Genomic DNA, 144,179 nt, shown 5'->3' with positions numbered 1-144,179 from the left:
TCAATTTCTCCTGTTACCCTTGGGAAAATAAAAAAATTGGGGACTAAAAGATCATGCTTGTGGAAAAAATATGATTTTTTTATTTTCACGCCCGAGCATTACAAACTTCTGTGAAGCACTTGGGGGTTCAAAGTGCTCACTACACATCCAGATAAGTTCCTTGGGGGGTCTAGTTTCTAATATGGGGTCACTTGTGGGGGGTTTCCACAGTTTAGGCACATCAGGGGCTCTCCAAAGGCAACATGACACCCGCTGACCATTCCATCAAAGTCTACATTCCAAAACGTAACTACTTCCCTTCCGAGCCCCGACGTGTGCCAATACAGTAGTTTTCTCCCACATATGGGATATCAGTGTACTCAGGACAAATTGGACAACAACTTTTGAGGTCCAATTTCTCCAAATACCCTTGGGAAAATAAAAAAAATTGGGGACTAAAAGATCATGTTTGTGGAAAAAATATGATTTTTTTTTTTTATTTTCACGCCCAGGCGTTATAAACTTCTGTGAAGCCCTTGGGGGGGCCTAGTTTTCAAAATGGTGTAATTTGTGGGGGGTTTCCACTGTTTTGGCACGTCAGGGACTTTCCCAACGCGACATGGCGTCCGGTCTCAATTCCAGCCATAAAAGTCAAATGGCGCTGCTTCCCTTCCGAGTTCTGTCATGGGCCCAAATAGACATTTACCTCCACATGTGGGGTATCAGCGTACTCAGGACAAATTGCACAATAACTTTTGCGGTCCTGTTACCCTTGGGAAAATAAAAATTGGGGGTGAAAAGATCATTTTTGTGGAAAAAATATAATTTTTTAATTGTACGGCTGTATGTTATAAACTTCTGTGAAGCCCTTGGGGGTTCAAAGTTCTCACCACATATCTAGATAAGTTCCTTGGGGGTCTAGTTTCCAAAATAGGTTCACTTGTGGAGGTTTTCCACTGTTTAGGTACATCAGGAGCTCTCCAAACGTGACATGGCATCCGATCTGAATTCCAGCCAATTTTGCATTGAAAAAGTCAAGCGGTGCTCTTTCCCTTCTGAGCTCTGTCATGCGCCAAAACAGTGGTTCCCCCCCACCATATCAGATATCGGCGTACTCAGGACAAATTGCACAATAACTTTTGCAGTCCAATTTCTCCTGTTACACTTGGTAAAATAAAAAAAATTGGACCTGAAGTAATTTTTTTGTGAAAAAAAGATTTAATGTACATCTTCTTTTTAAACATTCAAAAGCACCTGAAGGGTTAATAAACTTCTTGAATGTGGTTTTGAGCACCATGAGGGGTGGTGTCACTTTTGGGTATTTTCTATCACATAGACCCCCTCAAAGTGACTTCAAATGTGATGTGGTCCGTAAAAATAAAATGGTGTAGTAAAAATGAGAAATCGCTGGTCAACTTTTAACCCTTATAACTTCCTATCAAAAAAAAGTTTGGTTCAAAAATTGTGCTGATGTAAAGTAAACATGTGGGAAATGTTATTTATTAAGTTTTTGTGTGCCACGTCTCTGTAATTTAAGGGCATAAAAATTAAAAGTTGAAAAATTGCGAAATTTTCAAAATTTTTGTCAAATTTCTGCTTTTTTTCACAAATAAACACAAGATATATTAATGAAATTTTAAAACTAACATGAAGTACAATACGTCACGAGAAAACATTGTCGGAATCACCGGGATCCATGGAAGCGTTCCAGAGTTATTACCTCATAAAGGGACAGTGGTCAGAATTGTAAAAATTGGCCCGGTCATTAACGTGCAAGCCAACCTTGGGGTAAAGGGGTTAATATTCCTAACATAAATAAAAATATGAGAATTAGGGCACATACTTACTGGTGATGAAATCGGACGAATGCAACTTGATAAAAAATCGGATTGCATTCGGACCAATGTTATTCAATAGGTGACATCTCATTTGCGATTTTTTTTTTTTTTTTTTTTTTTTTTTTTTTTTTTTTTTTTTTTTTTTTTTTTTTTTTCTCAGCTGAAATCGGACTGAGAAAAAAATCGCAGCATGCTGCGATTTGCTGCGATTTTCGGCTGAAAATCGCCAATACAAGTCAATTGGTGCAGAAAAAAATCTGACAGCACGCGAGTGCTGTCCGATTTATATGTAGCGGTGTCCTTTGAAAAGCTGGCAATTCAAGTTCGGCTACTGTAAAATCACACTGACAGCTCAGAAAAGAATAGATAGAATATATGTTTACACATAGAATACATAGATATATACATGTCAGTGACACAAACACATATATATGTATTTATAATAGATAGATGAAAAGTCGGTAATTCATATGCAGCTATACAGTAAAATCACATTGACATGTTATTGATAATACATGTATACACATAGAATAGATGTGTGTGTGTATATATATGTGTATATATATATGTGTATATATATATATATATATATATATATATATATATATATATATATATATATATATATATCTGTATCAGTGAGACACATATATATCTTTATATTTCATAGAGAGATACATAGATTAGGTGATAATTCATTTGTCAGCTTTTGTAAAATCACACTGACAGCTCACAAAACACTAGATATATACACATAGAGTAGATACATATATATACACGTCAGTGACATACACATATATATATATACACATAAAATAAGATATAATTTACATGTAATATATATATATATCTAATATATAGAATATACATACAGTATATACCCATAAAATAATATATATATTATATTGAAGATATAGAGTATATATATATAACATATATTTAATATATTAATATTATATATATATATTAGTATAGACATGTTAGTGACAAATTATTCTGGTGTTCTAAATTATGGACATGTATTTATTTATTTAACCCCTTCACTACCAAGGGTGGTTTGCACGTTAACTCCCGGGCCAATTTTTACAATTCTGACCACTGTCCCTTTATGAGGTCATAACTCTGAAACGCTTCCATGGATCCCGGTGATTCTGTCATTGTTTTCTCGTGACATATTGTACTTCATGTTAGTGGTAAAATTTCATTCAAATAACTTGCGTTTATTTGTGAGAAAAACGGAAATTTGGCGAAAATTTTGAAAATTTCGCAATTTTCCAACTTTGAATTTTTATGCCCTTAAATCACAGAGATACGGCACACAAAAAACTTCATAACTAACATTTCCCACATGTTTACTTTACATCAGCACAATTTTGGAACCAAAATTTTTTTTTTTGTTAGGAAGTTATAAGGGTTAAAAGTTGACCAGCGATTTCTCATTTTTACAACACCATTTTATTTTTAGGACCACATCACATTTGAAGCCACTTTGAGGAGTCTATATGATAGAAAACACCCAAAAGTGACACCATTCTAAAAACTGCACCCCTTAAGGTGCTCAAAACCACATTCAAGAAGTTTATTAACCCTTTAGGTGCGTCACAGGAATTTTTTTGAATATTTAAAAAAAAATGAACATCTAACTTTTTTCACAAAAAAATACTTCAGGTTCAATTTTTTTTTTATTTTACCAAGGGTAACAGGAGAAATTGGACTGCAAAAGTTATTGTGCAATTTGTCCTGAGTACGCTGATACCTGATATGTGGGGGGGAACGACTGTTTCGGCGCATGGCAGAGCTCAGAATGGAAGGAGCGCCGTTTGACTTTTTCAATGCAAAATTGGCTGGAATTCAGATCGGACGCCTTGTCACGTTTGGAGAGTCCCTGATGTACCTAAACAGTGGAAACCCCCAACAAGTGACCCCATTTTGGAAACTAGACCCCCCAAGGAACTTATCTAGATATGTGGTGAGAACTTTGAACCCACAAGGGCTTTACAGAAGTTTATAACGTACAGCGGTACAATTAAAAAATCATATTTTTTCCACAAAAATGATCTTTTCACCCCAATTTTTATTTTCCCAAGGGTAACAGGACCCTAAAAGTTATTGTGCAATTTGTCCTGAGTACGCTGATACCCCACATGTGGGGGGTAAACCACTATTTGGGCGCATGGCAGAGCTCGTAAGGGAAGCAGCGCCATTTGACGTTTTTGGCTGGAATTGAGATCGGACATCATGTCGCGATTGGGAAAACCCCTGATGTACCAAAACAGTGGAAACCCCCCACAAATGACACCATTTTGGAAACTAGACCCCCTAAGGAACTTATCTAGATGTGTGGTGAGAACTTTGAACCCCCAAGTGCTTCACAGAAGTTTATAATGCCCAGGCGTGAAAATAAAAAAATATTTTTTTTCCACAAAAATGATATTTTTGCCCCCAAATTTTTATTTTCCTAAGAGCAACAGGAGAAATAGGACCCTAAAAGTTGTTTTTCAAATTGTCCTGAGTAGGCTGATACCCCACATGAGGGGGTAAAACACTGTTTGGGTGCATTGCAGAGCTTGGAAGGGAAGGAGCACCATTTGACTTTTTCAACGCAGAATTGGCAGGAATTGAGATTAGACGCCATGCTGCGTTTGGAGAGCACCTGATGTGCGCAAATAGTGGAAACCCACAATTCTAACCCTAGCCCTAACCCTAGCCCTAATGGGAAAATGGAAATAAATACATTTTTTAATTTTATTATTTTTCCCTAACTAAGGGGGTGATAACGGGGGGTTTGATTTACTATTTATGGCGGTTTTTAGGTTTGGCGGCTCTCTCACGCTAAAAGACGCTTTTTATTGTAAAAATAGTTTTTGCATCACCCCATATTGAGAGCTATAATTTTTCCATATTTTGACCCACCGAGTCATGTGAGGTCTTATTTTTTTTGCGGGACGAGTTGACGCTTTTATTGGTATCATGTTCGGGCACGTGACTTTTTTGATCGCTTTTTATTTCGTTTTTTGGGACGCAGAATTTACAAAAACCAGCGTTTCATGAATTTCTTTAGGGTGGTGCGTTTACGCCGTTCCGGGTGCGGTAAAATTTCTAAGGCGGTTTTATTCTTTGGGTCAGTACGGTTACAGCGATACCTCATTTAGGTAGTTTTTTTTTATGTTTTGGCGCTTTTATGCAATAAAAACCATTTTATATAAAAAATAATTATTTTTGCATCACTTTATTCTGCGAGCTATAACTTTTTTATTTTTTCGCTAATGATGCTGTATGGCAGCTCATTTTTTGCGGGACAAGATGACGTTTTCAGCGGTACCATGGATATTTATATGCGTCTTTTTGATCGCGCGTTATTGCACTTTTTGTTCGGCGGTATGATAATAAATCATAATTTTTTGCTTCATTTTTTATTTTTATTTTTTAAGGGGTTCGCTTAAGGGGTTAACTATTGGTACAGTTTTATAGGGAGGGTCGTTACGGACGCGGCGATACCTAATATGTGTACTTTTATTGTGTTTTTTTTTTTTTTTTTTTTTATTTCCAAAAAATGAATTTATTGGGGAATATATATATATTTTTTTTTTTTTTTTTTTTACTTTAATACAATGTCCCAGGAGGGACATAACTGTCCTGTGACAGATCGCTGATCTGTCACATCACAGATCACTGTGACGGATCAGCGATCTGTCACAGGCACTGCACAGGCTTCCTCATGCCTGCGCTTTGCAGGCACTGAGGAAGCCAGCTTCCTGCAGGCCCCCGGAGGTCCCCGTCGCCATATTGGATCCGGGGACCTGCAGGAAAGGAGTCCCCCGCAGCAGCGCTGCACATTGCGCTGCCGTGGGGGGCTCAGGGAAGCAAGGAGGGAGCCCCCTCCCTGCCGATGCTTCCCTTTAACTCCCGGTACACCGTGATCGCATTTGATCGCGGTGTGCAAGGGGTTAACATGTCGGGGGCGGTCCGTGACCGCCCCTGACACATTGTGCCGGGTGTCAGCTATGATAATTAGCTGACACTCGGCCGCGATCAGCGGCACTCACCACGTGGGCGCCGCTAATCGTGGTGACGTAATATTCCGTCCATGGTAATTAGGTCCAGGGTCACATGGACGGAATATTACATCAATTGTAGGTAAGGGGTTAATAAATGATTATTTCAAGGAACAAAATGGTGTAGGGCCCCACTATTATTTATGGACAGCAACACTATACTACGGTAATTATATTTGTCACTGACATATTTGTATATTTATATTGCACAGTAAGATTGAACAAAAGCCGTTAATTCATTTGACGGCTTTTGTAAAATCATTACAGAACCCGACATGAAATGACACATGGTTTACATACAGCAAACCATTTTATTTCATTTAGCCTTTTATATGTCTTTTGACTAATAAGATTAGAGTATGTGTGTTAAATTTGGGACATGTAGGTGTTAAATTAAGGGGTTAATTAATTGGAAAATTTGCGTGGGCTCCCGTGGTAAAATCGCAACCAGAGAGGGAAAGCCAGTGAGTGAGGGCAGATTTTAATAGCCTTGAGAGGGACCATTGTTTTTGGCCCCCCCGGCTTAAAAAATCTGCCCCCAGACACCCCACAAAAGGCGCATCTATAAGATGCGCCTTTTCTGGCACTTATCCTCTTTATTCCCATTGCCCTGTAGCAGTGGCTAATGGGTTAATATTAATAGGTTAATGTCACCTTGCTATTGGAAGGTGACATTAAACCAATTAATAATGGAGAGGTGTCAATAAGACAACAATCCATTATTAACCCGACTATTAAAGGGTTAAAAAAACACACAGACATTATTTAAAAATTATTTTAATGAAATAAAGACACCAAGTTTTTGACCATATATATTCCTCTGCTAATCCATAAATAAACCATAGACCTGTAAAAAAATAAAACAAAAAAGCAACAATATCCTTACCTTTGCGCTGGTCAGTAAAGTGCCCTGCTGCAATCCATCACAAGGGGTTAACTGGTTTACATCGGGACCGGTGCTAATGTGACCATCCCGATGTAAACCACTGCCAGAATGAATTAGTTTATCTCTGCGCAGCCTCCCTGACTGACCGGAGATGAACTAATGAGCGTGGGAAAGTTTCTGCATTTTTTCCTACACTCATCAGTTCACCTCAGGTCAGCCAGGGGACTCCGCGCAGCCTCACTGACGTCACTGTGACAGGTAGCTCAATGGATTTAGTACAATCAGCTAACACCTATTGTTTCCATCAGGCAATTCCACAACTAATATAAAGTCCTCTGGACTTATTGCTTATTATTATACTGTATATCATTTTTGCATAATGCGGCAGCAGACCACTATTAATATTTGTAGTTTGCCACTACAGACTACTGCTTATTAAAATAAATGACTTCTACCTCCCTGACATGTTTCACCATTTCTGGCTTCTTCAGAAGAATGAGGCTACAAACTGAAGAAAGGTGAAACATGTTGGGGAATAGTTAGTAGGACGCGATCCATATACAGCTAGGGGGTGTCAATCAGCACTAATCGTCCCTAAATGAGGGAGATGTGTCCCGTAAGGTTTCCTTAATGGCTCCATAAAGGGACCACAAAAACATGGAAATCTATTAACGCTTTAGGACAATTGCTTATTCAATGACCCCACAGACTCTGTGATTTTAACTGAGCACTCTTTAATAAGTAAAAGTTATATTTTAATTTTATAGAATCTTTAGTTAGGATCTATTTGTCTTTGGCAATTCATCCTGACATACATGTCCCTCATCCTGGCCAAACCCGATAATATATGTCATGGTTTGAACAGGGTTCTTGCCCTGCACTCACAGGGATCTGTTCGTGGCCTCTTTCTGGATCTGGGAGGGGTATTTATACTCACTCTTTACCAGGGTTCTCTGTCAGCTATACTGTTGTTCTGGTGTGTCTGACCCCTGGTGTGCGTGTATTCTGCATTGCTTGTTTGCTTCCCGTGTATGACCCAGTCTGTTCCCTCACTCTGTACTCTGTCTCTCGTTTTGGTACTATTGTCTTTTCTGGTTCTGACCTCCTGGCTTGGCTATCGTTACTCCGTTACAGTTTGTCCCTATTGTACCGTCTATTGCCCATTCTGGTTTTCTGATCTATTGCTACGTCCTGACTATCCATTCTGTCTAACCCTTTGGTACTGTATTGCTATCTTGTGCTTTGACCCCTGTTTTTGTACTCAGGACACATGCACTGGCTCAGTGAGCAAGTGCAGTGCGGGGTAGGGTGACCGGATCTCATATGGGGGGGAAAAAATGTCAGAATCTTGTCCGTCTGGACCCCACAAAACGATTCCCCTTTCCAGATATTGAGAGAGCCAAAATTTGAGCTCGATCAAACGACGTTAACCCGTGCCGCTCGTCGCTCAAAGTTTGAAAAAATCCAAATTGAGGTATTTTAAGATTTAGGTATTTTTCATAGTCTGTTAGACTATAAAGAATGTGACAACAACATTGCAGAAATAGCCCTGACCAAATTTTCGAACCATTTGTGGTATTTGAATGCAGAGTTGGTGGGATTATCGTTTTTTGATCCCACCATTACAGACAATGAAAAGTTGTTAATGGCTAATAAATTGCTCAGTAGCACAGATGAACCATCAGAGCACGCTAACCTACATGAGTTGATAATTTTACATAGTTATCTAATCTATTCTAGAGCTTTTGTTAAAGTAGTTTTTGAAACGTCAGAATATAATGCTCGGCATTTGCTTACAACTTGCAGGACATATTGCTTTTGTTCTTCATCTTTTGTCACAAGGTCGTTAAAGTCGGTTACTTCCTACCTCTTTTAATTTTTCTTTCCTAACTTTTGGATTTACAACCCTAGCGTGCTCTGATGGTTCATCTGTGATACTGAGCAATTTATTAGCCATTAACAACTTTTCATTGTCTGTAATGGTGGGATCAAAAAACGATAATCCCACCAACTCTGCATTCAAATACCACAAATGGTTCGAAAATTTGGTCAGGGCTATTTCTGCAATGTTGTTGTCACATTCTTTATAGTCTAACAGACTATGAAAAATACCTAAATCTAAATCTTAAAATACCTCAATTTGGATTTTTTCAAACTTTGAGCGACGAGCGGCACGGGTTAACGTCGTTTGATCGAGCTCAAATTTTGGCTATCTCAATATCTGGAAAGGGGAATCGTTTTGTGGGGTCCAGACGGACAAAATTCCGACATCGATTTTTTGCGGGCACCCTAGTGCGGGGTTCCTGACATTATAGCTGACCATTTCAGTTTTTTTTTCCTCTGAAGGAAAAAAAAAAAGTGTGTTATCCTCATGGATCCCATACAAGCTTTGGCTGATCAGGTCAAGCACCTGACCCAAATGTTCCATAAACTGTTAGGCATCGGATTCCTGCAGCTGCACAGCAGGAATCCAGAGCCATACATCCAGCGGTCTCCCATTCCTTTCCAACCACTCAGGGACCTGAGGCGCCCAGGCGCCCTGCTCAGACCAGCTCTCTGGGTCTGGATGTTGCTGCCACCTCTGGACCAGCAATGGTAGCGCAACCTGCTTTGCAGGAAACCATTCCAGAGGCTAAGTCCTCTCGCCGCGCTACTGGGCATGCCCACGAGACGATCACCCAGTGGAGATAGGGGGTCACATTCCCAGGTCCTTATCCTCATCGGATTGGTCCATCCCGGAGATCTAGAAGGTCCCGCATGGCTATAAAAGGCGCGCATGGCCGTTCGGCCATGCGCTAGTGTAGACATTACATGCTAGATGTGTGAATGGTGACGGATGTATGATTCTGGTGACTGACTCATTTGAAACCCCTACCCTTTGATATTACGCATGTGGGTAGGGAATTAGAGTATAGTCAGCGCCAGTCAGTGGCAAGCCATACGCCACTGTGCCTACCGCACCGCTACACTAGCGTCCGATGGTGTCATGCCTCGCGGCACTATCGTACAGTGGCAGTAGTTGCCGCCGCGCTGCAGTTAGCAGCACTTACTGGCGTCCGTGGTAGCGACGCCGCACATACGGTAGGTCAAGACGGACACCGACCTCTGCCTTGGGCCATGTCCTGTGACCATATACCGTGTGTGCATGCCAGCTGAGACCTGTGAAGCTAACAGGCTCGGCATTTATGCTTTAGTTATAGTATAGCGCCTCTGTGAGTTTAACAGAGTCGGCTCTGCGCACCTCGGGTGACGTTTAACCCGAGCGCAGTATACCGCCATATAGCGAGTCTGCCATTACTTAGCAGCGGTTGTTACACCTACTGCACGGTGGACCCCGGGCGGTGAACGCACTTCCTATTATTTATATTTAGTGCGTTCCACCATCCCTAACATTATACTAGCGCCAGGGTCTGACTAATAACGGCAGACTTGCAGCAGCTTCAGCGGTATATTCAGCAGCTGGAGGGCAGGTTGCTACTGTCGAGAGTGCCGCCTCCGCTGCGAAGTTTACTGAGGCTGCTGCTCAGGCAGTCGCAGAGCCTCTCTCACGTGTGTCCATGCCTGCATCGGCAGTTACCAGCCTCCCGTTGCCCGATAAATTTTCTGGCGATAGCGCTTCCTGTAGGGGTTTCATGAGCCAGTGCACTATTCAGCTAGAGTTACTGGTCATATGTTTCCCTACAGAATGGGCTAAGGTGGGGTTCCTCGTTTCCCTTCTGTCGGGCAGGGCGTTGGAGTGGGCCACGCCACTGTGGGAACGTGGTGACCCAGAAGTTCGGACCGCTGCTCAGTTCTTAACATCTCTAAAGCAGGTCTTTTTGGGCCCACGGGTCACTCATGATACCTCTCTGCAGTTACTTGCGCTTACGCAGGGAAAGCAGACGGTCAGTCAGTATGCCGTTCGTTTCTGGACACTGGCTTCTGAGCTCGAATGGCCTGATAGAGCACTCATCCCTGTGTTCTGGAGAGGGTTGGCTGAGCATGTCAAAGGTGCCTTATCCACCAGGGAGTTTCCCATCAGCCTGGAAGAGTTGATAGCGATCTCCACCCGTATAGACCTCCATTTTACTGAGCGCGGGCTGGAGCGTAACATAGTAACATAGTTTGGAAGGCTGAAGGAAGACCTTATGTCCATCTAGTTCAGCCTATTTTTAGTGCAGTTGTTCTGCATTGTTGGTCCTGGGGAAGGCAAAAAACCCACAGAGTAGAAGCCAATTTTCTCCATAGGTAAAAAAATTCCTTCCCCCTAAGCTGGGTCAACCATCTACCTATAATATTCTGTTATTCATAACCTTCTATACTGTTACTCACAAGAAAAGCATCCATTACTTTCTTAAATTCATTCAGTGAGTTGGCCATCACCACTTCCTCAGGAAGAGAATTCCAGAGGCTCACTGCTCTTACGGTGAAGAACCCTCTTCTATGCTGGTGCAGAAATTGTCTTTCGTCCAAACGAAAAGAATGCCCCCTTGTTCTTGTCACAGTCCTTGGTACAAACAGTTCATTGGAGAGATCTCTGTATTGCCTTCTGATATACTTGTACATATATATTAAGTCTCCCCTAAGTCTTCTCTTTTCTAGAGTAAATAGACCTAATTTTGATAACCTTTCTGGGTATTGTAGTGAACCAACTCCATTTATCATTTTAGTAGCCCGCCTTTGAACCCTTTCAAGTTCAGTAATGTCTTTCTTGAGCACCGGCGTCCAAAATTGCACACAATACTCCAAGTGTGGTCTGACGAGTAATTTGTACAGAGGGAGAATTATGTTTTCATCTCGTGTCCCCAGACCTCTTCTAATGCATCCCATGACCCTATTTGCTTTGGTGGCAGCTGCCTGACACTGGGCACTCCAATTTAGCTTCTTATTGACTAAGATGCCTAAGTCTTTTTCCATGTCTGATTTCCCCAGCAGTTTCCCATTTAGTAAGTAATTATAGCATCTGTTTCTCCTTCCCATGTGCATAACCTTACACTTATCTGTGTTAAACCTCATTTGCCATTTTTCAGCCCAATTCTCCAATTTACTCAAATCTGTCTGTAGTTGCAAACTGTCCTCCTTTGTGTTAACTACCTTACATAGTTTTGTATCATCTGCAAATACTGATATTTTACTGTGTTAAGCCATCCACTAGATCATTAATAAATATATTAAATAGTAGGGGGCCCAATACAGAACCCTGTGGTACCTCACTAGTAACCCTGGCCCAATCTGAGTATGCACCATTAATAACCACTCTTTGTTTTCTATCACTAAGCCAGCTACCTACCCATCTACACACATTTTCCCCTAGCCCAAGCTTTCTCCTCTTACTTACCAATCTTTTATGTGGGACAGTGTCAAATGCTTTAGAGAAGTCGAGATAAATGACATCCAATGATTCTCCTTGGTCCATTTGAGAGCTTACATCCTCAAAGAAGCTGATCAGGTTAGTTTGACAGGAGCGATCCTTCATAAATCCATGTTGATATGGAGTTAAACATTAATTAACATTGAGATACTCCATAATGGTATCCCTTAGAAACCCTTCAAAAATTTTACCCACAACAGATGTTAAGCTTACCGGCCTATAGTTTCCAGGTTCCCTTTTACACCCCTTTTTGAATATTGGTACCACATTTGCTTGCCGCCAATCAAAAGGAACAGACCCTGTTTCTATAGAGTCTTTAAATATAAGGAATAGAGGCCTGTCTATCACATTACTTAACTCCCTTAATACCCGAGGGTGAATGCCATCAGGGCCTGGTGATTTGTCAATTTTAATCTTACTAAGGCGGTTCTGCACTTCTTCCTGGGTTAGGCAGGTAATACTTAATGGGGAGTTTACATCATCACTCTGCATTTCCCCTGTCAAATCCTTTTCCTGTGTGAACACTGTTGAAAAAAAAGTATTTAAAACATTTGCTTTTCCCACATCGCTCTCTATGATTTCACCCTCATTGAGCGTACTCAATCCAGACAGAAGTTCAGGTCGACTCCTGGCTTCTCCGAACTGCTGGAGCCTCCGGATCTGGATCTGGTTACCTCCTGAACCCATGGACGTGTCCCGTACCGGTCTGAAACCACGTCCGGCACAGGGCCCCACTTGCTGCTAAATGTGTCGACAGTCGGACCACCTGGCTAATAGGTGTCCGCAGCGGTCGAAAAAACGTTCACCTCGGGTGTCAGTTGGTGGAGATCTACCTAATATGTGTCATGGTCCAGTCCGGAGTTTATTTTCTGCTGTCTTCACTCCGGACTGGTCATGCAGGAGTTAACCTCCTCAGCCTCGTTCTGGAGCTAGCTGGGCTATTTCAGTCTCTCACAGCCTGCTGACCAGTGTTAGTGATAGCTCAAGCTTCCAGTTTAGAGCCTCTGACCCTTGTACCTTGGTGATCCTCCTGCCTCTGACTGATATTCATGTGTATGACCCGGACTGATTTCTGACCTCGTCTCTTGGTATTCGTCTCTGCTGTTACGTTCCCTCTCTGGCATCTGACTCCCCGGCTTGTACCCCGACCATGTATTTCATCTCACGCTTTGGACCCCGTGCTCATGTTCTGGCTTTCTGACTCTCGGCTTGGTATTTTGACTACGTGTATTGCTGCTCCTTCTGGTACGTCTGCTCCTGCTAGTTTCTGACTCGGTTCGTCTGACTATTCTCTCTCATTACTTGTGGCACCTGTGCTGTTGCTCAGGGTTGCTGCTCTTAGTGTGTAACCTCTCTTCCCTCACCAGCTCCCCCTGGTGGAGGATTCACTACAATATGAAAACGTTCTCCTCCAAACCAGTATTCCGAGGGACGTTAGATAGCGGGGATTCCTCCTGGGAGCTAGAGGTCACAGTGGACTCTGGGGCAGAGGGAAACTTTATGTCCTCAGACTTTGCCCAAAAGCACGCCATTCCACTGGTGCCACTTCCTCACCCCGTGACCGTTAGGGTGGTTAATGGATCTACCTTACCGTCTCAGATTACCCACCAGACAGCACCCCTGGGGTTCTCAATCTCCCCGTCTCATCAAGAGACATTGTCCCTGCTCATCATGCCTAAGGGAATCTACCAGGTGCTTCTCGGACTCCCCTGGTTACATTGCCATTCTCCCCATATTGAGTGGTCCTCGGGGAATATACTGGGCTGGGGCAAGGACTGTGTGGGAAGGTGCATGGGGGGCAGTGTTCAAGTAGCCTCTGTGGAGGTGCCCGCGGATCATTCCGCACCCCTCACTGGGAATCTGAAGTTCATGGCTCCTGTCGTCCTTGAACCAGTGCCGCCAAGCAAAACTGTTATGAATGAGTCACCGTAGGAGGCAAAAACAGAAATACTAGCTAAGTCCAGAAAACCAGAGAAGTTGGCAGCTATCGGATTGCAGACCCCTGAACCTAACAACAACAACTATCAGTAGCCGTGGGGGTTCCTACGGTGCCCTAGACCCCTTGATCACAGCCGGAGAACTACATAGCCTAAAGACAGAAAGGGAAATCTAAACTGCCCCAGAGCAGACCCCAAAGCAATAGGCAGCCCCCAATATATAATGACGGTGAAGCAAGATGAAAAAACACTCACACAGATAGAAAGATAGCTTGGGCCCCATCATTTGCTCAGCCTAACTAAATAGGACAGAATAGAAAAGCAGCTGTCTGCAATCCGCCAAAACCCTCTCAAAAACAAGAGCCAACAGACTGATAGGGAAAAAAGCCCTGAAGACGCTAGGCTTCAAAAAGACTATATCAGTACTCGGGTATTATCTGAAGACAGAGCAAAAAGGAATTCAGCTCACCCAGCAGGGAAAGGCAGAAATCCAGAAAAACAAGGCAAAACAAAGTCAAAACACAAATGCAAAAAGTAGAGCAGAAAACTTAGCTTTTGAGGAGCAGGAATCAGACTGATCTCCAAGAATCCCTCAGGGTAATCACCCGCAAGGCAGAAGGGCATCGGCTGCCTTATATCCAGTCAGCAATCCCAGTCACCCAGCCCTCATCATTCTGCTCAGGTGCTTTGTAATCAGCCTCACTACCTTCCTTCACCAGAAGAGGGAGTTCATCAGACCTCAATGGTGAAGGGGAAAATGAACTCACAACACAAAACCTTTGTTCCGCCTCAAGGTTCTCGCGTGGGCACACGCGTCCAGGGTGGGTGGTCACTTTGGTTACCAGCATACCACAAAACTCCTGGCTAGCTCTTATTGGTGGCCGCACAGGGCTCAGGACACTAAAAAATATATTAAGGCATGCGCCTCCTGTGCTCAGAGTAGATCCTCTAAACAGAGGTCGGCTGGCTTACGGTGTCCCTTGCTGGTGGCAGACCGGGCAATGGAGGTCCGCGACAGTCTGAGTTGCACCCCGCATGTCACTCAAATCTCTGTAATGAGAATAAAGACGCCCGCTGACACACTTCGGCGCCCCACTCCAACTTCGGCTCCTGGCGACTTAGCCATCCCCGACGCCCTCCACGTGCCTTCTCTCGGACCAATTCACATGTCCCGGTTTTTCAAGTCATCTGCTGGGGCATCAGGCTGGTCTGAGGACGAGCCTGAGGCCTACGCCTCTGTGGATCATAAAAAATTTTTGCCAGGAGGGGGGGTAATGTTAGGCATTGGATTCCTGCAGCTGCACAGCAGGAATCCAAAGCCATACATCCAGCGGTCTCCCATTCCTTTCCAACCGCTCAGGGACCTGCACAGCAATCTCTGCGATCCAGGCGCCCTGCTCAGACCAGCTCTCTGGGTCTGGATGTTGCTGCCACCTCTGGACCAGCAATGATAGCGCAACCTGCTTTGCAGGAAACCATTCCAGAGGCTAAGTCCTCTCGCTGTGCTACTGGGCATGCCCACGAGATGATCTCCCAGTGGAGAATGGGGGTTACATGCCCAGGTCCTTGCCCTGATAGGATTGGTCCATCCCGGAGATCTGGAAGGTCCCGCACGGCTATAAAAGGCGCGCATGTCCATTCAGCCATGCGCTAGTGTAGACATTACTTGCTAGATGTGTGAATGGTGACGGATGTATGATTTTGGTGAATGACTCATTTGAAACCCCTACCCTTTGATATTACGCATATGTAGATAAGGAATTAGAGTATAGTCAGCGCCAGTCAGTGGCAAGCCATGCGCCACTGTGCCTACCGCACCGCTACACTAGCGTCCGATGGTGTCATGCCTCACGGCACTATCGTACAGCGGCAGTAGTTGCTGCTGCGCTGCAGTTAGCAGCACTTACTGGCGTCCGCGGTAGCGACGCCGCACATACGGTAGGTCAAGACGGACACCGACCTCTGCCTTGGGCCATGTCCTGTGACCATATACCGTGTGCGCATGCCAGCTGAGACCTGTGAAGCTAACAGGCTTGGCATTTATGCTTTAGTTATAGTATAGCGCCTCTGTGAGTTTAACAGAGTCTGCTCTGCGCACCTCGGGTGACGTTTAACCCGAGCGCAGTATACCGACATATAGCGAGTCTGCCATTACTTAGCAGCGGTTGTTACACCTACTGCACAGTAGACCCCGGGCGGCGAACGAACTTCCTATTATTTATATTTAGTGCGTTCCACCGTCCCTAACACAAACTTAATGTGGAACAGTGCACGATGGCCCATACCCATCAACAGTTGGTAGATACTGTGCAGGGGGCTGTCGCTGCAGGGGCTCCTAGTGCTGGGGATAGAGATGTGTCATTGGCATCCCACGAATCTCCAGTCAAATTGCCAGACCTTTTCTCAGGGGATAAAAGGGAGTTCAGGTCATTCAGAGAAGGATGCAAGCTTTTTTTTCTCTGTGGCCCCTCCACCGGATTCTTTGGAGGACACTATGATCCAGGCTGTCCGCATGGACCGTAGGCTGCAGGCAAGAGGGGTCATGCTGCAGGAGACCCCTTTATTCTCCAATCTGAGAGACTCTGCATATAGTCCTGAGCCCATGGAGGTTGGTGCCACGTCATTGAAGGAAAAAGAGAGGAGACACCGTAGAAACAACCAATTGTGCTTTTACTGTGGATCCGCTGGACATTGGAGAAGGAACTGTCCTTCTTGCCCTTCTTCAGTGAAGCCGTCAGGAAAATGACTGAGTCTGGGTAGCAATCGAGGAGGTTGCCCAGACTGCCAGGTAACCTTTTCCTTACTTACTAAAATTCTGCTTCCGGTGGAATTAGAACTTACAGGCGGTCCGGTTGTGACTACTGCCTTTGTTGACTGTGGTTCTTGTATTAATCTGATCGATGCCAAAGTTGTGACTTTTCATAAGATAGGGACAGTCAGGTTAAAAGATCCTGTTAAAATCGTGGCAATTGATTCTTCTCCTATCACCCAGGAGGGAATTTGTTTCATGACTGATACCTTTTCTCTGAAAGTGGGTTCCACTCACGTGGAAAAATTAAGGTGTTTTGTTCTAAGTAATCTGCCGGCTGGACTGGTACTGGGTATGCCTTGGCTTCAACGTCACAATCCTACTATTGACTGGGTCAAGGGGAAGATCATTCAGTGGGGTTGTATGGCTAACGGTCTATGTTGTAACTTGACAACTCTTGTCACCCCAGTAAAATCTGTGTCAGTGTCGTCTGTCGATCTGGAAGGTATTCCGGAGTACCTGAAAGATTTTGAAGACGTATTTTCTGAAAGTGAGGCTGAGGTGCTACCACCACATAGACCCTTTGATTGTGCCATTAATCTAGTCCCTGGAGCCAAGTTACCCAAGGCTCTCCTGTTCAATTTATCCAGGCCCGAACGTCTAGCCATGAAGGAGTACATTACCGAGAGTCTCCGCAAAGGGCATATTAGGCCTTCTGTTTCATCTGTGGCGGCAGACTTCTTTTTTGTTAAGAAAAAGATGGTGGTTTGCGGCCGTGCCTCGACGTTCGGGAATTAAACAAAATTACTGTGAAAAATACATAACCTCTCCCCCTAATTCCTGATCTATGTAACCAACTCACCGGGGCCAAGTGGTTCTCTAAACTGGATTTACGTGGGGCATATAACCTTATAAGAGTCCGGGAAGGGGACGAATGGAAAACAGCATTCCTGACGACTGAAAGGCTATTCGAAAACTTAGTTATGCCCTTTGGTCTCACCAACACTCCCGCTGTTTTTCAGAATTTTATTAATGTAATTTTCTCTGATTTAATTGGCCGTTTTGTGGTTATCTATTTGGATGACATTCTGGTGTACTCGGTGGTAGTGTTGAGCGACACCATCCGATATTGAGAAATATTGGATCGGGCCGATACCCAAAAAGTATCGGGTATCGCCGATTCCGATACCGGAAGTCCCATGCAAGTCTATGGGACAGAAATATCAGAATTAAAAAAAAACCCCTTTCTTTCCTTGCACATCCAGTTCGGGAGGGGGGAATAGTGTGGGCGGTGCGTGGGCGGACACTGTGCGTGTCTGTGTGTGCAGGCGGGGTCTGAACGGGCCTCTCGCGGGTCTATGCGGGCCTCTCGGGGGTCTTTGCGGGCCTGCAGGGGCCTGTACGGGCCTCTCGGGGGTTTATGCAGGCCTCTTGAGGGTCTGTGCGGGCCTGCCGGGGCCTGTACGGGCCTTTTGGGGGTCTGTGCGGGCTGCCGGGGGTCTGTGCGGGCCTGCCGAGGGTTGTGTGTGTGTGTGTGTGTGTGTGTGTGTGTGTGCAGGCATCGTCCGATGGGACTACAAGTCCCATCGGGCAATGCCTGCTACAATGACAGTGATTGACACATTAGCCAATGATGGGACAGTAGTAGTCCCATCATCCGGCTAATGTGTTGAATGTAAAAAAAAAAAAAACATACATATATACTACATTCATACAACATACATACTACATATATACTGCATTCATACATACTACATACATACATACATACATACATACTACATACATGCATACTACATATATACTACATTCATACAACATATATACTACATTCATACAACATACATACATACTATATACATACTACATATATACTACATTCATACAGCATACATACATACAACATACATACTACATATATACTATATTCATACAACATACATACATACATACTACATATATACTACATTCATACAACATACATACATACATACATACATACTACATACAGTATATACTACATTCATACAACATACATACTACATATATACTACATTCATGCTGCATACATACAACATACATACTACATACAATACATTCATACAATACATACATATAGACATACAGTACATATAACATAGATACACACCGTCACTTTGCTCCCCGAAGCCAGTGTCATCTTTAAAAAATATTAAAATAACAAACAAGCAATATACTCCCTGATCCACAGAAATCCACGAGTGTCTCACGACGATCTCCCGTGGAGAACAGCAGCATCAGCTGATGCCACCGCTCTCTAGGGGCCCCAGGAATACAATGACGGGAGGTAGGTATCCTACCGCACTGTATTCCTCCGCCACTGTAAAAAAAACGTCCCTAGTCCCACTTTTGGCATTGCTGTGTGAGAAAGTTCCCACGCAGCTTTTGCCATAAAGTGAGACTAGGGACTACTGTATGTAGTATGTAGTATGTATGTATGTTGTATGAATGTAGTATGTATGTTGTATGAATGAAGTATGTATGTTGTATGAATGTAGTATATATGAAGTATGTATATAGTATGTATGTTGTATTAATGTAGTATGTATGTAGTAAGAAACCACTGGAGCCATAGGCGGAGGAGGACATGACTTGGGGATGGGTGGACCTTTACTCCTGCAGCTTTTTTGGTATAGTGGTGTAGATTTTTAAGCACGAGGGATGCTGCTTTAAGAGTAAGGCCGGGGTCACACTGGCGAGGAATACGGCCGAGTGAGAGGCGCTAAAAGCACGCATTACACACGGACCAATGATTCTCTATGGGGTCCCTCGCACCAGCCGTATATTTCTCATCCGTATTCTACGCTCCGTGCCAATCGCAGCATGCTGCGATTGTCAGCGTACTACGGCCGTAGTATGCCAATGCAAGTCTATGGGTGCACAAAAAATACGGATCACACACGGACCACACATGTGACTTGCGAGAAATACGCACCCGGCGTCTTTTAGCAAAGCCGGCAATTCAGTGCGCTATACAGTAAACTCACACTGACAGGTTTAAAAAAAGAAAGAATAGATATAGACACACAGAACACACACACACATATATATATGCATTCTATGTGTCTATGTCTATTCTTTGGTTTCTGTTAGAAACCCTGTCATAGGGCTCCATTATATGTCCATTTTGCAAGCCTGCAAGAAAATCTCGCTATATGGATGCTTACATGCGCAAAATACGCGACCACACCTTGATTACGGATGACATACGGAGCACAGTTTAGGGGCCATTCATCCGTATTACGCATGTAAAATACTGACCGTATTTTGCGTCGGTTAGTGTGACCCCGGCCTAAGAAGCACAGTATGTCTGTGCCTGGTGGGTTACTGTGAGGAGGGTGGGATTATATAGAACAGGACATCTGTCTCTCTCCCTCTTTCTTGCACAGGATGAACAGGAGGAAGCATGTCTGCAGTGTCAGGGAGTTTTTTTGATAGCGGGGGTCTATTTTACCAATACCGGTCAAAAGTATATAGCAAATTGGCTTGGATATTTATTGCAGAGGATAATAAAACTTAACTTTTAATCACAAGTTTAAAACCTGTATAGTGAAAAATATGGTGCCATACATAAAATAATAGTGCCAGTGCAAAAGTGCCAATAAAAACAAGTTGTATGAGACGCCTTATTTTATCCAAATATAGAAGGAATATTTCTCTTTTTTGTGTCTATATGTGACCAGGTATTATTATTCCAGATGCATTAACCATATAACATCTCAACATATAAACCGACACTTTTTAGTTCTTACAGTATCCAATTTAGGAAACTATAACATTTCTTGTTTCCATTTCAAACCTTATAGAACAGTTATAGAGACAAGGCGAATCAATAAGGAGAAAATTAACTCTCCACCTCCAATATATCTATATTATAGCCGCATATTTTAGATCAAAATGAATCATAAAATACACTCATGGAGTACAGTATATTATATTGCCCTTTATTCCACAATATTACTACCTAATAAACCCTCTCATGGTGCAATATTATGACATTATACTCATCTCATGTGTATTAATCCTATACACCGATGCCTGTATATGCGCTCTTGTATGGGAGGCCCCCACTCTTAGCATATCCTATTGTCTGCATTCATCTGGGCGGCCTTTTTCATACACCGTTCTCCCAACGCGTTTCATCTATTCAGGACTCATCAGGGGAGTTTATGGAGTTCAATCAGACACATAGCGCGCAGGTATCACCTCTCTTTACTTTATAACTGAGCACCACATGGTAACCTAACAGTTTCCGGACGCCGAGTACCGTACTTCCGGTCCCTCCATATGCAATGGGCCATCGCCATCTGCATGCCCCACTTCCTGGGCTCGGCTTAGGGCCATACGCGTCACATCCGGTCTCGGAGATACAGCGTCATCCCAGCATCGCTCACATGACCCATAGTGTCCATGACAACCTGACGCTGCACCTCCTCACCCGGTCGCATTTCTGCCATATGTCTTACGTATAGTATTAGTGTAGCTTATCTCCACAATACTAAAAACGGCTGCATCCAGGTTTTAAACAATTTATCTTATTCAGACTTGTTTGTTGCTGAATACCCTAATAATGGACACATTGCTTGGATTCCATAACCAACTTTTTCGTTCACATTTACAATAGGAAAAGGACAAAAGGAACGTGTCTACAGAAAAAATATTATATGAGAATCCTACAATTGGGGTCGTATAATCATCTGGTATGATGTACAGTATAGGTATTATAATCATCTAATATGTTGTTGCATGCTGATTAGGGACACCACGGATCTTCTTGCTTATGGAAAAATAGAAAAATAGAAAGGGTGCTCACTAGGTCTCTCCCTAATGATCCCTCACTAACTACTCCCTACCTCACGCGGAGGTTGGCACCCTAAAATCCTGCGCAAGTGGCGCCCCCACTCAACGGCGGCTCTCCCTATTAAAAAACACCCTGTTATTCCCTCCCTACAAGAAGGAAGAAAAGGAGAGTGTATCATTTAGTCCATTAGGGTACACTGTTTGTAGGGTAAAAATCCAATATGTTTCTCTTTGGAGGATATATTTATCCCAGTCACCTCCTCTCTGATTTCTGGATACCTTTTCGATACCTATAAAGCTGACCATCTTTAGATCTCCCTTATGACTCTGGTTAATATGATTGGCTACTGGAGTATCACGTTTATTGATGGTATCCCTATGATGCTCTCCTACCCTTACTCTGAGTTCTCTCTTTGTCTTGCCGACATATTCTAAACCGCATCTGCACGTCATCTTATAAATTACCCCTACAGATCTGCAGTTAATGAATTGCTGGATGGGGTATATTTTTCTTGTGATATTACTACAGAATTCATTATTTTTTTCAATCGACATACAGTATTTGCAGCAACCACATTTAAAGCATCCTTTTGGTTGGGTGCCCAACCATGTGGCGCTGTCAACACTTTTTGGGGCAAAATGGCTACGGACCAACCTATCTTTCAACGAACGGCCCTTCTTGTATGTAATCTGTGGGTGATTAGGAATAATTCTTGTGAGGTCCTGATCCATACACAGAATCGGCCAGTGTCGATTTATTATTTATTTTATATCTTTGGCTCCATTACAGTATTTTGTGATGAATCTTGTAGTACCTTCATCCTTAGTTTTCTGCGAAGGGATAAGTAGATCTTTTCTATCCCTAGCCAGAGATGTCCTATATGCATTCCTTAAAATCCCATCCGGGTACCCCCGTTCTAGGAAACGTGATCTCAAATCATCAGCTTGCAACTTATAGGTATCTCGATCTGAGCAATTCCTTCTCATTCGAAGGTACTGTCCTTTAGGGATGCCTTTTTTCAAGGGAACTGGGTGGTTAGATTCCCATCTTAAAAGTGAATTAGAAGATGTAGGTTTTCTATATGTTTTTGTTAGAAGGCGACCATTCTCACCCCGTTCAATAAGGACATCCAAAAAGGGTAATCTGCAAGCATTGACCTCACAAGTAAAACTAAGGCCCAAATCGTTCTTATTAAGGCCTTTAACAAAGTTACAAAAACCATTCTCATCACCCTTCCAGATTACAAAAACATCGTCCATGTAGCGAAGCCACAGGACAATGTTTTCTTCCGCCACTTCTGAATATTCTCCGAAGATGGCATTTTCCTCCCACCAGCCCAGGAGCAAATTTGCATAAGATGGCGCACAGGGGCTACCCATCGCGGTGCCCCTGAGCTGGTGGAAGTACTTGCCATCAAAAAGAAAATAATTTTTTGTTAGGCAAAATTCAAGGGCCCTCATCACAAATTGATTGTGTTCTGTATATTGTAGACCTCTCGTTCTTAGATAGTAGTCCACAGCCATTAATCCCTTCTCATGGGGAATCGATGAGTACAGAGCCTCTACATCGATTGAACCCAAGATCATATTGGTGTCCAATTCAATGTTATCCAGTATCCCGTGTATAGGAGCTCAAAGAGACCACAAAGGGTCTCAAGATTTTATCAACATATAAACCCAAGTTTTGGGTTAAACTCCCAATTCCAGAGACTATAGGTCTTCCTCTCAATGGTACTAGACCCTTGTGTACCTTTGGTAGAGCATAGAAAGTTGCTACTACCGGGTGTACAGGGATTAAAAAATCTCTTTCATTTTTATCAATTAGTTTTAATTGAAATGCCCCATCAACCAAAATTTTTAGTTCTCTAAGGTATAGTTCTGTAGGGTTACGTTCAAGTATCTCGTACCCCATGGATTTCTGTAGTAGAGAGTAACACAAAGTTCTATATTGGGCAACATCCATTATCACTGTGTTACCACCTTTATCTGATGTTTTAATTATTCTGGTGGTATCTCTCTCTAATTCAAGCAGACCATCCATTTCCATTTTGGTAAGGTTACGGGGTCTTCTTTTCTTAGATTTTTCCAATTCTAGCAAGTCTCTGGACACCAAATTAGAGAATACATCTATAGCACTTATATCATTATTACTTGGTGGCATACGTTTGCTTTTATTCTTGAAATCCGTAAATGGACCCTCACCATATTCGTTGGGGTCTACATCCCCCAAATGATACAAATATCTGACATCTCCCAAAAGATCCTCATCAATGCCTAATTCAGTGCAGCTTTTTTTATCGGCATTTATAAAGTATTTCTTCCATTTTAGTCTACGTATAAACAAATTAAGGTCCTTTATGGCTTCAAAACATACAAAATCAGAGGTTGGAACGAATGACATACCTTTACTTAATACCGCCATTTGTTCATTGGTGAGGGGTTTTGAGGAGATGTTGATAATTTGGTTATTCACACGGGGTTCCGGGTATTGAATCGACTTCTCAGTGGGTAGTTTGAATCTAAAAAATGTTCCCTCTGTGGTGAACCCCGACCTGCCCCTCTACCTCCTCGAAAACCACTTCTACCTCTGGGTCTCCCTCTATTGTTTTTAAATCTAACCTCGGAGTCTGAGTATTCGGCCTCAGAGGATGAAATATCCGTTTCCTGTTGTCTATTTGGTTTAGTATTGGTAACCGTATAAGCCTTATTATCCCGGAACTCCTGTAGGTCTCTTATAAAGTATTTGTTTTCTTTCTTTTAAGTGATATTGAAATTTTTCAATGATATTCTGTAAACTAATTTCTTTTACAGAGAATTCTGTTTCTGCCGAAAAAATTTTTGTGACCTCTATTTGCTCCTTAAGACGTTCATTAATGGAGTTTAGCATAGATTTTTCTTCTTCTAAGAGTATTCTCATTAGCCTTAGTGAGCTATCTGTAGCTTCTTTTTCAAGCTTAGCTAACAAGGCTGCACTTTTATATCTATAACCAAAATTAGTAGATATCCTAAGATGTCTAGGTACTATGCCTGCCTTTATATAGTTTTCCAAACTTTGTACCTCCCACCAAGATGTAATTTGTTCTTTGTATATTTTGGTGAGTTCTTTAAAAGCTGCATTAAATGATGGTATATATTTCTTCTGCGTGAAAATTTATAAGATGACGTGCAGATGCGGTTTAGAATATGTCGGCAAGACAAAGAGAGAACTCAGAGTAAGGGTAGGAGAGCATCATAGGGATACCATCATAAGGGAGATCTAAAGATGGTCAGCTTTATAGGTATCGAAAAGGTATCCAGAAATCAGAGAGGAGGTGACTGGGATAAATATATCCTCCAAAGAGAAACATATTGGATTTTTACCCTACAAACAGTGTACCCTAATGGACTAAACGATACACTCTCCTTTTCTTCCTTCTTGTAGGGAGGGAATAACAGGGTGTTTTTTAATAGGGAGAGCCGCCGTTGAGTGGGGGCGCCACTTGCGCAGGATTTTAGGGTGCCAACCTCCGCGTGAGGTAGGGAGTAGTTAGTGAGGGATCATTAGGGAGAGACCTAGTGAGCACCCTTTCTATTTTTCTATTTTTCCATAAGCAAGAAGATCCGTGGTGTCCCTAATCAGCATGCAACAACATATTAGATGATTATAATACCTATACTGTACATCATACCAGATGATTACACGACCCCAATTGTAGGATTCTCATATAATATTTTTTCTGTAGACACGTTCCTTTTGTCCTTTTCCTATTGTAAATGTAAACGAAAAAGTTGGTTATGGAATCCAAGCAATGTGTCCATTATTAGGGTATTCAGCAACAAACAAGTCTGAATAAGATAAATTGTTTAAAACCTGGATGCAGCCGTTTTTAGTATTGTGGAGATAAGCTACACTAATACTATACGTAAGACATATGGCAGAAATGCGACCGGGTGAGGAGGTGCAGCGTCAGGTTGTCATGGACACTATGGGTCATGTGAGCGATGCTGGGATGACGCTGTATCTCCGAGACCGGATGTGACGCGTATGGCCCTAAGCCGAGCCCAGGAAGTGGGGCATGCAGACGGCGATGGCCCATTGCATATGGAGGGACCGGAAGTACGGTACTCGGCGTCCGGAAACTGTTAGGTTACCATGTGGTGCTCAGTTATTATGAAGTAAAGAGAGGTGATACCTGCGCGCTATGTGTCTGATTGAACTCCATAAACTCCCCTGATGAGTCCTGAATAGATGAAACGCGTTGGGAGAACGGTGTATGAAAAAGGCCGCCCAGATGAATGCAGACAATAGGATATGCTAAGAGTGGGGGCCTCCCATACAAGAGCGCATATACAGGCATCGGTGTATAGGATTAATACACATGAGATGAGTATAATGTCATAATATTGCACCATGAGAGGGTTTATTAGGTAGTAATATTGTGGAATAAAGGGCAATATAATATACTGTACTCCATGAGTGTATTTTATGATTCATTTTGATCTAAAATATGCGGCTATAATATAGATATATTGGAGGTGGAGAGTTAATTTTCTCCTTATTGATTCGCCTTGTCTCTATAACTGTTCTATAAGGTTTGAAATGGAAACAAGAAATGTTATAGTTTCCTAAATTGGATACTGTAAGAACTAAAAAGTGTCGGTTTATATGTTGAGATGTTATATGGTTAATGCATCTGGAATAATAATACCTGGTCACATATAGACACAAAAAAGAGAAATATTCCTTCTATATTTGGATAAAATAAGGCGTCTCATACAACTTGTTTTTATTGGTACTTTTGCACTGGCACTATTATTTTATGTATGGCACCATATTTTTCACTATACAGGTTTTAAACTTGTGATTAAAAGTTAAGTTTTATTATCCTCTGCAATAAATATCCAAGCCAATTTGCTATATACTTATAAGTGTCAGGGAGTATAATACTGGGGTTATCACCTCACAGGACAGATGATAGGAGCACATTCACCTCAGACATCATGTACCAGTGTAGTATCAGCTCCTACATTATGTATGGGATCAATATTACCTCAACAATTCATGTAGCTGCCATGTCCCTCATGTGCATACTGCATTTTCCTCACAGACTGTGAGACAACTTCTGTGTGACCTCCCTGCAGACATGTTTGATATGCTACTCTGCAATCACCTCAGACATTGTGTAGTGTCTACTAGGGTAGTATCAGCTCAGCTGGGATCAAGATTACCTCAGAAATTCATGTAGCGGCCATGTTCCCTCACTTATTGCAGAGGCAGCTTTTGTGTGACCACCCTGCAGACATTTCTGATATACCACATTTCTGCTGTAATATACAGAGTCTTCATGAGTTCTGGGTTTATGTATGATAGGACAGAGCAGGGACGCATACAGTGTCTGCCATTACTATGGTGGAGCTGGGCAGTCACATGTATTAGAGACACTGGTGAGAGGAGCAGTCGGGGGATGGTATATGTATGATGATGAGAGGCTGCACTTTATGTTAGTGCACGTATACTGACCCTGCTGTGTGCTGATTATCCCCCATTCCCAGTTATGGAGTCTGATGATCTGTATGTGACTTCATCTCTGTTACATTCTGTGATGCTGGGTGTGCAGATCCAGTGTAACCAGGTTACTCACTATATGTGATATATGTGGTATATGTGTAAAGGCTCCGTCCCTGTGCTGTATACATATCATGTATACAGACCTGTGGTACAGGTTATCACTCCTCACTCTGCTATATACGGATCATGCTGTGTATAGACATCCTGTGTCTCCAGGTCATTTTCCTGACTGTACATATAACCAGGACATGACTTCCAGCTTAGTGCTTGATTTCTGTAGCTATTGCTGCCTTTTGTCCTCCCCCTCGTATACTGCATGATCAGAGTATACCTACCAAGAGCTTATTTTATATTACCTAAGATGGTGGATAGCACAGGCCTGAATGGATTATGTTTTATCATGTGTAAAATAAATAATCGTGGAGTAACTCGGCACATTTGAGTGGGCACTAATAACTCCATACATGGCGGGCAGTGAGTGTACACTAATAACTCTGCACATGGCGGGCAGTGAGTGGGCACTAATAACTCAGCACATGGGGGGCAGTGAGTGGGCACTAATAACTCACCACATGGTGGGCAGTGAGGGGGCACTAATAACTCACCACATGGTGGGCAGTGAGGGGGCACTAATAACTCAGCACATGGCGGGCAGTGAGTGGGCACTAATAACTCAGCACATGGCGGGCAGTGAGGGGGCACTAATAACTCAGCACATGGCAGGCAGTGAGTGGGCACTAATAACTCAGCACATGGCGGGCAGTGAGTGGGCACTCCTAGTGTGAGGCTGCACATTGCTCTGGAGGACACATCATGGGCCCAGTTTTCAGCCCTGTCTCTCGTCTATTGTAATTGTATGTAGTAGAGTGACTGACTGGGATACAGAACTTGCAGTTTTCTGCACACGCACCTATGGCTGCAGTCAGCTTATATTGGACCTACATATGTCTTACCATTTATGTGCAGCTGGTGATTAGAGTCTGTCTGTAACTGCTGTAGAGGAGCAGGCGGCTTCTCATTTATTGTTACAGCATATAACACAGTATTGCCCATCTCTGTCTATTTCTGGACCTTACAATGGGATATTTTCCATTATTAGCCTGTTGTATACCTTGGTTATAAACCTGCATGGTTTTCACCCTCACTTATCCCACATTTTGTGCGGTTGGAGGGGTCCTTGAAGTTGGTTAAATATGGTCTGGGGGATCCATTGGGATATGGTTTCCTCCTTTTGGAATTCAATATGGTTCTGGATCTGGTGAAAGGTTGAGGGGAGTTTCGGCAAGGGTTTGTTTGAAGAGCAATGTACCTAATCTGTGTGCCCTTGAGTCAGTGGGAGTGACTAAGGGTAAAGTAATCAAGTGCATTAACATGAAGGGCAATATGCCTATTCCTGATGCCCTTGAGCTGGTGGGAGTGGCTAAGGGTATGATCAAGTGCATTAACACAAAGGGCAGTATGCCTACTCCCGGTGCCCTTGAGCCAGTGGGAGCGGCTAAGGGTAAAGTAATCAAGTGCATTAACACAAAGGGCAATATGCCTATTCCCAATGCCTTTGACCCAGTTGGAGCGGTCAACAGTAAATGTTATCAAGTGCGTGAAAAACAATTAACAATGGCATGGCAGTTTTATTAATAATGCCTTTGTAGACTTTTTCTGCTTTAGGTTTATTTAAATTACTACTTCCAGATATTCTGAACGTTATTTTATTGTCAGTTATAATGTTATATTGTGTATAGTTTTTAATTACTCCCTATTTATAATATCTTTCTATTGATATGTTCATCACTTTTCGGGTAGTGATAGTGAGTTTAAGAAATTTTACTGCACAGCTACTGTAAATAATGGTGGTTTCTAGAACTAAAATCTGTGATTTGGTGAATTGTTAGAGCTGGCTACAATACGTGCGGTATAATAGTTTTTTGAGGCTTGACAGATGTCATTATACAAGTATTCAGATTATGGTCATAGCCACAATTATGGTTTACTTTCCACATTCCCCATTATGGGATCCTCATTGCAGGATGTTTAGCAACTGCTATTTTGCTGTAATTACCGTATTATCGATCATAACTGGGTAGCATGGCATTGATAAAATTAATCTGTCGGAGGTCTGGAATTTTAATTTTATCACTTGTGTGCACAGACTTTCCATAGCATGTAGAAATGGTTGATGGCTTTGTTAGGCATGGTTGATGGGGGTCGAGTCCATTTAAGGTGTCAAGTGGCCTCTCTGGTGGTGGTTTAGGAGTCAGGTGGAAGTTACTGTAGTTATGGTGGTTTTAAGATGGAGTGGGGGTCCGTCCCATATCCATAAGTCAAGAAACCACTGGAGCCATAGGTGGAGGAGGACATGACTTGGATGGGTGGACCTTTACTCCTGCAGCTTTTTTGGTATAGTGGTGTAGATTTTTAAGCATGAGGGATGTTGCTTTAAGAGTAAGAAGCACAGTATGTATGTGCCTGGTGGGTTACTGTGAGGAGGGTGGGACTTATATAGAACAGGAAATCTGTGTCTCTTCCTCTTTCTTGCACAGGATGAACAGGAGGAAGCATTTCCCGCCCACCCGCCCTGTTTATAATCATTGTCCTAAAACATTTTAATTATTGCTTGTATGATGAATGCTTTATTGTATTTTTGAACTTACCATTGTATATTTTGTTCCAGGTTCAATTTTATCATGGCTATAAAGAGTTAACAGCATTAACCTTCTAAGCCCAAGGGAAGGGCCATCCTTCAGCCATGGTTCCCTAGAGGTTTCCTCCACAGGGGGTTTTTCCTCTCCTGAGTGCTGTAGGATGACTCTTTGTGAGTCGGAGGTTTGCCAAGTTAGTTCCCTTAATGCTTTTGCAGGGATTTCTAGTTTATAAGTTTACTAAAGTGATTTATAAAAAAAAAAAAAAAAAAAAAAGTGTCAAATGTGAATTTATAACCCGTCACAGCTTTGCGGTTTAGGAGTCAGGTGGAAGTTGCAGGCAAGTTAAGGTGGACTCATTTTAACTAATAGAGGGTGTAAAACCTCATGGTGGTGAACAGGCTCGGCTTTGGTGGCCAGCCTCAAGGACGTTGTAATGGTAACGTCAATCAGGGGCGGGCACAGTGGTTAAGCACAGGAGTGAGGATAATAGGGTCATTGGTGCCCTGAAAGTTTACTGTCTCTGCTTGAATGGCAAGCCAGTGCGTGCCGCCCTTTTATGGCTGTCTGTCATGGTTCTGTATGTCAGACAGCTGGGGATATCACAGTACTTGTGAATCCCAATGTACTAGCACTTCACCTGACTCCTACTGTGTTTTAATCCTGTGATTTAAATAAAGCTGTGGCCATTTTGACAACCAAAATAATGTGTTGTGTATTTATTCTAGTGCCTAGGTTTACTGTAGTTATGGTGGTTTTAAGATGGAGTGGGGATCCGTCCCATATCCATAAGTCATGTATGTTGTATGTAGTATGTATGTATGTTGTATGAATGTAGTATATATGAAGTATGTATATAGTATGTATGTATGTTGTATGAATGTAGTATATATGTTGTATGTATGTATGTTGTATGAATGTAGTATATATGAAGTATGTATGTAGTATGTATGTATATTGTATGAATGTAGTATATATGAAGTATGTATATAGTATGTTGTATGAATGTAGTATATATGAAGTATGCATGTAGTATGTATGTTGTATGAATGCAGTATATATGAAGTATGTATATAGTATGAATGTATGTAGTATGTATGTTTGTTTTTTTTTATATATTTTTTTACATTCAACACATTAGCCGGATGATGGGACTACTACTGTCCCATCATTGGCTAATGTGTCAATCACTGTCATTGTAGCAGGCATCGCCCGATGGGACTTGTAGTCCCATCGGACAATGCCTGCACACACACACAACCCCCGGCAGGCCCGCACAGACCCCCGGCAGGCCCGCATAGACCCCCGAGAGGCCCGCACAGACCCCCGGCAGGCCCGCACAGACCCCCGAGAGGCCGCATAGACCCCTGAGAGGCCTATACAGGCCCCGGCAGGCCCGCTCAGACCCCCGGCAGGCCCACACAGACCCGAGAGGCCCACATAAACCCCCGAGAGGCCCGTACAGGCCCGCACAGACCCCCGGCAGGCCCGCACAGGCCCGCACAGACCGCGCATCATGATGCACACAGAACGCACATCATGATGACATCATTTCAGCAGCCAATCACAGCCACAACACTGGCTCGTTGCATTAAGGGAACTTCCAATTCCGGTATCTGCTATTGTAAAAATATCGGTACTCGGTAATCGGAATTCCGATACAGCGAATATCGGCCGATACCCGATATTTGCAGTATCGGAATACTCAACACTACTCGGTGGACAGTCAATCTCACTTGCACCATTTGCAGATGGTTCTCATGAGACTGAGGGAGAATCATTTGTATGCCAAGTTGGAAAAATGCTAATTTTTCATGCAAGAAGTATACTTTCTGGGGTTGATTGAGTCAGGGGAGGGGTTCCGCATGGATCCTAAGAAGGTCCAGGCTGTTACAGATTGGGTGCAGCCTCATGACTTGAAAGGGTTGCAGCGATTTTTGGGCTTTGCCAACTTTTATAGGAAATTTGTTAAGGGCTTCTCGCAGGTGGTAAAGCCTCTAACGGACCTCACTCTCAAGGGAGCTGATGTAAAAAATTGGTCTGTAGCTGCAAAAAATTCTTTCATGACATTAAAAAAGTGCTTTTCTTCAGCCCTTGTATTGGTACAACCCAACCCGTCAAGACCTTTTGTCGTGGAGGTTGATGCCTCGGAAGTAGGGGTGGGGCAGTTTTGTCTCAGGGCCCTCCTACCCTTACTAATCTGAGGCCTTGCGCATTCTTCTCTAAAACATTTTCCTCTGCTGAGAGAAATTACGATGTCGGCAATAGAGAGTTGTTGGCGGTAAAGTTGGCTTTTGAAGAATGGAGGCATTTCCTGGAGGGGGCTGTTCATCCCATTACAGTCATGACTGATTACAAAAATTTGGCCTATATCGAGTCTGCCAAGAGATTGACCCCAGATAGGCTCGGTGGGCGCTTTATTTTCTCAATTTCAGTTTACCATCACATTCCGCCTGGGATCTAAAAGCATCAAGGCTGATGCCTTATCCCGAAGCTTTGATTCGGTGTCCTCTCCAGAACCTCCTTCCTCCATCCTTTAGCCAGGAGTAGTGGTGGCCGAAATCTCATCTGAGTTACAGAGAGGGATTTTGGAGGCCCAGGCTCGGGCTCTGGGTGGTAAACCCCCGGGTAAATTGCTTGTACCGGAACGTTTCCGTCTCGGACTTATGAAGGAATTTCACGATTCTATGTTGAGTGCTCACCCTGGGATTGCAGCTACTCGGGGGGCAATTGCGAGGGGTTACTGGTGGCCCTCTATGGTAACAGATATTAAAAAGTTTGTGACTGCATGTGGGGTGTGCGCTCGTTCTAAAAGTTCTCCGATCCGGCCAGCCGGGGAGTTGGTGTCTTTGCCAATTCCGGATAGACCATGGACACATTTGTCCATGGATTTTATCACAAATCTTCCTCCTTCCAGGGGCAACTCTGTGATATGTGTGGTGGTGGATTGGTTTTCAAAACAAGCCCACTTTGTACCTCTCCCCGCGTTACCATCTGCTGAAACCCTGGCCTGCTTATTTATACAACATATAATTTGGTTGCATGGAGTGCGTATGAATGTGGTGTCAAATAGAGGGGTATAGTTTGTAGCCAGGTTCTGGAGGGCTTTTTGCAAAAAGCTGGGAATTTCGTTGTCCTTCTCCTCTGCCTACCACCCAGAGTCTAATGGACAGACTGGGCGCACAAACCAATCTTTGGAGCAGATTCTGAGATGCTTTGCCTCTTCCAGGCAGGAGGACTGGTGTGAGGTATTGCCCATGGCAGAGTTTGCTTTCAACGGTCGTGTGAGTCAATATACTGGGAAGTCCCCTTTCAGATCAACTATGAGTTTAACCCACATTTTGGAGAGTTTTCCCGCATGGATTCAGGCTGTCCTGGAGCTGAGGGTGCGTCTTTGAATTCTTTGGAGGGAGGTTCAGAGGAATATTTCCAAGGCCCAGGAAAACTATAAGCGGTTTGCTGACAGGAGGAGGGGGCCATGTCCAGCATTTGCAGTAGGGAAGAAGGTGTGGCTATCCACCCACAATATCAAGCTTAAGATACCATCTATAAAGCTGGGCCGCAAGTTTATTGGCCCATACAAAGTTGTGGAGGTTGTTAACCCAGTAGCCTACCGACTGCAGCTGCCCACCTCCTTTAAAATTTCTGATGTCTTCCACAGGTCCCTGTTAAAGCCTGTGGGGACGGTGAGAGAGGATCCCTCATCAAATGCTCCGCCAGTGCTGGTAGAGGGGCAGCTGGAGTATGAAGTAGGGTGCATTGTTGACTCCCGGTGGGTGCGCCGGAGACTCCAGTATCTGATACACTGGAAGGGGTACTCTCTGGAGGATCGGTCATGGGCTCCGGCCAGTTCGGTGCATGCCAATCATCTGGTGTTGGCTTTCCACGCCAGATACCCAGACAAGCCTGGGGGTCCAGTGCCCCCCCCCATTAAGAGGGGGGTACTGTCATGGTTTGAACAGGGCTCTTGCCCTGCACTCATAGGGTTAAGTGTTCGTGGCCTCTTTCTGGATCTGGGAGGGGTATTTATACTCACTCTTTACCAGGGTTCTCTGTCAGCTATACTGTTGTTCTGGTGTGTCTGACCCCTGGTGTGCGTGTATTCTGCATTGCTTGTTTGCTTCCCATGTATGACCCGGTCTGTTCCCTCACTCTGTACTCCATCTCTCGTTTTGGTGCTATTGTCTTTTCTGGTTCTGACCTCCTGGCTTGGCTATCGTTAATCCGTTACAGTTTGTCCCTATTGTACCGTCTATTGCCCGTTCTGGTTTTCTGTTCTATAGCTACATCCTGACTATCCATTCTGTCTAACTCTTTGGTACTGTATTGCTATCTTGTGCTTTGACCCCGGCTTTATCTGGTTTCTGTCTATGCCCCTTGGTAACATTGTCCTGTAGTTACTTTTCTAGGAGTTTCCCTGCAGTTCCTAGCTCCGTGGAGCTTATGCCACACCCCCAGCAGTCACGTGCTTCAGGTCCTGATACTCTGAAGCACGCATCGTCACCGCTGCTGCCCTGCTCCACAGGTATCTTTGAGCACAGTTTTTGTACTCAGGACACACGCACTGTCTCAGTGAGCAAGTGCAGTGTGGGGTTCCTGACAATATATGTTCTCCAGCTGGGCCCCATTCTGATATATTTGACCCTCATCCTGGTATACTGTACGTGTTAACCATCCTGAGCCCATCCTGGTATATATGTTCCACATCCTGGTGTATATGCTCCCCACCCTGAACCCATCCTGTTATATATATGTCACCCATCCTGGTATATATGTCCCTTATCCCGTGCCCCTGTGATGCTGTGACTTTACGTAAACAGGGAAAGGGGCCCTGCACTGTCCCTAGGGCTGGGACACCAACTATCCCTGCTCCCAAAGGTACCTCTAAAGGTGATGAGGTTTGGGCCACCATCCTTAATGTTCTTCTGTTATATCCTAAGCTGTGCCTTCCACCTGCCCAGGAGGCCTGGGACAGAAATGGTGGTGTATAAACATGTTAGTCAAACAGGAACAATAAAAACCAGCAAACATAAAAATACACTCACCCATGGTGGAGGGGTATATGGAGAAGGGTTGGAATGTACAATCCAAATGGGAATATGACAATGAGGAAAGCATTCACCCAAAAACAGCATGCAACAATCTACAGCAGCAACAATGATCTCCAACTCAGCAGAGCAACTCCAAAGAGCTAGGAAGTAAAACTTTCACTGGCACTTGGAAACCTGTGGTTGACACTAGGAAACCTAATAACTGAACTTCTTGTATGGCAAATACACACATTACACCACCAGGACTAATCTCCATGGATGTTAGTTTGTAAATAAGAGGGGTCGCATCTACGTTATGTTTTGACGTGGAATTTTTTCCTATATGTTGGTCTGCTGAAGGGAGGTGACACCTACAGTTGTGGCCAAAAGTATGGACACCCCTGCAATTCTGTCAGATAATACTCAGTTTCTTCCTGAAAATTATTGCAAACACAAATTCTTTGGTATTATTATCTTCATTTAATTTGTCTTAAATGAAAAAACACAAAAAGAATTGTCCTAAAGCCAAATTGGATATAATTCCACACCAAACATAAAAAAGAGGGTGGACAAAAGTATTGGCACTGTTCGAAAAATCATGTGATGGTTCTCTAATTTGTGTAATTAACAGCTCCTGTAACTTACCTGTGGCACCTAACAGGTGTTGGCAATAACTAAATCACACTTGCAGCCAGTTGACATGGATTAAAGTTGACTCAACCTCTGTCCTGTGTCCTTGTGTGTACCACATTGAGCATGGAGAAAACAAAGACCAAAGAACTGTCTGAGGACTTGAGAAACCAAATTGTGAGGAAACATGAGCAATCTCAAGGCTACAAGTCCATCTCCAAAGACCTGAATGTTCCTGTGTCTACGTGCGCAGTGTCGTCAAGAAGTTTAAAGCGCATGGCACTGTGGCTAACCTCCCTAGATGTGGACGGAAAAGAAAAATTGACAAGAGATTTCAACTCAAGATTGTGCGGATGTTGGATAAAGAACCTCGACTAACATCCAAACAAGTTCAAGCTGCCCTGCAGTCCGAGGTTACAACAGTGTCAACCCGTACTATCCCTCGGCGTCTGAATGAAAAGGGACTGTATGGTAGGAGACCCAGGAAGGCCCCACTTCTTACCCCGAGACACAAAAAAGTCAGGCTGGAGTTTGCCAAAACTTACCTGAAAAAGCCTAAAACGTTTTGGAAGAATGTTCTCTGGTCAGATGAGACAAAAGTAGAGCTTTTTGGGCAAAGGCATCAACATAGAGTTTACAGGAGAAAAAAAGAGGCATTCAAAGAAAAGAACACGGTCCCTACAGTCAAACATGGCGGAGGTTCCCTGATGTTTTGGGGTTGCTTTGCTGCCTCTGGCACTGGACTGCTTGACCGTGTGCATGGCATTATGAAGTGTGAAGACTACCAACAAATTTTGCAGCATAATGTAGGGCCCAGTGTGAGAAAGCAGGGTCTCCCTCAGATGTCATGGGACTTCCAGCAAGACAATGACCCAAAACACACTTCAAAAAGCACTAGAAAATGGTTTGAGAGAAAGCACTGGAGACTTCTAAGGTGGCCAGCAATGAGTCCAGACCTGAATCCCATAGAACACCTGTGGAGAGATCTAAAAATGGCAGTTTGGAGAAGGCACCCTTCAAATATCAGGGACCTGGAGCAGTTTGCCAAAGAAGAATGGTCTAAAATTCCAGCAGAGCATTGTAAGAAACTCAATGATGGTTACCGGAAGCGGTTGGTCGCAGTTATTTTGGCTAAATGTATGTTTTGACGTACAGGTATAGTGGCTTTCTGCACTGTCTTTGCACTTTAGGTCCAGCTGGACCAAATTGTAGTTTTAGACTACCACATTTTGCTATTGCGTGCCTACAAATAAGTGGTCTCTATTTACTATAACCTTTGCTATTACTATTCGCTGCTAAGACAACCCCTTCAAATGACAGTGAAGCTAGCAGTGATTGGGTGCAGGGCTCATGTGATATAAAACCTCTCTTCTAATCCAGGAACGCGAGTGCCGACACCACTGGAATGGCGCCAGCACTGGAGTTGAGTATATGTTTATATTTTAACAGGGGCAAACATTCAGATTGAGAAGGAATTGTCCTAGTAGGTGACAGCCCCCTTAATCTAAGTGAACCTTTCCCAGTTTCTAAAGATTTATTATAGCTCTAATAATCTTGTTACATACTGAATTCAGACCATTTTAATTATGAAAACAGATTCTATTTTCCAGCAAAGGGTTAAACAATTCCCTTCTAATAAAACTGGTGTGAATCCCCCAGACTTGACTCACAGGAACATTACTTCTTTACAAACAGTTAATGTACAGGATGATGAGACTGCAGTGCATACAGCCACAGTACCACGCCTGGGGCTCAGTGCCAGCCAATCAGAGGGAAGTGCTGAGCATTATAAGGCACAGTCGTCTGCTGCAGGGCAGAGAAGAGCACAACTAGCTCAAAGGAGAGAGCAGCTACAAGGGGCGCTCGGCTGTGGCGGTGAGTGGGATTCCAAAGCATCAATGGCAATGTCATTCACTAAACTATGTAATTGTCATACAAGGGCAGATGGAATAAGGTTTATTATTAGAAAGTCTAAGACTAGGATGTTTATATCATATAGGCAGCTAGGCTACATAGTTTGGAGAAAATCTGCTCTAAACCACTTTTATTATGTGGACAGCCTGCCAGTAGGAATTGCACATAATTAGTGTGAGATCCAAAAATAACATATGGGAAACTTGATTAACTAGTGGTTTTCTTGTAGTCAGTCAGAAATGTCATAAGGCTATGGCACCACTATCAGTGATTGCTCAGTATTACTATTTCACATCTGTTTTATGAGCCAAAACCAGGAGTGGGTGATAAATACAGAAGTGGTGACGTGTTTCTATTATACTTTTCCTCTGATTGACCCACTCCTGGTTTTGGCTGACAAATACTGATGTCAAATACTGATAGCGATAGTGGGGTCGTAGCCTAACAGGAAAGCTCGGATAATTCACTTTGTCTTTCCGGATGTCAGGAGGTAATCTCCATCTGATTTACACATTGGAAACTGCGGCCTTCTAATGGATTCATGGGACAGAATCATTGAGCATTTACCTTTGATCAGCTCTTATCCCTGGGGCGTTCTTTTCTGCAGTGATGTTGCAGGAAAGCCGCAAGCATTGTGTGCAGGCCACTGGTCTCATTGGCACAGACAGCCGTTCAGCTTGCTGTAGCTTTCTGCTATGATGTTTCATTTTAATTTAATAAAAATGATAAATTATGTATTTATTTATAATTAGGAATTTGTAAAATATGTACATCAGTAGTTTTCTTTAATATTTTTCGTTAAATCAGTCATGTATATTAAATGTATGACTCTCCTTGTAGTTGGCAGTCCATTTGATAGAAGATGAAGTTTATCCTCTTCTTAGTACTTGCATCTGTGTTGATCACTGGATTAGAATCGGTAACGTTTTTCTTAAGTGACCATTAAATTATTATTGAGATATTCTGTTCTACTACAGTTGATAATACAACTTTTTTCTATTAGATTTTTCATAAACACCACAAAAAGACAAAGCACAATGAAGGTAAATGTATAAACAGCATACAAGTTATATGCAAGAATATCATGTTACATGAAATAATCATTACTGTTACACTTTTTATGATCAACTTTTTTATTATATATATACTGTATATAGTCAACCACTAATTGTGCAAAATCTCCCACTTAAAAAGATCAGAGAGGCCTGTAATTGACATCATAGGTAGACCACAACTATGAGAGTCAAAATGAGAAAACAAAACCAGAAAATCACCTTGTATGATTTGGCAAGATTTATTTTGTAAATTATGGTGGAAAATAAGTATTTGGTCACCTAAAAACATGCCAGATTTCTGGCTCTCACAGATTTGTAACTTCTTCTTTAAGAGGCTCCTCTGTCCTCCAATCATTACCTGTAGTAATGGCACCTGTTTGAACTTGTTATCAATATAAAAGACACCTGTCCACAACCTCAAACAGTCACACTCCATACTCCACTATGTTGAAGACCAAAGAGCTGTCGAAGGACACCAGAAACAAAATTGTAGCCCTGCACCAGGCTGGGAAGACTGAATCCGCAATAGGCAAACAGCTTGGTGTGATGAAATTAACTGTGGGAGCAATAATAAGAAACTGTAAGACATACAAGACCACTTATAATCTCCCTCAATCTGGGGCTCCACGCAAGATCTCACCCCATGGGGTCAAAATGATCACAAGAACTGTGAGTGAAAATCCCAGAACCACATGGGGGACCTAGTGAATGACTTGCATAGAGATGGGACTACCGTAAGAAAGGCTACCATCAGTAACACACTACGCTGCCAAGGACTCAGACCCTGCAGTGCTAGACGTGTTCCCCTGCTTAAGCCAGTACATGTCCGGGCCCGTCTGAAGTTTGCTAGAGAGCATTTGGATTGTCCAGAAGAGTATTGGGGGGGAATGTCATATGGTCTGATGAAACCAAAGTAGAACTGTTTGGTAGAAACAATAGTTGTTGTGCTTGGAGGAGACAGTATGCTTAGTTGCATCCAAAGAACACCATACCTACTGTGAAGCATGGGGTGGAAACATCATGCTTTGGGGCTGTTTCTCTTCAAAGGGACCAGGACGAATGATGCGTGCACATGAAAGTATGAATAGGGCCATGTATCGTGAGATTTTGAGTGCAAACCTCCTTCCATCAGCAAGGGCACTGAAATTGAAACGTGGATGGGTCTTTCAGCATGGTAATGATCCCAAGCACACTGCCAGGGCAATGAAGGAGTTGCTTTGTAAGAAGCATATGAAGGTCCTGGAGTGGCCTAGCCAGTCTCCAGGTCTCAACCCCATAGAACACCTTTGGAGGGATTTGAAAATATCTGTTGCCCAGCGACAGGCCCAAAACATCACTGCTCTAGAGGAGACCTGCATGGAGGAATGGGCCAACATACCAACAACAGTGTGTGCCAACCTTGTGAAGACTAACAGAAAATGTTTGACCTCTGTCATTGCCAACAAAGGATATATAACTAAATATTGAGATGAACTTTTGTTATTGACTAAATACTTATTTTCCACCATAATTTGAAAAATAAATCTTGCCAAATCAGACAAGGTGATTTTCTGGATTTGTTTTCTCATTTTGACTAGTTGTGGTCTACCTATGATGTCAATTACAGGCCTCTCTCTTTTTAAGTGGGAGAACTTGCACAATTGGTGGCTGACTAAATACTTTTTTCCCTGTGTGTGTATGTATGTGTGTGTATATATATATATATATATATATATATATATATATATATATATATATAATTAGCCACTTATATTATGTGGGTAATTCTAGTGTAATATGAATATTTAAGTCAGACATTGCATTTTAAATAGTATTCTTTAAATATATAACTATATAAAATATATAAAAAAAATTAATAAATACACAAATATATAAAAAATGTGTCATAGAAAAAACTATATAGATATAGAGAAATTATTTGTAACTCTTATTGAGATGTTAGTGCTGCATGGCAACTCTCCTTGATTTGCTCTATGTGAGCACATACTGGCAACATCTTACCCCATCTGTTGATGTGGCACTTAACATCTATTTATATGGGCCAATAATCAGCGAATGAGAATTTGTAAGGCTATGTGCACACGTTGCAGATTCACCTGCGGGTTTTTCCGCGCGGATCCGCAGGTAAAACCGCAGGTAAAGTGACCTGAAGTTTTCCTGCGGTTTAGCCCTGCGGTTTCACACCTGTACTATGTTAAAGGTGTGAAACTGCTGCGGAAACCGCCCAAACAATTGACATGCTGCGGTTTGTAAACCGCAGCAAAACCACGCGGAAAAAACCACAGCGTGAGCACAGTGGTTTTGAAAAGCCATAGGGTTACATGGTACTGTACCATGTCTGCGGAACCGCTGCGTTTTCGCAGGGCCAAAACCACTGCGGAAACGCAGCAGAATCCGCAACGTGTGCACATAGCCTAAGAGCGCTTGTTTCCAAGTATTGTCCTGAGCAAACATGCCGCCAACCTTATGACAAACAAAGCATCTATTTATTGGCTGATTAGATTGTTTATGCTGGCATAAAAATCATAGTTCTTTGGGATGAATTGACATTGTTTACAGCTTGCCAGCTGACTTGTATGGTCAATCAATAAGTGTTATGGGCAGAAACTTCTTGTCTGAATGGATATTTAGCCATGAATGACTTTAGAATATTTTAGTATTGATTGCAGATCTTTGTTGATTTACTTTCTCTTTAAACAGAGTGCAGTTGCTTACATGGTGGAACTTGTTTACACTACGGTATATACCGTAAATCGTATAGATGTATTTGCACTGTAGGATATGGTGGAAAAGACTGCGAAAAAGGTATTTTACTTTTTCTTATAAATTGTAGGGGTTGGCGACTCCTTTACAATGCATTGTTTATGGGTCCAGGGGGTTTAAGAAAAATAATGATACTCTTCTCCTGGATCAGCACCACTCCAGTCCATCCAATTGGATGTCATTGATTGTTGGCAGTGATTATCTGATGCACCCCACCAGATATTGATGCCAGCAGACTAGAAGACTCAGTAGCAAACAAAGAGGGGTGACACTATTCCAGGAGGAGAGTAAGGCTTTTTTTTCTTAAACCACCCTCTGCCCATTAAAGGGAATCTTTCACTGGTTTTTTTTCCATCAGATCTGAGAACAGCGTGATTGCAGAGACCCTGATTCCAGCGATGTGTCACTTACTAGGGTGCTTGGTGAAGTTTTCATAAACTCACTGTTTTATCAGCAGAAGATTATCATTAGAGAACTAGGTGTCCTGGTGCCTTGTAGTTTAAGCTTTCTTCCTATGCACAGTAAACACAGAAAGCTGCCAATCAGTGGAGTGGATGTGGTTGAACAGCGCTCAGGATTTAGAGACCTGATCAATTTGTAGGAGATAAACAGTAATTCTATTAAAATGACAGCAAGCAGCCTCGTTAGTGACACATCACTGGAATCAGGGTCTCTTGCTCTACATCATAATGCTCTCAGATTACATGCCAAAAAAGGGTGAGACATTTCCTTTAAGTTTAACTTATAAAACAGTTCAGAAATTAACCTTGATCTTAGCCTTGATCGTATTTCAAGAAGATTTTAAGAATCATCATTTTTAGATTTATTTGCCTTAGGCCAAAGGCGCAAAATGGATGCATCACATGAGAATAGGGAAAGCCCTTTCTCCTATTATTTCCTTATTTTGCATAGTAGCATTCAGGTTTCAATTCGGGCTCATTCACATGTAAGTTTTTCTCGTATGAGTGCTATTTGTGTTTTTGATGAGTAGAAGTCATAACTATTAGGGTATGTGTCCATGGTACGGATATGCAGCACTTTGGACGCAGCGGATATCTGGCTCCGCCCAGCGCGCTACCCCCTTTTCTACGTGCAGTAATTCCGCATGTGTTCATTGAACACATGTGGAATCACCGCATCCTATACATAGACTGTTATTTATCTTGTGGAGAAGGAGTGTCTCCGCAAGATAAATAGACATGCTGCGGTCTAGAAAGACGTGACGCATGGGCGTATACGTAGGTCTGCTGCCGGAGGTGTCCCTACACGCATAGTGAAGATGGGATTTCATAAAATCCCCTCCACTATGCTGTAACATCTGGACGCTGCGGATTGGACGCTGAAGGAATCCTGACCGTGGAAACATACCCTTATAGTTTATGGAGCTGTTCACATGTCCGTGGTATTTTTCTAGACCAAGTGGTTTGCATAAATTTCTAGAGGCATGTTCCTATTTTTCATTCGAAGGTTGGATCAAACTCGCCAATGCAAGTCTATGGGTCTGTGAAAAATAAGACAGCACTGAAATGCCATACGTGTGCAGACCATTTTTCACTAATTGTGTATTATGAAAAGCTTGAGAAATATCCAAAAGTGGTTTGTTTTTTTTAATCAGAGAAAAACTGACATGTTGATCAAAAACGCTGATGAAACTCAGATAATGATTTTTCTCGTACACGACGTCTGAATTAGCCATAACTCATAGAATTCCCTGTCTCAGATAGGGTTAAAAATCGAATTTTGTGTCTTGCATAAACTAGGGCACATTTAATAGAGAACTAATAAGAATATTGTTTGTTTTGGGAGAAATCAGAATATTTGGGAAAATGCACACAAACAGATGGAGAACATACAAACTCGATGCAGCTGTTGCCCCTTGATTGGCATATAAGACATCTCAAGAAGGCCCTAGTGGAAGCCACTGAGCCGCTAACCTGGCCAACAACAGAGGAACTGAATTCCTTGGCTACTGGGTCTTGTACTACTGTAATTGGAATAGAACCATTGACAACATATTCAATGCTCGTGTTGTCTATTGCTGCTAAGCAATAGGATAGTTGATAACATACTGATAGGAGTCCGACTGCATGGATACCCACCAATTCTGGGAATGGAACAGAGGTCAGTGGCACTGCCGGAGATGGAAATGTTTTTATAAAAGTACATGGGTAAACATATTCTTGGCTTACTGTATACACTCACTGGCCACTTTATTAGGTACACCTGTCCAACTGTGTGTTAAGACTTAATTTCTAATCAGCCAATCACATGGCGGCAACTCAGTGCATTTAGGCATGTAGACATGGTCAAGACAATCTCCTGCAGTTCAAACCGAGCATCAGTATGGGGAAGAAAGGTGATTTGAGTGCCTTTGAACGTGGCATGATTGTTGGTGCCAGAAGGGCTGGTCTGAGTATTTCAGAAACTGCTGATCTACTGGGATTTTCACGCACAACCATCTCTAGGGTTTACAGAGAATGGTCCGAAAAAGAAAAAAAATCCAGTGAGCGGCAGTTCTGTGGCCGGAAATGCCTTGTTGATGCCAGAGGTCAGAGGAGAATGGGCAGACTGGTTCGAGCTGATAGAAAGGCAACAGTGACTCAAATTGCCACCCGTTACAACCAAGGTAGGCAGAAGAGCATCTCTGAACGCACAGTGCGTCGAACTTTGAGGCAGATGGGCTACAGCAGCAGAAGACCACACTGGGTACCACTCCTCTCAGCTAAGAACAGGAAACTGAGGCTACAATTTGCACAAGCTCATCGAAATTGGACAGTAGAAGATTGGAAAAACGTTGCCTGGTCTGATGAGTCTCGATTTCTGCTGCGACATTCGGATGGTAGGGTCAGAATTTGGCGTAAACAACATGAAAGCATGGATCCATCCTGCCTTGTATCAACGGTTCAGGCTGGTGGTGGTGGTGTCATGGTGTGGGGAATTTTTTCTTGGCACTCTTTGGGCCCCTTGGTACCAATTGAGCATCGTTGCAACGCCACAGCCTACCTGAGTATTGTTGCTGACCATGTCCATCCCTTTATGACCACAATGTACCCAACATCTGATGGCTACTTTCAGCAGGATAATGCGCCATGTCATAAAGCTCGAATCATCTCAGATTGGTTTCTTGAACATGACAATGAGTTCACTGTACTCAAATGGCCTCCTCAGTCACCAGATCTCAATCCAATAGAGCATCTTTGGGATGTGGTGGAACGGGAGATTCGCATCAGGGATGTGCAGTCGACAAATCTGCGCCAACTGTGTGATGCCATCATGTCAATATGGTCCAAAATCTCTGAGGAATGCTTCCAGCACCTTGTTGAATCTCTGCCATGAAGAATTGAGGCAGTTCTGAAGGCAAAAGGTGGTCCAACCCGTTACTAGCATGGTGTACCTAATAAAGTGGCCAGTGAGTGTGTATATATATATATATATATATATATATATATATATATATATATATGTGTATATATATATATATTTATTTATTTTCTTCATTTTCCCTTTTTTTATTCTTTGCACAGACTTGTTTGCTAGGTGTTACAATGGCTCAGGTTATGAGTACAGAGGTACGGCATCAAAAAACAGATTCAATGATGAATGTCTGCACTGGGATTCTCCACTATTGAGAAATCACCATGTAAATGCTTATATGAAGGATGCATTAAAGCTTGGGATTGGGAAGCACAATTACTGCAGGTAATACTATGTTCTTCTTGTCAATAACAGTGAGCTGTTACAGTATAAACCCTTGGAGAACCTATAGTTAACTACATGAATTGTAAAGTGCTGTGGAATATGTTGGCGCTATATAAAATAAAATTAGTATTATTAAGTTCATTTTGTTTTCCCAGGAACCCAAAAAATGGAATAAAACCATGGTGCTATTTTAACGGACCAACAGGGGTTACAAGAATGTTTTGCAAGATCCCCAAATGTGAAGAGAATAAAAACACAGGTAAATTTATAGAATACCAAGATTGCATAATGAAGAATAGTGGGTGAGATATCCTATGCGAAATGCACCAGATATATGGAAAAATGTGCACAAAAAAAAGTCCTGCATGCCTCCCACCACATTTATTACGTGTTTTAAACACTTTGTGTGTTTTTTTTTTTCCAGTAAGGGGCTTGACTATGTGTAAATAAGTGGTGGCTTCACCTGGAAAGAATACATATATACAAATTAGGCCAGGTTCACATAGCGTTAACACAGCCATATACATATTAGGCCAGGTTCACATAGCGTTAACACAGCCATATACATATTAGGCCAGGTTCACATAGCGTTAACACAGCCATATACATATTAGGCCAGGTTCACATAGCGTTAACACAGCCCGTTCAACGCATAGCGTTGATGGGCTGCGTTAACGCTATAGCATAACGCGATGTGTTATGCTATACCGCTAGCGCTGATGCTTCATCAGAGCTAGCGGTGACGGAGCCTCAGACGCTGCAGCCCACATCCGAGGCTCCGTCAGTAAATGACGGCACGTCATGCATCGCAATACGCCACATAATGGTGGTCTATGGCAGCATTAACGGACTGTGTTACACTGCGTTATACCGCGGTGTAATGCAGTCTGTTTAGTGGACTGCGATAACGCAGTGTGACCCCGGCCTTACCATATGCAATAAGATGCACCAAATGATTTTGGCACACTTTGTGGTATAAAAGTGATGTAGTTTTTATTATTAAAGTATACTGTGACTTTTTTTTCTTTTATGATAATTATGTAGATCCCACTTGTGGCCATCGTCAGAAGAAATTGTATAAAATCGTAGGTGGCATGAACAGCCCTGTGGAATCACAGCCATGGATGGCTACACTTTACTATATCATCAGGAGAAACAGGAACGAGCAGCGCTATGTGTGTGGTGCCAGTCTTATTCACCCCTGCTGGGTTCTTACTGCTGCCCACTGCTTTCCAGATAGGTTGGTGACTATTGAAAGTAAATTCTTGAAAGTAGCCGAGGGCAGTCAGTGTCAGAGACACCGCACTACACTCGCTCACAGAGCCAGTGCGCGTGTCCTGAGTACAGAAACAGTGCTAAAAGATACCTGTGGAGCAGAGGTGACAATGCGTGCTTCAAACTATTAGTGTCAGGGTCCAGTCAGCACCGGAAAGTAAAGAGACACAGGACCTGCGGACACTGAAATTAGCAAGCTGGCACAGGACCTATGGTCAGGTGACTGCAAGGGGGCGGGGCTTAGCGTCCTGCTTTCAGATATGACAGGACACCATACAACAACTCAGAGTCAGGCAAAACGGAGGTCACAACAGTACGGGCAAACGAGGCACAGGAGGGACAAACAGACGGGTAGTCAGACAAAGCCAGAGGTCATACACAAGAGGGCGACGTTGTACCAAGGGGACGAGCAGAGAGAAGTCGGGTCACAAGCAGAGAGTCATACACGAGAGGTAGCGCAGTACAAGAGGGGCAGGCAGAACTAGTAACAGGGAAAGAACCGGATCAAAACCAAACAAGCAAGCAAGATATCAGGCTCAAGGCACACGTACGCACAAGGTCAACTAACTCAGCCGAGGGCAGGAGTATAACTGACATCGGACCTAGGTCCAGTGATCATTAAATAGCCGCCCTCTGCCAGAGAGAGGCGGAACAATTAACCCCCAGTCTGATCAGGACGGGCCAAAGCGAAACCCCGTCCTGGATCATGACAGTACCCTCCTCTCAATGGGGGGCCACCGGACCCCCAGGTCTCTCAGGGTACTTGGCGTGAAAGACCCGGACCAACCGATCCGCATGGGCCGATCGAGCAGGAACCCACGACCGTTCTTCAGGACCGTAGCCTTTCCAATGTATCAGATATTGAAGGGCACGACGGACCAACATAGAGTCGACGATTCGTTCCACCTCATACTCCGACTGCCCGTCTACCAAAACCGGTGGTGGGGAAACTGATGATCCCTCCCCACCGGACCTCACAGGTTTCAAAAGGGCCTTATGGAAAACATTTGGGATCCGCAGAGATGGCGGGAACCGCAACCGAAAAGCCACCGGGTTAACTGCTTCGGTAATTACATAGGGACCTATAAACTTGGGTCCAAGCTTCGCAGAGGGGACCTTGAGCCTTATATTCTTGGTGGACAACCATACCTTATCCCCAATCTGAAACACCGGTCCCGTGGATCGTTTTTTGTCCGCAAAAAAATAAAATTTGTCCTGGGCCTTCGTAATGTTACTCTGGACCTCCCGCCATACCTCCCCCAACCGCTGGATCGTCTCATCCACCCCAGGACACCCAGAATTCAAACGGGAAAATTCTCCAAAATGAGGATGAAACCCATAATTACAGAAAAAGGGAGATGTACCCGTAGACTGGTTAATGCGGTTGGTAAATGCAAACTCGGCCAACGGTAACACAGAACACCAATCCTCCTGTCGGGCTGAGGTCAAGCAACGCAAAATTTGCTCCAGAGACTGATTGGTCCGCTCGGTCTGCCCATTAGTCTCAGGATGATAAGCGGATGAAAAGGACAGACCAATACCCAACCTCTTGCAAAAAGCCCTCCAAAATCTGGAAACAAATTGCACTCCTCTATCAGACACCACATTCAAGGGTACCCCATGCAACTGCACCACATGCTCAACGAACAATCTGGACAACGTTTCCGCATTAGGTAGAGCTGCCAAAGGTACAAAATGTGCCTGCTTACTAAACCTGTCCACCACAACCCAAACGACGGTATTACCCTTGGAGGGGGGAAGGTTGGTGATGAAATCCATGGACAAATGAGTCCATGGTCTCTCAGGAATTGGCAGTGGTACCACTTCCCCGGCTGGCCGGTTATGGGGGGTTTTTGCACGGGCACAAACATCACAAGCAGACACATATTCCCCAATATCAGAGGCTAAAGCAGACCACCAGAATACTCTAGCAATGGCCTTCAGGGTAGCTGAGATCCCTGGATGTCCATCCAGAACTGAGTCATGGAACTCCCGGAGGACCTTGAGGCGAAACTGAGCTGGCACAAAAAGCTTATCCACCGGCTTAGTCGGAGGTGCCAGAGACTGAGCCTCCCGAATCTCCCATTCCAACATATTAGAAATATCTGCCACCACCACCCCAGGCTGAAGAATGGAGGACGGAGGTTCCGGGGGGGACACCGGATCTAGACTGCGTGACAAGGCATCCGCTCTGACATTTTTAGATACTGGCCGAAAAGTGATCGAGAAATTGAACGGGGAAAAAAAAGTGACCATCTAGCCTGTCTGGGAGTCAACCTTTTAGCTGACTCAATGTAAGCTAGGTTTTTGTGGTCCATAATTACTGTTATAGGATGGACAGCCCCCTCCAAAAAATGCCTCCATTCTTCAAAGGCCAACTTTACGGCCAGAAGTTCTCGATTCCCCACATCATAGTTTCTCTCCGCAGGGGAGAACTTCTTTGAGAAAAAGGCGCAAGTTCTCAAATTGGTCAAAGTGGCGGGTCCCTGGGACAATACCGCCCTCACCCCCACCTCTGAGGTGTCTACCTCAACAATAAATGGTTCCGACGGGTCCGGTTGAATAAGAACCGGGGCAGACATGAAACATTTTTTTTAAAAACTGAAACGCCGCTACCGCTGCGGTTGACCAATTCTTGATATCGGCCCCCTTTTGAGTCATGTCTGTGAGGGGATTAACCACCTGTGAGAACCCCCTTATAAATTTACGGTAATAATTGGCGAATCCTAGGAAACGCTGCAGAGCCTTCAAATCACAAGGCTGAACCCACTCGACAATGGCCTGCACCTTATTGGGATCCATGCGATACCCCTCAGCAGACACAATGAACCCCAGAAAAGACAGTTCCTGGAGAAAAAATAAGCATTTTCTAATTTAGCAAAGAGACAGTTCTAATTTAGCCCGAACATGACTAATGTGAGCCTGTTTATCAGGAGAGTAGATCAATATGTCATCCAAATATACCACCATAAAACGTCCAATGAAATCAGAGAACACCTGATTAATGAAATTTTGGAAAACCGCTGGAGCATTGGTCAGACCGAAAGGCATGACCAAGTTTTCAAACAACCCTTCAGTAGTGAGAAAAGCGGTTTTCCACTCCTCTCCGTCCCGGACTCGGATAAGGTTATACACTCCCCGTAGAGCTAACTTTGAAAACCACTTAGCTCCGGACAACTGATTGTATAAATCAGGAATAAGTGGAAGGGGATACATATTCCTCACAGTTATCTTATTTAACTCACGAAAACCGAGGCATTGGCGTAAACCACCGTCTTTTTTCTTTACAAAAAAGAACCCCGCCGCTACGGGAGAAACAGAAGGACGAATGTGTCCCTTATGGAGACTCTCGGAAATATATTCTTTCATCGCGGCCCGTTCTGGACCCGAAAGGTTATACAAGCGGGCTTTGGGCAATTTAGCACCTGGAACCAGGTCAACGGCACAATCAAATGGGCGGTGTGGTGGTAAAACCTCAGCCTCTTTTTCGGAGAAAACATCCGTATAGTCTTTCAGACACTCCGGAATACCTTCCAGACCCACGGACAACACAGACACCGTAATAAGACATTTTTCAGAACAATAGGGACCCCATTTAACAATGTCCCGATATTCCCAATTAATTACAGGATTATGCAATTGTAACCAGGGGAACCCTAACACCAGTCCCGCAGGCAGGTTGTCCATAGCAAAACATGAAATATGTTCCTGGTGTAAGGAACTCACTTTAAGGAGAAACTCTTCAGTGCGAAACATAACGTTATTCTTAACCAGTAGTGTTTTGTCAATGGCAACAATGTGAATAGGAGTCTCCAACCTAACTGTCCCTAACTTATATCTGGCCACCAAGTCCGAGTCAATAAAGTTCAATGATGAACCGCATTCCACGAAGGCAGAAGTGGATGTAGAGACACTCCCACAACAAAGTTCCACTTGTAACAACATTTTAGAGAAGTCAGAAAAGGGTACCTGAGAGCCTGGGTGACCTCCATGACAATCACCCGGGCTGTCGCTTGTTGGTCAGTGGACCGGAGGGGCAATCCTTTTTCCAATGTCCAGAATCGCCACAGTGAAAACAGCATTTTCCCATGCGCCGTTGTCTCCTTTCATTTTCTTTGAGGTCGATGGTTCCCATCTCCGTGACTTCCAATGTATGACTGGCTCCCCTTCCTTGGGAGAATAACGGTCTCTCAATTTCTCCCCTCGCCCGTAGCCTGCGATCCATTCGGACGGCCTGTGTCCTAGCCTCTTCCAGAGAATCAGGCGGAGGGTGGAGAGCCAAGGCATCTTTCAGATGTTCAGACAGGCCTCTACGGAACAAACCCCGGAGGGCGGCGTCATTCCAGCAGACCTCAGCAGCCCAGCATCTGAACTCTGAGCAAAACCACTCGGCTGAGTGCTTTCCCTGGCACACACTCATCACCATGTCCTCAGCCATACGCATTCGATCAGGCTCATCATAAATATGCCCCAGGGCTTCAAAAAATGCATCCACATTCATACACTCAGGGGCCGTGGTCGGAAGGGAGAAAGCCCAAGCTTTGGGGGCTCCCCTTAACAGAGACATAATGACCCCCACTCTCTGACCTTCATCCCCTGAAGAGTGTGGTCTCAATGAAAATAAAAAGCTTACAGCTCTCCATGAAAACTCTGAATTTCCTTTTATCTCCAGAAAAGGTATCTGGTAACTTAACCGGAGACTCAGGGGAAACTAATGTAACATCCTGAGCCCCCGATGAGAATACAACCTGCACAGTGTCAGCGATCAGCTGCTGAGACTGAGCCAGGACTCGTTGTTCTCCAAGGAGTTTCTGAGACATCTGAGTCAGGTGCCTCACCTGCTCAGAAAGAGCGTGCATAGGATCCATCACATACACAGGAGAATGGGAACAGAGAAAAAAAAACGGTATGGCTCAATTATGATGTCAGAGACACCACACTACACTCACTCACAGAGCCAGTGCGTGTGTCCTGAGTACAGAAACAGTGCTAAAAGATACCTGTGGAGCAGAGCAGCAGAGGTGACAATGCATGCTTCAAACTATTAGTGTCAGGGTCCAGTCAGCGCCGGAAAGTAAAGAGACACAGGACCTGCGGACACTGAAATTAGCAAGCTGGCACAGGACCTATGGTCAGGTGACTGCAAGGGGGAGGGGCTTAGCGTCCTGCTTTCAGATATGACAGGACACCATACAACAACTCAGAGTCAGGCAAAATGGAGGTTACAACAGTACGGGCAAACGAGGCAAAGGAGGGACAAACAGACGGGTAGTCAGACAAAGCCAAAGATCATACACAAGAGGGTGACATTGTACCAAGGGGACGAACAAAGAGAAGTCAGGTCGCAAGCAGAGAGTCATACACGAGAGGTAGCGCAGTACAAGAGGGGCAGGCAGAACTCGTAACAGGGACAGAGCCGGATCAAAACCAAACAAGCAAGCAAGATATCAGGCACAAGGCACACGTACGCACAAGGTCAACTAACTCAGCCGAGGGCAGGAGTATAACTGACACCGGACCTAGGTCCAGTGAGCATTAAATAGCAGCCCTCTGCCAGAGAGAGGCGGAACAATTAACCCCCAGTCTGATCAGGACGGGCCAAAGCGAAACCCCGTCCTGGATCATGACAGTCAGATTTTTTTCACAGATGCATAGACTTGCATTGGCAACTTTTATCCGAAAATCGGATCAATAATGAACAAGTCACTGTTCTTTTCTGCAGACCACTCGATCCAAGTTAAAAATTGGACAGGGGAACTACCCTATAGACTATACTGGGTATGAGTGCTAGCCATGACATTCACAGATAGCACTCATATGACAAAGAATAATGAAGGAATGAGCCCTCAGGTCTCTCGCATGAAAACCTGGCACTGCCGCCGGCACTTGGACCGGAGCGTGCGGCTGTGTATTTGAGTATTTGAGGTGTTGACATCAGTATTTCTAAGCCAAAGCCAGGAGAGGAAGACTCAGAGGAAAAGCATAATAGAAAGACATCACCTCTCCTGTATTATCACACATTCCTGGTTTTGGCTTACTGAGATAAGAAAACTCACCAAATACTGAATGTGTGCACGTAGCCCAACTGTTGCATAGTCATGTTTCTTTTTGAGGTCAGGTTTAGGTATTATACCTTCATGTGACAATGTAGACTTTGACCATGATGATTCTTAGTTTCTTCAACTTCCATCTTTTCTGTATAAATATATTTGACAGCTACAATTATAACCTGCTTCTTTTATTTTGCTTTTAATCTAGTGAGTTTCCTGAGCCAAAGGACTATGCAATTTATTTAGGAAAATCTCATCTTTACGAAGAAAATAAGTATAGAGAGCAAAGATTTTTGGTGGAGAAAATAATCCGTCATTGGGACTATAGTGATAAATCAGGCGCATTGAACAATGATATTGGTAAGCTTTACAAAAGTGACTTAAACTTATTGTTTCAAGTCCTTAAAGGGAATCCGTCAGGAGGAAACAATTTATATGCAAATGTAGCTCTCTCAAAGACAAGGCCAGCAAAACCTTTACTGCCTATTCCTTTCCTCTGTCACAGATAAATCAGCTTTTGAATTTATATGCAAATAAAGGCTAAAGAGCTATAGTAGATTTTAGGGTCCCGTTACACTAAACGACGCACCAGCAATCCCGACAACGATACGACCTGGTCAGGATCGCTGGTGCGTCACTACATGATCACTGGTGACCCGACATACAGGCAGATCTCACCAGTGTTCAGGACCAGCGACGACATGGGTAACTAAGCGCGTGCAGCGCTTAGTTACCCGCTGTTTATCTTGGATACCAGTTCCCAGCGCGAGCACCCTGGTATCCAGGGTACACAGCTGGTAACTAAGCGACGGATATGCTTAGATACCCGCTGTTTACCTTGGATATCAGCTTCCAGCATCTGCTTACAGCGCTGGGAGCTCGCTGATCATTGGTCTCCCGCTACCACACGCGATGAGTGCTGGCCAGCGGGAGACCAGCTGAGGGAATTGGAGCCAGTGGAGAGATTTGCAGAGGGGAGAAGCGGAGGAGTAGCGAGGTAAGAGATTAATTAGAGTTGAGGATGGACTGGAGAGGTGCAAGGGTGTTATCAGGGAGGCCACAGAAAAGGATGTTGCAGTAGTCGAGGCGGGAGATGATAGTGTGTTTGATGAGTGGTGGCAGTGAGTTAAGAAATTGGGGTGTGCTGAATGTGTCGGGGTGTGATTTATGCTCACTTTATAGCCTAAAACAGAGGTTGAAAGCAAGACTGATTGAGAGGAGATAAATTAACCATTGCAGGCGTGTTGAGAAGTGTGTACATGACAGGAGTGCTTGCAGACTCTATGTTTTAGAGCACAGTACTCTGAACCTGAGCAGGTGTCTGTATTCCACCAGCTTCTGTGCCCCTGCCCTGCTACGATGCTGCAGAGGCAAAGCTAAAAGAGCTCACAGTTTGGGACACCAGTGCGTTCATGTAACTGGTCAGAACCGTCAAGCTTCAGGAGTGCACTAGTCTCAGCAAAAAGGAAGCCAAGAGGCAGAAGAGTGGTGTGCTTGTAAACAGGGAACATTAGAACAACCCTTTAATATAGCAGTATGCAAATGCATTTAATTTCCACACTGATGTTAAAAATCTTTTTTTTTTCAGCATTGCTGAAGATTCGTTCTGAATCAGGACAATGTGCTTCTATGACTGACTATGTGCAAACTGTTTGCTTGCCATTGGCTGACCTGAAATTGAAAGATGGGACACATTGTGAGATCGCTGGGTTTGGAAAAGAGACTTTTGGTTAGTGAACGTAATAATTCTGTTTTAACTGTAAACCAGTTATCACCAGAAGTAAAATAAAGTGAAGGTTTTTTCTTAATTTTAATCATAAACTAGCCAAAAATAAATCAAGAATACAGCAGAATATTGCTGTGAGATCATATCCCAACTATGGTTATTACACAGAAGCTGCGGAGAGTAATGTGAACAGACTTGTCCTATGGACATTGGCAATAGGCTTGATAATATACTTATTTTCTGCAGAGAGTATTGGATTTTCTGAAAATCTGAAGTCCACATCAGTTCAGCTCATATCACAAGACATTTGCCAATTACCTGATTACTATGGGAAGCTGATCAACAACAACATGTTTTGTGCTGGAGACCCTGAGTGGAAGGTGGATGCTTGCAAGGTAATTGCCATGATTAAAATTATGTATTCCTAATTAATGGAAGTTCTACATGTTTAATATCCTTATTTAAACATTTACTAGCAGATTTGGAGAATTGCATGGTGTGTCCCCTGTAGAGCCACTTGAGTCAGACTGATTGCTATGTAGTGTTCCACAGGGCAAGCATTGTGAAAGATGAGAGAATGACTAATAAAATATACCTTTTATAGTAGTTTATGTAAAATATACACAATTCATTTAGTGTTTTAAGGCTTTTAACATTACCTTTTATTCTACATTCTGATCTCCCTTCCACACCCTGCAGTTATCTGTGCAGTGTGTTATTTATTTTCAGAGCAGCATGGTGGCTCAGTGGTTAGCACTGTAGCCCTGCATAGCTGGGGTCCTCAGCTCCAATCCTACCAAGGATAACATCTGTCTTTAACCTCTAGCATCAGCTGCCTGCTGCTTTGTGATCCTGTGTGCAGTGAACAGCCGCTACGCACAGGGGAAGGCATGATAGCGCACCTGTACATACTGACAATGTGTGTGCTCTTGGCCTTGCATTGTCAGTATGTGCAGGGGTATGGATTTAAGGCCCATCACACACAGCGAGATCGCTGATTTTGTGACGTCACAGCAATCTCGCCAGCGACATCGCTATGTGTGACACACATCAGCGACTGCCCCCCCTGCCTGGTATCGCTGATCGTGCAGGATCGTCCTGGGCCATTTTTTGATCGTTGGTCTCCCGCTGGCCAGCACGCATCACTGCGTGTGGCAGCGAAAGACCAGCGATCAGCGACACTGCACGTTGGTATCTAAGGTAATCAGCGGGCTTCTAAGAGCCGCGCGGCTCTTGGATACCCGCTGTTTACCTTAGATACCAGCAGGTACGCTGGTTTCCAGGGTAAATAGTGGGTATCCAAGAGCCGCGCGGCTCTTAGAAACCCGCTGTTTACCTTAGATACCAGCGTGCAGGCTGGTTTCCAGGGTAAACAGTGGGTATCCAAGAGCCGAGCAGCTCTTAGAAACCTGCTGTTTACCTTAGATACCAGCTTGCTCACTGTTCCTGATCGCTGGTGAGTCTGTCTAACGATGTCCCAGCGATCCCATCCACGTCAGATCGTTGGTGGGATCGCTGGGACATCGTTGTGTGTAACGGGGCCCTTAGATCAGGCAACACTTCAAAGATTTAGATTTAGATCAGGTAACGCTCCAAAGAGAGCTATCAATCACCATAAAGGAAGGGATGAAATAAGGTAACTTAGAAGATAGAATAGTGCATTGAGCCATTGGTCACTCCAGGGGTGCACTGTAGCCCTCTCATGTACATATTTAATAAAATTGTTTTTTTTAGCATGCAATAAAACTGAAGGTCTGAACAAGGATCACAATTGGTGTGCATGCAGCATGTAAGTGCACGTTCACACTAGCAACTGAACAGAAAAAAAACTAAGACAGAAACATAATGATTAAATACCCTGCAGTAAATAAATAAACAGCACAGTGAATTAAATTAATATACGGTTCTTAACTAACATGTTTTTTTTATATAAAAAAAGCAAAAGCCATCCCACCTCTTCATGGTGACCCTAACTGGGACGATCCTAACATTAATATTAAAAACCTTACTGTTTGTCAAGTGATGTGCCTGTGGATAACGGCTGGGAAGGACTGGGCCACAGTAGTGGACACTCGGCCATGGGAGACCACATGAATATAATGCCCAGCTCAAGGAAAGGCCACACCTTTTATATTCACATGGTGCAAACAGACTGAAAAAAACCTGAAGGTCTGCACTGTGATACAGACTGGTGTGCATGTGTAGAAGGGAGGATCGGGCTGCCAGGGCTGCTGAAGCGGGTCCAGAACTGCTGGGGCCGAACCTCATGTTCCTGGGGGGAACATGAAGTGAGCCAGTAACCAGGGTAAAGGAGGCATGGCCAGTCAGTCTGAGGTAAAATGGGTTGTGCGGCAACTGAAGTGGTCTTCCCACCAGAACGCTAATGAGGGGCAGACCCCTGTGAGGGGAGCGCGCAGAAGAAGGGCTGCATTGTGAGGGACTCACCTTTACCAGCGGGTGCACAGGGGAACATGTGACCGACGGAGCTTCGCAGTTCAAACATCCAGATGTCGGCTGACATCCAGAGAGGCGCACGCCGGGCATAACATTGCAGCACAGCCCTTCAAATACTATATTGACTAGCGGTCAGCGGGCTAAACCGGAGACCGCCCGCTGCCACCAGAAGTAGGATCGTGTGCTGGGTGAGGACGACAGCAGACACCACACCGACCACCGCCAGCATCCTGCTACCCACGGAACCCTCAGTGAGTGACAGGCTGCGGAGCCACGAAAAGTGAAACTGTGAACCAGAAACTGTTTAGTTAAACAACCGTTTATTCAGTTTAATTCTGTACCCTTTTAAACTGCTGTCTCCCTGCAAGGAGTTCCCTACTGTTGATTAATTAAATATAGTTAACCCCTGCTCTGCACCATTTGTGTAACTGCATCCCAGCACCTGCATATTCCACATGCAGTGTGTAAGTGCATGTTCACCCTGGCCACTGAATAGAAAAAAAAAGACAGAAACATAGCACTATGCTATTTATTTGTTTATTTACTGAAGGGTATTTAATCATTATGTTTCTGTCGTTGGTTTTAACATGCATTAAGTAAAATCTATAATATAAGTATTTTTATTATATACTAGCTGAAGAGCCCGGTGCTGCACAGGCATAGTAACTAACTGTGGTTAGTTATAACAAATTATAATTATACTCCATCCCATAGTCCCGTGCCCATATACCCATCATACATATTCACCATCCCATAGTCGAGTGTCCATATACCCATCATACATATCCTCCATCCCATAGTTCCGTGCCATATACCCATCACACATCCTCCATCCCATATTCCCATGCCCATATACCCATCATACATATTTGCCATCCCATAGTCGAGTGTCCATATACCCATCATACATATCCTCCATCCCATAGTTCCGTGCCATATACCCATCAGTGATCACACATCCTCCATCCCATAGTCCTGTGCCCATATACCCGTCATACATATCCTCCATCCCATAGTCCCGTGCCCATATACCCGTCATACATATCCTCCATCCCATAGTCTAGTGCCCATATACCCGTCATACATATCCACCATCCCATAGGCCCGTGCCCATATACCCGTCATACATATCCTCCATCTCATAGTCCAGTGCCCATACTGTATACCCATCACACAACCTCCATTCCATAGTCAACCATTATGACATCATAATGAGCGGCGGGGCTTGCAACCTATGATGACATCAGCGTCGCCATGGCAACCATTGTGACATCATAATGAGGGGTGGGGCTTGATACGCACACACTGTTTCCACAGTATGTAGATAGGGGCATTATGACATCATAATGAGGGGTGGGGCTTGATGCGCACACACTTTTTCCCCAGTATGTAGATAGGGGCAAAATTGTTTGGTGAATTGGAACGCACGGGGTTAAAATTTCGCCTCACAACATAGCTTAGGACGCTCTCAGACGTGTGACTGTGCCAAATTTTGTGGCTGTAGCTGCGACGGTGCGGATGCCTATCCCGGACATACACACATACATACATACATACATACACACTTTGAGCTTTATATATTAGATTTGTACACCAGTCTTAATGGGGTGTGCAGAAATAAGAGGTGCACGACATTTAATGAACTTGATGCATCTTCTCAGTAGCAAGTGTCTGTGCTCCTTGCTAGAAATGATACTCAATTCAAAAACCAAAGTAAAATTTATCGCGTAAGAAACACTGTCAGTATTGATGAAGTGGATTGGCGGATTTGCTATACCCCACCCTGCCTCCTACCCAGCTACTCCGATTTTTGGCTTTAGCATAAATGACAGAAACTGTTGTGAAAACTCCAAAAGTCACCAAATTTTTGGTGCAACTTCGTATTGTGCAACTTATCAAAGTGTTTTAAAGCGAACCTGTCAGCAGGATTTTACTACGTAAACTACAGGCATTGTCAGGTTGGCGTTGTTACACTGATTAAAATGATACCTGGGGTGAAGAAGTCCATCTTGTGATTCTTGTTTAATCAGAGTTAAAAGTTTTCAGCTAATGATATGCCTGTGCTCCGGGGCAGGACTGTAGGCAGAGTCTTATCTTCCTGCTCTAGGCCAGCACAAACATGTTTGTGCTTTGGGACAGCCTGTCGGCAAGTTTCTTCTTGGTTTCTCTGGCCTAGAGCACCAAGTTAAGTCTCTGCCTACAGGTCCGCCTCAGAGCATGAGCATATCATTAGCTGAAAACTTCTAACAGTGATTACACAAGAACCACAAGACTGATTTCATCACCCCAGGTTTTATATAATCAGTGTAACAATTCCAACATGACAATGCCTGTAGTTTACTTAGATTACTTAGCAAAATCCTGCTGACAGTTTCTCTTTAAGCTAGTTTTCAGCATAAAAATGTTGTATCTGGACCTATATGTGCATATTTTACAAACTAAAAGTTATATTTTGTTGTTCACACTCTTATCCTTTCCCTTCTTTGCCCTTATTTGTGACATGTACTATAAATGTACACTTAGTGTGAGGATCATCTTTATTCGGTTCATTAATTTGAATGGCTAACTTTATTAAATTTGATCAACTGTAATTTTTCTCTGATTGCTTTGTATATATTATCATGGAGCAATTTTCTAGTAACTAGTTATAAATTTGCATAAATACATATATATTTAGAGAGATATATACTGCTCAAAAAAATAAAGGGAACACAAACAGCTTACTGCAAATGGAATAGTATTCCCTTTATTTTTTTGAGCAGTATATTTTATTAAAAAATGACCTAATGCTGTGCCATGTTTCTAATGTTTTATTATCTTGTTTTTTGTAGGGAGACTCTGGTGGTCCTCTAATCTGTCAGCACAACGGGAAAATGGTATTATATGGTATTATAAGCTGGGGAGATAATTGTGCCAAGATGAACAAACCTGGCGTGTACACTCGCATCACAAACTACATACAGTGGATAGAGGACACCATGGCTGAAGCAAACAATGTGACAAGTAATACTATTCCTAAGTAATCAGCCAGCATTATTAAAGGAAACCTGTCATCAGATTCCTGCTGCCATAAATGCAGACAACACAATTTAGACACTGGTTGCTCAATTGTAGCAATATATGTTTCGCTCTATGTATCTGCATAGAGAAAGACCTGTCAGTTAAAGGGATCAGGGCAGGGAGAAACTGGCTGGCTCTTCAAAGTATGTTTACTCTGAAAAGCAGCAGAGATTCAATGTCAAATATACCTGTCTATAAGTGACCAATTCATGTTGCCCAAACCACAAGTAATCAGTAATCTGATTAAAGGTTCCCTTTAGCTTGTAATATAGAAAAGCAAGCAAAGTGGAGCCTTTTTAGTACATTTGCAATTACAAACTGTAATTAGTAGTATTATATCAGTTTATCCAGTCATGAAGAATTAGCGCATCATTGTGCTTCCACCTGAGAGCTTTAAGCAGTGTAACAAATTGTGCACAAAGCTATCTTGCTAATGTCCTAACTTGTTAGTCGTGGTGTGCAATCATGGTTTCACAATTTTAAGATTGAAAGAAGACTTATTAAGCCACTTCTGTAACCTTGCTTAGCCCTTTATATGTGCCTGCTCAAAAATATTGCTCCTAGTTAAGCCTGTTAGTGTTCCCACACAGTATGGTATCGCTTTCATGGCCACCGAGGAATATCACACAGTATAAAGCAGTATATACCCCCAATCACAGTATGATGTACATGTAACCCACTGCCAGGTTAACTTTTCTCTTCAGACATAAGTATTGGCTAAATGACAGATTATCATATGTGTGGTTGGCTTATGGCCAGGAAGGAGGAGTTGAATGTGATATATTCTTTGGTGTGTATATATACACTCACTGGCCACTTTATTAGGTACACCATGCTAGTAACGGGTTGGACCCCCTTTTGCCTTCAGAACTGCCTCAATTCTTCGTGGCAGAGATTCAACAAGGTGCTGGAAGCATTCCTCAGAGATTTTGGACCATATTGACATGATGGCATCACACAGTTGGCGCAGATTTGTCGGCTGCACATCCCTGATGCGAATCTCCCGTTCCACCACATCCCAAAGATGCTCTATTGGATTGAGATCTGGTGACTGAGGAGGCCATTTGAGTACAGTGAACTCATTGTCATGTTCAAGAAACCAATCTGAGATGATTCGAGCTTTATGACATGGCGCATTATCCTGCTGAAAGTAGCCATCAGATGTTGGGTACATTGTGGTCATAAAGGGATGGACATGGTCAGCAACAATACTCAGGTAGGCTGTGGCGTTGCAACGATGCTCAATTGGTACCAAGGGGCCCAAAGAGTGCCAAGAAAAAATTCCCCACACCATGACACCACCACCACCAGCCTGAACCGTTGATACAAGGCAGGATGGATCCATGCTTTCATGTTGTTTACGCCAAATTCTGACCCTACCATCCGAATGTCGCAGCAGAAATCGAGACTCATCAGACCAGGCAACGTTTTTCCAATCTTCTACTGTCCAATTTCGATGAGCTTGTGCAAATTGTAGCCTCAGTTTCCTGTTCTTAGCTGAGAGGAGTGGTACCCAGTGTGGTCTTCTGCTGCTGTAGCCCATCTGCCTCAAAGTTCGACGCACTGTGCGTTCAGAGATGCTCTTCTGCCTACCTTGGTTGTAACGGGTGGCAATTTGAGTCACTGTTGCCTTTCTATCAGCTCGAACCAGTCTGCCCATTCTCCTCTGACCTCTGGCATCAACAAGGCATTTCCGGCCACAGAACTGCCGCTCACTGGATTTTTTTTCTTTTTTGGACCATTCTCTGTAAACCCTAGAGATGGTTGTGCGTGAAAATCCCAGTAGATCAGCAGTTTCTGAAATACTCAGACCAGCCCTTCTGGCACCAACAATCATGCCACGTTCAAAGGCACTCAAATCACCTTTCTTCCCCATACTGATGCTCGGTTTGAACTGCAGGAGATTGTCTTGACCATGTCTACATGCCTAAATGCACTGAGTTGCAGCCATGTGATTGGCTGATTAGAAATTAAGTCTTAACACACAGTTGGACAGGTGTACCTAATAAAGTGGCCAGTGAGTGTGTGTATGTATGTATGTATATATATATATATATATATATATATATATATATATATATATATATATATATATATATATACACATGTATCATTAAGAGGTGTAAAATGTTTACTGAATCACATCTTATTGAGTCTTGTAACCAGTAATTTTATTTTTACTGTTTATCTTTCAATTATGTAACTTATAATATTGTACATTTACTTTGTGGAAGGAAAATGCTATTTATATAAATACTAGCTGAAGAGTCCGGCGCTGCCCGGGCATAGTAACTAACTGTGGTTAGTTATAGCAAATTATAATTATCCTCCATCCCATAGTCCAGTGCCCATATACCCATCATACTTATCCACCATCCCATAGGCCCGTGCCCATATACCCATCATACATATCCTCCATCCCATAGTTGAGTGCCCATATACCCATCACACATCCTCCATCCCATAGTCCCATGCCCATATACCCATCATACATATTCTCCATCCCATAGTGCCATGCCCATATACCCATCATACATAGTCGCCATCCCATAGTCGAGTGCCCATATACCCATCATACATATTCGCCATCCCATAGTCGAGTGCCCATATACCCATCACACATCCTTCATCTCATAGTCCCATGCCCATAAACCCATCATACATATCCTCCATCCCATAGCCCCATGCCCATATACCCATCATACATATCCTCTATCCCATAGTCCAGTGCCCATAGACTCATCACACATCCGCCATCCCATAGTCCCGTGCCCATATACCCATCATACATATCCTCCATCCCATAGTCCCGTGCCCATATACCCATCATACATATCCGCCATCCCATAGTCCCGTGCCCATATACCCATCATACATATCCTCCATCCCATAGTCCAGTGCCCATATACCCGTCACATCCTCCATCCCACAGGCCCGTGCCCATATACCCATCACACATCCTTCATCTCATAGTCCCATGCCCATATACCCATCATACATATTCGCCATCCCATAGTCGAGTGCCCATATACCCATCACACATCCTTCATCTCATAGTCCCATGCCCATATACCCATCATACATATCCTCCATCCCATAGTCCCATGCCCATATACCCATCATACATATTCTCCATCCCATAGTCCCGTGCCCATATACCCGTCATACATATCCTCCATCCCATAGTCCAGTGCCCATTTACCCATCAAACATCCTCCATCCCATAGTCAACCATTATGACATCATAATGAGCGGCGGGGCTTGCAACCTATGATGACATCAGCGTCACCATGGCAACCATTATGACGACATAATGAGGGGCGGGGCTTGATACGCACACACTTTTCCCCATTATGTAGATAGGGGCTAAATTGTTTGGTGAATTGGAGCACACGGGGTTAAAATTTCGCCTCACAACATAGCCTAGGACACTCTCGGGGTCCAGACATATGACTGTGCCAAATTTTGTGGCTGTAGCTGCGACGGTGCGGATGCCAATCCTGGACATACACACATACATACACACCCACATTGAGCTTTATATATTAGATATACAGTATGTTTAATGTTTTTTTAATGGAAAGATGTAGTAGTACAGGCACATACTGTCATATTCTAAGGATATATACACATCGTTCTTCCAACAACTTTTAAGACAAATGCCTATGCCCACAGTAAAGCAGATATAGTAAATATCAGATAACAATATCATATTTATGGACATATTGAGAATATGAAAAATCTAAATATTTAGTTTCTCAAACACAGATTAACATTCATTTCAGTTTGTTTGATTTCTGGTTGCTTTTACAGTCATCATATTTTCAAGACTAAATCTTTGTCTCAGGCGACCTCTTGTGGGTAATCAACAACTACAATCCAGCTCAACCTCAAATTGCCTTAGAAAGAATTCTATGCTTAGCACTTGTAGTGTTGCTGTTAATGATATTTTATTTATTTTAATGAAATAATGCTGCCTGACAAAATGGCAAGAAGGTGGTCAAAATGTTAGAACTTTTGAAAATCTATTCTGGGCCTTTTTCACTTACAGAGAATGTCACTAAGTTTAATTTGCTACATCTACATCTAGGAGCAGCTTAAAGTATGGGTAGAAGCCCATATTCAGTGCTTCATTCTGTAGATCTGGTAAAACATTGTTTATTCGCTGCATCTCTGCTAGTCCTCTCAGTGATAAGATCCTTCTCTGAAGGCTGCGATATTTATGAGCTTTGCTATTCACACCCCCTCGTCTGATTGGCAGCTCTCTTCCTATGCACAGTGTAGACACAAAGCTGTCATTCAATGGAGCTGGTTGGGTTAGAAAGAGCTATAACTGAGAGGCATAGATCACTGCAGCAGATAAAACAGAAATTTTAGCAAAACAACAGCAAGGAGCCAAGTAAGTAACGAAGCAATGAAATCAGGGTCGCTGTTCCTATTTCATGCTTCCTTCAATTTGGGTAGCAGAAATCTTAAGTTAATATTTTACTCTGAAATGTAAAGTGCTGCGGAATATGTCGGCGCTATAGAAATAAAATTTATTAATATTATTTTTGGGCTGGACCCTTGAACATTATTAATTATTGTTTAAACATTATTTACTTGTACCGAATGAATTGTAATTTATTTATATTATTTAATATATTTGTAATAAACTTTTCTGCCAGCCTACACGTTTCTTGTAGTTGATCGTTGTCACTTGTATTCCCATATTTTGAGGAAATCTGCAATGAATATAAAATGATATGTAATAAACAAGTAACCTACACTCATCCACTGGCTTCAGCATCATGGCTCCAGCGTCGCTGCTCCGGTCAATCCTGCCGGACTATGCTTACTTCCTGCAGCTATAATGTGCTGACCATGTACTGTATATGTGTAGTCTATCATTGGCTTTAGCAGTCACATGCCTTACATGCTAGCATCAGGCTAGTGATTGGTTGTCACATATACATAGTATCACTCCATAGTATACATATACATCACTCCAGAAGGTAAACAGAGACTGGCATGGACCAACAGAATGGTAGCAGTGGTAGATAACAAAGGAGTATGTGATACTTTTTTTATTCTATATGCTCCTAATAACAGATCTTATTAATTTACTGGAGAACCCCTTTAACAGATTCTGTTTCCAACCTGACAGCTTCGCCCCTTCATACTAATGAAATAGTGAGATATTTTAGACTGACATACCATATAACTTTATATTTTAAAGTGGCAAAGTTTATGTTTCACAGTCTAAGGAAAGCATAAAAACCACAGAGACCCTTTTTCCAGTTTATAGTCACTTACTAAGCTTCTTGCGTACTTTGATAAAATCACTGTTCTTTCTGCTGTAGCGCTGCTTGTCCTCTCAATGATCAGTTATGTCTAACCCCACCTTTTAAAGTCATGGCTTTGGTCATAGCTATTTCTGTGGGACCATGGTAGAGAAAGTACTTGAATTAAATGATCCTACATGCGTTTTTTATTTCTTGTGGAGTTTGTGTTGTTTCTCCCAATATAGATAGAGGCCTTAACCATTCCAGTGAAGGGGAAAAAAGAGCTCAAAATTGCATAACACATTACTTGCAAAACAGAGTTGCAGTTAACAATGCTACTTACCCTTGATTTTGATCTCTTTGAGACCTCTAGGAAATTGGAGATAAGGACAGGTTAGCATGTTAGATACATCACAAATAAGCTGGATATTAAAAAAATGCATACTCGAATTCATACCCAGATAACTAAAAGCCATACATCAATGTTTCTGTAGACAACAGAAAGTAATAGGTGCTGATCGGGCCAAGATTAACAAAAGAGAAAGAGATTGGAGGAAGATATTTTCTCAGTCGGAGGCCAGATGGCTATTGAATGTGGATATGGGCCACTCGAATGGCTTTAACAAATACGTTTTGGGCCTTTTCTTTAATTGACTTTTTTTTTTTTTTAAGGTATAGGGGTCTTAGGGTGAATTACCTTTTTATAATGTTTTGAATGTCTGAATCTGATTCCATCTTTGTAGGACCCTTTGGAAGCAGAGGCCGGATTGCGTCAGGCATAGTAGGTACTTTGAGGATTTCAGTGAGACTTGGTCCTGGTAGCAATTTGTGTTCTGCAAGCAGAACACTTTAATAATGGAGGAAGATTTGGACTCTTTATTGGATATTCTATCATTTTCTACAATTATATCACGCATGAACCTAATTCTTGGTAACGTGTTTTGTCACATTCATGACTTGTAGGGAATATGGAATCTGTTTTTATTTTGTAAATTCTAAAAATGATTTTTTATCCAAGTATAAAAATATTTTGCTTTTATATATCTCATACACTTTATCATGATACTTTTGTATTTACCTATTACTGTTTTCTCTCTATTATTGTTTGTAGAAAAAATAAAATCATGCCATAGGTTGTTCAAAAAATATGTAGACTCTATACTTATGTATGTATATAGTCGTGGCCAAAAGTTTGGAGACAGTCACAAATTTTGGTTTTCACAAAGTTGTCTGCTTTAAAGTAGACTTAATAGTGGTAATGTACATTGAGTCTTCATTATTATGAAGAGCGATTAGATGAGTGTCAAATATTTGCTAAGTAATTGCTTGCCATGAAAATTAACTTAATCACAGAAAAATCATTTCTACTAAATTTCAGTCTTGCCACAAAATGTCATGCTGATTGAATTATAAAAGCAGACTCTTTTCTTTAAAAAGGGGCTGAAAGTTGAAATCATTGTGTTACTATTCTGGTGGAGTACGGCTGGAATCCAATAGCTGACTTGAAGGAATACATCAAGAAGTAGTTAAAGGTCTTAAGGCCCCGTTACACATAACGATGTCCCAGCAATCCCACCAACGATCCGACATGGATGGGATCGCTGGGACATGTTAGGCTGATCGCTGGTGAGCTGTCACATAGACAGCCCCCAGCGAACAGGACCAACGAGCAAGCTGGTATCCAATGTAAACATCGGATTTCTAAGAGCCGCGCGGCTCTTAAAACCCGATGTTTACGTTGGATACCAGCGTGCAGCGTCGGTGATCGCTGGCTCCCGCTGCCACACGCAGCGATGCGCGCTGGCCAGCAGGAGACCAGCCATGAAAAAACGGCCCCGGACGATCCAGCATGATCAGCGATACCCGGCAGGGGGGCTGGTCGCTACTAGATCTCACACACAGGGATATCGCTGGAGAGATCGCTGATTTGTCACAAAATCAGCGATATCGCTGTGTGTGACGGGGCCTTTAGAGGTAACACTGGAAATAGTACAAACAATCTGGAAAGGAGTGGAAACAGTCTGGCTTAGTTGGTTCTAAGGAGATGGAGCCTGGAACAGGATTAAAGGTTAGATACAATACTCTAACAATGAGTGAGAGGTCCATTTGGCTTTAAGTAGGCAAAAACAGGGACCAAGATAGCTTCCACAGGTTCAACATCGACCATCTTAGAAAAGGGCAATTGCAAAAATGCTGTAGGAGCGTCCAGTGCTAAGGAGTAAAAATGATGCACAATTTATGAAGATGAATATTACCAGTCATTAGTGGAAAATCCGAAGGACAGCAGAATCCTGACATTACTGCCCCCATTCAACATTGGCCTCTGGACAATGCTTGACTTGGTTTATCTGTGTGATGCTAGTCGCTACTTACAGAGAGACCATGAGGCAGAAAAGTCAGACGTTCCGGGGCTCAATACTAAAAAACAAAGGCATAAGTCAGGGCACAGTCCAGGGTCAATTACAAGAGATAGCGGATCAAAGCCAAAGGACAAGACAAAAGGATAGTCAGAACACCGTCCAAAGGGTCAGGTAGCAGAAGATCAGAAGAAGAAAATCAGGCTAAAGGGCATGTCACACTAAGAGATATCACTAGCAATATCACTATAACTAGTGACGTTATAGCGATATTGCTAGCGATATCGCTGTGTCTGATACTTACCTATGACCGGCTCCCCCGCTGTGGTTATCGCTGATCGCGCGAGAACGTCCTGGACCATTTCCGTCGTCAGCTTCCTGCGGCGCTTCCTGTGGAGAGACGAGTGATGCGTGGAGCCGGGCGGGAGGACGCAGGATCGCCTGGTGTGACAGGTAAGTAGCGACCCCCGTCCCCAGCGATGTCGCTAGTGAGATCTGCCTGTGTGGCAGCTCACTAGCGACCACTTAGCGATGTACCAGCGATCCTGACCGCATCCTATCGCTGGTCGGGATCGCTGGTACATCGTTAAGTGTGACAGTACCTTAACACTCACCAGGAAGCACAAACTAAGTCTGACAGGGATCAGGGGCAGACAGATCTGTTAAATTGCTTGGGCAATCTCCAGAACATTGAACACTTGGAGAAAATCCCACACATACCAGTCACAGATTGGACAGCTGAACTGTCAATCAAAACACTGACAACTCAGCATGCCCCAGTTGCCAAAGGACAGCATAGCAATCATTTACTGAGCACAGTTTTCCCAGGAAACCTGCCATAGAAAGCCCCGACCAGGCGATTGCCATTTACAGCTCGAGCAGGGACCCAGGATCTCTCTTCCATTCCATAACCTCTCTAGTGAATGAGGTACTTGAGAGAATTACAGACTTTCCAAGAATTAACAATCTTCTGCACTTCAAACTCTAAACTGTAATTGACAGAAACAGGTGGAGGCAGAGATGAAGGAGACAAGATGGAAGGGACAATCGTCTTTAGCATTGATTTATGGAATACCTTTGGAATGTGAAAAGATGGAGGGATTATTAATTTGAATGCCCCTGGGTTAATTGCCTTCAAAATCTCACATGGACCAATAAACTGATGGGCTGGCACTTTCATTTTAATATTTTTGGAAGAAACCCCCAAACTTATCATCTGCCCCTGAATGTTTCCTATCGGCCTTCCATTTCTGGCGATGCTGACTACCCCGATATTCTTCTGAATCTCCCTCCAGACAAGACCAAGTTTTTGTATGGCAACCTCTACAACGTTTCTGATGTTTTGACATTTTTTAACGCCACGCTGTTTAGAGATCAGGTTAATCCTTTTTTTTATTGCTAGATCAGGTGATTCTGAACGCGGTGATACCAAATATGTGTATGTTTGATTTTATTTTTATTGTTTTATTTTGAATGGGGCGAAAGGGGGGTGATTTGAACTTTTATATTTTTTTTATTTTTTTATATTTTTAAACACATTTTATTTTTCAACTAGCTGAAGAGCCCGGCATTGCCTGGGCATAGTAACCAACTGTGCTTAGTTATGACAAATTATAATGATTATATTGCACATAAAAACATTTCACATCATATATTCAATACTACAGATTTGCAACACAAATTAACTAAACAATTACCCAAGTATTGATAGTATTTTATTTTCAACTCATTCAAGATTTTTGTCAGTTCCAACTCTTGAACAGACCACGTAAAGTTGACCATGAGAAAAGCATGGAGATTGCAAATCGATCCCTACTACTTTCAAGGACTGTCCCTGAGCATTGATAATGGACATTGCAAATGGCAGTTGAACTGGAAACTGGAGGCGTGTAAAATCAAAAAACAAATCAGATGGAATGAGTGGGATTCTTGGAATGAAAATGTCCTCTCCATTCAGGCTGTGGAGTCGGAGTCGTGGAGTCGGAGTCGGAGTTGGTGCTTATTTTGGTGGAGTCGGAGTTGGAGTCGGTATAAAATGGACCGACTCCGACTCCTAAAATATATAATAAATTGGGTACAGTAGTTCAATGCAGAATGTGCTGAATATTTTTCCATAGGAATTTGGGAAAGTTATGAAATGTCCTATAAATGGCTGTTCTATTCCTGATCTAAGGCTACATTCACACACAGCGTTTTTACTGCGATTTTTTGAGGATACGTTTTTCAGCTGCAAAAGCAGACCAGATTTTTAAAAAACCGCATCATGTGAAAGATTTTTGGGCTCATAGATAATGTTTTCAATATCAAAAGCAGATTAGAAATCTGCTCTATCCATCCATTTATCCATATCTGTCTCCATATCTTATCTGTACCAAAAAGAATGAAAGCCGGGTAGCACACAGACTGACACTTCCTGCCAGGCAAAGGAGGAGGAAAGAGCATCTCAAACATCATTAACAAGATATTTTGTAAGTGACAAAGTTACTGTAACAATGACAGCAGATATGTCTAAAAGACAGCTCATACAGCTTGTTGTGAAGGACGGTGTACCATTATCACTATTTCCACGACCAGCTTTTACAGCTCTTAATGGAGAAATGGCCCGCAAACTTGGTGTTTCTCTGGAAAGAGAAAGTATTAGAAAATTAGTGATTGAAGAAGCCCTTAAACAAAAGGAAGATCTTAAAAAGACTCTCAAAAGACGCTTCATGTTTCTTAAAATGGATGCCTGCACACGTCACAGAGTGAACTATTTTGCCATCAATATTCGATAGGTTTGTGACAACAAAAATTGTTACCAACACGCTGGCAGTAAAAGATACTAAAGCTCATCACAGCAGCCAGTTTCTCCAGGCCTTAGTGGAAAAAGTTCTGCAAGATTACAAACTCAAAAAAGAACAGGTTCTTGCTATTGTAACGGACAATGCTTCAAACATAAGTACAATTACACTAATGAATGAGAATAATGAACATTTAGGATTCAGTATGTTTGAGATGGAAGGCCACAGTGCTGTTCATGTAACTGAGGAACAAACAGATATTACAACAGAAGAACAGCAAAATTATACTGTAGAAATAGATGATCTTGTTGAAGCTGCTTCAAAACACTTTCCTATTCATCACATGCGCTGTGTTGTGCACACGCTGCAGCTGGCAATAAGAGATAGTCTGCAAGAGGGACATGCTGGAAATCTGATTGGAAAAGTGAGGAAATTGGTTATTGCCGCCAGAGCCCCTAAAATTGATTACATCTTGAAGAGACGTGCTGGAAAAGGGCAATTGTTGATCAACTAAAACCGTTTCTTATAGATATGGCGAACCCTCAGGTAACCCTAAATGAAGGTCAATGGACACAGGTGGCTGAATTGAAGGAATTGCTTAATCACCCATTTACTGTGACTAAAAAATTACAAGCTGAGGATTTAACTCCGGGCATTTTTATGAGGGAGTGGAAGAACTTGCTATTTTGCTGTTTAATCGCAGATGGCATTTCTGCTTCAATGAAACGGGGAGAGAGACATAGCTATTGGAAAATAAAATTTTTCTGGCAGCTGTTTATGTGGACCCAAGTCATCGTATATTGCTTGATGATCAACAGCTTACTATAGGAAAAGAAGCTCTGACTGAGGTAGCAGTTAGGAATAGTGGCCTACAGGAGGACTGCCAGGCGCAAGAGGACTCGGGTCCTGACAGTGCTACTGCTGCCATATCTTCATCCTCATCAGATGAGGAGTTTGACTTTGACAAGTATTTGGATGACATGGAGCAGGCAAAGTGTGGCTGCAAGGAAAAAAATTTCACTCTGTCTCCTATAGCAAGCAGATTTACCATATTTCAGCAAAATGTTTCACTTGCTCTCAAAGAAATAGAAAAATTCAACCATTCATCAAAACTGACTGTGCATGAGGCAATTCCTTTATACCCGGAAATTGTTAGAGATGTTGTCCATGTGGTTACGGCTTTGCCTCCAACCCAAGTTAGTGTAGAGAGGTTGTTCTCTAGCCTTAAAATTATTAGGTCAGATTTGAGGTCATCTATGAAGGAGGATCTGATGGAGGCAATTTTATTTCTTAGAACAAATTCATAGACTGCACAAATGTTATTTAGTATGTTTTTGTTGAAAACTGTTTTTTGCCACTTACATAGTTTATTACATAGTGTTATATATTACATAGTTTATTACATAGTGTTATATATATATATATACAGTATATATACTGTATATATATATATGTAATCGATATTACATAGTGTATTACATATTTACAACTTATTACAGTTTTTTGTGTTATACAGTTGTATTCCAATAAATATTATGTTCTATCTAAATATCTTGATTATTGTATCATAAAAATGATTTAATGTCTGATGTTCACATTGTACTACAAAAATTTTTTCACTTAAATATAAGCAATATATGTGGGAGTCGGAGTTGTGGAGTCGGAGTTGGAGTCGGTGTAAGGGAAACTGTGGAGTCGGAGTCGCAGGTTTGGCTTACCGACTCCACAGCCCTTTGGCACATCCTGTTTCTGAGCTGTGTATCTAACCTTATCCTGTGTGATACTTTCTGCTGAGCTGTGTATCTAATCCTATCGTGTGTTTCTGACTGCTCAGCCGTGTATCTAATCCTATCCTGTGTGATACTGACTGCTGAGCAGTGAATCTAATCCTATCTTGTGTGATACCGTCTACTGAGCTGTGTATCAAACCCTATCCTGTGTGATACTGACTACTGAGCCGTGTATCTAATCCTATCCTGTGTGATACTGACTGCTGAGCCATGAATCTAATCCTCTCCTGTGTGATACTGACTGCAGAGCCGTGTATCTAATACTATTCTGTGTGATACTGTGCGCTGAGCTATGTATCTAATCCTATCCTGTGTGATACTGACTGCTGAGCTGTGTATCTAATCCTATCCTGTGTGATACTGACTGCTGAGCTGTGTATCTAATCCTATCCTGTGTTACTGACTGCTGAGCAGTGTTTCTAATCCTATCCTGTGTGATACCGTCTGCTGAGCCGTGTATCTAACCCTATCCTGTGTGATACTGACTGCTGAGCCGTGTATAAAATCGTATCCTGTGTGATACTGGGCTCCCCCTGCAGTCTGTTTCAGAGGGTGGTCTGTGTTGGCAAGGTAATAAATTGTGTTATTTCCAGCTTTACAGAAGGACGATAACACAATAGAAATGATAAGAATAATAGGCCAAATTGTTTGGTGAATTGGAACACGCGGGGTTAAAATTTCACCTCACAAGATAGCCTATGACGCTCTCAGGGTCCAGACGTGTGACTGTGCAAAATTTTGTGGCTGTAGCTGCGACGGTGCAGATGCCAATTCCGGACATACACACATACATACATACATACAAACATACACGCACACACACATTGAGCTTTATATATTAGATTTTGCCATGCTTCAATAGTCTGCAAAACAAAAAGTAGAATAAAACGTAATCAAAAAGACGGATATAAATAAACATGGTATCGCTGAAAAAATCATCTTGTCCCGCAAAAAACAAGCTGCCATACAGCTCCATCAGCGGAAAAATAAAAAAGTTATAGCTCTCAGAATAACGCCATGCAAAAATAATTATTCTGGCTATAAAATAGTTTATATTGTGTAAAAGCGCCAAAACATAAAAAAGGATATAAATGGGGTATCTCTCTAATTGTAGTGACTCGAAGAATAAAACTGCCTTATCAATTTTACCACACACGGAGCGGCATAATCCCCCCCCCTCCAAAAAAAAAAAAAATTCCTGAATTGCAGGTTTTTGTTCATTCTGCCTCCCAAAAATTGGACTAGAAAGCGATCAAAAAATGTCATACGCCCAAAAATGGTACCAATAAATACATCAACTCATCCCGCAAAAAACAAGCCGCCACATAACTGTGGGCAAAAATATGGAATAATTATAGCTCTCAAAATATGTTGATGCAAAAACTTTTTTACAGTAAAAAGTGTATTTTAGTGTGTGACAGTATCCAAACATAAAAACCCAATATAAATCTGGTATTGCTGTAATCGCTCCGACCAAAAGAATAAAGCCACCCAATCACTTATACTGCACGCGTAAAAAATAAATAAAACCAATTCTTCCCCTCTGTTAATTTTTTTCATTCTGCCTCCCAAAAGTAAGGCTCTTTGCATATTTATCCTGTGCTCTGCACTTGCATCGGGGTTTCCGTGTAAATCTCTAAGATACATGATTCAGATGGAACCTCTGGCACAAGATTCCCTATAATGAGGCAGATGGAAGTAATGTGGACACCGTCTGACCTGTGATCCAGCGGTGTCCTCTTTTTAGTATTGAATAAAAGTGCTCTTGGCCACAGTTTTGTGCACTTCTGAAAAGGACACCGCTGAACAAAGGCCAGATGGATAGAAATACATGCAGCCGCACACTCCGGTGCCAAGTGACGGCGGCAGTTCCGGATATTGAGGTGCTAGACTCGTGTGAGTTTCTCGTAAGTGTGATCCCGGCCTAACACAGGTATTTTGATGCTGTGACACAGAGGCACAGAGCAGGGGTTAACAATTACTCGTTTTATAAATACAGGGGTAACTTCCTCGCAGGGAGCAACAGGAAATAAACATGTAAAGACTGAGGAGTACAAAGGGAAAGACTAACTCAAAATGGCAGTTTGTAAATATCAACTTCACTTAGCGTGACTCGGTAGTCCTTTTCTATTCCTGAGTTGGATGGTTGGTTGCCAGCTGAGGCCGGTGCTGAGTTTTTCCGACTTTCCCGCCTAACAAGTCTCACTTCTGGTGGCAGTGGGTGGTCATTGGTCTTACCCACTGAGCCCCTATTCTGTTATACTGCAGCGCAGCAAATAGCAATCCACCGCAATCCTCCACTCGGCGTGCATTCCTTCGCACACCTGCCAAAGCCTGAGAGTCCTTGCCACACCAGGCCGTAATTGCTGCTATGCCGCCTTTCTTTCCCCACAGCCCGGTGCTGGTCCTCACTGACTCCTCTCTCTGGTGGGAAGCCCCTTTCTTTTCCCAACCTTTTATACCTCTCTGGCTCGCCACCCCCCTTCTACAAAGGTCCAGGGTCTGCTCCGTCTCCAATATCCTTCCCCCCCTGCAACAGTAGGTTTGGCCCCAGCATTTTCCGGACCGGTGCCCTGTCAGCATCCACAGCCCGGTCTTCTCCTCTACACATGTATCCAGTATCACAGGCTGGGCATAACATACTGGTGACTGAAACGTACTGGTCACTACAATGGCAGTTTGCAATTTTCACTCAGGAACATTCATTGCTGTTTGTCTCTGAAAACAACCCATGGAGTCAAAATCGTCACTACTCCTGTAGATAAATTCCCTAAGTGGTATAGTTTCCAAAATGGAGTCTCTTCAGAGGGGATTCTGCATTTCTAGCAATTAGAGGCTCTATATATGGAGTCCACAAACTGTTCTAGGAAAATCTGCGCTCCATGAGGTAAATAGCGGTCAATTCCTCCTGAGTCTCTCTGTATGGCTAAGTAGTACTGTACAGTCATGGCCAAAAGTTTTGAGAATGACACACATATTAATTTTTACAAAGTCTACTGCTTCATTTTTTCTAATGGTAATTTGCATATACTCCAGAATGTTATAAAGAGTGATCAGCTTAACAGCAATTACTTGCAAAGTCAATATTTGCCTAGAAAATGAACTTTATCCCCCAAAACACATTTCAACATCATTGCAGCCCTGCCTTAAAAGGACCAGCTAACATCATTTCAGTGATTGCTCCATTAACACAGGTGTGGGTGTTGATGAGGACAGGGCTGGAGATCAATCTGTCATGATTAAGTAAGAATAACACCACTGGACACTTTAAAAGGAGGCTGGTGCTTGGCATCATTGTTTCTCTTCTGTTAACCATGGTTATCTCTAAAGAAACATGTGCAGTCATCATTGCACTGCACAAAAATGGCCTAACAGGGAAGAGTATCGCAGCTAGAAAGATTGCACCTCAGTCAACAATCTATTGCATCATCAAGAACTTCAAGGAGAGAGGTTCCCTTTTTGCCAAAAAGGCTCCAGGGCGCCCAAGAAAGACCAGCAAGCGCCAGGACCGTCTCTTAAAAGTGTTTCAGCTGCGGGATCGGGCTACCAGCAGTGCAGAGCTTGCTCAGGAATGGCAGCAGGCAGGTGTGAGTGCATCTGCACGCACTGTGAGGCGGAGACTCTTGGAGCAAGGCCTGGTCTCAAGGAGGGCAGCAAAGAAGCCACTTCTCTCCAGGAAAAACAACATGGACAGACTGATATTCTGCAAGAGGTACAGGGAGTGGACTGCTGAGGACTGGGGTAAAGTCATTTTCTCTGATGAATCCTCTTTTCGATTGTTTGGGACATCTGGAAAACGGCTTTTTCTGAGAATACCAGGTGAGCGCTACCACCAGTCTTGTCTCATGCCAACTGTCAAGCATCCTGAAACCATTCATGTGTGGAGTTGCTTCTCAGCCAAGGGAATGGGCTCTCTCTCAGTCTTGCCTAAAAACACAGCCATGAATAAAGAATGGTACCAGAATGTCCTCCAAGAGCAACTTCTCCCAACCGTCCAAGAGCAGTTTGGCGATCAACAATGCCTTTTTCAACATGATGGAGCACCTTGCCATAAAGCAAAGGTGATAACTAAATGGCTCAGGGAACAAAACATAGAGATTTTGGGACCATGGCCTGGAAACTCCCCAGATCTTAATCCCATTGAGAACTTGTGGTCAATCATCAAGAGACGGGTGGACAAACAAAACCTTCAAAATTCAGACAAAATAAAAGCATTGATTTTGCAAGAATGGACTGCTATCAGTCAGGATTTGATCCAGAAGTTGATTGAGAGCATGCCAGGGAGAATTGCTGAGGTCCTGAAGAAGAAGGGTCAACACTGCAAATATTGACTTGCTGCATTAACTCATTCTAACTGTCAATATAACCTTTTGCTACTCATAATATGATTGCAATTATATTTCTGTATGTGATAAAAACATCTGACAAACACACATAAAAACCAGAGGCCAGCAGATCATGTGAAAATATAATATTTGTGTCATTCTCAAAACTTTTGGCCATGACTGTAAATGGGCCGAACATAAAAAAAAAAAAATGTAAGCTGGTGGGCCGCATTCCTTTCAAACTTAATACAGTCACAATTGATAGCGGTATCTAAGGGGTTAAATGGCCGCGATCGGTTCTAATACCGATCATGGCTGTTCAAATAGGTTGTCAGCTGCAATGTATAGCTTACCTCAGGGGATGATAGTGTCGGCTCTGCATGTGAGCCGGCGCTATCATCTCGCTGTACACGCACAGCCAGTCACCTGCAAAATCCAGCAATTGAGGGAAAGTCACGCCTCCGCTCTCTGCATGCTAGCGTGATGTCATTACACAGCGCCAGAGGGATGTCATCACGCAGGGCAACAGCCACTACGGAGCATCGCACTCCTCTCTTCTAGCGTGAGCAGTGGCGTAACTACAAAATTATGGGCCCTGGTGCGAACTTTCAAATGGGGCACCCCCGACCATGCCAAAATACACACACATCACCACTCAGTACACCTCGTACATGCACATCTCCACTCCGCACACCTCATACACGTGCAGCTCCGCTCCACACACCTTGTACAGGCGCGGCTCCGCTCCACACACCTCGTACACACGTGGCTCTGCACACCTCGTACACATGTGGCTCCGCTCCACACACCTTGTACACACGTAGCTCAGCACACCTTGTACACGCGCGGCTCCGCTCCACACACCTCTTACACGCGCGGCTCCACTCCACACACCTCGTACACACACGGCTCCGCTCCGTACGCCTCGCGCACACACACGGCTCCTCTCCCTACACCTCCGTCCTCGTACACACACGGCTCCGCTCCATGCACCTTTTATACATGCGCTCTGGTCCGTACAACTTGTACACACTTGGCTTCGCTCCGTACACCTCGTGCACACACGGCTCCGCTCCGTACACCTCGTGCACACATGGCTCTGCTACGTACACCTCGTGCACACACGGCTCTGTTACGTACACCTCATGCACACACGGCTCCGCTCCGTACACCTCGTGCACACACGGCTCCGCTCCATACACCTCGTACACACACGGCTCCGCTCCGTACACCTCGTACACACGCAGCTCCGCTCTGTACACCTTGTGCACCTTGTACACGCATGGCTCCGCTCCCTATACCTCGGTCTTCGTATACACACGGCTCTGCTCCGTACACCTCGTGCACATGCGGCTCTGCTCCGTACACCTCGTGCACATGCGGCTCCGCTCTGTACACCTCGTACACATATGGCTCCTCTCCGTACACCTCATACACACACGGCTGTGCTATGTACACCTCGTACACACATGGCTACATGGCTCCGCTCCATACACCTCATACACACAAGGCTCCGCTCCCTTCACCTTGGTCTTCGTACACACATGGCTCCGCTCTGTACACCTCGTACACACACAGCTCTGCTACATCCACCCTGTAAACCCCACACATAAACTCACCCGCATCCAGCACCATGACAACCAGCACAGCAGAGTCCTGCATACACTGAGGCGCCTGATCACGTGACCCCTGACTCCTCCCCCTCCTGTGACCTCATCACAGGTCCTGTGCACACAGAACAACCATCGCACGCTCCTGAATGCGTGCCCTGCCTTTCCCCTTCTACCTGCCTCAGGGGGTGAGACATATGGTGCACCGCGGGCCGCAGATGACTGCCTCAGGGGCCGCGTGTTTGAGACCTCTGCTTTATTGCCTCCTCTCCTTTAAGAGCTTTAATGTAAATATACTGTTATGCTTCGGTACTGCTGCACGGCTGTGTATTATCGACTGTCTTATTGGTATTGCCACATTATGTGTTACCATACTGTACATACTGTAAGATATTATGCTTTATTATATCTTTTATATTCTATTTCTGTACAGATTAGGGTAAGATAGTGCTTTCTTTGGGAACATAAGAGGAGGGTACTTATAGTATAGAGTTCATAGGGTAAGTGTAATATTGGAATGGGCCACTAGATGGGGCAATACTAGTGGGTCCTTTTTTTTTATCTATTTTTGTTCTGTAGAAAAATTATTTTACAGGCATTACACTCCAAACCAGATTTACTACCAGAATCCTCCACCCTGCTTGATAGACGGGTATTTTTGAATCTATTGGATCTCCTAAATGAAAACGCGACATATACAGGTAGTAGACGCTTTCCTTGCAAACTGCCTTCAGTTACTTCACCTCCTTTGTCTTTGATACCCTCTGTCAAAGCATTCTTTGACGTGATGAAAAAGGAAATTCAATGTCTTCCTTTAAATGTTTCCAACAATCAAAATCTAACTCCTAATGATAGAAGGGAAATCTCTGATTTAAAATCCAATACCCTGTTTGTCATCAAGATGGCAGACAAAGGGGGAAATATTGTCCTGTGGCCCATAGATCAATACACTATTGAGGCCAAGAGACAGCTGAATAATTCTAATAACTAGAGTTGAGCGAAACGGGTCGAAAAAATTCAAAAGTCGCCGACTTTTGGCAAAGTCGGGTTTCATGAAACGAAACCCGACCCTAGGATGAAGTCGGCCACGAGGTCGGCGACTTACGCGCCAAAGTCGCGTTTCAAAAGTTTGTTTTGCGCTCTTTTTCAGCCAATCAGGATCCACGGACACTGTGGGCAACGTGATGACCTAGGCACGGGTCACCACCATCTTGCAGAAGGGCATGCAAGTGATTGGCTTGCTTTGGTGGGCGTCACAGGGGGTATAAAAGGGCGTGCACGCCGACCGCCATCTTACTTCTGCCGATCTTAGTATAGGGAGAGGTTGCTGCTGATTCTGTAGGGAGAGCGTTAGGCAGGGAAGAAGACAAAAGAACTGCTTTTGCTGCTAGCGATTTGGCCTGCACAACACACAAGTCACTGTGTGTGCAGTGCAAGGGGAGGCTATATTGTGGTGTATCAGTGGTGTTGGTTGTTGGGCTGCCTTTTAAGGCTTCCTGACACGCTGGCATTGCTGTTTACCCACTGCTCCGCAAACTGCTTTTTTAAAAGCAATCCAATCTCCCTTATCCTCTAGTCACTTTTGTCACAGCTGTGCCATCGAGCCTGTCACATAGCGCTCAGATATCAGTGGGCCTCACACAATCCACAAGTGTCCAGTGTCCAAAAGTGTGCGCAGAGATTCAAAATCTCCATTATCCTCTCGTCACTTTGGTCACAGGCAGCTGTGCCATCGAGCGTGTCACATAGCGCTCAGATATCAGTGGGCCTCACACAATCCACAAGTGTCCAGTGTCCAAAAGTGTGCGCAAAGATTCAAAATCTCCATTATCCTCTCGTCACTTTGGTCACAGGCAGCTGTGCCATCGAGCGTGTCACATAGCGCTCAGATATCAGTGGGCCTCACACAATCCACAAGTGTCCAGTGTCCAAAAGTGTGCGCAGAGATTCAAAATCTCCATTATCCTCTCGTCACTTTGGTCACAGGCAGCTGTGCCATCGAGCGTGTCACATAGCGCTCAGATATCAGTGGGCCTCACACAATCCACAAGTGTCCAGTGTCCAAAAGTGTGCGCAGAGATTCAAAATCTCCATTATCCTCTCGTCACTTTGGTCACAGGCAGCTGTGCCATCGAGCGTGTCACATAGCGCTCAGATATCAGTGGGCCTCACACAATCCACAAGTGTCCAGTGTCCAAAAGTGTGCGCAGAGATTCAAAATCTCCATTATCCTCTCGTCACTTTGGTCACAGGCAGCTGTGCCATCGAGCCTGTCACATAGCGCTCAGATATCAGTGGGCCTCACACAATCCACAAGTGTCCAGTGTCCAAAAGTGTGCGCAGAGATTCAAAATCTCCATTATCCTCTCGTCACTTTGGTCACAGGCAGCTGTGCCATCGAGCGTGTCACATAGCGCTCAGATATCAGTGGGCCTCACACAATCCACAAGTGTCCAGTGTCCAAAAGTGTGCGCAGAGATTCAAAATCTCCATTATCCTCTCGTCACTTTGGTCACAGGCAGCTGTGCCATCGAGCGTGTCACATAGCGCTCAGATATCAGTGGGCCTCACACAATCCACAAGTGTCCAGTGTCCAAAAGTGTGCGCAGAGATTCAAAATCTCCATTATCCTCTCGTCACTTTGGTCACAGGCAGCTGTGCCATCGAGCCTGTCACATAGCGCTCAGATATCAGTGGGCCTCACACAATCCAAAAGTGTCCAGTGTCCAAAAGTGTGCGCAGAGATTCAAAATCTCCATTATCCTCTCGTCACTTTGGTCACAGGCAGCTGTGCCATCGAGCCTGTCACATAGCGCTCAGATATCAGTGGGCCTCACAAAATCCACAAGTGTCCAGTGTCCAAAAGTGTGCGCAGAGATTCAAAATCTCCATTATCCTCTCGTCACTTTGGTCGCAGGCAGCTGTGCCATCGAGCCTGTCACATAGCGCTCAGATATCAGTGGGCCTCACACAATCCAAAAGTGTCCACTGTCCACAAGTGTGTGCAGAAATTCTAAATCTCCCCTGTCCTATAGACACCTTGTACCTTGTTTTACATTACTATATAGTTTGTTGGATTTTGTCTACATTTCTACCAAAAATGAGGAAGGCTGGTGGAAGAGGCCGTGGAATTGGGCGGGGGTTGGCAGCTGGTAATGATGGTGTTGGTGGTGGATCTGATGGTAGTGGCAAGAGCAAAATAGGACCGAATGCAGGAGGTGCTGACCCAGCGTCATCGTCTGGCTACATAAGGCCTCGAACGCTTAGTTTTCTAGGAGTTGGCAAACCGCTTTTAAAGGCAGAGCATCAGGAAAAAGTTTTGTCTTACATTGCTGACTCAGCCTCCAGCTCTATCGCCTCCTCTTCTTCAGTTGTAAAAAGTAAAAGCACTGAGTCGTCATTGGAGGCTCATGTTCATGAACCACACCTTTCCTTGTGTCCTTCACCCCAACCAAGATTGAAGGATGACGCAGGCCATACTACTGATTACTCCATGGAGCTGTTTTCACATACCATGCCTGGATTATCAAGTGAAATGGTGAATTACCCAGGCCAAGATGAATCTGACATGGAGTGCACTGATGCACAGCCGCTGATGGATGATTCTGCTGGTACATTCACTCAGAGCACTACATTGTCCTCGCAGTGTACAGAGCCAGATTTTGACCCTGATGAGACTCAGGTGCCCCTTCCCGCACACTATACCACCATACACGGTGACACAGAGAAAGGTGCACATGACATAGAAGAGGAGGTGATGGATGACCCAGTTGTTGACCCAGATTGGCATCCATTGGGGGAAGGGGGTGCTGCTTCCAATAGCTCAGATGAGGAGCATCCACAGCAGACATCGACATCGCAACAGCTGTTATCTGGCAGGCCCGGAGCACTCCAAAGACAGGTTCCAAACATCAAAAGAGTTGCTGGACAGCTTGTCCAGAGGGTCAAAAGATCACAGCGTGCTAGGCCGCAAAATGTCTGCCAAAGTAGGAAGAGTGCAGTGTGGCACTTTTTTTAACAAAATCCTCATGATCAGGCCAAGGTTATCTGTAAGAAGTGCGCAAAGACCTTTAGCCGAGGGAAAAATCTGAAAAATTTGAATACCAGTTGCATGCTTAGACATTTAACCAGCATGAACTTGCAAGAGTGGACACAACAACAAACCTCAAGTGCCACATGTGCAACTGATCACAACGAAGGTAGTCAGCAACGCTACATTGTTTCCCCCACTGTAAGCCCACCGGTTAGCACAGCAGCAAATGTTGAGGTGTCGTTGCAAGACCACAGCAGTCAGGGAATCCCACTGTTATATCAACGAAAGACTGATTCTAGGCCATCAGAAAGAACACCAACTCCATCACCATCATCAACCCTCTCTCAGTCCACCCTGTCCACCGCTACTTCCACCATATGCAGCTTTCAAGTCCAGATCACCCTCCCAGACACTATGAGTAGGTCAAGAAAGTACTCAGTCTCTCATCCGCGTACACTGGGTTTGAACGCCCACATTGCCAAACTAATCTCGTTTGAGATGATGCCCTTTCGGTTGGTGGAAAGCACAGCTTTCCGCGAACTCATGGCCTATGCAGTACCACGCTATGACCTACCCAGTCGCCACTTCTTCTCTCGCAAAGCCATCCCAGCCCTCCACCATCATGTGAAAGACCGCATTGTCCATGCACTCAAGCAGTCAGTGAGCGGAAAGGTGCACCTCACAACTGATGCATGGTCCAGTCGGCATGGCCAGGGCCGTTACGTGTCCATCACTGCGCACTGGGTTAATGTGGTGGATGCAGGGTCCACAGGGGACAGCGGTGGTGGGACAGTGCTGCCTAGCCCACGGTATAGGAAACAGTTGGCTGTAGGCGTTCGACCCTCCTCCTCCTCCTCCTCCAGAAGCGAAAGCTCGTCCACAGAGCGCAGTCGTACGAGCACTCCATCTGCAGCTGCCACTGTTTCACACAATGTGTCCCCCTATCGAGCAGCTAGTGGAAAGCGTCAGCAGGCTGTGTTGCAGATGATGTGTTTGGGCGACAGACACACCGCCGAGGTGCTGGCCGAGTACTTGAAGCGACAAACTGAGTCATGGCTGGGCAGTGTACATCTTGAGGCAGGCAAGGTAGTTAGTGATAACGGCCGTAATTTTGTGGCAGCCATAGCCCTTTCAAAACTCAGCCACATACCTTGCTTGGCTCACACCTTGAACCTGGTGGTGCAGTGCTTCCTCAAAAATTATCCGGAGTTAACAGCCCTGCTCCAGAAGGTGCGAAGACTGTGCGCGCACATCCGCCGGTCGCCTGTACACTCCGTTCGTATGCAGAAGCAGCAGCGATTGCTCCACCTTCCCAACCACCGCCTCATTATCGACATTGCAACAAGGTGGAACTCCACCCCGCACATGGTGGAGCGGCTGTGCTAGCAGAGGCAGGCCATAATGCATTTGTGGGAGGATACACGGCCAGGCACTTTGAGAGCAGACATGGAGTTGACAGGCGTGCAGTGGTCGAAGCTGAAAGACCTTTGTAAAGTCCTTCAGTGTTTTGAGGAATGCACACGGCTGGTAAGCGCAGACGACGCCATCCTAAGCATGAGCATCCCACTTATGCGTCTGCTCATGCAAACTTTGACGCACCTTAAGGAGCAGGCGTCTGCAGCCAATGTTGATGAGGAGGAAGAGGAGGAGGGAATCCTTGATGACATTCAGCCATTGTCTGCTCAGGGACCTCTCCTGGACGAGGTGGAGGAAGAAGAGGAGGAGGAGGAGGATGATGGGGATGATTACTTAGGGGAGGAGGATGCATCTCGTGGGGCAAGTGAAAATGTTGGCGTGGCAAGGTCTGGTACAGGGTTTGTGCGTGACTGGAGGGATGTGGATTTGCCAGAAAGTGCTCCTCCACCCAGCACTCGCAGTGCATCATTGACACCGGGAACATTGGCCCACATGTCAGATTATGCCTTGCGGATCCTAAAAAGGTACCCCCGCATTGCCAAAATGATGAACGATGACGACTACTGGTTGGCCAGCATCCTGGATCCACGCTATAAAGGAAAATTACAAAACATCATGCCACAGGAGAACCTTGACCTAATATTGGCTAATAAACAAGCAACTCTGGTAAATCGGTTGCTTGAGGCATTCCCAGCACACAGCAGCAGTGATGGTTCTCACACGAGCCGTACGGGCCGGGGGAGCTTGGCAGAGGTGTTCGTGGTGCACACAGCAGAAGTGGCGTTGGAGACAGGGGTTTCATGACAATGTTGTGGACTGATTTTTCAAATACCGCTCACACAACTGGTAATACTGCATCGATGGAAAGTGACAGGAGACAGCAGTTGTCAACTATGGTTACAAACTACTTTTCCTCCCATATCGATGTTCTCCCACACAGGTCATTCCCCTTTGACTATTGGGCCGCTAAACTGGACACCTGGCCTGAATTGGCCCAATATGCCTTACAGGAGCTCGCTTTCCCAACTGCAAGTGTGCTATCGGAAAGAGTCTTCAGTGCAGCTGGATCAATCCTGACAGAAAAAAGGACCCGTCTGTCAACCCAAAATGTGGATGATCTAACCTTCATTAAAATGAACCACGCATGGGTTTCCAAGGATTTTGTCCCACCTTCCCCTGATGACACATAGGGTGACAGAAAAATGGCTTGCTTTGGTCCACCTCTTCCTGGTACTTCACCTATTTCGCCTTTTGCATCAGCTGAATGTCCAACATCAACATATGCCACTTTCTAAAACTCCCTAACTGTGCTGCCTCCCCCCCCATGGCCGGGGTCACCACCTACCGCACGACACCGTGCGAGTGCCGTTGCCCTGGACAGGTGGGTAGGCCGACTCTTGGGCGCGGGCACTGGCACAGGGTCCCTCATAGTGCAATCAAGTGTCTCTGACGGTGGTGGTGCACACCCGCCGTCAGACACACCGCTGTACTATGAGGGGCCCAGTGCCAGTACCGACGCCCACGAGTGGGCCCCCCTTGCTTGGGCAGGGCCCCAGCATTTGCAATCTTTACCTCTCCCTGCTCCTCCTCTGTGTAATCTGGGCCGTCAAATCCATACTGTGCCTGACACCGTCTGAGCCTGCCTCCTGAGACATATATTTTGAATGTGTACGCTATCCATACATGTTATCCGGGGATACGGTACCCTTTCTAACCTTTGTGCAATCACGTGCAATCCATACTGGGCCTAACACCGTCTGAGCCTGCCTGCTGAGACATATATTTTGAATGTGTACGCTATCCATACATGTTATCCAGGGATACGGTTCCCTTTCTAACCTTTGTGCAATCACGTGCAATCCATACTGGGCCTGACACTGTCTGAGCCTGCCTCCTGAGACATATATTTTGAATGTGTACGCTATCCATACATGTTATCCAGGGATACGGTACCCTTTCTAACCTTTGTGCAATCACGTGCAATCCATACTGGGCGTGAGAACGGCTGGCGAGCTGTTAAGCAAGCTACAGCACCTGTCCAGACAAGTACAGGGATTCCCTAGCGAGGAGACTTATTTGATTGTTTTCAATGTTGGGACAGCAATTTTTGGGGAGCACTATACTCTGGAGAATGATAGATGGGGCCCACCATACACTGGAACATTCCAAAGGTGGACATCAGACACTGGAGCAGCATTTACAGGGCCCATTATACACTAGAGCATTAGAAATGGGGCCCATTATGTTTGGAGCATTATTTGGGCCCATAAGACAGTGGAGCTTCATCCATGGGGACCAACATATACTGTAGCATTATGTGGAGCTCATCATATACTGTTTCAAACATTATATGGGACCAATGATTCTGTATGGAGAAATAGATGGGCCTCGTCATGAGATGTAAAAAGTGAGGTATTTTTCATTGTACTATACCGCTATTTATCTGCCGTATCGGAGCATGATGAGTTGTGGTATGTGTTAAAGGGGCGCTCTTTCGCCCAGGGCACATGAAAACCTGCAGCCAGCCCTCCCCCCCCCCCACAACTTTAGCCAAATAACCCCCATTTTTCAGTGCGTAACTTGTATTATGAAGTTAATTAAGGTTGACAAGCTTAAGTAAGAAGAATTGATGCTTTTGGCATTCAAATGGGCACTGTAGGTGTGTTTCCTGTCCTCCTCTCACTGCCGACTTTTATTCCCCATTGACTTACATTGGGTTTCGTGTTTCGGGACGACCCCGACTTTTCCCTATAATCGGACGATCTTGCTCGACTCGACTTTTGGAAAAGTCGGGTTTCACGAAACGAAACGCGACCCTAAAAAACCAAAAGTCGCTCAACTCTACTAATAACTATATGAGATTGCCCTCCGATCCTACGGAAATTTTCAATCTAAAATTGGACCGTTAACTGATGACACCCTTATCTAGTATGGCATAAAGTAAACAGGAAAAGGATTATATTTTCGTTAAAAAAACGGTGTTACCAACTTTTTATTTAACACCTAAAGTTCATAAAGTTATGAAATGCCCACCGGGCAGATCCATTGTTGCAGGGATTGGGAGCCTTTGGAGAGAAAGCCTACGTGTACCTTGATTTTTTTCTACAGCCCATTGTGCTTGCGCTACCTTCTTACTTGAGAGACTTTGGATTTAATCCATAAATTAAGGGCTAGATGTATAGATGTTGAATCTCTATTCACTAATATAGCGCATGCACAGGGACTTCAAGCCGTCAAATATTTTTTAGAGCGCCAGGAAAATTGTGATCATTGACATAATTTGTTTCTTCTTGGTTTACTAAATTTCATTTTAACTCATAATTATTTCATTTTTGATTTTACTTTTTTCAACAAATTTCTGGCACGGCGATGGGGGCACATTGTGCCCTGTCCTTTGCCAACCTTTTTTTTGGGTTGGTGGGAGGCGGAGCATGTGTACCCATCGCTGGCATTCCAGACTAAGGTTTTTGCTTGGTTTCGTTTTATAGACAACGTTTTTTTTCATTTGGATGGGCACACAGACGAAGGGTGAGGAATTTATTTCATCACTCAATGAGAATAGCTTTAACCCCTTCCCGACCTTTGACGCCACGTAGGCGTCATGAAAAGTTGTGCCAATACGACCCATAACGCCTATGTGGCGTCATGAATTGATTGCCCCCCCCTGCGGGTCGGGTGACCGGGGTCACTGAAAGTCACCCGACCCGCACACAGAGGTCGGGGGGCCAGGGGGCGTGGCTTAGCCCCCACGTGCCTACGATCGCTCTGATTGACTGTTTCATTTTTTACAGCCAATCAGAGCGATTTGTAATATTTCACCAATGAAATTTGGTGAAATATTACAATCCAACCATGGCAGATGCTGCATTAGCAGCGGACATGGCTGGACACCGAGACCCAACCCCCCCAACACTGACTGGCAGGGGCGATCGGCCCCCGCCACCGACAGATGGCGGCGATCGGTCACTGCCATCATCGTCTGCTCCCCCACCTTCTGATCCCCCCTCACCCCCCTGTACCTCCGATGTCCTGCTGTGGCTCCCGGGGTCCCACCATCCCGGATCATGCATGCCGCCATCTTGGAAAATGGCGGGCGCATGCGCAGTGCACCTGCCATTTTCCAAGATGGCGGCGCCCATGAATTTGCCAGCTGCCCATTCATTTTTCATTTTGATCACTGTGATAAACTCTCACAGTGATCAAAATGAAAAAAAAGTAAATACACCCCCCCGTTTATCACCCCCATAGGTAGGCACAAATAATAAAATTTAAAAAAAAAATTATTTTTCCATTAGGGTTAGAATTAGGGTTAGGGTTGGAATTAGGGTTAGGGTTAGAATTAGGGTTAGGGTTAGAAATAGGGTTAGGGTTGGAATTAGGGTTGGAATTAGGGTTAGAATTAGGGTTGGAAATAGGGTTAGGGGTGGAATTAGGGTTAGGGTTGGAATTAGGGTTAAGATTAGGTTTAGGGGTGGGTTGTGGTTGGGATTAGGGTTGGGCTTGTGGTTGGGGTTAGAGTTGGGATTAGGGTTAGGAGTAGAGATGAGCGACTTTGCCTTTTTCTGGTCGAGTCGGGTTTCATGAAACTCGACTTTCGCAAAAGTCAGGTCGAACGAAATCGGCCGATTATCGTGAAAAGTCGAAGGCCGACTGAAACACGAAACCCAATGAAAGTCAATGGGGAAGCAAAGTCGGCAGGGAGTGGAGGACAGGAAACACACCTACAGTGCCCTTTTGAATGCCAAAAACATCAATTCTGATTACTGAAGCTTTTCAACCTTAATTTACTTCATAATACTAGTTGCGCACTGAAAAATGGGGTTATTTGGCTAAATTTGTGGGGGGTAGGGCTGACTCCAGGTTTTCATGTGCCCTGGGCCAAAGAGCAACCCTTTAACACATACCACAACTCATGATGCTCTGATACCGCAGAGAAATAGCGGCATAGTACAATGAAAAATACTTCACTTTTTACATCTCTTGACTGATATCCATTTTTGCTCTAGTGTATAATGTGCCCTGTAAATGCTGTTCCAGTGTCTGATGTCCACCTTTGGAATGCTCCAGTGTATGGTGGGCCCCATATATCATTCTCCAGAGTATAGTGCTCCCCAAAAATTGCTGTCCCAACATTGAAAACAATTAAATAAGTCTCCTCGCTATGGAATCCCTGTACTAGTCTGGACTCCTCATCCAAGTGCACTTGTGGTGTCCCCAGGAGTACGGTCGCCACAGTGGCATTACCTTCCTCCTAGGGAGTGTGATGTCATGCTTGGGAGCAACGAAGGATCTCTCTAGCAGTTAAACCAAAACACAACACATTTCCACGCCAGCAGGGAGACTTCTGAACATGACTGCTGAGGAGCTGCTCTCTGTGGTCGGGAGGAGGTAAGTTAGGCCATTCTGTGCAGGGAAGGGGAAGTGTGTGGACGTGAGTAGGGGAGCTGGAAGATGAGCAGAGTTAAGGCTCACTTCTAGCTGGAGCGCATGGTCCGGATTCCGGTCTCCGAGTTTGTAGGGACACTGACATTCCTGCAGCAGAATCCGGAGGAAGTAGCAGCTGTAAATGCTCTGTACCCAACTGAGGCTCGGAGGCCCCAGCATCGACGTGTGTGAGCCAGAAGGAAAAGGCTACGGCTGCCAGCCATACGAGAAAGTTCTAAAAGAGAGTCAACAGGGGGAACTTCATTGAACTCAGCACTGCGAGTACCTCAGATAAGCGCTAGAATGAAGGCCACACTACCTATCTACAGAGAGATAAATCCAAATTGGCTTCCAGGCTGACCAACTCCTTCTCCATCTGTACTCTGGGTCCTGGACAACACCTACCAAGTACAGGTAAAGGAACTGCACGACTGTGTCTGTCATCTTTCTCCTGCGCCTGGGGCATGGCTCAGCTACATCCTGCACTGTACACCATCTCCCAACTCTTTCATCTGCCCTGCGACTACGGCCCTACCTGTGCAGGTCTTCTACATCTTAGCTGCACCACAACATCTGTCCCACAGAAGCGACACTGCAGCGCTGGTCAATCTAATCAGAAACCAGAGGTGGCGTCACGTATCATTCACCTATAAATGTAATTCACCCCTTTGCATGGACGCCCAGGGCCACGGAACGGGTCACCACCACCGTGACAGATCCCTGTGAGACACCGGCCTGGTACTGATTAACCCCACTGCCCTGGCTGGCCACCCACACTCCATGTCAGATTCATCTTGGACTGGGGAATTCACGATTTGACTTGATAACCCAGGCATGGTATGATGGAAAGAGCTACATGGACTAATGTGAAGTGTGGCCTGCTGCCTCATTCAGTTTGGGTGGGGGTGCAGGACACAAGGAAAGGGGTTCTTCCTGACCAGGAGCCAGCACTTGACCACTCAGTGCTTGCATTTTTTGAAACTTCAGAAGAGGCAGGCATATTTGATGGAGTCTGTTTCGGCAATGTAAGCCAAAACCAGTTCCTCATGCTCCGCCTTTAAAAGCGGTTAACCTACTCCCAGAAAAGGTATCATTCCAGGCGTTCCGGAACCAGACCATGACGCAGGCTCAACACCTCTTGCCTTAGCTGCTATTGTGCTTTTGCCACTACCAGCAGATGCACCACCACCATCATCACCAGCTGGCCCCCCGCGCCCACGTCCACGGCCTCTTCCACCAAACTTCAAAATTTTGCACAAAATAGACACAAAATAACATCAGATATATGGCACTGTATCAGAAATGTACAGCTCTATTCAGTCAAAGGATAATTGTCAATCTCCATATATATTCCATCAGTCACACAGAGACGCTCACAGGCTCAGTATGGATTAGACAAGCATATAAAAAGTAGACAAAGTGTACAGTATGATCAAATAGCAGGTATATATAGCATAGTTTAAACATTAACAATGTACGTCTATATATCAGGAGTAGTGTTGAGCCACCACGCTAGTGTTTTGGTTCGTCACACAGGAGGCAAGTTCGTCGAATGTTCGTCGAACCCCATTTTAAACAATGGCAGGCAAACAAAACACATACAACCACATAGAAAACAATTACAAAACACCTTAAAAGGTGTCCCAAAGCAGAGAAAATGCTCAGAAGACAAAAATTACATATGGAAAAGGGCAACTACATTTAGAAAAGAGGTGGAGGAGTAAAAGGAGGAGGTGGAGGAGACACAATTATAGGCTTGTCATTCCCTTATGAAGTCAAGAAAGGCTGGAATAAAAATGTAAAATACCAACCAAAAAAAAAAATTCTGAAATCAAACACAATCATATACCGTCGGACTTCCCACCAATAAATTATGCCAACTGGCGATCGGGCGGCATTATTCCCAGGAACCTCCAAACAGCGTCCATGAAGGCAAAGTGTTTGCTTTCCGGGGGCAGTATGATTGCAAAGCTGAACCTTAAAGGAATGCGTCACGCTTACTAGAGGGATACGCGAGGCTCTGGCACTATCATGGTCTATCATGGCGTTACATGTCCAGGGCTGCATGCGCGCTACACTGAAAGGACCAGCTTTTGTCGCTTACAGGTGCAGATAACCAGCAGAACACCGTTAGTGATGGGGATCTGTGATTCCAATTATTCCCCGCGAACGATGATTTCCCGGTAAGTGCAGGTCAACCGCAATCCCTGAATTGGGCCTAACCGGCATTCCTGAAAAAATGCAAAAAATTACGTGTCCAAACCACAGTTGCTGTAGCTTGCTTGACAGCTCGGCAGCCATTCTCAGGCCCAGTATGGATTCGACAAGATTCTAGAAAGTTGATAAAGGGTACAGTTTCACCGGGTAACACGTATATATGTAGCATAGTTTACACTTTAAAAACCTATGTCTATATATCTGGAGGCAGGCTCAGACGGTCTCAGGCCCAGTATGGATTAGACATGATCGGACAAAGGTGAGAAAGGGTACTGTATCACTGGATAACAGGCATGTATAGCATAGTTTACACATTAAAAACGTAGGTCTATATAACAGCAGGCAGGCTCAGACGGTCTCAGGCCCAGTATGGATTAGACGTGATTGGACAAAGGTGAGAAAGGGTACCGTATCACTGGATAACAGGTATGTATAGCATAGTTTACACATTAAAAACCTATGTCTATATAACATGAGGCATTCTCAGACGGTCTCAGACCCTCTATGGATTAGACGTGATTGGACAAAGGTGAGAAAGGGTACCGTATCACAGGATAACAGGTATGTATAGCATAGTTTACACATTAAAAACGTAGGTCTGTATATCAGGAGGCAGGCTCAGACGGTCTCAGGCCCAGTATGGATTAGACGTGATTGGACAAAGGTGAGAAAGGGTAACGTATCACCGGATTACAGGTATGTATAGCATAGTTTACACATTAAAAACCTATGTCTATAGATCAGGAGGCAGGCTCAGACGGTCTCAGGCCCAGTATGGATTTGACCAGCTTGTACAAAGTTGAGAAAGGGTACATTATCACTGGATAGCAGGTATATATAGCATAGTTTAAATATTTAAAATCTCCATGTTCTCAGTATGGATTAGACAACAATCTAAAAAGTAGAAAAAAGGAAATGTATTTGAAGCGTACACCAGTATACACTTTTGGTGGTATTTTTAAATCTTCATATATATTTCTGTCTCAGTAAGACAGTCCAGACTCTCCGCAATAGGAAATGAGATGCATACAATTACTGACATAAATTCTAGTGATTGCAGACATCTAGGAATTCCTATTCACGGGATAAACTTCCGTCACAATTCTCAGAGGCGATGCAGACCCTCAATTAATTAGTGTGTGGAGACAGCGAAAACCTTTCTTTGTGAAGAAAGTGTTGCTGTATCGCAGTACCGTTGATACCATCGCCATTACTCATATCCATATCATTTTGATCACAGGGAGAGATGTAAACAAGGTGCTCACTGCCTATCATGCTCTGTCACGTAACTTTGGAGTGCAAAAGATAGAAGCCACAGGCTGTAGGCGATTCATTTGGATTGGCATGAGAGGGCACATTTAAAAATGTGCGCTGGAACGTCACACGTCTGTGGGTAGGAAAACTGTGAAAGCTGATGAGAAACCACCACTGCATCTCATTGTGAGTCTACGTCCATAAGAAATGGAAGCCATTGATCATCTGAAGCTAGATCCCGGCCAGCGGGACAGGGCATAGCTACGTCTTAACCATCATCTTCTATCAGTTCACCAAATTTGTAGTGGCAGTCCCAGTGAAGGATTTGACAGCCCAGACTACACAGCGGAGGAGCAGGGAGAGATAAACATTGCAAATGCTGGGGCCCTGTCCAAGCAAGGGGGGCCCACTTGTGGGCGTCGGTACTGGCACTGGGCCCCTCATAGTATGGCGGTGTGTGTAATACTCAGGAGGTGTTCCAGCAACTTCGACCAAAGGATGGTTAAAATCAAACAGAATAGAAGCATAAAAACATGGTTCACCATTGTGACAGACGCTTACACGTTTTGGACTGGATTTTTAAGTTAAAAACACGATATCCTGCAGGCATGAATTTAAAATCTGATCTTTTATATATATATGATTAAGATGATGTGGTGATTTCCTCCATGTTCAGATTCAATGCTTTATGGTATGGTGGAGAAAATCCTCCCTTCCTGCTATTGTGGACCTCCGCCCATTTTTTTTTTCCCTCCCACTTTACTTCAGCCAGCAAGTGTATATAGGTATATGTTTATTTGTAAGATGTTAAGCTATGAGTAAGGACCCTCCAGTCCGAAACGCGTAAGCGTCTGTCACAATGGTGAACCATATGTTTTTTATGCTTCTATTCTGTTTTTAATCATTTTTTTGGAATAAAGTCTTTTGATTTTAACCATCCTTTGGTCGAAGTTGCTGGAACACCTCCTGAGTATTGTGCCTACAAGATTTTCCGGAATCCAAGTTCCCTGCACCGCCCAGGATTGATTGCATTCCTCCAGACTTCGCATTTGCTACGGTTTGGTGAGCTGACAAAATTTTTTCCTTATGGCGGTGTGTCTGACGGCGGGTGTGCACCCCCACCGTCAGAGACACTTGATTGCACTATGAGGGACCCTGTGCCAGTGCCCACGCCCAAGTCGGCCCACCCACCTGTCCAGGGCAACGGCACTCGCACGGTTGCGTGCGCTAGGTGGTGACCCCGCCCATGAGGGGGGGGCAGCCCAGTTAGGGAGGTTGACAAAATATCATATGTTGATGTGGGACATTCACCTGCTGCTAAAGGCGAAATTGGTCAAGTCCCTGGAAGAGGCAGACCAAAGAAACCCATTTTTCTGTCAACCTATGTGTCATCAGGGTAAGGTGTGACAAAATCCTTGGAAACCCATGCATGGTTCATTTTAATGAAGGTTAGATCATCCACATTTTGGGTCGACAGACGGGTCCTTTTTTCTGTCAGGATTGATCCAGCAGCACTGAAGACTCTTTCCGATAGCACACTTGCAGCTGGGCAAGCGAGCTACTGTAAGGCATATTGTGCCAATTCAGGCCAGATGTCCAGTTTAGCTGCCCAATAGTCAAATGGGAATGAACTGTGAGGGAGAACATCGATATGGGAGGAAAAGTAGTTTGTAACCATAGTTGACAAGTGCTGTCTCCTGTCACTTTCAATTGATGCAGTATTACCAGTCGTGTGAGCGGGACTTGAAAAATCAGTCCACAACATGGTCATGAAACCCCTGTCTCCAACGCCACTTCTGATGTGTGCACCACCAACACCTCTTCCAAGTTGCCCCCGGCCCCTACGGCTCGTGTGACAACCATCACCGCTGCTGTGTTCTGGGAATGCCTCAACCAACCGGTTTACCAGAGTTGCTTGTTTGTTAGCCAATATTAGGTCAAGGTTCTCCTGTGGCATGATGTTTTGGAATTTACCTTTATAGCGTGGATCCAGGATGCTGGCCAACCAGTAGTCATCATCGTTCATCATTTTGGCAATGTGGGGGTCCCTTTTTAGGATCTGCAAGGCATAATCTGACATGCGGGCCAATGTTCCCAGTGTCAATGATGCACTGCGAGTGCTGGGTGGAGGAGCACTTTCAGGCAAATCCACATCCCTCCAGTAACGCACAAACCCAGTACCAGACCTTGCCACGCCAACATTTTCTCAAGCCCCACGAGAAGCATCCTCCTCCCCTAAATAATCATCCCCATCATCCTCCTCCTCCTCTTCTTCCTCCACCTTGGCCACGACAGTCCCCAGAACAGACAATGGCTGACTGTCATCAAGGCTTCCCTCCTTTTCCTCATCATCCTCGGCTGCAGACACCTGCTCCTTGATGTGCGTCAAAGTTTGCATGAGCAGACGCATAAGTGGGATGCTCATGCTTATGATGACGTCGTCTGCGCTTACCAGTCGTGTGCATTCCTCAAAACATTGTGTGACATTCAGGAACTCACAATGTCTGAGAGTGGACCCCCTGGGTCGCAGATCTGGAGCCCCTGGGCCGAGCGCGCCAGGTGATGACCGACCCCTATACAGGGATCGTTAGGGGCAGGACCGCAGGGGTCAGAACCGCGAAAGCCGGTACCAAGAGAGACGGCACGAGGGACAAGTTAGGACAGAGAGAGGGAAGAGATACCGGACAGAGACCAGGGTACCGGAGTGAGGAAACCAGGCAGCAGTTACTTGTAAGGTAGCAAGACTACGCCACAGGAGGCGAAGGAGTACAGAGGAGGAAGCCACGGGAGGGAATATAGGAGTGGACGGGCAGAGGACAGGGAACCCAGGAGGGAAGGGAAGCCCAAGAAGAGAGGAGAGGGACCTGGAGGTACGTAAACCAGAAAATAGGCACGAGGAGCACTGGGAGAGAGGAACGGACAGGACGAGGCTTAGGCAGACAGAGGGGAACTGAACGAGACACAAGGCAGGTGTACTATAGAGGAACTATAGCGGCCAGAGAGTGCGAGGATGCCACACAATCATCAGGCGTCTTCCCCATAGGGAGGACGCCTGAAATACCTAATGGCCAGGAAGTGAGTAGCAAACCCCGCCTTCAGTGATGCCCACCGCTGGATGAAGAGAGCGGGCAGGCGCACGCCCGCGGCCTAAGGACAGAGCACGGGGATGCAGCAGAGCGGGAGGCCGGGTAACAGAGCGCGCTGACGGAGGAGCGTCGGTGGGGAGAGGCAGCGGCGGATGCCGCCGCTGATGAGGCATCGGCGGGCTTGGCCGCTGATGTCACAGTACCCCTCCTTACTTTCCCCCCTTCTGAGAGTGGCCAAAAACTTTTTCAGTATAAGAGGGGCATTACCATTCTCTCGAGGTTCCCAGGACCTCTCCTCGGGGCCAAAACCCTTCCACTCAATGAGAAAAAGAGTCTTCCCCTTAACTCTTTTCATAGCCAAAATGTCCTTTACTTCAAAGACGTCTTCAGACCCAATTGGTGAAGGAGGAGCAGTGGAGGCAGGTTGGAACCGATTCAGAACCACAGGTTTCAGGAGCGAGACATGAAAGGCGTTAGGGACTCGAAGTGAAGCCGGCAACCTCAGTTTATAAGCCACCTCATTGATGCGTCCAAGTACTTCGAAAGGCCCAATGTATCGGGGACTTAACTTGTAGGAAGGAACTTTTAGACGGATATGCTTGGTCGAAAGCCAAACTTTGTCGCCAGGATGATATGGAGGAAGGTTCCTTCTTCTTTTGTCCGCATGTTTCTTGATTCGGGTACTGGCCTTCACGAGGGCTTCTCTGGTCTCCTTCCAGATTTGCGAAAATTCCATGGCAAGAGTATCTGCTGCGGGAACTCCTAATGATGTGGAAAAGGGCAGCGGAACCCCCGGGTTCTGACCAGAGACTACAAAGAACGGCGACTTGGTGGTAGATTCGCTGGGATGATTATTATGGGCAAATTCTGCCTAAGGTAGGAGAGAGACCCAATAGTCTTGATGGGCGTTGGAAAAGTGGCGTAGTTAGTTTGTTAGAACCTGATTAATCCGTTCCACTTGCCCGTTGGTCTGTGGATGATAAGCGGAGGAGAAGTCGAGAGATGTGCCCATAAGCCGACAGAGAGCCCTCCAGAATCGAGAGGTAAATTGGACCCCACGGTCAGACACAATCCGTTGAGGAAGGCCATGTAGCCTGAAGATCTGATGGATGAAGATCTCGGCCAACCTTGGAGCTGAGGGCAGTCCGGGCAAAGGTATAAAATGGGCCATCTTGGAGAAGCGATCTGCTACGACTAAGATGGTAGTGCATCCAGCTGAGTGGGGCAAGTCCGTTACAAAATCCATTGCGATTTGCCACCATGGAGCCTCCGGAACCGGTAACGGGTGAAGAAGACCGGGTGGCAGGGTTCTCGGAACTTTGTTCTGAGCACAGGTTGTGCAAGAGGCTACGTAGTCCATCACGTCTTGGCGAAGGGAGGGCCACCAGTAGTAACGGGAGAGAAGCAGGAGGGTCTTCTTGGTCCCAACATGCCCGGCAACCTTGGAGGAGTGCCCCCAGCACAGCACCTCCGGGCGTTTATTCTGGGGAATGAAGGTTTTGCATGGTGGTGGGGTAGAGAAATTCACAGGAGCCACGGTGATAACTTTGGCAGGCTCGATAATATATGATGGACCCTCATCCCCTTCAGGTGACTGCAAGGACCTGGAGAGAGCATCCGCTTTGATGTTCTTATTGCCGGGACGGAAGTGAAGCTTGAAATCAAAACGAGAATAATACAGGGCCCATCTGGCTTGTCTGGAATTGAGTCTCTGAGCGGACTGCAGATAGGCCAAATTCTTGTGGTCCGTGAAGATAGTAAAGGGGTGGACTGCCCCTTCAAGCAAATACCGCCATTCCTCCAGAGCCATCTTAATGGCCAGCAATTCCCGGTCTCCAATGGAGTAATTGCACTCTGCAGGCGAAAAGGATTTAGAAAAGAACCCACAGGGAACCAGCAGCCCAGATGGAGCCTGCTGGGAAAGGACCGCACCGGCTCCGGGGGAGGAGACATCCACCTCTAGGACAAAAGGCCTACTGACCAGTAAGATCAGTGCTGATGCAAAAGAGCGTTTCAAGGCAAGGAAGGCGTCTTCAGCCTCAGGAGACCAGCTGTTTGACTTAGTTCCTTTATGGGTCAGAGCCGTAATGGGCTTGGTCACTGTGGAAAAATGAGGCACAAACTGTCAGTAATAATTAGCGAATCCGAGGAAATGCTGGATGGCTTTTATACCAACAGGACGGGGCCACTTGAGCCACGCTGAGAGTTTTTCTGGATCCATCTTCAGACCGGAATCTGTGATTATATAACCCAAGAAGGGTAACGAGGTTTGCTCAAAGAGGCACTTCTCAATCTTGGCGTAGAGATGATTATCCCGAAGATGATGCAGGACCATGCGAACGCTTCTCCGATGAGAGGATAGGTCGGGCGAAAAGATGAGAATATTATCTAAGTACACCACCACGCAGGAATTCAGTAGATCCCGAAACACCTCGTTAACGAATTCCTGAAACACGGCCGGAGCGTTGCAGAGACCAAACGGCATTACTAAATATTCATAATGACCATCACGGGTATTGAAGGCAGTCTTCCACTCGTCCCCTGCGCGGATCCGGATTAGATTATAAGCTCCCCGCAGATCCAACTTCGTGAAGACCGAGCCCCCCTCAGCCAGTCGAAGAGTTCAGGGAAGAGCGGAAGCGGGTATCGATTCTTAACGGTGATATTGTTCAGGCCCCGGTAGTCAATACATGGTCGGAGTGATCCGTCTTTCTTCCGAACAAAGAAAAAGCCTGCGCCTGCAGGGGACGTGGACTTCCGAATGAACTCCTTGGCCAGGTTTTCTTGAATGTATTCCGTCATAGCCGTGGTCTCTGCTGGGGATAGAGGATACGTTCTCCCTCTGGGAGGGGTGGCTCCGGGGATCAGGTCGATAGGGCAGTCATAGGCCCGATGTGGAGGCAGTGAATCCGCTTCTTTTTTGCTAAAAACATCGGCATACGCGTGGTACGGTGCGGGAAGGCCCGGGAGCTCGACTGGCTTAGGCAGCGAACGAGGAAGGACGATGGACCGCAGACATCGTTCATGGCAGGAGTGACCCCACCGCAGAATCTCCCCTGGGTGCCAGTCAACAACTGGCTCGTGCAGCCTGAGCCAGGGTAATCCAAGGAGAACAGCATGGGATAATTGCGGCAGGATGTAAAAGGCGATCCTCTCGAGATGAAGTGCTCCAATTTGCAGGTCTACTTCAGCAGTAACCATGGTGATGAGCTCGGGGAGAGGTTTGCCATCAACGGAGGCGATAGCGCACAGGTTTTTTAGGATGACCACCGGAATCTGGAGCTTATCAACCTCTTCTTGCCGAATGAAATTACCAGTCGCACCCGAGTCCACATACGCCTCCACAGATCTACACTCCCGACCTGCAATAATTAAAGCTGAAAGGGTAAGGGGCAGAGAGGAATTATGATCACCTAGAGAGACCTCTCCTACCTGACCTAGGTGGAGGCGTTTCCCAGTTTCTCAGGACAGGTGCGCACAAAGTGATTGGCTCCACCGCAATACAGACAGAGACCGTTCGTCATCCTCTCCCTGCGTCGCTGTTCGGACAGCCTGATACGATCTATCTGCATGAGCTCGAAAAGTTTGATTTTGGCGCGCACGGCGCACCGTCAAAAGTGCGCAGCGCAGGTCAAAGCGCAACTAGCGCACGGCCTGCGCACGATCTGCGCACCCTATGCTAAAGATAGGGTGCGCTGATCGCAGGCGCCGCTGTGCGCTAGGAGGCGGCGCTACAAGCAAGGGGCGGACACGCCGGGCAGAGAGCCAGCTCGGGGGCGGAGCTACCCCCGGCCGTGCGTGCGCTTAAAAAGCGCTAATGTGAAACCACCCTAAGAGAGCGCGCTGACGGAGGAGCGCCGGAGGGGAGAGGCAGCGGTGGATGCCGCCGCTGATGAGGCATCAGCGGGCTCGGCCGCCGATGTCACACATTGAAGGACTTTACAGAGGTCTTTCAGCTTCGACCACTGCACACTAGTCAACTCTATGTCTGCCCTCAAAGTGCCTGCCTGTGTATCCTCCCACAAATACTTTATGGCCTGCCTCTGTTCGCACAGCCGCTCAACCATGTGCAGGGTGGAGTTCCACCTTGGTGCAACGCCAATAATTAGGCGGTGCTTGGGAAGGTGGAGCAATCGCTGCAGCTTCTGTATACGACTGGAGTTTACCGGCGACCGGCGGATGTGCGAGCACAGTCTTCGAACCTTATGGAGCAGGCCTGTTAACTCCGGATAATTAGTGAGGAAGCACTGCACCACCAGGTTCAAGGTGTGAGCCAAACAAGGTATGTGTCTGAGTTTTGAAAGGGCTATGGCTGCCACAAAATTCCGGCCGTTATCACTAACTACCTTGCCTGCCTCAAGATGTAGACTGCCCAGCCATGACTCAGTTTGTCGCTGAAAGTAGTCGGCCAGTACCTCCGCCGTGTGTCTGTCGCCCAAACACATCATCTGCAACACAGCCTGCTGCTTTCCACTAGCTGATCGATAGTGGGACACATCGTGTCAGCTGCCGATGCAGTGCTCGTGCGACTGCGCTTTGTGGACGAGCTTTCGCTTCTGGAGGAGGAGGAGGGTCGAACGCCTACAGCCAACTGTTTCCTATACCGTGGGCTAGGCAGCACTGTACCATCACAGCTGTCCCCTGTGGACCCTGCATCCACCACATTAACCCAGTGCGCAGTGATGGACACGTAACGGCCCTGGACATGCCTACTGGACCATGCATCAGTTGTGAGGTGCACCTTTCCACTCACTGATTGCTTGAGTGCATGGACAATGCGGTCTTTCACATGAAGGTGTAGGGCTGGGATGGCTTTGCGAGAAAAAGAAGTGGCTACTGGGTAGGTCATAGCATGGTACTGCGTAGGCCATGAGTTCGTGGAAAGCTGCGCTTTCAACCAACCGATATGGCATCATCTCTAACAAGATTAGTTTGGCAATGTGGGCGTTCAAACCCAGTGTAGGCGGATGAGAGGATGAGTACTTTCTTATCCTACTCATAGTCTCTGGTAGGGTGATCTGGACTTGAGAGCTGCATATGGTGGAACTAGAGGTGGACATGGCGGACTGAGAGAGGGTCGATGATTGTGATGGAGTTGGTGTTCTTTCTGATGGCCTAGATTCAGTCTTTCGTTGCAATAACAGTTTGATTCCCTGACTGATTTGCCCTTGCGACGACAACTCAACATTTGCTACTGGTGGTCTGCTAACCGGTGGACTTACAGTGGGGGAAACAATGTAGCGTTGCTGACTACCTTCTTTGGGAGCAGTAGCACATGTGGTACGTGAGTTTTGGTAGTCCGTCCACGCTTGCAAGTGCATGGTGGTTAAATGTCTTAGCATGCAACTGGTATTCAAATTTCTCAGAATTTTCCCTCGGCTAAAGGTCTTTGCGCACTTCTTACCGATAACCTTTGCCTGATCATTAGGATTTTGTTCAAAAAAGTGCCACACTGCACTCTTCCTACTATGGAAGACATTTTGAGGCCTTGCACGCTGTGCTATTTTGACCGTCTGGCCAAGCTGTCCTGCAACTCTTTTGGTTTTTGTAACCCGTTTTTGGACTGCTCCGGACCTGCCAGATAACAGCTGTTGCGATGTCGATGCCCGCTGCGGATGCTCCTCCTCTTCTGAGCTATTGGCAGCGGCACCCTCTTCCCCCAATGGATGCCAATCTGGGTCAACAACTGGGTCATCCATCACCTCCTCTTCAATGTCATGTGCACCTTCCTCTGTGTCACCGTGTATGGTGGTATAGTATGCGGGAAGGGGCACCTGAGTTTCATCTGGGTCAGATTCTGGCTCAGTACACTGCGAGGACAATGTAGTGCTCTGAGTGAATGTACCAGCAGAATCATCTATCAGTGGCAGTGCATCAGTACACTCCATGTCAGATTCATCTTTGCCTGGGTAATTCACGATTTGACTTGATAACCCAGGCATGGTATATGAAAACAGCTCCATGGAGTAATCTGTAGTGTGGCCTGCTGCATCCTTCAATTTTGGTTGGGGTGAAGGACACAAGGAAAGGTGTGTTTCATGAACATGAGCCTCCAATGATGACTCAGTGCTTTTATTTTTTAAAACTTCAGAAGAGGAGGCGATAGAGCTGGAGGCTGAGTCAGCAATGTAAGCCAAAACTTGTTCTTGAAGCTCCGGCTTTAAAAGCGGTTTACCTACTCCCAGAAAAGGGAGCCTTCGAGGCCTTGTGGAGCCAGACGATGACGCAGGCTCAACACCTCCTGCATTAGGTGCTATTTTGCTTTTGCCACTACCAGCAGATCCACGACCAACACCAACACCATCATTACCAGCTGCCAACCTCCCGCCCACTTCCACGGACTCTTCCACCACACTTCCTCATTTTTGGGGAAAATGTACCCAAAAAACCACCAACTATATGGTACTGTAAAACAAGGTACAAGGTGTATATAATAGTGGGGAGAATTGGAATCTCTGTAGACTTCAGGACACAGTTGGATTCTGTCAGGCCCTGTTTATTTTACACCGCAATGTGACAGGCAGATTCTGGATGGTGTAATAAAGGTGGATAGAGGACTGTGGAGAATTGGAATCTCTGTAGACTTCAAGACACAGTTGGATTCTGTCAGGCCCTGTTTATTTTACACCGCAATGTGACAGGCAGATTCTGGATGTTGTAAGAAAGGTGGATAGAGGACTGTGGAGAATTGGAATCTCTCTACACTTCAGTACACAGTTAGATTCTGTCAGGCCCTGTGTCTATAACACCGCAATGTGACCGGCAGAAATTGCCTAGTGTATGACAAACTACAAGGTGTATATAGAATTGGGCAGAATTGGAATCTCCCTAGAGTGTAGGTCTGTAAGAATGGACAAACTCCTCGGCTTTTCCTTACAGAGTCACACACTTCAATTTGGCCATGATAACAGCCGTTACACGGTACTGAGAGGAGCGTGCACGTACACCGCTGTACGGTGTATTTAAAAGTGTCAAGCTCCGTGTTTTTGTATACGGACTGACACACGCTGTCTCTCTCTAGTTTTGAATGTAATCAAACAGCAAATATAATAAACTGTTTGAAAAATGGACAAAACTATAAGGTGTAGGTCTGTAAGAACGGACAAACTCCTCGGCTTTTCCTTACAGAGTCACACACTTAGATAGCTTCAATTTGGCTGTGATAACAGCCGTTACATGGTACTGTGTGAGAAGCGTACACCGCTGTACGGTGTGTGAAAAAATGAATGCTCACTGCCTCACCAGGACAAAACAATACAATTTGGATTGCTTTTAAAAAAGCAGTTTGAACACCAGTGTGCACACAGCAATGCAGCTAGCCTTAAAAGGTAGGCTAATCACCACCAGCGCTGCTGCACAAAAGCAAAAATCTTCACCTTTCACTGCACAGTAACTACAGTGAAAAGCGCTAGCAGCAGAAGCAGTTTTTTTTTCTTTTTGCCTTCCTAACGCTCTCCCTACAGAATCAGCAGCTGCAGCAGCTCTCCCTATTCTGAGATCAGCATGAGTAACATGGCGGTCGGCGTCCCCGCCCTTTTATACCCCCTGTGACGCCACACAAAGCAAGCCAATCACTTGCATGCCCTTCTCCAAGATGGTGGTGACCGTTGCCTATGTCATCACATTGCCCACAGTGTCCGTTCTTTGTGATTGGCTGAAAAAGGGCGCTACAGCATCTTTTGAAACGCGACTTTGGCGCTAAAGTTGCCGACCTCGTGGCCGACCTCACGCTAAGGTCGGGTTTCGTTTCATGAATTTTTTCGACCCATTTCGCTCAACTCTAGTTAGGTGTGTGTTGGGGTTAGGGTTGTGGTTAGGGTTGGGTTTGGGTTCGGGGTGTGTTGGGGTTAGAGTTGGAGTTAGAATTGAGGGGTTTCCACTGTTTAGGCACATCATGGGGTCTCCAAACGCGACATGGCGCCACAATTTATTTCAGCCAATTTTGCGTTCAAAAAGTCAAACAGCGCTCCCTCCATTCAGAGCCCCGACGTGTGCCCAAAAGTGGTTTACCCCCACATATGGGGCATCAGCGTACTCAGGAAAAATTGCACAACTTTTGGGGTCTAATTTTTCCTGTTACCCTTGGGAAAATAAAACATTTGGGGCTAAAAAATGATTTTTGTGGAAAAAAATGATTTTTTATTTTCACGACTGCGTTATAACCTTCTGTGAAGCACTTGGGGGTTTAAAGTGCTTCACAGTGCATAGAATTTTTGGATTTGAGGCTTTTCCTCGAAGGCGACCATCTCTGCATGGATCTGTTTCGCAAGAAGACGGCTACTAATGCACTTTTGGATTACCGGAGATTTCATCCTGAACATTTAAAACGAGGAATGGACAGTGCACGATTGCGTCGTAATTGTTCTAGATTACAGGATTTCAATAGCCAGTCCAGAGACTTTACGAAGCTAAACAATAGGGAATACCCTAGATCTGTAATTTCTCAAGCATATCGTAAATCGATGTCAAAAACCCGGGATGATTTGTTACAACCCAATCCACGCCTCCAGGAGGCTGGGATTCGGTATATTACCACATTCCACAATCAATGGGATGCGATGCAGGGCCTATTTTTGAAACACTGTCAGATACTCAAAACTGACACGAGAATCTCTGAATTACCTGAACGACCTATGCTTACAGCCAGAAGGGCACCGAACCTTGGTGACTCGGTAAATAGTCATTTTATTTGGCCAACAGTCAGAACTCATACTGGAGATCGACTACGGGGTTCTTATCCCTGTGGGGAGTGTAATATCTGTAATTTTATGAATCGAACAGACACATTTACTAATCCAGCTGATTCCCAGCAGTACAAGCTTAGGGATTACATCAACTGCAAAACGCAGAATGTTGTTTATGCATTGATCTGTCCTTGCTCCATGGTGTATGTTGGTCAGACATCACAGGAATTACAGAAACGTATACAACAACATACATCAAATATTAATCTGGCAAAAACAGATCTGGCCAAAGGCAAGACATTGTCTTCTGTGGCGACCTATTTTTTGGAGCATCACATTGGTAAGACCCATGGGCTTACGGTAGTGGGTCTCCAAAAGGTTAAAAGCAACATTCGGAGGAAGGATAGGCAAGGGGAACTATTGAGGCTAGAATCCAGATGGATCTATGACCTTAACTCAGTCAGACCTTTTGGTATGAATGAGGATCTCTGTTTTACTGGTTTCCTTATGGATTAAGAGCATAGTGGACTACTGTTGGTATTCCTAAGGGGGATTCTTATAGGCCTTTGGTGTATGTTGCTATTTTCTTCTTTTCCTATTTCCATGTCATCATTCATTTTTTTTCCCTCCCCCCTTCCCTTCCTTTCCTTGTCAATCATTTTTTATTTATTTATTTATTTAATTTTTTTATTCATGTGTGCACATTTTTCATTGTCATTCAACGTTTTTGTGCACAGATTAATAATTGTTTATATATTCTACTCAGTTTGTTGTGAATTTTCTTCCTCCTTGTTAGCTGAGGTGAGGATATTGGTTCTATAGTGATTTAGGGCAGGGTTCTCCAACTTCAGTCCTCAAGTTATAGCGATATTGCTAGCGATATCGCTTAGTGTGACAGGCCCTTAAGTGAAGAAGCATGGGCACAGTCAGACAGGTGCTGGATAAGACAAGAGCACCTGGGGACGTTACAGTTCACGTCAGCAGCAGGAACGGAGAAGGAAATGTGGTCCAAAACTCATGCAGGGCGTGGAACGTTCAAGATGTGGCAGATCCTCAATAGGGCTGAAGCTGGCAAGTCCGAGGGAAAACGGATGAGCGGGATCCCCTATGTACTGAGGTCCTACAGTAGTGAAGCTGCGGTACCGCTAGGGCACTATTTCCCCATAATGTATGTGACGTCAAAGAAAGTAAGAAAGGGAAAGAGCAGGAGGAATGCTGTGTGGACTGTGATGTAACTGATGTGTCCGGGACCGTTGAAGAAGAAAGCAAAAGCATTGATTTTGCATCAGAACCGGTATCTATGTCCGTTATTTCATCTTCATGCACTGGAATCAAGTGTGTGTCATGGTTAGGACATGGTTAATGTCCTGGTTTCTCAGGGTTAATTTTGCCAGTCTCTCTTTGGATCTGGGAGGGGTATTTATACTCACTCCAGACTAGGATTCCCTGTCAGCTATACTCTTATTCTGGCTGTGTGACTGACCCCCCTGGTGTGCTGGTAAACTGCATTGCTTGTTTGATTCCCGTGTATGACCCGGTCTGTCCCCTCACTCTGTTCTCTGTCTCACGTTTTGGTACTATTGTCTTCTCTGGTTCTGACCTCCTGGCTTGGCTATTGTTACTCCGTTACCGTTTGCCCCTTTTGTACCGTCTATTGCCCGTTCTGGTTTTCTGATCTATTACTACGTCCTGACTATCCGCTCTGGTTAACCCTTTGGTACTGTCCTGCTATCTCATGCTTTGACCCCGGCTTGATCTGGTTTCTGTCCCTGTCTATGCCCCTTGGTAACTTGTCCCGTAGTTACCTTTCTAGGAGTTTCCCTGCAGCTCCTAGCTCTGTGGAGCTTAGGTCACGCCCCCAGCAGTCACGGGCTTCATGTCCTGATAGTCTGAAGCACACATCGTCACCGCTGCTGCCCTGCTCCACAGGTATCTTTGAGCACTGTTTTTGTACTCAGGACACACGCACTGGCTCAGTGAGCAAGTGCAGTGCGGTGTTCCTGACATTATAGCTGACCATTTCAGTTTTTTTTTCCTCTGAAGGAAAAAGAAAAAAAAAAAAAAGGTGTGTTATCCTGATGGATCCCATACAAGCTTTGGCTGATCAGGTCAAGCACCTGACCCAAATGTTCCATAAAGTCAATGTGGAACAGCGCACGATGGCCCATACCCAGCATCAGTTGGTGGTTACTGTGCAGGGGGCTGTCGATGCAGGGGCTCCTAGTTCTGGGGGTAGAGATGTGTCATTAGCATCCCCCGAATCTCCGGTCAAATTGCCAGACCCTTTCTCAGGGGATAAAAAGGAGTTCAGGTCTTTCAGAGAAGGATGCAAGCTTTTTTTTTCTCTAAGGCCCCGCTCCTCCGGGGACTAGTTCCAGAGGGTGGGGGTCATTATTTCCCTACTTCGGGGGGCTCCGCAAGCATGGGCTTTCTCTCTCTCTTCCTCTGCTCCTGAACGTATGTCTGTGAACCTGTTCTTTGAGGCTCTGGGGCACATTTATGATGAGCCTGATAGACTGTCTGGCAGAGGATATGGTGATGAGTTTGACACAGGGGAGGCACTCTGCTGAATGGTTCTGCTCAGAGTTTAGACGTTGGACCGCTGAAGTATCCTGGAACGATGCCGCCCTGAGGGGGTTGTTCCGCAGGGGCCTGTCTGACCGTCTGCAGGATGCTCTGGCACTACATCCTCCTCCTGATACCCTGGAGGACGCCATGATGCAGGCGGTCCATATGGACCGGAGACTCCGTGCTAGAGGAATGATGCAACAAGAGTCTCCCTTGTACCCCAAATTGTATGACACTGCACCTGTATCTGAGCCCATGGAGGTTCGGTCGGTCTCGGTTAAGGAGAAAGAGAGAAGGCACCGTAGAGACAACCTACTATGCTTTTACTGTGGAGCCTCTGGACATTGGAAAAGGAACTGCCCCTCCTGCCCTTCTTCAGAGAAACCATCAGAGAAACAACTGAGTCTGGGCAACAATCGAGGAAGTTGTCCAGACTCCCAGGTACATTTTTTTCCCGTACAAATATGGTGCTCCAGGTTGAATTGGAACTTGCTGGCGGTCCTGTTATGACCACCACCTTTGTTGACTGTGGTTCCTCCATTAATCTGATTGATGCCCAAGTTGTGACTCTTAGTAAGATAGGGACAGTCAGGTTAAAAGACCCTGTTAAAATTGTGGCTGTGGATTCATCCCTTCTTACCCGGGATGGAATTTAATTTATGTCTGAAATTTTTTCTATGAAAGTGGGTTCCACTCATGTGGAAAAGTTAAGTTGTTTTATTATGAATAATCTGCCTGCAGGACTGGTATTGGGGATGCCCTGGCTGCAATGCCGCAATCCTCTCATTGATTGAGTGAAGGGGGAGATCATCCAATGAGAATGTAATGATAATGGTTTGTGTGGTGACCCGGTTCCTTTGGTCAATCCGATAAAATCTGTATCTGTGTCGTCTGTCAGTCTGGAGGGTATTCCGGAGTACCTGAGAGACTTTGAAGACGTATTTTCCGAAAGCAAGGCTGAGGCGCTCCCACCACATAGACCATATGATTGTGCTATTGATTTAATACCTGGAGCCAAATTACCCAAGGCTCGTTTGTTTAATTTGTCCGGGCCTGAGCCCCAAGCTATGAAAGAGTACATTAAAGAGAGCCTTCGCAAGGGGCATATTCAGCCCTCCGTCTCACCCATGGCAGCGAGGTTTTTCTTTGTAAAGAAAAAAGATGGTGGGTTGCGACCGTGCCTCGACTTTCGGGAACTGAACAAAATTACTGTTAAGTACACGTACCCTCTCCCGTTGATTCCTGATCTATGCAACCAACTCACAGGGGCCAAATGGTTTTCTAAGCTCGATCTACGAGGGGCTTATTACCTTATAAGGATCCAGGAGGGGGATGAATGGAAAACAGCGTTCCTGACAACTGAGGGGCTGTTTGAAAACCTGGTTATGCCCTTCGGTCTCACTAACGCTCCTGCTGTTTTTCAGAATTTCATTAATGTTGCTTTTTCTGACTTGATTGGGTGTTATGTAGTCATTTACCTGGATGACATCTTGATATAGTCTGAGGACAGTCAGTCACACTTACACCATTTACGTACGGTTCTTATGAGACTCAGGGAGAACCATTTGTATGCTAAGCTGGAGAAGTGCTCATTTTTTATGCAAGAACTATCTTTTCTGGGTGTAATTGTATCCGGGGAGGGATTCCGCATGGATCCAGGGAAGGTTGAGGCCATTACCAATTGGGTGCAGCCTCATGACCTGAAGGGGTTGCAGCGATTTCTGGGCTTCGCTAATTATTATAGGAAGTTCATTAAAGGGTTCCCGCAGGTGGTGAAACCCTTGACGGACCTCACTCTTAAAGGGGCAGATGTAAAAAATTGGTCCGTGACCGCAAAAGATTCCTTCCTTACATTAAAGAAGTGTTTTACCACCGCTCTTGTGTTGGTACAACCCGATTCGTCAAGACCTTTTATCGTCGAGGTCGATGCTTCGGAGGTGGGGGTGGGGGCAGTATTGTCACAGGGCCCCTCTACCCTAACTAACCTCAAACCCTGTGCCTTTTTCTCCAAGAAGTTCTCTTCAGCCGAGAGAAGCTATGATGTCGGTAACAGGGAATTGTTAGCGGTTAAATTGGCCTTTGAAGAATGGAGGTATTTTTTGGAGAGGGTCACTCATCCCATTACGGTCATCACTGATCATAAAAACCTGGCCTATATCGAGTCTGCTAAGAGACTGACCCTCAGACAGGCTCGGTGGGCACTTTTCTTTTCTCGATTTCATTTTACCATCACGTTCCAACAAGGGTCTAAAAATGTAAAGGCGGATGCCTTATCCCGAAGTTTTGATTCTGTGTCTCCTCCAGAACCTCCTTCCTCCATTCTTCAGCCAGGAGTGGTTGTAGCCGAAATCTCCTCTGAGTTACAGAGGGAGATCCTGGAAGCACAAGCTCAAGCTCCCAGGAATAAACCCTCAGGTAAATTGTTTGTACCCGAACAATTCCGTCTCACACTCCTTCAAGAATTTCATGATTCTGTGTTAAGTGCACACCCTGGTATTGCAGCTACCCGGGGGGCAGTAGCTAGGGGTTTTTGGTGGCCCTCTATTGGTACTGATAAAAAGGTTTGTAAATACTTGTGGGGTGTGCGCTCACTCTAAATGCTCTCAGGTCCGGCCGGCCGGGGAATTGGTGCCTTTGCCAATTCCGGATAAACCATGGACACACCTGTTCGTGGACTTTATCACTAATCTTCCATCTTCCAAGGGCAACTCAGTGGTATTGGTAGTGGTTGATAGATTTTCTAAGCAAGCCCACTTTGTGCCATTACCTGCATTACCATCTGCTGAAACCTTGGCCCGCTTGTTTATACAGCACATTGTTCTGTTGCATGGAGTGCCTGTGAATGTGGTGTCAGACAGGGGTGTGCAATTTGTGGCCAGGTTTTGGAGAGCATTTTGTATGAAGTTGGGGGTCACGTTGTCATTCTCCTCTGCCGGAATCCAATGGACAGACTGAACGCACCAACCAGTCGTAGGAGCAGATTCTGAGATGCCTGGCCTCCTCCAGACAGGAAGACTGGTGTGAGGTATTACCCATGGCAGAATTTGCATTTAACTGTTGTATTAATCAGTCTACCGGAAAGTCTCCCTTTCAGGTCAATTATGGGTTTGTTCTGCAGTTTGGGAAATTTTCCCGTATGGATTCGGATTGCCCTGGTGCCGAGGGGATGGTACAACAGTTAAAAACCCTCTGGAGGGAGGTGCAGGGGAACATCTCCAAAGCCCAGAAAAGGTACAAACATTTTGCAGACAGGAGGAGGGGGTTGGGTCCTGCGTTAACTGTGGGGGAAAAAGTCTGGTTGTCCACCCGTAACATCAAACTTAAGATACCCTCTATGAAGTTGGGCCCCAAATTTATTAGCCCATACAAGATTGTAGAGGTGATCAACCTGGTGGCATACAGATTACAGTTGGCCACCTCCATCAAAATATCTAACGTCTTCCACAGGTCCCTATGAAAGCCTGTGGGGACAGTTAGAGAAGATCCCTCATCCGTGGCTCCACCAGTATTGGTAGAGGGTCAACTGGAGTACGAGGTAGGGCGCATCATTTATTCACGGTGGGTGAGCAGGAGACTTCAGTACCTTATTCATTGGAAGGGATATTCCATTGAGGATCAGTCATGGGTTCCGGCCAGTTCGGTGCACGCTGATCGACTGGTGCGGGCTTTTCATGCCAGATACCCTGAGAAACCTGGGGGTCCAGTGGCCCCCCCCATTAAGAGGGGGGTACTGTCATGGTTAGGACATGGTTAATGTCCTGGTTTCTCAGGATTAATTTTGCCGGCCTCTCTTTGGATCTGGGAGGGGTATTTATACTCACTCCAGACTAGGATTCCCTGTCAGCTATACTGTTATTCTGGCTGTGTGACTGACCCCCTTGGTGTGCTGGTAAATTTCATTGCTTATTTGATTCCCGTGTATGACCCGGTCTGTCCCCTCACTCTATTCTCTGTCTCACATTTTGGTACTATTGTCTTCTCTGATTCTGACCTCCTGGCTTGGCTATTGTTACTCCGTTACCATTTGCCCTTTTGTACCGTCTATTGCCCGTTCTGGTTTTCTGATCTATTGCTACGTCCTGACTATCCGTTCTGGTTAACCCTTTAGTACTGTCCTGCTATCTCTTGCTTTGACCCCGGCTTGATCTGGTTTCTGTCCCTGTCTATGCCCCTTGGTAACTTGTCCCGTAGTTACCTTTCTAGGAGTTTCCCTGCAGCTCCTAGCTCTGTGGAGCTTAAGTCACGCCCCCAGCAATCACATGCTTCAGGTCCTGATAGTCTGAAGCACACATCATCACCGTTGCTGCCCTGCTTCACAGGTATCTTTGAGCGCTGTTTTTGTACTCCGGACACGCGCACTGCTCAGTGAGCAAGTGCAGTGTGGTGTTCCTGACAGTGTGCAGGAGCTGGGTCGCACTGCAGTGGAATCCCTGACCATGGACCAGCAACAAGAACAGGTACACTGGTAGATGCTGATGGTATTTCTGTGAGAGGAGGTTAGGACACCAAAGCCCTGGTGTACTCGGCTGCGACTACCGTCCTGGCCACCTCTTACAGCAGCCTCAAACCATTCCAGCAAAATCTCAACTCCAATATGACACCCCTTCCCTTCTGAGCTTTGCACTGTGCCTCAAAAGTAGTATTCTCCCACATATGGGGTATCAGCATACTCAGGAGAAATTGCACAACAAACTGTATGGTGCAATTTCTCCTTTTACCATTATGAAAATGAAAAATTTGGGACCAAAATAACATTTTTGTGAGGAAATTGTGATTGTATTATTTTCACTGCTCAACGTTATAAACTTCTATGAAGCACCTGGGTGTTCAAGGTGCTCACCACACACATAAGTACATTCCTTGGGGGGTCTAGTTTTCAAAATGGAGTCACCTGTGAGGGGTTTCCACTGTTTAGGCACATAAGGGGCTCTCCAAATGGGACAAGATGTCCGCTAATGATTCCAGGAAATTTTACATTCAAAAAGTCAAATGACGCTCCTTACATTCCGAGCCCTGCCGTGCATCCAAACAGTAGTTTTCTCCCTCATATGGGGTATCGGCATACTCAAAAGAAATTGCACTACAAATTATATGGTGCAATTTTACGGCTCAATGTTATAAACTTCTGTGAACCACCTGAGGATTCAATGTGTTCACACACATCTATATCAGTTCCCTTAGGGGTCTAATTTCCCAAATGGTGTCACTTGTGGGGGATTTTCATTGTTTAGGCACATCAGAGTCTCTCCAAACGCAACATGGCATCCGCCAATTGTTCCAGCAAATTTTGCATTCAAAAAGTCAAATTGCGCACCTTCCCTTCTGAGCTCTGCTGTACGCCAAAACATTGGTTTTCTCCCTCTTATGGGGTATCAGCATGCTCAAGAGAAATTATACAACACATTTTGGGGTCTTCTTTTCCTGTTACCCATGTCAAAATAAAACAAAAATGGATCTGAAGTCAATTTAAAAAAAAAAAAAAAATGTTAATTTTTAAAAAAAAAATTTCTTTGAAGCACCTAAAGGGTTAATAAACTTCTTGAATGTGGTTTTGAGGACATTAAGGGGTACAGTTTTTAGAATGGTGTCATTTTTGGGTATCTTCTATCATTTTGACCCAGCAAAGTAACTTCAAATGTGATGTTGTCCCTAAAAAAATAGTTTTGTAAATTTTGCTGGAAAAATGAAAAATCACTGGTCGACTTTTAACCCTTATAACTTTCTAACAAAAAAAATGTTTACTCCAAAATTGTGCTGATGTAAAGTAGACTTGTGAGAAATGTTATTTATTAACTATTTTGTGTGACATATTTCTGTGATTTAAGGACATGAAAATTCAAAGTTGGAAAATTGTGAAATTTTCCAAATTTTCACCACATTTCCATTATTTTTTTTACAAATAAACACAAGTTATACCGAAGAAATTTTACCACTATCATGAAGTATATGTCACGAAAAAACTTTCTCAGAATCACCGGGATCCGTTGAAACGTTCCAGAATGATTACCTCATAGAGTGACAGTGGTAAGAATTGTAAAAATTGGTCCAGTCATTAATGTGCAAACAATCATCTGGGGTAAAGGGGTTAATGTCAATAAGCAAGGATTGCCACCAAAAGTATCTATATATAGCTTTCTGGGTAGCAGTGACCCTGGGTTGACAACTCAAGATAAAGTCCTGAAACTTTTGCTACAGACGTAATCTTAGACACACAGGCACAAATAATTTAGATGCAGGAGTAGCTGAAGGAACCAGCTACTGGACTTCGTGAATCTCAGCCTCCGAGGACACCATAGCAATTACTAAACCCTAAGGAAGAATGGAGGAAGGATGTTCTGGAGGAGAAACTGAATCAAGGCTGCGTGACAAAGCGTCAGCTCTAACATTCTTCGACCTCGGCATGAATATGATGGAAAAATTGAATAAAAAAAAAATACCACCTGGCATGTCTCGGGGTTAAATGTTTAGCAGATTCAATATAAGCTAAATTTTTATGATTAATCACAACCGTGACCTGATGAGTAGCTTCCTCCAAAAAATGACTCCATTCTTCAAAAGCTAACTTGACAGCAAGCAGCATGCAATTTCCAATATCATAATTTCTCTCAGTAGATGAAAAGGTCACCGAGGAGCATAGCCGGGGAATAAGCTAGGCAACCAGAAAACCAGAAAGGTTGGTAACTTAGTCGATTACAGACCCCTAAACCTAACAACACAACTAGAATTAGCCGTGGGACGTACCTACGATGCCCTAGACGCCTCGGCTTAGCCAAAGAATTAACTAAGCCTAAAGCAAGAAAGGGGAAAGCTATACTGCCCGGAGTAGAACCCCAAATGAATAGATAGCCCCCAAACGTATATTGCCAGTGAGACAAGATGAGGCACAAACACAGGCAGAAAATAGAGTAAGCAAATGATGGGGCACAAACTGTCTAGATAGGACAGGACAGAAAAGATACTGTCTGCAATCACACAAAAACTCTACAAAATCCAAAACGTCTGATATGCAAAAATACTGAGGCCACACGACCTCTCCCCCACTAGAGTAGTATTCTGGTGTGAACTTGGAGCAAAGCAAAAGATACTGATATAACAGGGGATTAGCAATACTGAACAGTGTCACCTCACCACCACCCGCATCCCATTCGTCTCACCGGGCCACCGCTCCCCGGCGCGTTCCCGTCGGTGCCTCAGCTCCTCTGGCGCCGCTTGCGGCCTCCCGGGCGCGCGCTCCCCGTGGGTCCAGACGGGCGCGCACACTGCCTCTCTGAACCGCCGCCTCTCTTGCTGGTAGGAGGTCCCTGACCCGGAAGCCCTCCCCACTCTCCTTCATCAGGCCGTCGCTCCCTAGTGACGTTGCCTGATCGTCATTGGTACTACTCCCCGTGACTCTGGCCCCATGCTTGCTGGCGTCCTCTTCTGATTCCTTTGTGTGGCGCCTGCCTACCTTCTCCCGGCGCTGTTACCTTCTATCTCCTGTGTTTGCAGTGTTCCATCCTACCCTGGTCCAGTCTGCTGTGTTCCTGCCGTCCTACCTTGGTCCAGTCTGCTGTGTTCCTGCCGTCCTACCTTGGTCCAGTCTGCTGTGTTCCTGCCATCCTACCCTGGTCCAGTCTGCTGTGTTCCTGCCGTCCTACCCTGGTCCAGTCTGCTGTGTTCCTACCATCCTACCCTGGTCCAGTCTGCTGTGTTCCTACTGTCCTACCCTGGTCCAGTCTCCTGTGTTCCTGTCGTGCTACCCCGGTCCAGTATCCGGTCACCTGGCCGTTCTACCCTGTGTCTTCGGCTGTCCTGGTACCAGCTGCCGCGGTAATAGTCTTCCCTGGGCCTGTCCCTAACACTCCCTGTATAGGGGGTGGTCCACCTGGTCCACTCGCCCAGGGGAGGTTCGTTGCCGTGGTCCAGTGGGTTCACCCTCGGGCACCCTAACAGTACGATCAGGCCATGAATCCCGCTGGTACCTCAGCAACCACTCAGAAGGAGCTGGCGACCCTCCGAGACAATCAGGCCCGGATCATGACCTTCCTAAAATCCATGGAGTCCCGGTTATCAGCCCTACAGCCCTCGGATCCCGGAAGTGCGTCGCAGCTGGCCAGTCTCCAGCAGGAGCTCGCCCAGCAACGCGATACCCAGGGTCATATTCTAAACTATATGGCTTCGGTGGATAACCGACTCCTTGCGCTCCAGTCTGCTGCGGCTGTCCCTGCTCCGGCCCCGTCTCCACATCCAGCCCCCCGGTTAGCTAAGCCTCCGCGGTATGGCGGTGACCCCCGATTATGCAGGGGGTTCCTCAATCAGTGCCAATTGCACTTCGAATTGCTGCCTCACCAATATCCTATGGACCGTGCCAAGGTGGCCTTTCTCGTATCCCACTTAGAGGGTGAAGCATTTGCCTGGGTAAACCCTCTCTGGGAGCGGGATGACCCGGTGGTCTCCCAGCTCTCCACGTTCCTCGAGACCTTTCGCAAGGTCTTTGACGAACCTAGTCGCCTGGCCTCAACTACGGAGTCCCTTTTTAATCTTCGCCAGGGTACTCTTTCTCAATATGCTATCCAGTTTCGCACCTTGTCCTCGGAGCTCGGCTGGAACAATGAGGCGTTGGTGGGAGCATTCTGGTGCGGCCTATCCCCTCGCATTAAGGATGAGTTAGCGGGTCGCGACACTCCCACAACCCTGGAGGATCTCATTTCCTTGGCGACGCGCATTGACTTGCGCTTCCAGGAGCGCTCCCGCGAGTCCGCCAGGGAGAGAAGATTTCCCCGCTTTTCCCTAGCAACCCGCAGTCCTTCCGTTCCACGGTTTGCCTCTACCTCCACTGCCTTGGCTTCGGAACCCATGCAGGTAGATCGTCTCAAACCGGCAGAGCAAGGTCGCCAGGAGAGGTTCGACAAAGGTCTCTGTCTCTACTGCGGCAGCTCTTCTCATCTTCTGCGTTCATGTCCCGTGAGGCCGGGAAACGGCTCCGCCTAGGACAGGTAAGAGAGGCCCTCCTAGGTGTTAGAGATACCTCTCCACCCTTGACTCTATCTGTCCTACTCCATCTGGGCACCTCCCGCATGTCCGCTCTGGCTTACATTGATTCGGGAGCTGCCGGGAACTTCATCCAGCTCGAGGCTGTCAAAAAGTTGCGGATACCTGTCAGATCCTTGGCGTCTCCTCAGCAGTTAGCTTCTGTCGACGGTGCTCCCCTGCGGGAGGTCGTAACATTGGTCACCGAAGAAGTGGAGTTACAAGTCGGAGCTCTACATCGGGAGAAGATAACCTTCCTGGTATTGCCCTCGCTCTCTCACACGTTACTCTTAGGCCTCCCATGGTTAAGGACCCATGAACCCGTTCTTGATTGGCGATCCAGAGACATCCTTCGGTGGGGTCAGTCGTGCCACTCTTCGTGTCTTCTTCCAGTTCTGCCCATCAAGTCTCCTAGAACTCCAGTGGCGCCCGTGGGCTTGCCTTGTGCCTATTGGTCCTTCGCTGACGTTTTCAACAAGAAGGGTGCCGAATGCCTGCCACCCCATCGTCCCTATGACTGCTCCATCAACCTCATACCGGGCTCTTCTCCACCCCGGGGCCGAATTTATCCGTTGAATCCTCTGGAGACTCAAGCCATGTCCGAGTACATCCAGGAGGCCCTGGATAAAGGCTTTATTCGGAAGTCTACTTCACCCGCAGGTGCGGGCTTCTTTTTTGTGAAGAAGAAGGATGGGACTCTTCGCCCGTGCATCGACTACAGGGGCCTAAATGACATCACTATCAAGAACAAGTACTCGCTTCCTCTCATTCCTGAGCTGTTTGATCGGTTGCAGGGGGCACGAATCTTCACCAAACTAGACCTGCGTGGGGCCTACAATCTTATCCGCATTCGCCCTGGTGACGAATGGAAGACCGCGTTCAACACCAGGGACGGTCACTATGAATATTTGGTCATGCCCTTCAGCCTCTGCAATGCTCCCGCAGTGTTCCAAGAATTCGGGAATGACATTTTCTGAGACCTCCTTTACTCTTGTGTGGTGGTATATCTGGACGATATTCTTGTCTTTTCCACGGATCTGGCGGCCCATAGGAGGAGTGTTCGTCTGGTCCTCTCTCGCCTACGGGAGAATCACCTTTATGCAAAACTGGAGAAATGCTCCTTTGAGCAGACCTCTCTTCCGTTCCTGGGGTACATTGTTTCAGATTCCGGCCTGAGCATGGATCCACAGAAGGTGTCAGCCGTACTCAAATGGCCACAACCGCATGGAGTCAAGGCAATCCAACGATTCCTGGGTTTTGCCAACTACTACCGGCAATTCATCCCCCATTTTTCTTCCTTGACCGCTCCCATCACCTCTCTGATTCGTAAGGGGGCCAACCCGCACGTCTGGTCGGCCGAGGCCGAGGAGTCCTTCTTAGCCCTAAAGCGAGCCTTTGCTTCTGCTCCAGTCCTTCACCGCCCAAAGACTAACAAACCTTTCATTTTGGAGGTGGACGCCTCTGCCATCGGCGTCGGAGCCGTACTCTCTGAGATCTCCCTCCGGGCATCTAGTCACCTGTGGCTTCTTCTCGAAAACGTTTTCTGCTCCCGAACGGAACTACTCTATTGGTGACAGGGAGCTTCTGGCCATTAAGATGGCATTGCAGGAATGGCGATACCTTTTGGAGGGAGCAGTGCATCCTTTTAAAGTCTACACTGACCATAAAAATCTGGCTTACATCCGATCGGCACAGAGACTTAACCCACGACAGACAAGATGGTCCTTGTTTTTCGCCCGTTTCGATTTCGAACTGCACTTCTGCCCGGGTAGGAAGAACCTTAAGGCTGATGCATTGTCCAGATCCTTTCTTGCCATCGACACTGAGGAGGCCCCTGCGCACATCCTGGATCCCTCCAAGATCATCACGGTGGCTCCTCTCACTCTGTCTACCCTGCCACCGGGTAAGACCTTCATTCCGGTAACCAACAGGAGACGAGTCTTGCATTGGGGTCACTCTTCTAAGATTGCAGGCCATGTGGGGTTGAAAAAGACTCTTCTTCTGGTCTCACGCTACTATTGGTGGCCTACTCTTCTCCAGGATGTTCGTAATTTTTTAGCCTCGTGTCCATCCTGTGCCAAAAACAAGGTCCCCAGGCAATTACCTTCTGGTCTTCTGCACCCGCTACCAGTCCCTTCGGCTCCCTGGCAGCACATTGCCATGGATTTCGTCACTGACCTGCCTCGTTCCTCTGGATATACGGTCATCTTAGTCGTCGTGGACAGGTTCTCCAAGATGGCTCATTTCGTTCCTCTGTCTGGATTACCCTCGGCTCCCGAATTGGCGAAGATTTTTGTCCACCATATTTTTCGTCTCCACGGGCTTCCTCAACGTATTGTCTCTGATAGAGGAGTCCAGTTCACCTCCCGATTTTGGAGGGCGATCTGCAAGTTTATGGACGTCACACTGGATTTCTCCTCTGCATATCACCCTCAAACTAACGGTCAAGCAGAGCGTACCAACCAAATTTTGGTCAATTACCTCCGTCACTTTTCCAACGCTCACCAGAACGACTGGTCAGAATTGCTCCCTTGGGCCGAATTTGCATACAACAACCATGCTAACGAATCTTCAGCCAAATCTCCCTTCTTTATTGTCTATGGTCTACATCCAGGCGTACCGCTACCGGTTCCTCCTGTCTCGGGTGTGCCGGCCGCTGATCTTCTGTCTGGGGAGTTCTCGAGGATCTGGCAGGAGACCAAAACCGCCCTCGAACAAGCTCAGGTTAAGATGAAGAGACACGCAGACAAGAGGCGCTTGGACCCACCTCTCTACCATCCTGGCGATAGAGTGTGGTTATCCTCCAGGTTCATCCGCCTTAGGCTTCCTTCACACAAATTGTGTCCTCGGTTTATTGAACCCTTCGAGGTCCTGTCTCGCATCAACAATGTCTCTTACAAGTTAAAGCTCCCTGCCTCGCTTCGCATCCCCAATTCGTTTCATGTTTCTCTTCTGAAACCTGTGGTCCTCAACCAGTTCCATGCCTCTACCACCCGCACTCCACAGCCTGTTTCCGCTGATGATGTCTTTGAGGTTAAAGACATTCTCGCCATGAAGCGGCTTAGGGGAAAAACCGTTTTATTGGTCGATTGGAAGGGTTTCGGCCCTGAAGAGAGATCTTGGGAATCTCGGGAGAACATTCAGGCTCCCCGGATTTTGGCAAGATTTCTTTCCAACCTTGGGAGGGGGGCGCGTAAGGGGGGGGTACTGTCACCTCACCGCCGCCCGCGTCCCATTCGTCTCACCGGGCCACCGCTCCCCGGCGCGTTCCCATTGGTGCCTCTGCTCCTCTGGCGCCGCTTGCGGCCTCCCGGGCGCGCGCTCCCCGTGGGTCCAGACGGACGCGCACACTGCCTCTCTGAACCGCCGCCTCTCTTGCTGGTAGGAGGTCCCTGACCCGGAAGCCCTCCCCACTCTCCTTCATCAGGCCGTCGCTCCCTAGTGACGTTGCCTGATCGTCATTGGTACTACTCCCCGTGACTCTGGCCCCACGCTTGCTGGCGTCCTCTTCTGATTCCTTTGTGTGGCGCCTGCCTACCTTCTCCCGGCGCTGTTACCTTCTATCTCCTGTGTTTGCAGTGTTCCGTCCTACCCTCGTCCAATCTGCTGTGTTCCTGCCGTCCTACCTTGGTCCAGTCTGCTGTGTTCCTGCCTTCTTACCCTGGTCCAGTCTGCTGTGTTCCTGTCATCCTACCCTGGTCCAGTCTGCTGTGTTCCTGCCGTCCTACCTTGGTCCAGTCTCCTGTGTTCCTGCCGTCCTACCCTGGTCCAGTCTGCTGTGTTCCTGCTGTCCTACCTTGGTCCAGCCTGCAGTGTTCCTGCCGTCCTACCCTGGTCCAGTCTGCCTGGTTCCTGCCGTCCTACCCTGGTCCAGTCTGCTGTGTTCCTACCGTCCTACCCTGGTCCAGTCTCCTGTGTTCCTACCGTCCTACCCTGGTCCAGTCTCCTGTGTTCCTGTCGTGCTACCCCGGTCTAGTATCCGGTCACCTGGCTGTTCTACCCTGTGTCTTCGGCTGTCCGGGTACCAGCTGCCGCGGTAATAGTCTTCCCTGGGCCTGTCCCTAACACTCCCTGTATAGGGGGTGGTCCACCTGGTCCACTCGCCCAGGGGAGGTTCGTTGCCGTGGTCCAGTGGGTTCACCCTCGGGCACCCTAACAGTCAGACTGACAAAGCTGTGACATATGGAGCGGGGTCCAGCACCTGTCCCAGCAGGGAACAATGCTGAACCCACACAGCAAAGCAGAAAGCAGAGAAAGGCAAAACTGGATCAAATGCATAAAGATTCCAGCAAACAAATAACTTATCTGAACGATGCAGGACCAAGCAGGGGAATAGCAGACTTCAAAATGCACAGGAAGAAAACCAAATTACCAGCAACAACTGAAGGAAGCTTGCTCACTTAAATCCTTCCAGTCTGTAACACCTGACCTCCACTTATCCTCTTCAGGCGATTGACTTCTGTCAACCTGACCAGCTCCACTACCCGCAGCAACCACCAGAGGGAGCCCAAACTCAGAGGTCAGGTCAAAAGTGTTCACAACACGCATCTTTACCCCGGTCAGGCCTGCAGTGCGCACCATCTACAGTCAGTGGGACTGTATGGTACATCTAACCCAGTATCGGAGGAGAGCGGGACCACAGTCACTTGTTGCTCACAGTCTGTGAGGATAGTCGGCAATGCGGTCTGGTCTCTGGGCGTCACGCTGCGGAGAGTGAGTCAACTTTCTCCTACTGCCCACTCTGTCTTTTCGTCAAAAACCCCGGTTTTGCGCGCTCCATCCCTTTCATCTTTGACCCGCCCCCTGCAGTCAAATGCAAAGGTCTGTCCAGGTCAGAAAGTGCTCCCCCCAGCAACAATTGTGACAGCCCCAATAGTTCCGGCCCCGATACGAGAGAGGTACCACTATCCCAGTCCATCTCCCTACACACCATCCTCCTAAGAGCTTGGAATAGGTAATTTCTATAAAGTGATAAAAGATAATTTCTCAGCAACAACACATCTGATATGAGGCATACAGGTATCACTCTCCTCAGCAATCTATATCTTGTATGCCCAAATTAATAGCTTAAATAGGTCAAAGAGAGGTGACAGATTCCCTTTAAAATCCGACAACTTACATGTGCGATCGGTAAGAGGTTTAACCCCTTTACCACCGAGGGTGGTTTGCACGTTATTGACCGGGCCAATTTTTACAATTTTGACCACTGTCTCTTTATGAGGTAATAACTCTGGAATGCTTCCATGGATCCTGGTGATTCTGACATTGTTTTCTCATGACATATTGTACTTCATGATAATGGAAAAATTTCTTTGATATGACTTGCATTTATTTGTGAAAAAAACTTTAGCAATTTTCCAAATTTGAATTTTCATGCCCTTAAATCACAGAGATATGTCACACAAAATACTTAATAAGTAACATTTCCCACATGTCTACCTTACATCAGCACAATTTTGGAACCAAACTTTTTTTTGTTAGGAAGTTATAAAGGTTAAATGACAAACAGCGATTTATCTTTTTTACAACACCATTTTTTTAGGGACCACATCACATTTGAAGTCACTTTGAGGGCTCTATATGATTGTAAATACCTAAAAGTGACACCTTTCTAAAAACTGCACCCCTCAAGGTGCTCAAAATCACATTCAAGAAGTTTATTAACCCTTCTGGTGCTTCACAGGAATTTCTGGAATGTTTAAAAAAAAATGAACATTTAACATTTTTTCACAAAAAATTACTTCAGATCCAATTTTTTTATTTTTCCAAGGGTAAGAGGAGAAACGCATGATGCATTTTTTATGTGCGTTTGCGCTGGGCACGGTGCGCAGCGCAAAAAAACGTAAGTGTGAAAGTAGCCTAAAAGACTCTTTTTATTGCAAAAAATAGTTTTTGCATCACCATATTTTGAGAGCTAAAATTTTTCTATATTTTGGCCCACATTGTTATGTAAGGTCATGTTTTTTGCGGGATGAGTTGACATTTTTATTAGTACCATTTTCAGGCACATGACATTTTTTGATCGCTTTTTATTCAGATTTTAGTAACGGCAGAAAGACCAAAAACCAGCAATTCATGAATTTCTTTTGGAGGGAGGGCATTTGTACCGTTCCGCGTGTGTTAAAATTGATAAGGCAGTTTAACTCTTCGGGTCAGTATGATTACAGCAATACCTCATTTATAATTTTTTTATGTTTTGGTGCTTTAATACAATAAAAACTATTTTATATAAAAAATAATTATTGTGGCATCTCTTCATTCTGAGAGCTATAACTTTTTCATTTTTCCAGTGATGGAGCTGTATGGGGGCTTGTTTTTTGTGGGACAAGATGGCGTTTTCAGCGGTACCATGTTTATTTATATCCTTTTTTTGATCGCGTGTTATTCCACTTTTTGTATGGTGGTATGATGATAAAGCATTGTTTTTTGCCTTGGTTTTTTTGTGGTGTTCACTAAAGGGGTTAACTAGTGGGACAGTTTTATAGGTTGGGTCATTACAGACACGGAGATACCAAATATGTGTACCTTTATTGTTGAGATTTCTTTTCATTTAAATATTTATTTATTTATAGAATAAATATTGATTTTTAATTATGATTTTTTAAAATATTTTTACAATTATTTAAAAAAATTCTATGTTATAATAATTGTAATAAAGTCCTTCCTTTTGTGTATGTATATATATATAATTGCATATATGACATTTCTGCAACTAGACTTAGTGTCACGCTCGCGCCTAGGCTGATTGGCGCGAGCCGGGGGGTTGTGGCCCCACTGTGCCACAAACCAGACTACCCTGGAAGGGGCGTGACTACGGCAGCTACCTCGGTCTTCACTGGAGCCTCTGATGGTGAGGTCAGGCTTGTGCGGTAGGTAGCTACCGGGTGCCACTCCAGGGTGGTGTCTGGCTTTGTCTGCTGATCCCACTCGTGAACAGGACACCTGGACAGGTACGAGTGACAAGCAGGCTGAGACACAGGGCAAGCGGGCACAGCTTGAGACACAAGGCAGGTGGGCACGGCTTGAGACACAGGGCAGGTGGGCGCAGCTTGAGAAACAGGGCAGGCAGGCACGGCTTTAGACACAGGGCAGGCGGGCACGGCTTGAGACACAGGGCAGACAGACATGGCTTGAGACACAGGGCAGGCGGGCACGATATGAGACACAGGGCTGGCGGGCATGGCTTGAGACACATGGCAGGCGGGCATGGCTTGAGACACAGGGAAGGCAGGCATGGCTTGATACACAGTGCAAGCAGGCACAGCTTGAGACACAGGGCAGGTAGGTGTGGTGTGCGAAGGAACAGGTAGGGTCCTGTTCACACAGCAGGAGCGGATACTGTCTGGAAGGAATGGAATATGGAGGAACAAGTAGGGTCCTGTTCAAATAGGAGGTGCAGGTACTGGTACGGATAGGAGAGAGTGGAATATGACAAAAGCAGGAGTGCGTACTAGGCGGAGTCCCAGGAGTGCGGAGTGGGTGGAGCCGAAGGAGTGCAGAGTAGGCGGGGCCGCCGAAGTGCGGAGTAGGCGGAGCTTGCAAGGGTGCAAGGTAGGTGGAGCTTGCAAGAGTGCAAGGGACAGACAGGGAGGACACAAGGAAAGACACAGCAGGGAAAGGAACCACAGACAAGGAGACTGGCAGACAGACAGAGGAAGACAGCGTTCAGACAGAGACACAGTACACGACAAGGTACAGGGACCGAAGGATACAGGGACCAGTATATTCTGCCACCTGGAGGGCGAGCAAAGAAGTACCAGGGAAGTACTCAGACAAAGCTAAGACAAGACAGGGACCAGGATATAAGCCTCCTGGCGGGCACTCAGAATGTACTAGAAATGCTAGGAGTAAAGCCTCTCAAGGAAGGCAAGACAAAGGACAGGGCCTGGCTACCTCAGTAGCAAGGAGCTAACCCAGTATAGACATTGCACAGGCAAAGGTTATTGGGTGTGGCGACCCTATATAGTAAAGGGCTCCAGGTGATTGGTCGGGGACAGATTAGACCGCTGCACCCTGACTGCATAAGAAGCAGAGAGGTCAGGCACCACCCCCCTATACACACAGTCAGGAAACATGGAGAGCAAGCAGGAAAACAAGAGGCAAAGCGCATGGACCTGGCAGTAGACAGAAATCACCGCATGACCTGGAGCAGTGAGTAAGTTGGTGTGCGGGGATGGGAGGCCATGCAGTGATGCCAGCAGGGTTGTTACACTTAGAAACTCTTTTCAGCTGACGTATTGTGAAGACATGGGTTACATGGGTGTAATGCTTAGTTTGCTTTCCTTGTCTTACGTACAAAAAAAACTGTCATCCTTTTTACTTCTCTGGTAACGTAGATAAAGATTGCTGACATTTAAGCATATTCCAACATATGTACTATTTTGCAAACTTTGTATTTTGAACGCCCCACTGTTTTTCTACTTAAACTCAAAGAATCTGTATTGGGTCAGACAGGTGACTGCTCACATCTGGTGCAGCCGTCATTCTCTCTCCATGCCGGCATGATCAATAAAGCACAAATCATCTTTCTTATTCAGGTCTGGATGATTTCTAATTGGAAGACTAAAACTCCACTGACATTTGGTGCATTGGCCGGGAAATCCAACATCTTTCCCTCACCGGTGAGGACTGTAAACCATGCACAGGAGAGTCTGGAACTCCTTAAGAAGGTCCTCCATCTTAACATTTGGCATCAACAGAGGCATTATCAGTAATCCCGGACTGAGGGGAAGTGACAGATTTCGTATAGTCTAAGAATCTCTGGGAATCCTCTGTATCTGAATACAGGTAAGAACATTTAATAATTTTTATTATATTCGGTAACCTTGTTAATCCAGTATTAATGTTATTCTTGGAATTGAATGGGGACTGGCATTGTGGACAATTCCAGTTGGAGTTTGTAGGCTCCTGTAAGTTGGAAGTTGTTTACATGCAATTGGGGTTGTAAAACTCCTGTAAGTTGCGAAGCTCCATAGTGATTGGGGTTTGTTTGTTCTTGTAAGATATTCCGTAGAATGGGTACAAAGCCAGTGTGAGAAGGCTACTGTGGAATAAAGAACTCTGTGTGAACGTTAAATTGATCTAGATGGGATAATCAAGGGCGATTCTCGGGGATTGAGGATTCCGCTGGATTAACCTAAAATAGAACCCAGTATAAGATTAATTTTTGCCAGTATTCTGTTGAATGTTGTTTCCCATTAAATGTGCTGTTTTGCCTGTTTTTTAAAATTAAAAAACTAAAACGCCATAAGTATATGTTTTATGTTACATATGATACTCCTTGAATGATCTCTTGAGTGAATGTATAAGGATTGAAATCTAAAATCCTGAGTGTATAAGGGAGTCCAGTAGGTGTGGTTGGCAGTCATGTGTGGACTCGAGACAACTCATAGGTTATTATAGTGGTATAAAACACCTGATCCCCATATAGAGAATATTCTATGTTGTATTGTTATGTGTTTTTCTTTTAATAACACAGAGTGACTGAACCCTCCTCGTTTAAAAAGTGGACACAAAGTCAGATTTGTGGCGGTCAATTAAGATCTTATAATGATCACTGAGGAGAGTCTGCACCTGTGGTGCTCTGAATACCTGATTTTAAGAACGGGAACATCTCTGGATATAAAGAGGTGGTGTCATTGGACTTTATCTCAGCATTTCAGGTCTAGGAGTATGAGGGAACTTTAATCTCTTGTCTTATATGTTTTTCTTGTCTGACAATAGATGTCTCTGTGTACGTGTGTATGTCCAGTTCCCAACAAGTCTGACAAACACACATGGTTAATAACCATGTATGTGACTGGATTACTGCAGCCTATCATCAATTACAACATAGAACCATAGGAAAACGATGATCATAAGGCAATAATCTTTATAAAAATACAATTTTTATTAGGACAACATCATTAAAATCCTACTGCCAAATATTGAGAAAATAGGAAAGTGCAAAAAACTCATCACTCATAAAACTCATGTGACACGCCAGATCCAGGAAGGACAGCTAACACAATGATAATTAGACAGGGGAAGTGCCACCGACCCCAATAAATCAATATTTTAATCACCCTCACATTACACAAATTAAAGTACCATTACCTAATAGGTGTCAGTAATACAAAATGGGCAAATTCCTAACATGTTTGTCTGAATATAGTAATACTGCACAGCGGCTACCAATACCAGTATATACCAAAATTAATGCCGCCTGTATAACACAGGTAACATAGACCCAATCTATTAATCAAACTAACTTTGCACAGAATGGTAAAATTACCTACTGGATGATAAAGATGTGAGGTGCTGTAGCCTCCTGGACCAGTGCATCCACCCCGACGCGCGTTTCGGACTCCTTTCTCAACGGGCTTACTATTCATGCAATGTCTCCATGCTTAGATACCCCCGGCTGCAGTGTACATTACCGCGTGACGGGAAGTGACGCTCCCCGCCCGGAAGTGCCGCGCGATGTTGTCCGGACAACGGGAATTGATAGGGAAATTTAGAAAAATGGGGCATAGATAATGTTTTCATTGAGTCCAGATGGATGCACTGTGCCAAGGGTCCAAATCCATCTGGACTCTAGCTGGGCCATTCTCCTGGAAACACAACCCCCACATATGCCCACATCTAGCATATCAATGCCCCTTACCCTAAGGAGTCTACCATCACAGTTATGATACCTCCTGAAGTGGCGGGGAATAGTCTTTAAAGATGATGCATCCTTGGTGGCCACTGCTGCCTAAATACCGAGCACGTGTTCTCTGACACATATCTTTAGTTGCCTAGTGGTCATTCCAACGTAAATCTTACGACATGGGCATACCGCATAATAGATAACATTTTTACTGACACATGTAATACGTTTTCTAATTTTGAATTTGCAGGAGCCATCCTGATTAAGAAAAGAATCAGCACGATCAATATTGGTGCAGGCAACACAGCAGCCACACGAGGAGCATCAGATTCGCACTACCCCTGTGTAGTGACTATGCACCAGCCAGTCCCTTAAGTTTCTAGATCTCCTAGCTGCGATTGCAGCTCTCTCTGGGATAAGTTTAGAGATCACTGGGTCCGCCCTCAAAATATGCCATGATTTATTCATGATCTTCTTCATTTGGGCGAATTGTGAGTGAAAATCCGTCACAAACCTCACTATGTTTTGCTCCCCTTTTTGCTTAGTATCATAAAGTAGATTATTCCTAGACGAATATTTAGCCCTATTGAAGGCTTTCTTGATCATGCGGTTACTAAAACCATGTTCTGTCAGTCTATCTTTCAGGTCTTCCGCTTGTTTGAAAAACTCCTCCTCTGTAGAGCATAACCTACGTAGTCATAGAAACTGCCCAGTTGGGATGATCGGATCATAGGGCCAGGATGGGATGAGGTGGCATGCAACAACATATTGGTTGATGTCGGTTTTCTGAAAATGCTTGTCTGCACTTCACCTGTCATCTTTACAGAGCAAGACATCCAAAAATTCAATAGTCTGTGGATGGTATTTATAAGTAATAAAGATGTTTAACTCATTTTCATTGAGAGATAACATAAACCTTTCAAGTCCATCCAACGAGCCTGCCAGATCAGTAAAATGTCGTTGATGCACCGCATCCAGGAAAGGACACGGCACATCGGCGACGACTGATCTGACAGGGAGAGGTCTCTCTCCCACAGCCCCAGGAACAGGTTAGCATAAGCAGGGGCAAAGGAAGCCCCCATAGCTGTTCCCTGGAGCTGCAGGAAGAAAGACCCCTTAAAGACAAAAAAATATGGAATAATGTGAACCTAAGAAGTTCAATAATTAATTCTCTTATATCCAGAGGCAAGTTTGACATGCTCAGAAAAAATTTGGTTGCACGAATGCCATCCTCATGCCGGATGCTGGTGTATAGGGACTCAACGTCTCCTATCACCAGCATCATATCATCCTCTAATTGTAGGCAATCTACCCACTTCAGCAACTCTCCAGTGTCTTTCAAAAATGATGGCAATCCCTCTACTAATGGCTGTAGCTTAGAATCTATCCACCGATTCACGTGCTCAAGGTAATTCCCCCTTCCAGAGATAATCGGGTGGCCAGGGGGAGTCTGCGCGTCCTTATGAATTTTAGGCAATAAATAAAAGGTCGGGATGGTTGATTCGGGTACAATTAATGCCGTTGCCAACTCTTTAGATATCACACCCGCCTCTTTAGCCCGATTATTGATGTTACATAATTTCATGGATAATGCAGACAAGGGGTTAAATGTTAATTTCTTATAACAGATACTGTAGTTGAGGTGGCGGAAGGCCTCCTTTTCATAGAGTGTCTTGGGCCACACTACCACATTACCCCCCTTGTCTGCCGGTTTGTAAACAATGTCCGTTAAATTCTGTAGGACGCACAGACGCTCCTGCTAGGATGCACAGACGCCCCTGCTCCTCCCCTGTTAAATGATATCTATAGATGTGCCACGGGATCTCCATGAACTCCTTAGCAACAATTTGCACAAAGAGATCCATATTCGGACATGATGATAGTGGGGGGAAATTTTTAGATCGAGGGCCTCTCGTGTCAGGTACTTTACCTCCCTCTGGAGCACTGTGTTCGGCGGACAGATCCTCCAATATCCGTAGCGCTACTTGTTCTTCTTCTGTTGGAAAGAGTTCAGAGAGATTGCCATAAAAAAAATGCTTTTTAAAAATTAATGATCGAGCAAGCAAATGGAGATCTTTAACCGCTAAAAATGCATCAAATGGTGCTGCGAGCGAGAAGGACAACCCCTTCTCTAATATTGCCAGATCAACATTTGTAAACTCATGTTTACTCAAATTGATTACCTTATTTTTATAGTGGGTAGACACTGGAGAGTAGTTTTGGAGCCTATACGGATGGAACGAATGATCCCTCTGATTCCGTCTAGTTAGTCCAGATCTAGTGGCCATTGACTCATTGATGATATGGATGTCTGGGAAGGGGTACGCCCCATGGGATGGTTCGGTCGATGGGGTTTATACCATAAGTAAACCATCTGATTTTCATAGTCACGTCGATCACAATTAAGTTTAGTAATCTGAGTAGACTGGATTTTTTTAACCACTGTTTCCATTGTTTTATCCAACTGACTATGAAACATATTTAATTTCTCAACTGTCCCAATAGCTTTTAACTCCTCCTCCAATCATTTGATCTTTCCATCCAACTGTGTCATAGAGGTGTTATTATTCTCACATAGTAGTTGCATAAATATTTGTGAGCAGTTGTTGCTAGCCTCCTCCCACTTAGATACAAAAGCGCTGTCCTCAATTGGGAATGTAGGAATAACCTGGACCCTTAGGCCACGCGGGATATTCTTTTTGGTCAAATATTTTTCACAGAATGTGCAGTTCCACCACAATTTCGCTCTCTTGATCACCATTTGTTGAAGTGAAGTGGTGCATTCATCCCATTTCCCATCGTTAGTCAGGTGACGCTAATTGTTATATATTGCGGCTGGTAGCTGCTTTACATCATCATATAAAAACATGCTAGTAACCTGCCCATAGGAGATATATATAGGCTACTGTTGATTGTGGCCCTTGAGCTACCATTTGTGGCAGTATATTCCACTGGCACTTCCCCTGTCTAATTATCATTGTGTTAGCTGTCCTTCCTGGATCTGGCGTGTCACATGAGTTTTATGAGTGATGAGTTTCTTGCACTTTCCTATTTTCTCAATATTTGGCAGTAGGATTTTAATGACGGTGTCCTAATAAAACTTGTATTTTTTTAAAAATTATTGCCTTATGATCATCGTTTTTCTATGGTTCTCAGTTCCTAACTGTGAAGATTGTTGTACGTTGTGTGTTTGTACTGTTAGACTAGTCAGAAGTCCTTGTGAGCATATGTATCTTTGTCATATCAGTAACCATAGTCCTTGGGGACCTTCCTTGTTTGTAAAGGCCCCGTCACGCATAGCAATCTCGATAGCGAGATCGCTGCTGAGTCACAACTTTTGTGACACAACAGCGATCTCACCAGCGAGATCGCTGTGTGTGACAGCGATCAGCGACCAGCCCCCCTGCTGGTATCACTGATTGCTGCAAGAAACCTCTGGACATTTTTTTTTCGTCGCTGATCTCCCGCTGGCCAGCACACATAGCTGCGTGTGACAGGCGGGAGACCAGGGATCAGCTGTAAAATAATAAAAAAAATTGTTATTCTCACCTTTTGGTGTCCTGCGCAATCTTCCCGCTCTCTCCACGCTCCCGGTCCCAGTAATCCTTTGCAAGAATGACCGTGAGACTTCATGATCCCGCGAGAACGGACGTCATCCCGGTCATTCTCGCAAAGGATTACTGGGACCGGAGCGTGGAGAGAGGCGGGAATGCTGCGCGGGACGTCGGAAGGTGAGAATAGCAACATTTTTTATTTTAATTCTATTTTTTACATGGATCCATGGCATCAGCGCTAACGAACACAGCGATGCCGCGCGCTCGGCATCGCTGTGCTAATCGCTGGTGAAGCTGTCTGTTTGACAGCTCACCAGCGATCACATAAGCGACTTACCAGCGATCCTGACACGTTGATATCGTTGTCGGGATCACTGGTAAGTTGCTATGTGTGACTCCAGCTTTACACTGTGTTGTCACACTGGTCCCTTATAGGCCTTCATTGGATGGAGGTGGCATGATATAGAGATATAAGCTGGTAAATACTGTGACGGGGTATACGACAGAGCAAAAAGGGACAACAGGCCGAGGGACGATCCAACGAGATTTATTAAGGCAGGGAGCATACAACATCAAATATCCATAATGCCCTTGGAGTCCATGAGAAGTCCACAATAAGTCCACACAATGGAAACAAATCCGGGCACCTCACGATAGTCCTTGTGCCAGATGCGATAACAATAATCCTTGCAATAGTCCACAGGATTCCACACAATCCCACGGACGTCACGAGCTGGCCTCAACTCAGTTCGTGACTCCTTCCACCTCCGCACTCAAATCACAACTGATCTTAAAACAAGAATGTATTGTCAGGGCTCCTGGGATCAGCCCATCTGAAGTGGGGTAGGGGTCACACCTACTATTCAATGGTTTGGTCCATCAGAAGATTCTAGAAATGTAAGGGCTCCACTGAGTCTACAGGATGTGTATTGTAGGTTATCTTCTGCTTAGGAAAACAATAACCACAGTTCCACTAGCTGTTGACACAAGCCTAAATTAGATTATGGTCCAGGTACATCACAAGACATTGCAAAGTATTGGGGGAAGGAGACATGGTTAATTTACAGCAAATACAACCAGAGAAAAGTTAAATGACATATTATACAAAATACAGGACAGGGCAAAACTACAAATCATGACAATCCCTTCCCCTCCCAATTTGTGTACGTACTAGGGACCTCTACAGGTCGCTTGTTAAGTACACACAGGCATGGCTGACCAGACTCAGGGCTCCTCCTGCCTGGACAGTTCATCTGCATTTTGGTGTTGGCTGCCTCTACTATACTGTATGGTAAAGTTATAGGGCTGCAGAGCCAGGCTCCATCGTAGTAAGCGTCCATTGTCCCCAGAGACTCGGTTCAGCCAGGTGAGGGGATTGTGATCAGTAATGACAGTGAATTCTCGTCCATACAGATACGGCCTTAGTTTCCTAAGGGCCCACACTACAGCCAGACATTCTTTTTCAACAGTTGCATAGGCCACTTCTCGGTCCAGTAGTTTCCTGCTAAGCTAGGCGATGGGGTGTTCGTCCCCAGCTGCATTCACCTGGCTGAGGACAGCTCCCAGTCCATAAGCAGAGGCGTCCGTCTGCACAATGAATCTCCTCTTGTAATCTGGAGCAGCCAGAACAGGGTAGCAGACCAGGGCGTCCTTCAGCCGGTTAAAAGCCTCATCACAGGCTGGAGTCCAGATCACCAGACGGGGCATCGTTTTCTTGGTCAGGTCAGTAAGAGGCTTGGCCACAGTGCTGAAATGCAAAACAAATTTTCGGTAATAACTGGCAGTGCCCAAAAAAGCCATAACTTGTTTCTTAGTTTGGGGTACAGGCCAGTCTCTAATAGCCTGGATTTTGGCAGGTTCAGGACGGAGCTTCCCTCCTCCTACTCTATGCCCTAGGCATCCCATCCCCAATTGGCATTTATCGGGTCGAATGGTTAGGCCGGCTGCAAGAATCAGGTCAAGAATAATGGCTACTTGATTCAGATGTTCCTCCCACGTCTGGCTGAAGATGGCGATATCATCCAAGTAGGCACAAGCAAAGTCACCACATCCCCGGAGGATCTGGTCCACCATTCTCTGGAAGGTTGCCGGGGCATTCTTCATTCCAAAAGGCATGCCTAGAAATTCATACAGACCAAAGGGGGTTATAAAAGCGGACCGTTCTCTCCCTTCCTCCGTGAGTTGGATTTGCCAGTATCCCTTACTGAGATCCAAGGTAGTGTGGGGAATAGATAGCTCAGCTGGGGATCTTTGCTTTGGCACAAGCGTGTGGCTATGAAGTCACTTCAGCAGACTAGCAATATGGACACGGCATCTTTATTGTGCACACTTGTTATCCAATGTTACACATGCCAAACATGAAATAAAACGTCTAAGGCCGTCTGGCCACTAACTAACAATAGCAGGCTAACTACAAAATAAACCTATATAACAGCAAACAAGTCCATGTTATCTTACTGTGTCAGCTCCCAGCTCAGCAGATGATAGACTGAGAGATCCCAGCTCCTCCTGATTATATCAGCTGGACCAGTCAGGAAACCAAAACCTGTATTGAATTAGTGGAGGGGGAACTACCAGTCCTTTCCATGCTGATCACTAAGGAAACCAGGACTGGATTACAGTGAAATAAACTGGCTTCATCATCAGTACAGGGAGACATATGAAATGAAACGGGGAGAAACATACCTGTTTTCTAGTACCTCTCCCCTTGGCACCTCACAGTAGTGACATATCGGGACCCAGCCAGTCGGTCTAGAAGTTCGTCAATACGGGGCATTGGGTAAGGATCGCTGATGGTATGGTCGTTTAGTCATCGATAGTCCACACAAAATCGAGTACTCCCATCCTTCTTGGGTACTAACACCACAGGAGAGGCCCAAGGGCTATGGGAAGACTGGATTACCCCAAACTGTAACATCTCCTCCAGTTCGTGCTGCATGGTGTTTCGAACAGATTCAGGTACCCGGTAAGGAGCCTGTTGTATTGGACGGATACCCTGAGTGTCCACATGATGATGGGTGATGGTGGTTCGACCTGGTTGGGATGAGAAAACAGCCCGTCTCTGTTGAAGCACTCCCAGCATCTGTTTTTCCTGCAAGGAATCCAGGTGATCTCCCAGAGGAACCTGTTCCACAGTGGATGAGGCTCTCGCTGCTTCCACGAGATCAGGTAGGGAGTCCTCATCCTCTTGACCGTCTTCTGAAGCTAGCCGACAGCTTGCTATCATTGGAAGGTTACGGTCATGGTACTCCTTAATCATATTCACATGGACAGTCTTTTGTCTTAGCCCCTGATCTTCTAAAGCAAGAAGATAATTGGTATCATTTAGTTTTCTGAGAACCCGGAAGGGACCCTCCCATGTTGTCTGCAGCTTATTCTGCCGATGGGGAACAATCATTAAGACCTGTTGTCCATCTACAAACTCCCGATAGCGTGCTTTATGGTCATACCATGTCTTCAGTCTGGTTTGAGCCATACGCACATGACTCTGGGCTAAACTAGCGAGTTGAGCCAGGGTTTCTCGCAGCTTTAGGACATAAGGGACAACAGGGGCTCCTGTATCTTCAACTTGTCCCTCCCAATATTCTTTTAGCAGGGTTAAGGGTCCTCGGACCTTTCTTCCATAGAGTAGTTCAAAGGGGGAAAACCCGGTGGACTCCTGGGGAACTTCCCGATAGGCAAACAAGAGGTGGGGTAGGTACTTCTCCCAGTTTGAATCTCTGTCAGTGAAGGCCCTCGGCATATTCTTCAGAGTGCCATTGAATCGTTCACAAAGTCCATTTGTTTGGGGATGATACGGGGTCGTTCAGATCGCTCGTACTCCACAGGTGCGCCACAGACACTGGATCAGCTCTGACATGAACTGGGAGCCTTGGTCTGACAAGATCTCACTGGGGAATCCTACTCTGGTGAAAATGGTAACCAGGGCCTCGGCCACCTTGGCTGCAGAAATACTTGACAAGGCCACAGCTTCTGGATATCGGGTGGCATAGTCCACAACAGTGAAGATGTACTGCTTTCCTGATTTACTTGGTTTAGCCAGAGGTCCAATAATATCGACAGCTACTCTTTGAAAGGGTTCTTCTATTATGGGGAGCGGTTGCAGGGGTGCCTTTGGGTGATCTCCGGGTCGCCCTCTACGCTGACATATGTCGCAAGTTTGGCAGAAATGCGCTACGGCTTGGGAAATCCCAGGCCAATAGAAAGATTGAGTCAATCGTCTCTCAGTGCGGGTTTTGCCTTGATGGCCAGCAGTAGGAATGTCATGAGCAAGGTGTAATAGGGGAATTCTGTATTTCTGAGGAACAATCAGCTGTTTGCTAAAAGTCCAGGGCTTATCTAGGGAGTCAGCATTGGTAACCCAATACAGAAGTCCATTTTCTCTGATAATTTTTTCCCCGTTCTCCCCCAACTGCCCTATCTCAGCTCGAGCTCTAAAACTAGCTAGGGTGGGGTCAGTATCTACCTCTTGTCTAAACTGAACTTTATCCCAAGTAACACTCACATTGTCCCCACAAGAAGGACCACTCACCGTGGCCTCATTTCCATGGATGGGTTGTACACGTCCACATTAGCTGCTCTCTTGGCTTGACTTCTGGTTACCGCACCGACAAAGTGGCAATGAAGATTTCCCACATCATTTCCTAGAAGAACGTCTGCAGGGTCTGAATCCAGCTCTTCTCCTGGCGAGGGTGTCTGTAGATAATGAACAGGCAAAGGCGGTCTGTAGCTGTCCTGCCTCCGAACACCTGTACATTGGAATTGCAGATGCCCAGGCTGCCCACATCTATAACATCTGCGCTCTGGGATTCTTCCTCCATGTCGTAGTCCCGAAGGTGGAGCAGGAGAAATGCGAGGCACAGTCACATGAAGGTCACCATGAGTTGATGGTTTAGTGGGATGGTGAATATTGGAGGCCGAAGGACCAGGGGCCGCCAGCGTTGAGGGGCTGGTAGTTTTTTTCTCACTGAGTCTTAGTTTTTTCCACTGAGGCTTGATGGTGAGAGCCTCATCAGCTAGAGCTGCAGCATCCTCCACAGTGGCTGGTCTCCTTTCACGCACCCATTCCCGGATCTCAGCGGGGCACTTGAAGTAAAACTACTCTTTTAGGATGACTTGGAGGAAGGTCTCCCAAGTTAAGGCCTCCTCTCCCTCCAGCCAGCGATGACATATTTGTTTGAGTCTGTGGGCATACATCTTGAAAGACACTTCCTCATCACAGGCTAAAGTACGGAACTGGGTCCTGTAAGTGTCTGGGGTCACAACATATGTTCTAGAATAGTCTGTTTAATCTCCGCATACTCACAGTTCCACCAAGAGTCCATAGCTCTATAGGCTGCGGCAGCTCCACCCTCTAAGAGCCCCACCAGATGTCGGACTCGCTCCCTTTCCGGGACTTCCATTAATCGACACTTATGCTCAAAGTCCTGGAAGAAGCCCTCAATGTCACCTAAAGCCTCATTAAACGGCTTGAAGTCTTTGCGGGACACTCTGGGGAGTTCCCTCATGGTGGATGCTGGGGTTACAGTCTGTTTGGAGCTTCTAGCTGCTTCCACAGCGAGCTGCCTCTCCAGCAATGCCCTCTCTTGAGCTCTATGAATGGCCTCCCTCTTATCTTCTATGGTAGCATCTTCTCCCAGCAATGCCATCTGCCTCTCCAGCAATTCCCTCTCCTTAGCTCCGCGCATAACCTCCCTCTTATCTTCTATGGTAGCCTCTTCACCCAGCAATGCCAACTCCTCCTCGTACCACACAACCCACTGACTTTTTTGGGTATTTACCTCCGGCTGCAGTCTTTCCTCCGTTTGCTGTGGGGATCCTTCCTCAGCGTCATCTTGCAGGCGAACTCCTTCCAAAGCCTCAATCAGCTGCTCCTTGGAGAGTCCCTTGTAGCTGACTCCCAGTTCACGGGCCTTTGTTTGTAGGTTCACCGCAGTCCAGTTCTTGTACTCTGCGGTGCTGGTTCCAGATGTTGATGGGCCGTTGATGGGCCGTTGTCCTCCATTCCTTCTGCTCTGGACCCACCGCTGCCACCAGTTTGTGACGGGATATACGACAAAGCAAGAAGGGACAACAGGCCGAGGGACGATCCAACGAGATTTATTAAGGCAGGGAGCATACAACATCAAATATCCATATTGTCCTTGGAGTCCATGAGAAGTCCACAATAAGTCCACACAATGGAAACAAATCCGGGCACCTCACGATAGTCCTTGTGCCAGATGCAATAACAATAATCCTTGCAATAGTCCACAGGATTCCACACAATCCCACGGCCTGGCCGGCCGGCTGGCCTCAACTCATTTCGTGACTCCTTCCACCTCCGCACTCAAATCACAACTGATCTTAAAACAAGAATGTATTGTCAGGGCTCCTGGGATCAGCCCATCTGAAGGGGGGCAGGGGTCACATCTACTATTCAATGGTTTGGTCCATCAGAAGATTCTAGAAATGTAAGGGCTCCACTGAGTCTACAGGATGTGTATTGTAGATTATCTTCTGCTTAAGAAAACAATAGCCACAGTTCCACTAGCTGTTGACACAAGCCTAAATTAGATTATGGTCCAGGTACATCACAAGACTTTGCAAAGTATTGGGGGAAGGAGACATGGTTAATTTACAGCAAATACAACCAGAGAAAAGATAAATGTAGAGTTGAGCGACTTTTGGTTTTTTAGGGTCGAGTTTCGTTTCGTGAAACCCGACTTTTCCAAAAGTCGGGTCGAGCAAGATCGGCCGATTATAGGGAAAAGTCGGGGTCGTCCCGAAACACGAAACCCAATGTAAGTCAATGGGGAATAAAAGTCGGCAGTGAGAGGAGGACAGGAAACACACCTACAGTGCCCATTTGAATGCCAAAAGCATCAATTCTTATTACTTAAGCTTGTCAACCTTAATTTACTTCATAATACTAGTTACGCATTGAAAAATGGGGGTTATTTGGCTAAAGTTGTGGGGGGGTAGGGCTGGCTCCAGATTTTCATGTGCCCTGGGCGAAAGAGCGCCCCTTTAACACATACCACAACTCATGATGCTCCGATACGGCAGAGAAATAGCGGTATAGTACAATGAAAAATACTTCACTTTTTACATCTCATGACGAGGCCCATCTATTTCTCCATACAGAATCATTGGTCCCATATAATGTTTGAAACAGTATATGATGAGCTCCACATAATGCTACAGTATATGTTGGTCCCCATGGATAAAGCTCCACTGTCTTATGGGCCCAAATAATGCTCCAAACATAATTGGCCCCATTTCTAATGCTCTAGTGTATAATGGGCCCTGTAAATGCTGCTCCAGTGTCTGATGTCCACCTTTGGAATGTTCCAGTGTATGGTGGGCCCCATCTATCATTCTCCAGAGTATAGTGCTCCCCAAAAATTGCTGTCCCAACATTGAAAACAATCAAATAAGTCTCCTCGCTAGGGAATCCCTGTACTAGTCTGGACTCCTCGTCGTCCCCATCTTCCATCTCACTGCACAGTATTTCAACCTTGCAAGTGCTGTGATCCTGAGCAAGCAGGGGGGGCCCACTCGTTGGCGATGGCACTGGCACAGGGCCCCTGATAGTACGGTGGTGTGTCTGATGGCGGGTGGGCCGAACCTGCACTTTCATCTGCAGCTTCCTCTTTGTCACCGTGTAAGATGGAACTGTATATGGGAAGGGTAACCTGAGTTTCATCAGGGTCAGATTCAGGCCGGGTAGCGTGCGAGGGGAATGCAGTGGTCTGGGTCAATGTACCAGCAGATTCATCGAGCAGTGGCTGGGCATCAGTGCACTTGTGTTGCCCCCAGGAGTACAGTCGCCACAGTGGCATTACCTTCCTCCTAGGGAGTGTGATGTCATGCTTGGGAGCAACGAAGGATCTCTCTAGCAGGTTAACTTATTGGGCGGCGTTATTCCCACGAGTCATGACCCTCCAAACAGCGTTCATGAAGGCAAAGTGTTTGTTTTACGTGGGCAGTATGGTTGCAAAGCTAAACCTTAAAGGAATGTCCAGAAGGGCACCACCAGGAGTGGAGCCTACGGTTAAATTCGACTCCACCTGGGAAACCTCAACCATGCCAGCTACAGAAAAGATGCACACATTGCAAGCTTAATTCCGTTAACGAACGAGACTCTGTCATGCCCCGCGGTCCGAGTCCGGCTTACTAGAGGGACACGTGAGGCTCTGGCACATGAGATTGGCCAATAACTGGTGTGTCATGCCCTTACATGTCCATGGCTGCATGTGCGCTACACTGAAAAGGCCAGCGTTTGTCGCTTACAGGTGCAGATAACCCGCTGAACAACGTTAGTGATGGGGATCTGTGATTACAATTATTACCCGCGAACGATGATTTCCCAGTAAGTGCAGGTCAACCGCAGTTCCGGAATTAGGCCTAACCGTCATTCCTGAAAAAATGAAAAACTTACGTGTGCAAACCACAGGTGCTGTAGCTTGCTTAACAGCTCGCCAGCCGTTCTCACGCCCAGTATGGATTACACGTGATTGCACAAAGGTGAGAAAGGGTACCGTATCCCCGGATAACATGTATGGATAGCGTACACATTCAAAATATATGTCAATACATCAGGAGGCAGGCTCAGACGGTGTTAGGCATAGTATGGATTGCACGTGATTGCACAAAGGTTAGAAAGGGTACCGTATCCCCGGATAACATGTATGGATAGCGTACACATTCAAAATATATGTCTATACATCAGGAGGCAGGCTCAGACGGTGTTAGGCCCAGTATGGATTGCACGTGATTGCACAAAGGTTAGAAAGGGTACCGTATCCCCGGATAACATGTATGGATAGCATACACATTCAAAATATATGTCTATACATCAGGAGGCAGGCTCAGACGGTGTTAGGCATAGTATGGATTGCACGTGATTGCACAAAGGTTAGAAAGGGTACCGTATCCCCAGATAACATGTATGGATAGCGTACACATTCAAAATATATGTCTATACATCAGGAGGCAGGCTCAGACGGTGTCAGGCACAGTATGGATTTGACGGCCCAGACTGCACAGCGGAGGAGCAGGGAGAGGTAAAGATTGCAAATGCTGGGGCCCTGCCCAAGCAAGGGGGGCCCACTCGTGGGTGTCGGTACTGGCACTGGGCCCCTCATAGTATGGCGGTGTGTCTGACGGCGGGTGTGCACCACCACCGTCAGAGACACTTGATTGCACTATGAGGGACCCTGTGACAGTGCCCGCGCCCAAGAGTCGGCCTACCCACCTGTCCAGGGCAACGGCACTCGCACGGTGTCGTGCGCTAGGTGGTGACCCCGGCCATGGGGGGGGAGGTAGCACAGTTAGGGAGTTTTAGAAAGTGGCATATGTTGATGTTTGACATTCAGCTGATGCAAAAGGTGAAATAGGTCAAGTCCCAGGAAGAGGTGGACCAAAGCAAGCCATTTTTCTGTCACCCTATGTGTCATCAGGGGAAGGTGGGACAAAATCCTTGGAAACCCATGCGTGGTTCATTTTAATGAAGGTTAGATCATCCACATTTTGGGTTGACAGACGGGTCCTTTTTTCTGTCAGGATTGATCCAGCTGCACTGAAGACTCTTTCCGATAGCACACTTGCAGCTGGGCAAGCGAGCTCCTGTAAGGCATATTGTGCCAATTCAGGCCAGGTGTCCAGTTTAGCAGCCCAATAGTCAAAGGGGAATGACCTGTGTGGTAGAACATCGATATGGGAGGAAAAGTAGTTTGTAACCATAGTTGACAACTGCTGTCTCCTGTCACTTTCCATCGATGCAGTATTACCAGTTGTGTGAGCGGTACTTGAAAAATCAGTCCACAACATTGTCATGAAACCCCTGTCTCCAACGCCACTTCTGCTGTGTGCACCATGAACACCTCTGCCAAGCTGCCCCTGGCCCGTACGGCTCGTGTGAGAACCATCACCGCTGCTGTGTGCTGGGAATGCCTCAAGCAACCGATTTACCAGAGTTGCTTGTTTATTAGCCAATATTAGGTCAAGGTTGTCCTGTGGCATGATGTTTTGCAATTTGCCTTTATAGCGTGGATCCAGGATGCTGGCCAACCAGTAGTCGTCATCGTTCATCATTTTGGCAATGCGGGGGTCCCTTTTTAGGATCTGCAAGGCATAATCTGACATGTGGGCCAATGTTCCCGGTGTCAATGATGCACTGCGAGTGCTGGGTGGAGGAGCACTTTCTGGAAAATCCACATCCCTCCAGTCACGCACAAACCCTGTACCAGACCTTGGCACGCCAACATTTTCACTTGCCCCACGAGATGCATCCTCCTCCCCTAAGTAATCATCCCCATCATCCTCCTCCTCCTCCTCTTCTTCCTCCACCTCGTCCAGGAGAGGTCCCTGAGCAGACAATGGCTGAATGTCATCAAGGATTCCCTCCTCCTCTTCCTCCTCATCAACATTGGCTGCAGAAGCCTGCTCCTTAAGGTGCGTCAAAGTTTGCATGAGCAGACGCATAAGTGGGATGCTCATGCTTAGGATGGCGTCGTCTGCGCTTACCAGCCGTGTGCATTCCTCAAAACACTGAAGGACTTTACAGAGGTCTTTCAGCTTCGACCACTGCACACCTGTCAACTCCATGTCTGCTCTCAAAGTGCCTGGCCGTGTATCCTCCCACAAATGCATTATGGCCTGCCTCTGCTCGCACAGCCGCTCCACCATGTGCAGGGTGGAGTTCCACCTTGTTGCAATGTCGATAATGAGGCGGTGGTTGGGAAGGTGGAGCAATCGCTGCAGCTTCTGCATACGAACGGAGTGTACAGGCGACCGGCGGATGTGCGCGCACAGTCTTTGCACTTTCTGGAGCAGGGCTGTTAACTCCGGATAATTTTTGAGGAAGCACTGTACCACCAGGTTCAAGGTGTGAGCCAAGCAAGGTATGTGGCTGAGTTTTGAAAGGGCTATGGCTGCCACAAAATTACGGCCGTTATCACTAACTACTTTGCCTGCCTCAAGATGTACACTGCCCAGCCATGACTCAGTTTGTCGCTTCAAGTACTCGGCCAGCACCTCGGCGGTGTGTCTGTCGCCCAAACACATCATCTGCAACACAGCCTGCTGACGCTTTCCACTAGCTGCTCGATAGGGGGACACCTCGTGTGCAACAGTGGCAGCTGCAGATGGAGTGCTCGTACAACTGCGCTCTGTGGACGAGTTTTCGCTTCTGGAGGAGGAGGAGGAGGAGGGTCGAACGCCTACAGCCAACTGTTTCCTATACCGTGGGCTAGGCAGCACTGTCCCACCACCGCTGTCCCCTGTGGACCCTGCATCCACCACATTAACCCAGTGCGCAGTGATGGACACGTAACGGCCCTGGCCATGCCGACTGGACCATGCATCAGTTGTGAGGTGCACCTTTCCGCTCACTGACTGCTTGAGTGCATGGACAATGCGGTCTTTCACATGATGGTGGAGGGCTGGGATGGCTTTGCGAGAGAAGAAGTGGCAACTGGGTAGGTCATAGCGTGGTACTGCATAGGCCATGAGTTCGCGGAAAGCTGCGCTTTCCACCAACTGAAAGGGCATCATCTCAAACGAGATTAGTTTGGCAATGTGGGCGTTCAAACCCAGTGTACGCGGATGAGAGACTGAGTACTTTCTTGACCTACTCATAGTGTCTGGGAGGGTGAGCTGGACTTGAGAGCTGCATATGGTGGAAGTAGCGGTGGACAGGGCGGACTGAGAGAGGGTTGATGATGGTGATGGAGTTGGTGTTCTTTCTGATGGCCTAGATTCAGTCTTTCGTTGATATAACAGTGGGATTCCCTGACTGCTGTGGCCTTGCAACGACACCTCAACATTTGCTGCTGTGCTAACCGGTGGGCTTACAGTGGGGGAAACAATGTAGCGTTGCTGACTACCTTCGTTGTGATCAGTTGCACTTGAGGTTTGGTGTTGTGTCCACGCTTGCAAGTGCATGGTGGTTAAAGGTCTAAGCATGCAACTGGTATTCAAATTTTTCAGATTTTTCCCTCGGCTAAAGGTCTTTGCACACTTCTTACAGATAACCTTGGCCTGATCATGAGGATTTTGTTCAAAAAAGTGCCACACTGCACTCTTCCTACTTTGGCAGACATTTTGCGGCCTAGCACGCTGTGATGTTTTGACCCTCTGGACAAGCTGTCCAGCAACTCTTTTGATTTTTGGAACCTGTCTTTGGAGTGCTCCAGGCCTGCCAGATAACAGCTGTTGCGATGTCGATGTTTGCTGTGGATGCCCGTCATCTTAGCTATTGTAAGCAGCACCCTCTTCCCCCAATGGATGCCAATCTGGGTCAACAACTGGGTCATCCATCACCTCCTCTTCAATGTCATGTGCACCTTCCTCTGTGTCACCGTGTATGGTGGTATAGTGTGCGGGAAGGGGCACCTGAGTCTCATCAGGGTCAGAATCTGGCTCTGTACACTGCGAGGACAATGTAGTGCTCTGAGTGAATGTACCAGCAGAATCATCCATCAGCGGCTGTGCATCAGTGCACTCCATGTCAGATTCATCTTGGCCTGGGTAATTCACCATTTCACTTGATAATCCAGGCATGGTATGTGAAAACAGCTCCATGGAGTAATCAGTAGTATGGCCTGCGTCATCCTTCAATCTTGGTTGGGGTGAAGGACACAAGGAAAGGTGTGGTTCATGAACATGAGCCTCCAATGACGACTCAGTGCTTTTACTTTTTACAACTGAAGAAGAGGAGGCGATAGAGCTGGAGGCTGAGTCAGCAATGTAAGACAAAACTTTTTCCTGATGCTCTGGCTTTAAAAGCGGTTTGCCAACTCCTAGAAAACTAAGCCTTCGAAGCCTTATGGAGCCAGACGATGACGCAGGCTCAACACCTCCTGCATTCGGTCCTATTTTGCTCTTGCCACTACCATCAGATCCACCACCAACACCATCATTACCAGCTGCCAACCCCCGCCCAATTCCACGGCCTCTTCCACCAGACTTCCTCATTTTTTGTAGAAATGTAGACAAAATCCAACAAACTATATAGTAATGTAAAACAAGGTACAAGGTGTCTATAGGACAGGGGAGATTTTGAATTTCTGCACACACTAGTGGACACTGGACACTTTTGGATTGTGTGAGGCCCACTGAATATCTGAGCGCTATGTCACAGGCTCGTTGGCACAGCTGTGACAAAAGTGACTAGAGGATAAGTGAGATTTTGAATTTCTGCACACACTAGTGGACACTGGACACTTTTGGATTGTGAGGCCCACTGAATATCTGAGCGCTATGTCACAGGCTCGATGGCACAGCTGTGACAAAAGTGACTAGAGGATAAGTGAGATTTTGAATTTCTGCACACACTAGTGGACACTGGACACTTTTGGATTGTGAGGCCCACTGAATATCTGAGCGCTATGTCACAGGCTCGATGGCACAGCTGTGACAAAAGTGACGAGAGGATAAGGGAGATTTTGAATTTCTGCAGACACTTGTGGACACTGGACACTTTTGGATTGTGTGAGGCCCACTGATATCTGAGCGCTATGTCACAGGCTCGATGGCACAGCTGTGACAAAAGTGACGAGAGGATAAGGGAGATTTTGAATTTCTGCAGACACTTGTGGACACTTTTGGATTGTGTGAGGCCCACTGATATCTGAGCGCTATGTCACAGGCTCGATGGCACAGCTGTGACAAAAGTGACGAGAGGATAAGGGAGATTTTGAATTTCTGCAGACACTTGTGGACACTGGACACTTTTGGATTGTGTGAGGCCCACTGATATCTGAGCGCTATGTCACAGGCTCGATGGCACAGCTGTGACAAAAGTGACGAGAGGATAAGGGAGATTTTGAATTTCTGCAGACACTTGTGGACACTGGACACTTTTGGATTGTGTGAGGCCCACTGATATCTGAGCGCTGTCACAGGCTCGATGGCACAGCTGTGACAAAAGTGACTAGAGGATAAGGGAGATTGGATTGCTTTTAAAAAAGCAGTTTGCAGAGCAGTGGGTAAACAGCAATGCAGCGGTCAGGAAGCCTTAGAAGGCAGCCCAACAACCAACACCACTAATACACCACAATATAGCCTCCCCTTGCACTGCACACACAGTGACTGGTGTGTTGTACAGGCAAAATCGCGAGCAGCAGAAGCAGGTTTTTTTCTTCTTCCCTGCCTAACGCTCTCCCTACAGAATCAGCAGCAACCTCTCCATATGCTAAGATCGGCAGAAGTAAGATGGCTGTCGGCGTGCACGCCCTTTTATACCCCTTTTGACGCCCACCAAAGCAAGCCAATCACTTGCATGCCCTTCTGAAAGATGGTGGTGACCCGTGCCTATGTCATCACGTTGCCCACAGTGTCCGTGGATCCTGATTGGCTGAAAAAGAGCGCAAAACAAACTTTTGAAACGCGACTTTGGCGCGTAAGTCGCCGACCTCGTGGCCGACCTCATCCTAGGGTCGGGTTTCGTATCATGAAACCCGACTTTGCCAAAAGTCGGCGACTTTTGAAATTTTTCGACCCGTTTCGCTCAACTCTAGTTAAATGACATATTATAAAAAAATACAGGACAGGGCAAAACTTCAAATCATGACAAATACCTAGGACATAGTGTAATTAGTGAGGATTATTTAGATCCTGGATATTAGAAACAGTAATTGAATTATTGCTAATGGTTTCTTATCTTCTTTTTGACATATGAATTTCACTGATATTTGTTAGACTTCTCACAAGTGGGTAGA

At 45.5% G+C, this 144,179-nt stretch overlaps 1 protein-coding gene across 2 annotated transcripts; it reads left to right on the top strand.

Annotated features, from left to right (window-relative positions):
* The first annotated feature begins 37,192 nt into the window (after positions 1 to 37,192).
* On the top strand, positions 37,193 to 65,727 carry PLAU (plasminogen activator, urokinase). 2 transcript variants are annotated; one of them, XM_073581034.1, is made up of 12 exons: positions 37,193 to 37,352; positions 38,232 to 38,310; positions 38,395 to 38,434; positions 41,147 to 41,251; positions 44,734 to 44,908; positions 45,064 to 45,167; positions 45,953 to 46,148; positions 52,442 to 52,593; positions 53,822 to 53,962; positions 54,206 to 54,354; positions 59,245 to 59,289; positions 65,481 to 65,726. In XM_073581034.1, exons 2-12 carry the CDS (start codon positions 38,254 to 38,256, stop codon positions 65,517 to 65,519), a joined length of 1,203 nt encoding a protein of 400 aa, XP_073437135.1. In that variant the 5' UTR covers positions 37,193 to 37,352; positions 38,232 to 38,253; the 3' UTR covers positions 65,520 to 65,726. The 2 variants fall into 2 exon arrangements, with proteins under 2 accessions (XP_073437135.1, XP_073437134.1); XM_073581033.1 differs by having other exon boundaries at positions 37,194 to 37,352; positions 59,245 to 59,416; positions 65,481 to 65,727.
* The last annotated feature ends 78,452 nt before the right edge of the window (positions 65,728 to 144,179 follow it).

This window comes from Dendrobates tinctorius, unplaced genomic scaffold (assembly GCF_039654945.1).
Source record: "Dendrobates tinctorius isolate UK_male_01 unplaced genomic scaffold, ASM3965494v1 ptg000068l, whole genome shotgun sequence".
NCBI lineage: Eukaryota > Metazoa > Chordata > Amphibia > Anura > Dendrobatidae > Dendrobates > Dendrobates tinctorius.
Note: the sequence above shows the minus strand (reverse complement) of the source record. Positions and strands in the feature narration are given on the sequence as shown.

What these genes read in the sequence shown, in the direction of transcription:
- PLAU (XM_073581033.1), top strand. Translation starts at nt 38,254, where the DNA reads ATGAAGTTTATCCTCTTCTTAGTACTTGCATCTGTGTTGATCACTGGA. An exon ending in GGAAGGTGGATGCTTGCAAG is followed by an intron (nt 54,355 to 59,244) that starts GTAATTGCCATG and finishes TGTTTTTTGTAG; the next exon opens with GGAGACTCTGGTGGTCCTCT. An exon ending in TGAAGCAAACAATGTGACAA is followed by an intron (nt 59,417 to 65,480) that starts GTAATACTATTC and finishes CCATCTTTGTAG; the next exon opens with GACCCTTTGGAAGCAGAGGC.